Below are 144,179 nucleotides of genomic sequence, written 5' to 3'. Positions count from 1 at the left end.
TGCCTGGTGAGCTTGGGACACAGGAAAGCAGAATTTCTCTAGGACCGGGCACGTTCTGTGTTTACCGGAAGTCCCACACCCGCGGATCCCGGCCCGCAGCAGCTCTCTGCTCCCAGACCCGGTGAGGGTGAGAGAGAGACCCAACCGCCTGGTCAGGTGGGCACTCCTGAGGCTGCAGAGCGGAAGAGACCACCAACTCTGCTCACCCCTGCCCACATCCCTGGCCCAAGAGGAAACTGTATAAGGCCTCTGGGCTCCCGTGGGGGAGGGCCCAGGAGCGGCAGGACCCCTGTCCCTGAGACACCGCTGGAACCTGAAAGAAACAGACCGGATAAACAGTTCTCTGCACCCAAATCCCGTGGGAGGGAGAGCTAAACCTTCAGAGAGGCAGACAAGCCTGGGAAACCAGAAGTGACTGCTCCCTGCACACACATCTCGGACGCCAGAGGAAAAAGCCAAAGACCATCTGGAACCCTGGTGCACTGAAGCTCCCGGAAGGGGCGGCACAGGTCTTCCTGGTTGCTGCCGCTGCAGAGAGCCCGTGGGCAGCACCCCAGGAGCGAACCTGAGCCTCGGGACCACAGGTAAGACCAAATTTTCTGCTGCAAGAAAGAGGCCTGGTGAACTCAAGACACAGGCCCACAGGAACAGCTGAAGAACTGTAGATAGGAAAAACTACACGCCAGAAAGCAGAACACTCTGTCCCCATAACTGACTGAAAGAGAGGAAAACAGGTCTACAGCACTCCTGTCACACAGGCTTATAGGACAGTCTAGCCACTGTCAGAAATAGCAGAACAAAGTAACACTAGAGATAATCTGATGGCGAGAGGCAAGCGCAGGAACCCAAGCAACAGAAACCAAGACTACATGCCATCATCGGAGCCCAATTCTCCCACCAAAACAAACATGGAATATCCAAACACACCAGAAAAGCAAGATCTAGTTTCAAAATCATATTTGATCATGATGCTGGAGGACTTCAAGAAAGACATGAACACACTTAGGGAAGCACAGGAAAACATTAATAAACAAGTAAAAGCCTACAGAGAGGAATCGCAAAAATCCCTGAAAGAATTCCAGGAAAACACAAACAGTTGAAGGAATTAAAAATGGAAATAGAAGCAATCAAGAAAGAACACATGGAAACAACCCTGGATATAGAAAACCAAAAGAAGAGACAAGGAGCTGTAGATACAAGCCTCACCAACAGAATTCAAGAGATGGAAGAGAGAATCTCAGGAGCAGAAGATTCCATAGAAATCATTGACTCAACTGTCAAAGATAATGTAAAGCGGAAAAAGCTACTGGCCTAAAACATACAGGAAATCCAGGACTCAATGAGAAGATCAAACCTAAGGATAATAGGTATAGAAGAGAGTGAGGACTCCCAGCTCAAAGGACCAGTAAATATCTTCAACAAAATCATAGAAGAAAACTTCCCTAACCTAAAAAAAGAGATACCCATAGACATACAAGAAGCCTACAGAACTCCAAATAGATTGGACCAGAAAAGAAACACCTCCCGTCACATAATTGTCAAAACACCAAACGCACAAAATAAAGAAAGAATATTAAAAGCAGTAAGGGAAAAAGGTCAAGTAACATATAAAGGGAGACCTATCAGAATCACACCAGACTTCTCGCCAGAAACTATGAAGGCCAGAAGATCCTGGACTGATGTCATACAGACCCTAAGAGAACACAAATGCCAGCCCAGGTTACTGTATCCAGCAAAACTCTCAATTAACATTGATGGAGAAACCAAGATATTCCATGACAAAACCAAATTTACACAATATCTTTCTACAAATCCAGCACTACAAAGGATAATAAATGGTAAAGCCCAACATAAGGAGGCAAGCTATACCCTAGAAGAAGCAAGAAACTAATCGTCTTGGCAACAAAACAAAGAGAATGAAAGCACACAAACATAACCTCACATCCAAATATGAATATAAAGGGAAGCAATAATCACTATTCCTTAATATCTCTCAATATCAATGGCCTCAACTCCTCAATAAAAAGACATAGTTTAACAAACTGGATACGCAATGAGGACCCTGCATTCTGCTGCCTACAGGAAACACACCTCAGAGACAAAGACAGACACTACCTCAGAGTGAAAGGCTGGAAAACAACTTTCCAAGCAAATGGTCAGAAGAAGCAAGCTGGAGTAGCCATTCTAATATCAAATAAAATCAATTTCCAACTAAAAGTCATCAAAAAAGATAAGGAAGGACACTTCATATTCATCAAAGGAAAAATCCACCAAGATGAACTCTCAATCCTAAATATCTATGCCCCAAATACAAGGGCACCTACATACGTAAAAGAAACCTTACTAAAGCTCAAAACACACATTGCACCTCACACAATAATAGTGGGAGATTCCAACACCCCACTCTCATCAATGGACAGATCATGGAAACAGAAATTAAACAGTGATGTCGACAGACTAAGAGAAGTCATGAGCCAAATGGACTTAACGGATATTTATAGAACATTCTATCCTAAAGCAAAAGGATATACCTTCTTCTCAGCTCCTCATGGTACTTTCTCCAAAATTGACCATATAATTGGTCAAAAAACGGGCCTCAACAGGTACAGAAAGATAGAGATAATCCCATGCATGCTATCGGACCACCACGGCCTAAAACTGGTCTTCAATAACAATAAGGGAAGAATGCCCACATATACGTGGAAATTGAACAATGCTCTACTCAATGATAACCTGGTCAAGGAAGATATAAAGAAAGAAATTAAAAACTTTTTAGAATTTAATGAAAATGAAGATACAACATACCCAAACTTATGGGACACAATGAAAGCTGTGCTAAGAGGAAAACTCATAGCGCTGAGTGCCTGCAGAAAGAAACAGGAAAGAGCATATGTCAGCAGCTTGACAGCACACCTAAAAGCTCTAGAACAAAAAGAAGCAAATACACCCAGGAGGAGTAGAAGGCAGGAAATAATCAAACTCAGAGCTGAAATCAACCAAGTAGAAACAAAAAGGACCATAGAAAGAATCAACAGAACCAAAAGTTGGTTCTTTGAGAAAATCAACAAGATAGATAAACCCTTAGCCAGACTAACGAGAGGACACAGAGAGTGCGTCCAAATTAACAAAATTAGAAATGAAAAGGGAGACATAACTACAGATTCAGAGGAAATTCAAAAAATCATCAGATCTTACGATAAAAACCTATATTCAACAAAATTTGAAAATCTTCAGGAAATGGACAATTTCCTAGACAGATACCAGGTATCGAAGTTAAATCAGGAACAGATAAACCAGTTAAACAACCCCATAACTCCTAAGGAAATAGAAGCAGTCATTAAAGGTCTTCCAACCAAAAAGAGCCCAGGTCCAGACGGGTTTAGTGCAGAATTCTATCAAACCTTCATAGAAGACCTCATACCAATATTATCCAAACTATTCCACAAAATTGAAACAGATGGAGCACTACCGAATTCCTTCTACGAAGCCACAATTACTCTTATACCTAAACCACACAAAGACACAAAAAGAAAGAGAACTTCAGACCAATTTCCCTTATGAATATCGACGCAAAAATACTCAATAAACTTCTGGCAAACCGAATTCAAGAGCACATCAAAACAATCATCCACCATGATCAAGTAGGCTTCATCCCAGGCATGCAGGGATGGTTTAATATACGGAAAACCATCAACGTGATCCATCATATAAACAAACTGAAAGAACAAAACCACATGATCATTTCATTAGATGCTGAGAAAGCATTTGACAAAATTCAACACCCCTTCATGATAAAAGTCCTGGAAAGAATAGGAATTCAAGGCCCATACCTAAACATAGTAAAAGCCATATACAGCAAACCAGTTGCTAACATTAAACTAAATGGAGAGAAACTTGAAGCAATCCCACTAAAATCAGGGACTAGACAAGGCTGCCCACTCTCTCCCTACTTATTCAATATAGTTCTTGAAGTTCTAGCCAGAGCAATCAGACAACAAAAGGAGATCAAGGGGATACAGATCGGAAAAGAAGAAGTCAAAATATCACTATTTGCAGATGACATGATAGTATATTTAAGTGATCCCAAAAGTTCCACCAGAGAACTACTAAAGCTGATAAACAACTTCAGCAAAGTGGCTGGGTATAAAATTAACTCAAATAAATCATTTGCCTTCCTCTATACAAAAGAGAAACAAGCCGAGAAAGAAATTAGGGAAACGACACCCTTCATAATAGACCCAAATAATATAAAGTACCTCGGTGTGACTTTAACCAAGCAAGTAAAAGATCTGTACAATAAGAACTTCAAGACACTGAGGAAAGAAATTGAAGAAGACCTCAGAAGATGGAAAGATCTCCCATGCTCATGGATTGGCAGGATTAATATAGTAAAAATGGCCATTTTACCAAAAGCAATCTACAGATTCAATGCAATCCCCATCAAAATACCAATCCAATTCTTCAAAGAGTTAGACAGAACAATTTGCAAATTCATCTGGAATAACAAAAAACCCAGGATAGCTAAAGCTATCCTCAACAATAAAAGGACTTCAGGGGGAATCACTATCCCTGAACTCAAGCAGTATTACAGAGCAATAGTGATAAAAACTGCATGGTATTGGTACAGAGACAGACAGATAGACCAATGGAATAGAATTGAAGACCCAGAAATGAACCCACACACCTATGGTCACTTGATTTTTGACAAAGGAGCCAAAACCATCCAATGGAAAAAAGATAGCATTTTCAGCAAATGGTGCTGGTTCAACTGGAGGGCAACATGTAGAAGAATGCAGATCGATCCATGCTTATCACCCTGTACAAAGCTTAAGTCCAAGTGGATCAAGGACCTCCACATCAAACCAGACACACTCAAACTAATAGAAGAAAAACTAGGGAAGCATCTGGAACACATGGGCACTGGAAAAAATTTCCTGAACAAAACACCAATGGCTTATGCTCTAAGATCAAGAATCGACAAATGGGATCTCATAAAACTGCAAAGCTTCTGTAAGGCAAAGGACACGGTGGTTAGGACAAAACGGCAACCAACAGATTGGGAAAAGATCTTTACCAATCCTACAACAGATAGAGGCCTTATATCCAAAATATACAAAGAACTCAAGAAGTTAGACCGCAGGGAGACAAATAACCCTATTAAAAAATGGGGTTCAGAGCTAAACAAAGAATTCACAGCTGAGGAATGCCGAATGGCTGAGAAACACCTAAAGAAATGTTCAACATCTTTAGTCATAAGGGAAATGCAAATCAAAACAACCCTGAGATTTCACCTCACACCAGTGAGAATGGCTAAGATCAAAAACTCAGGTGACAGCAGATGCTGGCGAGGATGTGGAGAAAGAGGAACACTCCTCCATTGTTGGTGGGATTGCAGACTGGTAAAACCATTCTGGAAATCAGTCTGGAGGTTCCTCAGAAAATTGGACATTGAACTGCCTGAGGATCCAGCTATACCTCTCTTGGGCATATACCCAAAAGAAGCCTCAACATATAAAAGAGACACGTGCTCCACTATGTTCATCGCAGCCTTATTTATAATAGCCAGAAAATGGAAAGAACCGAGATGCCCTTCAACAGAGGAATGGATACAGAAAATGTGGTACATCTACACAATGGAATATTACTCATCTATCAAAAACAACGAGTCTATGAAATTCGTAGGCAAATGGTTGGAACTGGAAAATATCATCCTGAGTGAGCTAACCCAATCACAGAAAGACATACATGGTATGCACTCATTGATAAGTGGCTATTAGCCCAAATGCTTGAATTACCCTAGATCCCTAGAACAAACGAAACTCAAGACGGATGATCAAAATGTGAATGCTTCACTCCTTCTTTAAATGAGGAAAAAGAATACCCGTGGCTGGGAAGGGAGAGGCAAAGATTAAAACAGAGACTGAAGGAACACCCATTCAGAGCCTGCCCCACAGGTGGCCCATACATATACAGCCACCCAATTGGACAAGATGGATGAAGCAAAGAAGTGCAGACCGACAGGAGCCGGATGTAGATCGCTCCTGAGAGACACAGCTAGAATACAGCAAATACAGAGGCGAATGCCAGCAGCAAACCACTGAACTGAGAATAGGTCCCCCGTTGAAGGAATCAGAGAAAGAACTGGAAGAGCTTGAAGGGGCTCGAGACCCCAAAAGTACAACAATGTCAAGCAACCAGAGCTTCCAGGGACTAAGCCACTACCTAAAGACTATATATGGACTGACCCTGGACTCTGACCCCATAGGTAGCAATGAATATCCTAGTAAGAGCACCCGTGGAAGGGGAAGCCCTGGGTCCTGCTAAGACTGAACCCCCAGTGAACTAGACTATGGGGGGAGGGCGGCAATGGGGGGAGGGTTGGGAGGGGAACACCCATAAGGAAGGGGAGGGGGGAGGGGGATTTTGCCCGGAAACCGGGAAAGGGAATAACACTTGAAATGTATATAAGAAATACTCAAGTTAATTAAAAAAAAAAAAGCAGTAAGGGAAAAAGGTCAAGTGACATATAAAGGCAGACTTATAAGGATTACACCAGACTTCTCACCAGAGACTATGAAAGCCAGAAGATCCTGGACAGATGTCATACAGATCCTAAGAGAACACAAATGCCAGCCCAAGTTACTGTATCCAGCAACACTTTCAATTAACATAGATGGAGAAAACAAGATATTCCATGAAAAAACCAAATTTACATAATATCTTTCTACAAACCCAGCCCTACAAAGGATAATAGATGGAAAACTCCAACACAAGGAGAGAAACTGCACCATATAGAAAGCAAGAATATAATTTCCTTGGAATGAAAACAAAAGAGAGACATCAAACATAATTCCATCTCTAACAATGAAAATAACAGGAATTGACAAACACTATTCCTTAATATCTCTCAACATCTACAGACTCAATTCCCCAGTAAAAAGACATAGACTAACAGACTGGATATGGAAAGAGGATCCAGCATTTTGCTGCATGCATGAAACACACCTCCGAGACAAAGACAGATACTACCTCAGAGTAAAAGGCTGGAACACAATTTTCCAAGCAAATAGCCCAAAGGAAAGAGTTGGAGTTGCCATGCTAATATCAAATAAAATTGACTTTCAACCAAGAGTCATTAAAAAGATAAGGAAGGACACTTTATATTCATCAAAGGAAAAATACACCAAGATGAACTCTCAATACTAAATAACTATGCTCCAAATACAAGGGCACCTACATACATAAAGGAAACCTTACTAAAGTTCAAAGCACACATTGCACCTCACACGATAATAGTAGGAGATTTCAATGCCCCACTCTCATCACTGGACAGATCATGGAAACAGAAATTAAACAGAGATATATAGAAACTAACAGAAGTTATCAACCAAATGGATTTAACAGATATTTATGAAACATTCTATCCTAAAACAAAAGGATATACTTTCTTCTCAACAACTCAAGGAACCTTCTGCAAAATTGACCAATAATCAGTCACAAAACAGGCCTCAAAAAATACAGGAAGTTAGAAATTATCCCATACATCCTATCAGATCACTACATATTAAGACTGGTCTTCAATAACAACAATAATGACAGAAACCCCACATATACATGGAAGTTGAACAATGCTCTACTCAATGACAACTTGGTCAAGGAAGAAATAAAGAAAGAAATTAAAGACTTCTTAGAATTTAATGAAAATGAAGGCACAATATACCCAAACTTACGGGACACAATGAAAGTGGTACCAAGAGGAAAACTCATAGCTCTGAGCGCCTGCAAAAAGTAACAGGAGAGAGCATATATCAGCAGCTTACAGCACACCTTAGAGCTCTAGAACAAAAAGAAATAAATAAACCCAAGAGGAGTAGAAGGCCGGAAATATTCAAACTCAGTGCTGAAATCAACCAAGTAGAAACAAAAAGACTATACGAAGAATCAACAAAAGCAGGAGCTCGTTCTTTGAGAAAATCAACAAGATAGATAAACACTTAGCTAGACTAAAAAGAGAGTGTATCCAAATTAACAAAATCAGAAATGAAAAGGGAGACATAATAACAGAATCAGAGGAAATTCAAAAAGTCATCAGATCCTACTACAAAAGCCTATATTCAACAAAACTTGAAAATCTGCAGGAAATGGACAATTTCCTAGACAGATACCAGGTACTGAAGTTGAATCAGGAACAGATAAACCAGTTAAACAACCCCATAACTCCTAAAGAATTAGAAGCAGTCTATTAAAGGTCTCCCAACCAAAAAGAGCCCAGGTCCAGATGGGTTCAGTGCAGAATTCTATCAGACCTTCATAGAAGACCTCAACCAATCCTATCCAAACTATTCCACAAAATTGAAGCCTCAATTACTCTTATACCTAAACCACATAAAGACACAACAAAGAAAGAGAACTTCAGACCATTTTCCCTTATGAATATCAATGCAAAAATACTCAATAAAATTCTTGGAAACCGAATCCAAGAACACATCAAAACGATCATCCATCATGACCCAGTAGGCTTTATCCCAGGGATGCAGGGATGGTTTAATATATGAAAAGCCATCAATGTAATATCTACTATATAAACAAACTCAAAGATAAGAACCACATGGTCATTGCAATAGATGCTGAGAAAGGATTTGACAAAATTCAACACCCCTTCATGATAAAAGTCCTGGAAAGAACAGGAATTCAAGGCCCATATCTAAACATAGTAAAAGCAATATACAGCAAACCAGTAGCTAAGACCAAACTAAATGGAGTGAAACTTGAAGCAATCCCACTAAAATCATGGACTAGACAAGGCTGCCCATTCTCTCCCTACTTATTCAATATAGTATTTGAAGTTCTAGCCAGAGCAATCAGACAGCGAAAGGAGGTCAAACGGATACAAATTGGAAGAAATGAAAATATCATTATTTGCAGATGATATGATCATGTACTTAAGCAACCCCAAAAGTTCCACCAGGGAACTATGTAACCCAATAAACAACTTCAGCAAAGTGTCAGGGTATAAAATTAACTCAAACAAATCAGTAGCCTTCCTCTACTCAAAGGATAAAGAGGCTGAGAAAGGAATTAAGGACATGACACACTTCACAATAATCCCAAATAACAAAATATCTTGGTGTGACTTTAACCAAGCAAGTGAAAGATCTGTATGACAAGATCTTCAAATCTCTGAAGAAAGAAACTGAGGAAGATTTCAGAAGATGGAAAGATCTTCCATGCTCATGGATTGGCAGGATTAATATAGTGGAGATGGCCGTATTTCCAAAAGCAATCTACAGATTCAAAGCAATCCCCATCAAAATTTCTACTCAATTCTTTACAGAGGTAGAAAGAGCAATTTGCAAATTCATTTGGAATAACAAAAAACCCAGGATAGCAAAAACTATACTCCACAATAAAACTATACTCTACAATAAAAGAACTTCGGGGGAATCACCATCCCTGACTTCAAGCAGTATTATAGAGCAATAGTCATAAAAACTGTATGGTATTGGTACAGAGTCAAGAAGGTAGATCAGTGGAATAGAATTGAAGACCCAGAAATGAATGCACACACCTATAGTCACTTGATCTTTGACAAAGGAGCTAAAACCATCCATTGGAAGAGAGTATTTTCAACAAATGGTGCTATTTCAACTGGAGGTTAGCATGTAGAAGAATGCAAAACGATCATATCTTATCACCATGTACAAAGCTTAAGTCCAAGTGGATCATGAACCTCCACATCAAACCAGATACACTCAAAGTAATAGAAGATAAAATGGGGAAGATTCTCAAACACAAGAGCACTGGAGAAAATTTCCTGAACAAAACACCAATGGCTTATGCTCTAAGATCAAGAATTGACAGATGGGACCTCATAGGATTGCAAACCTTTTGTAAAGCAAAAGACACTGTCATTAGGACAAAACAGCAACCAATAGATTGGGAAAATATCTTTACTAATCCTACATCTGATAGAGGGCTAATATCCAAAATATACAAAGAACTCAAGAAGATAGACTCCAGAGAGCCAAATTACCCTATTAAACATAGGGTACAGAGTTAAACAAAACATTCTCAGTTGAGGATTATGGAATAGCCAAAAAGCACCTAAAGAAATGTTCAACATCCTTAGTCATCAGGGAAATTCAAATCAAAAGAGCCCTGAGATTTCACCTCACACCAGTTAGAATGGCTAAGTTAAAAAGCTGAGGTGTCATCAGGTGCTTGCGAGGATGTGGAGAAAGAGCAATACTCCTCCATTGTTAGTGGATTTGTAAACTGGTACAACCACTCTGGAAATCAGTCTGGAGGTTCCTCAGAAAATTGGACATTGCACTACCTGAGGACCCAGCTATACCTCTCTTGGGCATATACCCAAAAGATGCTCCAACATATAACAAAGAAACATGCTCCATTATGTTCATAATAGCCTTATTTATAATAGCCAGAAGCTGGAAAGAACCCAGATGCCCTTCAACAGAGGAATGGATACAGAAAATGTGGTACATCTACATAATAGAGTACTACTCAGCTATCAAAAACAATGACTTCATGAAATTTGGCATATGAAATGAACTAGAAAAATATCATCCTGAGTGAGGTAACCCAATCACAGAGGAACACACTTGGTATGAACTTATTGATAAGTCGATATTAGCCAAAAAGCTCAAATTACCTAAGTTGCAATCTACAGATCACAGGAAGCTCAAGAAGGATGACCAAATTGCAGAAACTCCCACTCCTTCTTAAAATGGGGAACATATTCATAAGAGGGGATATGGAAGGAAAGTTTAGAGTAGTGATTTAAGGAATGACCATTCAGAGCCTGACACACATGTGGCCCATATATATACACCCACCAAAACTAGATAAGATTGATGAAGCTAAAAAATGCATGCGGAAAGGGACTGGATATAGATCTCTCCTCACAGACACATCCAGAGCATGTCCAATACAGAGGTCAATGTTAGCAGCAAACCACCAAACTGAGAATAGGACTTCCTTGGGGGGAATTAGAGGAAGTATTGAAAGAGTTGAAGGAACTTGCAACCTTATAAAAACAGCAATGCCAACCACCCAGAGCTGCCAGGGCCTAAAGACTATACATGCACTGACCCAGGGCTCCAACATGAATAGCCTTGTTGGGGCACCAATGGAAGGGAAAGCCCTTGGTCTTGCCAAGGTTGGACCCCCAGTGCAGAGGAATATAGGGAAGGGCAATAAGGGGGATGCGTAGGGGGAATACCCATATGGGAGAGGGGGAGGGGAGGGAATAGGAGCTTATGGACAGGAAACCGGGATGGGGAATAATCTTTGAAATGTAAGTAAAGAAATATATAATAAAAAAATTTTAAAGAAGGATCGAAGAACTTGAAGTAATATTACACCTATAGACATTTGCCTTTTGACAAAGAAGCCAAAACTATACTATAAAAAAGAGAAAGAATCTTCCACAAATAATGGTGGACTACCTGGATCTCTAGCCAAGCACTCACTATGTTAATCCTACCTATCCATGAGCACAGGATATCTTTTCATCTTCTGATATCTTCTTCAACTTCTTCCTTCAAAGGCTTGAAATTCTTATCATACAGGTCTTCAACTTGCTTGGTTCCAGTTCTAACTGGCATGTATGCAAACAGACCCATATCTTTCACCCTGCACAAAACCATAATCAAAGTGGATAAAAGAGTTCAACATAAAACTAGGTATACTAAATCTCAGAGAAGAGAAAGTAAGGAATAACCTTGAATGCATTGGTACAGGAGGTGGTGTCCAGAACATAGCACCAACAGCCCAAGCATTAAGTTAGACAATTAACAAATGAGACTTCATGAACTGAAAATCTTCTATAAGGCAAAGGACTCCATTAAAACACAAACCAGGAGTCTACAGAATGGGAAAAGATCAACAACACTACATCTAACAAAGATCTAATATCTAAAATTATATAAAGAACTCAAGAAACTAGATGTCAACAACTCAAATAATCCAATTTAAAGTTGGGTACAGATCTAAAGAGAGAATTTTCATCAGAGGAATGTATAATAGCCAAGAAGCATTTAAGTTCAACATTCTTAGTCATCAGGGAAATAGAAATCAAAATGTCTATGAGATTCAACCTGTCAGAATGCCCACATTCCAAAACTGAATAATAGACCACACATGTTGGCAAGGATGTGGAGCAAGGGGAACCCTGTTCTATTGCTGCTGTGAGTACAAACATGTACAACCATTTTGGAACCAAGATAGGGTTCAGAAAATTGGGAACAGTTCTACCTCAAAACCCAGTTGTACCACTTATGGTACCCAAAAGTTTCTCTATCATACCACAAGGGCCCTTGTTCAACTATGATTGTAGCAGTTTTATTTGTAATAGTCAGAAACTGGACAACCTAGATGCCCCTGAATTTAAGAATGGATAAAGAAAATGTGATACTTTCACACAATAGAATATCACTCAGCTCTTAAAAGCAATGACATTTTGAAATTTGCAGGCAAATGGATGGTACTAGAAATGACCATTGTGAGTGAGGTAACCCAGGCCCAGAAAGACAACATGGTATGTACTCACTTATAAGTGTATAGTAACCATAAAGTACAGGATAAAACAAGACAATTCATAGACAAAAACAAGTAACAAAAAGGGTCCCAGTGACAATAACTGAATAGCAGAGAGAAGGGAAAATAAAACAGGTATTGGTGGTGAGTGGAGGGAGGGAACAGGGTGAAGTAAGGGGTGGGGAGAGATACAGATGGGGTCAAGCAGGAAGGACTGAAGGAGCATATTGGGAGAGAGAACTAGAATAAATGTGTGTGTGGGCATGTGTGTGTGTGTGTGTGTGTGTGTGTGTGTGTGTGTGTGTGTGTGTGTGTGTATGTAAATCTCTGGGATGAGCTAGAGACCTAAGACAATGGAAACTCCCCAGAATCTCTGAAGGTGAACCAAGTTAAGAGTTCTAACCATCAGCTGATGTAGAGCCTGAACAAACTATTTCCTATAACCAGAAAAGAATTCCAATGAAGGGATTGGGTCACCAACCCAACCACAAAACCCTTGACCCACAATTTCTCCTACTAACAAGACATTAATGGGTAAAAATGGAGCAGAATGGAGGGAATGGCCAACCAATGGCTGGCCTATCATGAGACTTAAACAATGAAAGAGACTCTATCCCTGACATCATTAATGATAGTATGTAATACCTCTACAGAGGTGCCTAGCATAACCATTATCTGAGAGGCTTCACCCAGCAACTGATAGAAACAGTTAAGAGATCCACGTTAAAACATTAGGAAGATCTTGAGGAATTTTATGGAAATGGGAGACAAAGCATGAAGAAGCCAGAGGGGACAAGGAAATCACAAGAAAAAAAGAACAAAGTAACTTGGGCACATAGAGTCCCACAGAGACTAAACCACAAAACAGAGCGTGTACATGAGACAGAATTGATCCTTCTGCATATATGTAACAAATGTACAACTAGTCTCCTAACAGCAGGAACAGGAACTGTGTCTGACTCTGTTGTTTTTCTTGTGATCCCTTTGCCCTAGCTTGGCTGCCATGCCTAGTCACAATAGGAGATATGCCCAGAACCACTACAACTTGATAGACCAGAGTAGGTTGATATTGATTCGAGGCCTCCCTTTTTTTGAGGAGAAAGGGAAGACAGAAAGATAGTGGAAAGTGAGGTGAAAGAGGGAGACTGGGGAAAAAGATGTGAGGGGAAATTGCAATCAGGATATAAAATAAATTACTTATAAGAAAAAAATGATGATGAAAATCATATAAAGCTAGTGGGAAACTGGAGAAAGAATTGGAGATCTACATCTATTTTTATTCAACAGATCAGAGAAGTATAAAGTCATATATTCAAGAGTATAAGAACAGCACAAATTTTACCTGTTTCTATTTCTCTTTGAGGATACAAGGTTGAGTGTTTATGGAAGGAAAAATGTTATTGGTGGTGAAGAAAAGGTGCATATGCTCAGATTACATTAATTAAATTCTCACAGACTCATATAAACTGAGATAGGAATAAAAAGTATTGTACTACCTAAAAGCCTGTGCACTGTTTAACCTTTATTACCACTGGCCCTTTCCCTAGTCCTTTCAAATTTATCGGTGATTTCTGTTGCCCTTTCACTGTTTATCTTTCTAAAATACACCCTCCCCCACTCTTAATTCTCAGGAGCACATATTAGCTTCCTTCAGAACATCTGACTTCACCTTTTCTTTTCTTCTCCCCTAGTCTCTCTCATCTCCTACTCTCTTTTTCACACTTCCATTGTCAAACCATTTAATTTTTGCCTTACAGTAACCATGATGATGTCACTGGTCTCATTTGGTACACGTCACTTCCAAGAACTGAAGTCTTTGTGGCTTTCTAGTGTCTTGTACTATCTTAGCTTCCTAGCCCCTAAGGACCAAGCATCACATTCATTGTGCCATACAACTAGCCTTTTGCAATTTTGAACCTTTTCTACTTAGATAACAACCCATGGTCAGCAACATAATCAAGTTATCAACAATACCCTTGATTCTCCACCCACAGAAAGACTCTTGAATCATCAAACACATTTTCTAAGACCACAACTCAATTAAATATAATTTAGCTTCATTCTCCCACACTCAAGCAAGCTAAAATTGCCTGTAGGTGGGAAGAGCTATATTGACAAATGCTCTTTGAATGATCTCTAAATACACACAAATATACTTTAGTCCTGTACAAATGGATACTACCACTTCTCTATAAAATTTCAAGTTTTCCTATTCCTAAACCATATGGAATGCTCTCTGATGATTTATATCCACTGATGAGTTGTTTTTCTTCTTATTTCACTATAAAAATTTGAAAGAATCAGAAGAAAAAATTCCAGAATCTCCTATAGTTGAGTGTACCATCCCTCCACCATCTGTACCCACGTTAAGTACCTTCCCACATGTTACTATAGTCACCCATCTGTGCCTACATGAAGCCAGTAGCTCCAAGTACATAGTGAACTTTATTGCTTCCATTTGCTTCAAGAACTGTCTCCCATGAGCCTCCTTCTCTCTTACTCTTACTTTGTGATTTGGTTTATTATTTCTTTTTTAAATTATTTCCTTCAATGTAGAAAGGCACTTTATACCATATTTGTTTCCAAAAATCATTCAAGGCAGGTTAATGTTCAGTCATTTTATGGTTCATGAAGAACTCATTAATAATTTCAAAATTGCTTCATTGAATGATTTGCATTGATTTATTACAAGTACCAGAAAGGTAGTCCTCGTTACCTCCATTTTTTTTCTCAATGTTTACAGACCACACCATCTGATTCTATCCTTACTTTACTATAATAATTTAAATGATCAAATTGATGAGAATTAAACAGCAATCTACAACCACTTGGGGAGTGATCTCAAAGAAGGGTTATCTAGACCAGCTTAGCCTCTCTAGCATATCTTTGAGAGGCAATATATTATCTCGGTTGTCTTAACTTAGATGAGAAATTCAGCTCATTGTCAGTGACCCCGTTCTCTAGACAGGGAATCCTGGATTGTGAGAGAATGCAAGTTGAATTCATGCGTGCATTAATTCATTGTTCTCTGCTATTACTGTGAGTAATATGACAAGGTGTTTAAAGTTTTGGCTATCTTGATTTTACCACAAAGACTGACTATAATCTGGAATAGTCAACTAGACAAACCACTTTCTCTCTCAGTTATTTTTTCAGAACATATCATCACATCAACAGGAAAAATAAAAAGCCAAGGCACTTACTAAAAATTCCTTCTGAGTCACCTGTTTTGGTTAACATTAAGGATTTTATTTTAAAATTCAGTATTTGATTCTTTCCTTTGCTTTCCTTACATCACTTTATTTGTGGAATTTTTTAAAATCATTTAAATTTTACTCAGTTTTGCAGCTTTATCTCTAGTGTAGATTCTTTTCCATAAATACATCTTTGTCCTATACTCCTATCTGTGTGTGGATAGTTATCACCGTTTCAAGGAATTTGTTTGCTTTTTCTCTGAACTCATTTCGCACATAATCTGCTTCTCAGAACTAATTAAAGGTCATATTTTACGTTTTCAAACCTAATACATAATCATTTTATCTAACAAATCTATTGTGTCTTGAAATTCTTTTTGATCTCTTTATCATGTATTTTGTTTCATGTTATCTTTTAGCAATCCAGTCACCATGGAGCATCCAGTGGGTCACCTTTCCATACATTGGCCTACATTCAAGAATGTCCTGTTTCTTTATCTCTTCCGTTCTTTGCTTTGGTATGTGCAGATTGTTAACAAACATATATGGAAACAAAAAAAAAACAATAGAACTAACAATGTTCCTTTGAACACAGTAGTCTAGTGTTTTGTCTTGAGTTGGTTTCTTCGTTTAACTTTCATTTGTATGTGGTCCTGATGAACAAGAATAGACCTACTGCAGCCTGTCTGTGGAATGACAATGACCAACGTTTTGGAATCAAGTCTTGCCACCGTCTGTGGGGTCCAAAGATCAGATTCTGGACTTTTGATGTAAGTCATTTGGTTACTTAGGCTTCATTTACATAACACGTGTTTTGTTTGTTTGCTTTTTGTTTTGCTTTTTGTTTTTGATAAAAACATCAGGCAGCAGGCAGCAGGCAGCAGGTGAGATTCACAAAATGATATACAAGACTTGTGGAAACACTCTCAATCTGTGTTAATATTCCATTTTCCCAGAGCACTTATTTTGAGCAACTTAACAATTTTGTCCTATACATAGTCCTGAATTGCCAACTAACACAATATGATGCAATTATTAAATAATGATTATTATTTGCATCTATTTGACTTACTAGCATTCCTCAGTTCAGGTATGTGCCTGGTCGTTGAAAGGATCTCAATAAACAGTGAGTGGGTGTTGCATAGAATATGAAAGGAGTGACAGTATCTGTATTAGGCAAAAGAAAACTACAGACCTCGGGAAGAAGGAGGTTGGGAGGACCATCCAGAATGTACCAGAGACCTGGGAAGTGAGAGAATCTCAGGACTCAAAGTATGTGGGGGAGCCCTAGATGAAATGCCCTACAATGGGGAGAGGGAACTTGCTGAGCCCACCTCCCGCAGAAAGACAGGTGGGCTTAAGTGACGGATGGGGTTGCTATTCCCACAGTCAAAACTCTGACCCATAATCCATCCCATCTGAAAGAAATGCAGAGATGGAAATGGAGAAGAGCCTGAAGAAAAGAAAATCCAGCAACAGCCCACAGTAGGATCCAGCTCAAGAGGAGGCTACAAGACCTTTCACCATTACTGAGGCTATGGAGCAATTCCAAAAAGGGATCTATCATGACTGCCCTCCGAAAGACCCAAAAGCAGCTGAAAGAGTCGGATGCAGATATGTGCACCCAACCAATGAACAGAAGCAGCTGACTCCTTTGGTTGAATTATGAAAAAGCTGGAGGAACCTGAGGAGGAGGGCAACCCTGTAGGAGGACCAGCAGCCTCAATTAACCTGGACCCCTGAGATCTCTTACACACTGAACCACCAACCAGGCAGCATACACCAGCTGAGATGAGGCCCCCAACACATATACAGCAGAGGACTCCTGGGTCTGTGTTCATTCAGAGAGGATGCACCTAACCCTCAAGAGACTAGAGACCCCAGGAAGTGAAGAGGTCTGCTGGGGTGGGTGAGTTAGGTGGTGTGGACATCCTCTTGGAGACTTGAGGTGTAGGGTGAGGGGTTGGGAGGGGAGGAGGTATTGAATGTGGAACAGTCAGTGGATGACCAGGAGGGGAGTAAAATCTGGAGTGTAAAATGAATAAAAAATTTGAAAAGAAAAAAAGGTCCAAAAGAGGCAAATAATAATATAAAGTGTCAAACAATATAAAATGTATAACAAGAGGGTGTAAATCACATGTCTCCTTAAAACGTTTCCGTTGCTAGAGTATAAGCATTGTCAGGATACAAGTCATTTTTCAACTGTTATGACAGTATTTGGTAAAGATAACCCTCATTCATTTCGATGTTTACTTTTCTCTATGTGTCTGTTGCATGTAAACAACTACAAATTTGGGCACCAAAGGTCGTGAATTGTCCCCTTCTATTGCTCTCCACTTTAATGTTTGTGACAGGAGCTATTTTTGCTACACCTGGAGCTTATGAGTTGGCTATACTGTTTAACCAGGAAATCCCCAGGATCTTATTTTAAGTGTGGGCTGGGGGTGCAGCTCAGGTTAAGTAGCAAGTATTCACTGGGCCATTTCCTCAGCCTCCTGTCATTTAAAAAAATGTAATATGTATATGCGTGCATATGTGTTCATGAGTGTATGTGTTTGTATGTGATATATATATATATATGATATATACATATACACATACATATACATCATATACACATACATATACATTATACCTATAGACATACACATATACATAGATACACGTACACAGATATCATCTACACATACACATACATCATACACACACACACACACACACACAAATATATGGGTTTGGCAATCTCATGTAGCTTAGGGTGGTCTGGAACTCACTGTGTAGCTGAGATTTCCCTTGACCTACTAGTCATCCTGCCTCCATTTTGGACATCTTTATTATTTTTCTTGGATAGAATTTCACTCTAAAACTCAGGCTAGCCCAAGACTATATAGCGCAGGATGGCAGTGGCAATTCTTCTGTTTCCCTACTTCTGTGATTGCAGGGATAAACCACAATGCCCAGATTTCTCTCCCTCTCATATTTTATTTTGTTTAAAATGGAAGGTCATACTTAAATCTATGTTATAAATTGAATATTATTTTCAGTACCATTTTCTTTACCTTCTTTAATAAAATCATATTCCTCAGAAGAAAGATAATTTTGTATTTGTCTTCTATATAATTGGCCGGACAGAAAGAGAATGCTTAATAGTAATATGTCAAATAAAGGAATTAATTATTATTTTGTATTATTGATCCAATTCTTAGATTATTTTATTCTATGAGCATAAAGAATTATTTTGATAATATTTGCTTAGTTGTATTTCTTAAATATATCCATTTCCTCATGATGTGGGGCTCTATAACTTAATCTACTCTATTTTTATTATTTGTGAAAATTTTACATTATATTAATGTTAGACAATATTTTAAGGAATTTATATTCCTGGTTCATTTTGTGAACCAGGTTCCTGATTTCTATGAGAAAAATTAGTCATTCAATGATTTAGATTTAGGGCAACTCATTCCAAACAGCACCAACGAGGTCATCCTGACAGGAAAAAAATATTTTCAGTGCATAATGCAATAAAATTATATACTAAAAAATTCAAACTTTAGCCAATTATATGAAGTTAAGTATATTTATTTTAAGAAATGTAATTTATTCTAATTTTGCATGATAAAAAACAAAGTGAATCAGTTGCACTCAATCAACCTGCATGGTGGAAATTGTGCTCAAGGATCTAAACAGAACCAGCCTTGGAATGAAACATTTGAGAGGATAGAGAATCAACAAGGGAGATGGCTCTGTGGTTAAGAGTACTAGCTCCATTTATGAACAACAGGGGTTCTGCTCCCAGCTGACATCTGACAGTTTACAACCACATCAAACTCTAAATACAGGTCATCTAGTGCCCTCTTATGGTCCTTGAAGGCACCACTTGCATGTGAGCATACATGTATGCATATAGGTAAAAAACAAACATGAAAAACAAAAGATTCCATAGGAATCTATTTGTTCTGTGACTGAGCAGACTAAAGTCTTGTGCTTAATACAAACACTTTCTTCCAGCGTCATAGGAGGCAAACGTAATATAGATTATAGTATTATATGTTAAGAAGTGTATATTCCATATACACCTCACTATATGGAAATGCACTTGAGCATATACCGACATTTACTGAGAGGATTCTAGAATCTGCACTCTAGGGATAGCATAGGATGACTTAATGCTATTTCATCATTCCCAGATAATTTATCTCAGAGCCTACAATAATTTTGAACACAATCTAAACAGATACTTTTTAATATGTATTTTATTTCTTATATATGTAGATCGGTATGCTTCTGTATCAGTGTGTGCATACATGTGTGCAGGTGCTTCAGAGGCCAAAATAGGGAATTGTGTCATCTGGAACTAGAATTCCTGAGGTTGTAAGTCACAACATATGGTTGTTGGATTTAAAAGCAGGTCTCTTGCATGGGCAGCAAGGGCTTTTTGTTCGTAAGCTTTAGTTCTACCCCTCAGATAGATAAGTTTTTACCCTTCAACAATTGCATGAATAATAGAAATTATTAAGCCTAGAATATTTCTGTATGACTGCGTGTTTGCTCTGTCGATGACATATGTACATGTATATTTGATTAAGTGCATATATAGCTATGTTTGAAAAAAATAGAAGGTTCCTTTCTTTTGTGCTAGCCCTTGACATTAGATTAGGGAATTAAGCATAAAGTCATTGGCTATACAAGTTGCAATGAACTTGTACCTTTAGAATGTTTTTTTTTCGTACAAGCACAAAGTGACATATTATATATGAGATTCCTTATTATTGGGAACCTTTCCTTACATTTTATGGAGGTATGTCCCTTTATTTTCAGTTGTTGATTGCTGTAGTAGCAGAGAGCTAAGTGCTGTCAGGATTTCAGTTTTGTTATTGGCCCATCATTGGTTTTCTATTTCTAAATGCTTGTCCTTCCTCATCTTCCCAAAATGTGAAAGTCAGGCCACCCTCAATGCCTAAAGGCAACCTAAGTGATAGATGAGGTATTGTCTTCTTAAAACGGGAAGGCAGCTTTTTGTGTAATAAGAGCTGACAGCCCAACGATGGGGCCGGAGGTATGGAGGGAAGAGGAATGGAGGGAGGGAGGGGAAGAGGGAGGGGGGAGAGAGAGAGAGACAGAGACAGAGAGAGAGAGAGACAGAGAGAGAGAGAGAGAGAGTTAGGCAGGGAAAAGAGCAGAGCAGACATCGAGGAAGGGAAAATGGGAGAAGCAGACGGGAGGAGCAGAACAATGGGGAGACAGGATGGCTGAGAAGTCAAGGGAAGATTGCTAGCTGAAAGACTACCCAGAAAAAGGCCAACAGGTTTAAACTATATAGAAGTATCCATGTCTTAAATAAACTGCAAGCAGGATCCATGAAAGCCCTGCGGTACCTTATACATGTTCTAATATTACAGCACTGAGCTACAGAAGACAAATTTGAAGACATATTTTGTGTTTCCTAGTGCCTTACACAGTTTAAGTTCAAAAGAGAGGAAGGACTAGTGACATGTGCCAAATTGGCCAAGATGAAATTCTAGCCTCAGGAGGCAGAGACAGTGTTTCCAGAGTAAGCTGGCAAATGAGACTAGCCATAGCAGATTTGGGTTTCACTGAGTGAACTTGTCTCACTGATGAAGGGTCAGTGTGGAAACTTCTGGATGTCAACTTCAGGCCTCTATATGCTCAAACTCACAAGTACAGGAGCATCTATCTACTCATGCGTAGAATACAGATGCAAATAAAATGCATTCATATATAACACCACTTCACTAGCATGAAAAAATAAGAATGTAAAACGTTAGGCAATTGGTTGTATGATGACTGGAACATAAATGCAGAGAAATACACTTTTCTGTTTAGGAATTAGAATTAATTCTCAAAGGTAAAAATGGTCTTTTTTTATGAATGTTAAAAGTGTGTCACTGAAGATATTTGATGAATTAATAAACAGGATCCAAAAGCCTGCTGACAAGAATCTATTTTCTATGTATAAGTTTACAGCAAACACACAGGGCTCTCAAATTTGTACTTTAAAGCCTTCAGCAAAATACAAATTTTGTGACAATTATGACATGCCAAAGACAAAGAGAGATTTATCATCCCACAGAACTGAGGGCTAATTCAGTTTCTTTCTACAAAATATTTGTAATCAAATAAGGATTCAAAATAATACATCAAATTATAAAATTATTATGATAATCTATATTAATATGATTATCAATAATATAATATATTTCAGATTTATACATCCTGGAGATACCAAAATCTCTTTAAAACTCAAGGTATGAAATATTTTATATTTCCCACATGGTGGTTCCATGAGTGTGTCCTGTCAGTTCACTGGACCTCAACATGCTCGTTTCTGATTCAATGTGAACCCATGACTGTGTTTCTTTTAGCACCAGACCAATGAAAGAAGCCAGGCGAGGACATCTCATATACATGTCCTTTATATACTGAATAGTTCAAGACCAAAGTCCTGCACCACATCTATGAAAAAAGAAAATCACAGAGAAACGTAATCCTCAGTCACAACATGCAGAAGAAAGTTTGCAATGTAGGACAGTATTTACTGTATACAAAGTTTAAGAATTCTTGTTTCTCTTAAATTTTCTTGTAAGAAACTATGGTGATGGTATAAACATATTTCATTAACTCTTTCTTTCTTCCTTCTGTCCTTCCTTCCTTCCTTCTGTCTTTTCTTTCTTTCTTTCTTTCTTTCTTTCTTTCTTTCTTTTTTTCTAAGAACACTTAAACATATGGTAGACAAAAACTAATTGATTTTAGACAATGATCAGAAATTCTAGATTCTTTATGCTGCCTGTGACTTTGCTGAACAAACTTGCTGTCATAGATGTCAAATCCTATCTAGTTTCTTATCTGTTTTCACTCATTACTGCCCTATATGACTAACTCTTTTAACAAATAAACCCTAAGTTATCTCAGTCTGAGTATATTATCTTGCATATCTTCTCCAAGTTTATTTAATCTCACTACATGGAAAGCAGAATCATAGATTCAAAACTCAAAATCATGTATTGATAATTTTGTAAGTTCTATTAAAAATTTCATCTACAGTTGAGTGAAAAAACTACTCACCTGTAAGAGATGAAAAACGCCAGAAGTCTTGAACCTGAAGGTGTAGAGTGCCTTTGTCCAGAAAACTACCATATGACCTTTCCTGAGGAGGTCTTATGCAAACCAGACACAGAGTTCCTCAACAATATTCAGGACAGGGAGAATGTCTCCTTAGGATAAGGTAAGAGGAGATTTCCTGACATGCAGGAAGGGAACCTATGGCAAATAGGCATCATCGGGAACATGTCACTTGGTGTGGGTGACGGTGAATAATAATGGTGCTACAAAATGTAGCTTGATGATTTCCACATGGGTCAGTGCCTGCGTCCACCACTTTCAGAACATCATTGATGCTACGAAGGCTAAGTCCATCATTGCCCTTCTTTTGCAATTTCTGTAAATAAATTCTTCATCTCCTGTGCAGACCCAGTGCTAAGAACATGTCTGTGGTGTCTCTTGCTCTTCTCTTTTGAATCAACCATAAATCAACTTTTTACTGCCCATACATTTACCATTCTAAATACATACCTGACATTTCTTTTTGCCTCTGGAGTTGGGAATATAGACCAGTTGTTTGAGTGTTTGAGAATTCGGGAATCCCAGGGTCCTGTCCTCATCACTGTATAACACCACTAAAAGGATAAATTCAAATTATGCAATGAATTAAATTTTTTATCAATTGTTTTGTGAAAATCAAATTGGAGAGTGTAATGTGTCAAATATGTTAATTTAAATATTTAATACTTTTATTCTGAAGATATTTGCTATCAATTGCTAATTTCTTCAAAGCTAAGTGTGGAACCACGTTATTTGTACTCAAGCCTACACTAATGCTATCAACATTAAATTCTACAACCTTGAACAGAGAGCAACCAATTATGCAAACAATGTTTATTTTCTTAAATCTTGAGGGGAATTATATTAAGTGTTAATGTGATAGTCTAAAATTCTAAATATAGTATTTTAATTATAAGATGTTTCATTGTAGATTTTCATTGTATTTTGAATATTTTTGCCAGTTTTCTTATATAATATCTTTTATACTATTTATGTGTTCATAAGCCTATGTTATGGTTTATAGAGAGATTTTTACTAATTTTTTTCTAATTTGATGACACTTCGTTGTTTGTCCCTCCACTTCTCTGCCTACTAATTCTAGAGTCAGACTTTTACAGCTTCTTTTCGTGAATCAATAGGCCAGCTTCAGTCTGGCTGACAGTTGAACCAGGATCACAGAAAAGATACAGCTCTTCTCTTTCTGCTTCTGTCAGGAGTTATAGCTCTTACATAAACTTCATCTTCAGATTGGTGCAACTATTCACACCATGAAATAAATTCTTAGTCTCCTCTTCTTTGTCTCTCCAGTCAAGGAGGGGAAGACTCTAGATCTCCTCAACTTAATAATTCACTCAGAGCTTTCTTAATATTTCTAACACCTATATAGCTCATTTTCTCTGTGTGAATTTTAAAAATTTTGTTTGTAAGTACTGTCTGATCTGGATAAAACTTGGCACATCATTTTTATATGTTGTAAAAATTCCTAGAAATTAACTTTTGATCAAAGATCATGCTTTAGATTAAATATCATTAATTACTCAGAAGTTTTATTGCCAGTAAAAATTAGAAGAAAATCATTTAATACCTCCAACATATTTTCATTAAAACCAATTATCACAGCATATTTGATTAATGATAGGAAGATTAGTATTGCGTGTTTTTTTAAATCTATAATTTTTGTTTTAGAAGTTGGAAGCAGTATATGATTTTTATTTAAGATGTGTATGTGTTTGTGTGTATATATTTGTATGTCTGTGTATGTATCTACACCCATGTGTTATTATATGCTCATGTATGTGTAGACATGAAGACAAGACAAGAAGACAAGAAGACATCAAATTTCTTCAAAGTTGAGTTTTTCTGTGAGATATTGTTTTGGTGTTGGGATGGAACCTCTGCTCTTCTTGATTGAATGGTATGTGCTCTCAATTGCTGGGCCCTGATATGATAATATTATATAGCTAGGGTACTATGTAAATCTTAATATTTATATCAGCTCTGATGTTTTCTTAAGTCTGAGGTTAGTTATGTCCCCTAACCAGACCATGTAGGTCCAGAAGTGCAACCCTTAGTGAGGGCAGAGTATTTTCACAGTTTTTGACACTTCCTCTTTTTAATAACAAATCTTGCTTAAATAGAAAATATAATGAAATAAAATATGTTTAACAAAGCAATACAAAATAAAACATTTGAAAGCATATTACAATAGAGAAATTGACTTTTAAACAACTTAAAGTGGAATTTTTCATCTATAAGTAATATATGTTATTTTAAACTGCAAACTATAAATTAAGACTCTCAATTCATTAAATTTCTACTCTCAGTAATAAAATGCTAGCATGTGAAATCATGTCCTGTCATTACACAAGAAACTTTGAGAAAATATATGAATATATATAAAACATGTATATTATACATGTTTATAATGGACATCAATATTGCATACATGATAGTATATGAGCAGGAGCCTCTTTAAAAAATAATTCACGATGATACCTTCATGTGTTCTAGCATACAATTTTGCTTTAGAATTGAGAGTAAATGTCAAGACTGCCTTTTCTTTTTTCTTTTTTATTAGACATTTTATGTATTTACATTTCAAATGTCATCCTCTTCCCCCTCTCTGCCATCCCCCCTCTCCATCTCCATGCTTCTATGTAGATGCTCTCAGTCCCACCTACCCACTCCCACTTCAACCCCCTGGTATTGCCTTACACTGGGGAAACAAGCCTTCACAGGACCACGGACTTCTCCTCCTATTGATTCCAGACAATGCCAGCTTCTGCTATATATGCAGGTGGAGCCATGGGTCCTCCCATATGTACTCTTTTGTTGGTGGTTTAGTCCCTAGGTATCTGGGAGATCTGGTTGGTTAATATCGTTGTTCTTCCTATGGGGTTGCAAACACCTTCAGCTCCTTCAAACCTGTCCCTAACTCTTCTATTGAGATTCCTGTGCTAAGTTTGATGGTTAGCTGCAAAGATTCTCATTTGTGTCAATAAGGTTCTGGCAGAATGTCTCAGAAGACATCCATATCAGGCTTCTTGGCATCAGTAATAGTGATGGTTCAGTGGCTATATATGGGATGGATTCCCAGGTGGGGCAGTCTCTAGATGACCTTTCTTTTAGACCTGCATCATTCTTTGACCCTGTATTTCCTGCCATGAGTATTTTTTCCCACCTTCTAATAAGGAAGGAAACATCTATATTTTGATCATCCTTCTTGAGGATCATATGTCTGTGAATTATTTCTTGGGTATTCCAAGGATTTGGCATAATATACACTTGTCAGTGACTGTATACCATGTGTGTGACTGGATTACCTCACTCAGAATGATATTTTCTTGTTCCATACATTTGTCTAAAAATTTCATGTAGTCATTGTTTTTAATGGCTGAGTTGTACTCCATTGTATAAATGTACCACATTTCTATATCCATTCCTCTGGTGAAGGACATCTGGATTCTTTCCAGCTTCTGGCTATTATAAATAAATCCACCATGAACCTAGTAGAGCACGTGTCCTTGTATATGTTGGGGCATCTTTGGGTATATGCCAAGTTATTGTATCGCCTGGGTCATCAGGTAGTACTATGTCCAATTTTCTGAGGAACTTCCAAATTGATTTCCACAGTGTTTGTACCAGCTTACCATCCTAACAACAAGGGAGGAGAGTTCCTAATTCTCCATATCCTTGCCAGTCTCTGCTGTCATCTAAGTTTTTGATCTTAGCCATTCTGACTAGAGTGAGGTAGAATCTCAGGGCTGTTTTGATTTGTTCTACCCTGATAACTAAGGATGTCAAACTAAATGAAGATAAACTTAAAAAATCCCACTAAAATCAGTTACAAGACAAGGCTGCCCATTTTCTCTCTACTTATTCAATATAGTGCCTGAAGTCCTAGCCACAGCAATTAGACAACAAAAAGAGGTCAAAGGGATACAAATTAGAAAGGATGAAGTCAAAATATCACTGTTTGCAGATGATATGATAGTATACTTAAGTGACCCCAAAAGTTCCAACAGAAAACTCGTAAATCTGATAAAGCACATCAGCAAAGTGTTTGAATATAAAATTAACTCAAACAAATCAGTAGCCTTCCTTTGCTCAAAGGATAAAAAGGCTGAAAAAGAAATTAAGGAAACAGCAACCTCACAATAGTCACAAATAATATTAACTATTTCAGTGTGTCTCTAACTAAGCAAATGAAAGATCTTTAAGACGCTGAAGAAATTATAGAAGATCTCAGAAAATAGAAATATCTCCCATGTTCATAGATTGGCAGGACTAATATAATAAAAAATGGACATCTTGCCAAAAGCAATCTAAAGATTCAATGTAATCTCCATCAAAATTCCAATTCAATTTTTTATAGAGTTAGAAAGAGCAATTTGCAAATTCATTTGGAATAACAAAAAACCCATGATAGCGAAAACTATTCTCAACAATAAAAGAACTTCTGGGGGAATCCCTGACCTCAAGTTGTATGACAGAATAATCATTAAAAAAAACGAAACAAAACAAAACAAAACAAAAAAAAAACCCTGCATGGTAGTGGTATAGAGATTGGCAGGTAGATCAATGGAATAGAATTGAAGACCCAGAAATGAACTCACACATCTATAGTCACTTGATCTTTGACAAAGGAGTTAAAACCATCTAATAAAATAAAGAAAGCATTTTCAACAAATTGTGCTGTTTCAACTGGTGGTCAGCATGTAGAAGAATGAAAATCATTCCTTTCTTATTTCCCTGTACAAAGTTTAAGTCCAAGTAGATCAAGGACTTCCACATCAAACCAGATACACTCAAACTAATAGAAGAAAAAGTGGGTAAGACCCTCAGAAACATTGGCACAGCAGAAAATTTCCTCAACAAAACACCAATGGCTTATGCTCATAAGATAAAGAATTGACAAATGAGATCTCATAAAATTGCAAAGGACATTGTCAATAGGACAAAATGGCAACAAACAGATTGGGAAAAGATCTTTACCAGTACTACATCAAATAGAGAGCTAATATGTAATATATTTAAAGAACACAAGAAGTTAAATCCTAGAGAACCAAATAATCCTATTAGAAATTGGAGTACAGAACTAAACAGAGAATTCACAACTGAGGAATATCAAATGGCCAAGAATCACCTACAAACTCCCCTTTCATTGTTTAAGTGTATTTTTTTAATTTAAATTTTTAGGGTTTTTGGAGAATTCATTCAAAAATCCTCTCTTTTCATTATTCTTTTCATTATTTCTGCCTCTCCATCCTCAAATATTGTGTCTCACCACTAAACTTGCATAATGTTAACTCCAGATGACATCTAAGTGTAGAATGGGGAAATTTTACAATGCCCTGCCCATAGATGAAGAACTATTGCAAAGAAGCAGAATCACTTTTTGTACAGGACAATGTTGTTGATAGGTTATTAAGTTTAACAACAACTTTTCTTTCTCATTTGCTGCCATCAGCCCCTAAAGACTGGGTAGAAAGCATTATGGAATTTTGCTTTTCTTCTGCCTTTTCCAGGAATGGCATGGAATAGTTTCTGAAAGGTTGTTTATAAGGTTTCCTGAGGACATTACTGTTTGACTATGTAATAGGAACTTTGGTGCTTTGGGACAAGAATGTATATTTTAGCCTGGAAACAACAATAGAAATGCCATGGAGCCAGGTTTCCATTGTTTGGGGTGATTGACAATATTGTGGGTCATGTGCGAAATTCCTCTAGGTTGATATTTTCACCCTTGATTCATATGCTTGAGAATACTGTTAAATATTAAGAACCATAAAAAGCACTGTTTCAGATAATTCATATGCAGTAGTCAATCTCAGATATTGTAGCGATACAATCAAAGTTTTGTAACAACCAACAATGGTTAGCCATGCTCATCGTGAGGGATGTGCATCCCCGACATTGACACCCAGTTTATTTTTTTTACCCATATCTCTGTTCTTTTACTGTTTCATTCCCAAACAACAAACTAGAATCTTTATGCATTTTCTTTAGTTCTGGAATTCCATCTGCTACTATTCAGATGAAGCTTCAGAAGAAAGGCCAGAAAATGAAAGTACCATAACAGACAGACATAGAGCTTATTTAAGCCTGAATTGTAATAAAAATATTTTTAACTAAATAAAAAATCACTGTTGAAATAGCTTACTAAAATATACCAGTCGTCAGAAGCTTGCATCTGTTGCCGGAGTCTTCCACCTGTGAGTTTTAGCTGGCTGTGGAACAATTTTGTCTAAGAAAATATCCTGGCTTTTTATATAAGTCTGATTATGCTTTTACAAAATGTTTTTAATCTGATCTCTGAGATATCCCATGCAAGTTGAATAGAAGGGCAATCAATGTCATAAAACAAGAGAATTGTTTAGTTCACTCAAGTATAAAATATATATTTCAGGATTATCTCTCTGTGTCCATATGGTGTTCTTCACAAGTACTTGAGATCTGTGTCACTGTGTGAAAACAGACTGGGAGAATAAATATGAAAAAAGGCTCACCTGTCTTGTAACATGGCTTCATTTCCAGGATCAGGTGTCATCCACGCTCATTCCTGACACTCTAGCTTTCTGATCTTTGTAATTCAAGGTATTTCAAAGTTACTACTAAATTATACTTATGTAGTAGAAGACAGCATGGAATAAAAAATGCATAGAAAATAAAAACAGAACAGTGGTACAGCCGTACAAAATAATTATGTTTATATTTTGGAATGTTTGATTAGCTTATGTTTGTATTTTCCATCATAAATGAGAGTAATGATACAGGAAATAGACACATATTGACAGAATTCCTCTATGGGTGAACTCCAGTTGAAATTTCTTAGTAAAAATTATTAGTTGACTTTGGAAAGAGGCCATATCTGTGTTTTCAAAGTGCTTACTCTGTGGAACCCTTAAGTCCCAAATTTTATGTCTTATGATGGGCTCATAAGGATTCTAGACTTGTATTTCATTCAAATCATTATCATAATTACAACAAAATTGCCTACCCAAACTTTATGCTAATATATACTACACACAGCAGTTTATGAGTACAGATTTTTCTTTTATTAAAAATAGATTTTTTTCATACAATATATCCTGATTACAGTTTCTCCTCCCTCTACTCCTTCAATTTCCCACTACTTCCCCTTGCATTCAAATTTGCCCTTTTTCTGTCTCTCATTAGAAGACAGACAGACATATAAGGGATAATAATAAAATAAGCCAAGTACAAACAAATTTAAACAGGTCAAAATGAGCAAGCAGAAGGAAAAGAGCTCAAGAAAGGACATGAGAAGCAGATAGATATATATGCCACTAGATATAGACCCACTCATTCACACATGCAAGACTCCCACCAAAAATACAAAACTGGAAGGCACAATACATATACAATGGCCCTCTAAGGTAAAAAAGAGTGAGTTGGGAAGGATTTTTTTAAAAAGCAAAATAAAACATTTGTCATGACCTTATGGAACAAAGTACAACCAAACTTGCCATTAAGTTCTCTTATTTTTTGTTCATCTTCTGCTGGGCATGCGGCCTATTATTAAGAAGAGTGTGTTTCCCAATGAGATTCCCTTGGAGAAAATTAAATTATCATTTGCAAGAGCTTATCAGTTGGAGAGAGCCTTGGGCTAGGAATTGAGTAATGTGTCTATTTCTCCCTTCATCTATAGGATACCATCATGTATAGACTTGTGAAATCCATGTGCCTGATTCCACAGCCTGTGCATTAGCACATTAACACATTAGGAGACATTTTATTACTAGGTTCCTTTAATAGAACAGTAGCATTTGGTTATTTCAAGGTAACTGGACTACCTAGTCTCAGTTTCTTTGTCACCAAAGCAGCATCAAGGACGGATTGTAAAGCAGATCCTGACCATAGATTGCCCTCCCTCCACTTCTTCCAGTTCCCCTCCCCAACATCTATTTTTCATTAGTTTCCCTTCAGAAAAGAGTAAGTCTCCAAGAGATATCAACAGGACATGGCATAACAAGTTACAATAAAACTCGGCAATTCCCTCATATCAAGTCAGAACAAGGCAACCCAGTAGGAGGAAAGGGGCCTTAAAGGCAAGCAAAAGAGTTAGAGTTAACCCTTCCTTCCACTCTTTGAGTCCCATAAGAACACCAAGCTACACAAACATAAAATGTTCCCAAGACCTTAATCAGATCCATATAGGCTCCCTGATGGTCATTTCAGTCTCTGCTGCTCCCTATGAGCCATACTTCTTTGATTTTGTGGGCTATGTTCTTGTGGTGTCCTCCAATCCTTTAGCTCCTAAAGTCCTTTTTCCCCCTATTGTGCAGAATTTCTCTAACTTCGCTTACTGTTTGGCTGTGGGTCTCTGCATCTATTCCTATCAGTTGCAGGATGAAGCTTCTGTGATGATGATTGTGGTTTTTCATATATTTGTATTCTATCACATTAGAGTAATTGGTAAAACTGCTTCCCCTTCCTAGAGTACAAATTTGTCAAAAGGATGATATTCTTTCTAGAGGAGAAGTTTTTCTAGTTCATGAGGTTCTGCTTATTGTTGATCTTAGTACCTGACTAACAGTATTTTGTTCAGTCTTTTGCCATTGTGTTCAAGATTTTCTCTACTTTGTCTTCTACTAGATTAGGTGCATTTTGTCTTATGTTGATTGCTTTGATCCATTTGCAGTCGAGTCTTGTGCAAGAAAATAAATATGGACCTATTTACACTCTTCCAGTTGGGTATGGTCTAGGGTAAACGGATGAATTGGGGGAAAAAAGTAGGATAAAAAAGTCTGTCTGTTGGACAGGAGCTGCTGAACTCTGTGGTTGAACTAGGGAACACTAGAAGAAGCTGAGGAAGAGGGTGCCCCTATAAAAAGGCCAGCAGTATCAACTAACCTGGACTCCTGGGTTCTCTCAAACACTGCACCACCAACCACACCGCATACATTAGCTGATTTGAAGCTTCTAACACATATACAGCAGAGGACTGCTGGGCCTGGACTCAGTCAGAGAGGGTGCACCTAACCCTGGAGAGACTTGGACTTCAGGAAATGGGGAGGTCTAGTGGGATTGGGGTTGGGGACCTTCTTTTGGAGATGGAGACAGGGGTGGGGAATGGGGGTGAAGGTGTGGAATGTGGAAAATTGGAGGGTAGACCAGGAGGGGGATAAGGTTTGGATTGTAAAAAAATGATTAACAAAAAAAAAGAAAGAAAGAAAGAAAGAAAGAAAGAAAGAAAGAAAGAAAGAAAGGAAGAGAAAATAAGGTGAGAATCCTCTACTTTTACGTGCATATGTGCTTGTGGAAAAAATAAAACAATAATAACAAATAAAAGTCTGTGTGATTTACAGGACATGGGGTAGAAAATAAGGAAAGCCACAGCAAGTGGCTTGCTAAAGTGCTGGCAGTCAAACAGTGGAGTTGTTTGTGGAGAAGAAGAAGGAGAAGTGTAGCTCTAGCATTAACCTATCTGTTTCTCTGCCCAGAAGGATAGCTTGCTGTTTCACATGGAATGCCCTCCAGAGTTGGGGGCCGAGGAAAAAAGGTTAAATATAATTTTTAAAAAATATTTTTAATTTTATTTTATGTGTATGAATATTTTGCATACATGCATATTGTGGTGGTTTAAATATGCTTGGCCTATGGAAAGAGCCACTATTAGGAGGTGTGGTCTTGTTGGAAGAATTGTGTAATTATGGGGGTAGACTTTGGAGTCCTATGTTAAAGCTTTGCCCAGTGTATAATGGACCTTTCTTCTGGCTGCCTGTAGAAGATTTTTGTTCCTTGGCTGATTAAGATGTAGAACTCTTGACTCCTCCAACACCTAGTCTACCTGCACAATGTCATCCTTCCCACCACGATGATAATGGGCTGAACTTCTGAAACTATAAGTCATCACCAATTAATTGTTGACCTCAATAAGAGTTGGCTTGGTCATGGTGTCTCTTCACAGCAACAAAACCCTAGGTAATACACACACACACACACACACACACACACACACACACACACACACATATGTATCACATGCTTGCCTGGTATCATGGATCACTTGGAATTAGAGTTACAAACAGTTGAGAGCTGCCATGTTGCCATGTGAGTACTAGCAATTGAACCGAGGATGTCTAGAGGAGTATCCAGTGCTCATAAACACAGAGTCATTTCTTCAACCCCTAAGTATGGATTTTTAATAAAAGAAAAGTTGAACTACCAAGCATGGAATATTTGTAACCATTATAATCACAGGTACAAATCAACCTATCTCTGTAAGGGTTTATTTTTAGACTTAGAATTCATATACCCTGCTATTTCAAAAGTATAAAAATAATGCTCTCAGGGACTGAGGTGCCTAGTAACCAGGACATTTTACACTGAGCCTTTTCCATACACATTATAAAATTGCTTTGTATTAGTGATGAGGTTTTTAAAAAGAATTCATTTCTTTTCTGTACCACTATTTACATAAGGAAATATGGAAATTCATTCCATATGGACTTCTTCATGCAAATTCTGTCAAATTCTCTATTTTAGGGAGAATGAAGAACCTTGAAAGTAATATGGTCTATAGGTTATTCATGGATTTCTTTGTAAATGGTCAAAGAATTATAATCTGCAAGCTGACAAAACAGGGTACCTTCTTATCAGCAATGGGAAAAGTAGAAAGTGAATGAAGGAAGAATCTTAAGTCAAGGTGAATACTTTAGCTCCTAGAATGCAGAAGACTGAGGTTGTCCCTTGAATTTCCTAGGACATACATGCATCTAGAAGATAAAAAATTTTTCACAGTTTCATGTTTGTTGAAAGGCCATACACCCTTAACATATATCCAGATGAGCCATTTTGCTTCTCATGTTTATTCTAGCTACAAAGCAAATGCAAAAAATACAGATACGGATAGGAAAATATAGATAAGAATTTATTTACATGACATATTCCTGGGAGGAAACTCATGATACAATGTTGAGTGGAAGGAAACATGTGTGTAGCTACACAGAGGAATATTCTATTATGAAAATCTGACATAACAGCGGTATCTACAGGACAGTCCCACAAAAATTTTTGCTCTAACTCTACTGTAATCAACCTCATATTGATAGGTTAGGCTGAAGAGTTCCCTTGGATAAGTTATAAACGTTTTAATAGTCTTTCTAAAAGGTGCATTCTAGTATATTATGCTAAATCATATCTCAGTTTTATTCAGTTCACAATGTTAATTGTATCTTCTTTATGTCTCATAAGCTTTGGAGAGATTGTAGTGCTGTTTCAAGGGTAGAGCCTCTCTTTAGAGAATTGTGTAGGAGGGCAGAAGACTGCTAAAATAATAGTCCTAGTGACCACAGGGGACATAGGACCTATAAAATTGTAAGATATTGAAATCTGTAGATGTCACATTTGGCAGAACAGATTTGGAAGGGCTATGGTAGTGGAAAGGTCTATGGGGAAATAGAAGTTGCTGTAGTGAGGAGTTTGATCAGAAAATAAGCCAAGCCATGGAAGCCTAGGTGATCTACTTCAACCACTGCTTGACTGGAGACCCTTACGAATATAAAAAGCTATACTGTAGAGTAAGTATAGGGGACATCCTCTGATGAAAACATTTAGTGTGGAAAAAGGGGTACCCACCTGGTTTTGAAAATTCAAGAATTTTTTTCTGTTCATTTCATCACCCCTTTAAAAAAATGTGCAGTTAGTGTCCTTGTTGAACATATAAAGAAAATCTAGATCTTAGTCTAAAAGGTGCTAGGATTGATGTAATAACAGAAAACCCATGATATTCCAATATTTTAAAATATTAATCTTAAAGAGTGAGCATACTCAGTAAGCTGTACTTTGCAGCACTGCCATTTTTTCATCTTTATTAACTTGAGTATTTATTATTTACATTTCGATTGTTATTCCCCTTCCTGGTTTCCAGGCCAACATCCCCCTATCCCCTCCCCCTCCCCTTCTCTATGGGTATGCCCCTCCCCATCCTTCCCCCATTACCGCCCTCCCCCCAACAATCACGTCCACTGGGGGTTCAGTCTTAGCAGGACCAAGGGCTTCCCCTTCCACTGGTGCCCTTACTAGGTTATTCATTGCTACCTATGAGGTTGGAGCCCAGGGTCAGTCCATGTATAGTCTTTGGGTAGTGGCTTAGTCCCTGGAAGCTCTGGTTGCTTGGCATTGTTGTTCATATGGGGTCTCAAGCCCCTTCAAGCTCTTTCAGTCCTTTCTGAGATTCCTTCAACGGGGGTCCCATTCTCAGTTCAGTGGTTTAATGATGGCATTCGCCTCTGTATTTGCTGTATTCTCGCTGTGTCTCTCAGGAGAGATCTGCATCCGGTTCCTGTCAGCCTGCACTTCTTTGCTTCATCCATCTTACCTAGTTTGGTGAGTATATATGTATGGGCCACATGTGGGGCAGGCTCTGAATGGGTGTTCCTTCTGCCTCTGTTCTACACTTTGTCTCCCTATTCCCTCCCAAGGGTATTCTTGTTCCCCTTTTAAAGAAGGAGTGAAGCATTCACATTTTGGTCATCCTTCTTGAGTTTCATGTGTTCTGTGCATCTAGAGTAATTCAAGTATTTGGACACTTATCAATGAATGCATACCATGTGTGTTTTTCTGTGATTGGGTAACCTCACTCAGGATGATATTTTCCAGTTCTATCCATTTGCCTATGAATTTTATAAAGTCATTGTTTTTGATAGCTGAGTAATATTCCATTGTGTAGATGTACCACATTTTCTGTGTCCATTCGTCTGTTAAAGGGCATCTGGGTTCTTTCCAGCTTCTGGCTATTATAAATAAGGCTGCTATTAACATAGTGGAGCATGTGTCTTTGTTATATGTTGGGGCATCTTTTGGGTATATGCCCAAGAGAGGTATAGCTGGTTCCTCAGGTAGTTCAATGTCCAGTTTTCTGAGGAACCTCCAGACTGATTTCCAGAATGGTTGTTCTAGTCTGCAATCCCACCAGCACTGTCATTTTTACACCCCTTTAAAAGCACATTCATTCATATACTTGATTACTATTTTAGAACTCAGAGAATGTTGGATAATCATACAGATGAGAAGTCATGCATCAGAATATATGATGACGACCAATTAAAAAAGACAAAACAAAACAAACAACAACAACATCAAAATGCTACAGCATCCAACTCACCTATGTCAAGATACTGTGTTTGCTAGGCAGTGAGAAGTGGGATGTGTTCATTCCACAGGGGTACAGCTCAAAGAAAGCTACTGAAACTTAGTTAAAGAGGCAAAAATTAAAGAGCAAAATTACTTAAGTAGAAAAGACATAGACTTTAGTTTTGAACTAGGAGAAGTAGTTCAATGGAGGAAACTCAGACAATATCAAACAGTGTGGGTTAATGCAAAGTTTATTCCAAACAGAAAGAGGAAACAGAAACAACCAAAAAATCGAATAAATGTAAGTATTTGTTATGGAGGAGAAGCACATCCTGGCCATGCTTTTAATATCCTTTGTGGAGCAAGTGAGACGTCTGTTAGGAGATAGTGTCATCTGAAGCATGGGACATATACTAAACAGTTTAACAGAGTGGCAATGTCATAAACCAACTAAACATAAACAATATAATAACATCACACACACACACACACACACACACACACACATACACACGCACACATACACACGCACACACTGGTTTCTCATCAATTAAATGATTCTTTTTGTCAAGGATGCTTTATGGTAGACCCATGATTTCTTCTGCATTTGAGATGAGAACTACTCTTTTGAGACCAAAATGTGATGAAGTTACTTTTTAAGTTATTGAGTAGAAAACCTATTAGTCTTTTAGATGTTCTCCTGAAGGTCCTGGTTAGAAATTATGACTTCCTTTGTTTTTTCTTGGTTTTTTTTTTTTGAAAAAATTATTTGTGTCAAGTTATTCATTAATTCATGGCTACAGAAGGAGGTCAGAGGACAAAATCAGTTGTAGGGACTTGTACTTGTTGCTTTGATAACATGACGAAAGAAACATAAAGAGCACAAACTTCTTCTGTTAGGGAAGTCAAGGCAGCAGGATCTTGACGCAGCTTGTCATATTGTATCTACAGTAAAGGGACAGAGTAATCAATACTGATTTTCAATTTTTTTCTACATTTTACACGGTCCAAAACTTCCCACAGGTAGTGGTACTACTTACATTTATGGTGGTTCTGTCCATGTCAATTAATCTAATCTAGATAATTCCTGTGGTTCCCCATTCAGTTTCCTCCCTCACGGTGCCAGGGTGCATACTGCATACTGGGCAAGAAAGGATGAAGTGGAGCCTGAGATGGATGGGTCAGCAGGTCAGGCTGTGTGTGTGTGTGTGTGTGTGTGTGTGTGTGTGTGTGCATGTGTTGGGGTTTCAGTGTTTTTAAACATCTCTTTTAGACTGTGTTCAGTGAAACAGCTGTTGCATATATTTTACTAGGGGAAAACATACACCTTCGAGAGTAGGAATGAATTTTTCAGGTGAATTTACCTTGGTTGAGACTTAAGGTCCTCAGAATGCCACACTTGTATAGAGAGTCATACCAGGTGCTTGCTGGGCAGGTTCATATCAGGATGTGAACCTGTAATTTTGTCAGGGACAAAGTGACATTTCTCATGTTGAGAATGTGTGAGTCAGGTTCCCCAGATAAGGTCAGGTGGAGAAGTTGAAGCTCCACTGGGAAAGGGAGTCCTCTATTATTGCCAAGCTCGGGGAGCTTTCGTGTCATAGTAAACTGTGATCGTAATAGCAGGGCTTTCTACCAAATTCCTAAGATATATTCCCAAAGCTTTTCTTTTTAGTGATTGTAGATTCTGTTCAAATTGACAATCAGTATGAATCACTTTCAGTTTTACCTATTGTCTTTGTCAGTACTGTTGTGAAGAGACACCAAGACTCTGACAACTCGTATAAGAAAGCATTTCATTGGAGCTTACTTACAGTTCAGAGGTTTCCTTGATTGTCACCATGGCGGGAATCATGGCAGTGTACAGGAAGACGCTGCAGAAGTACCCTGATCCATAGGCAGAGATATACTGATTGGATTTTCTTGGTTCACCAGCTCCCAAATAATGACATGGAAAACGTTCATTAATGAAAGTTTGGCCTTAGCTTGGCCATCTTTCAAATAGCTCATCTATGTAAACCTGGCTGTCAGCTTTGTTATGCAATGTGTCTCATTAGTCACTCTCCTTCAGTCCTGGGACCTGATCACTCTTGCATGTTGGGCTGGTGAAATCTATCTTTATGTTTCTCAGACAAAAGAGACTTTCTCCCAGTACTCCTGCCACAGATATTGGATGATCTGCTCTTTGTTAAGCCAATAAGATGGCACTGGAGGGGGTGTTTACAAAATATGATAGTGCTATAAAAATAGCAATACCAAAGTATGGCCTGTAATAAGATCTCTTCCAGTATAGACATCAACATTTGAATAACAAAAAGACAAACTTTGTACCATGCACAAAAAGACACAGAGATACTCAGAGCTTGACATGTACTTTTGAAACCTCAAAGTCAACCCCTAGTGACACACTTCCTACAACAAGGCTACACTTCCTAATCCTTTCATACTCTACCACTTTTCAGTGGCCAAGTATTCAAATCTATGAACCTATGAAAACATTCTTATTCAAACCACTATGCCTATTATCAATGATAGATCCCCAATCCATCAAGAAACTATAAGGATGACTTAGATCGACATGTAGCACACATCTCATGTTTGATAGTACTCTGTGCATAATTATATAATTTGGATTATTTCAAGAAAAATCAGATAACTTCATTTGTGTGATATTGTCAGAGCACATTTCACCCTAATTACTTCTGTGAACTTAACATACTTTCAATCAAAGGCTTTGTTATGTAAGAGATTGTTCAAGACTGAGGTGGTAATTTACATTTTTTAATTGGCAGGGCTAAGACTGATTCTCTTCAACCACCGGATTGTCTTTATTTACTTCTTTTATTGCTTTGATGGAGGGACAGCATTAGTACTGTACTGATTTGAGACATAGTATTGCTCAAAAAGGAAAGAAACTGAGCTGCATTCTAGTTACAGCATAAGTCTCACCTACTTATACATGGTGCCTTAAGACTTAGTTGACCGAAAAATGTCCTGAAATAGTACTAGAAGTCAGTGGAATATAACTCCAATGACCAGGTATCTTTTTCTACATACCTGTTGAAGACAGGAAAACAGCAATAGCCTAATGGAATAAATCTGGGGGAAAACCAGGGCATTCAATCTGTGTGAATTGTCTCTTTTTAAGATATTCAGAACCCAGAACAAGAACATATTAGTCCTTCCTTGACCTGAAGGGCCTGAACTTTTCTGAATAATATATAATGACCCTATATGATAAAGAAAATGATTTGAGTCTTGTCATATTTAACATTAGATCTGAGTTAGTGAAAAACCCACAAAACCAAAGACTTAGAAATGAATGAACACAACAAAGGACACTTGCCCCAAAAATATTTTGAAATTCTGGAAAAGTGGACAAAATCATGACTTTTCACACTAGGAAGAACCATGAAGTGAAAAAAGGCATTAAAACAATTTAGCTTTCATAGGAAATTAAAAATAGATGACAGAGATGGAAGCAATAGATAGTTGCCAGATAGATAGATGATAGACAGATTGATTAATAGATAGATAATAGATGTTACATATGTGTCTATATACAGAAAACCTATAGATAAATTATATATACATGACAGGAAATAGATAATGCCACTCATAGTTCTTTTAGACTTACAGAAAATAATATTTGTGCTTTCCCTGCACTTTGATTGATAGAATTATAAAAACATCCCATTACGGTTAGTAGAATAATATTTGATCATCTTATAAGACCAGATACATATACATTTTATGATTCAGAATATCATTTGCTCTTACATTTAAATACTAGACATTATTTTAAATAATAAATAATTAAACAATATTTTGTTATTTGAATATTTCATATATTTCTGCAACACACTGAAATCTCACAACTTCTACAGTATGTTCTATCTCTCACACAACCTCATATTTTTCTTGTTTTTAAATTAATAGCCCCTGTGTCTAATTAGTGCTATTCATATGCTCAGAGATGTGAGGCAATCTATGGGGAACAGGCAACTTAGAGACACTAAGTATGATTGCTAGGTAATATAAAGATTTGATATCCATACTACACATGTATTATAACTTATTAAAAAGCAATTGTAGAGTGTGCCCCAAAAGTTTTAGGAACTCATAGTGCTGTTGATACCATACCATGAACCTTCTATAATACTGTTGCATTAATACCAAAAAATGGACCACAGCTAATGTGATTTAACTTGCACAGTTGTCATAGGGAGGGGTTTTTATTGCGTTGGAGCCAGCATCATCAAGGCAACTCTTATAAAAGAAAACATTCAATTGGGGCTGGCTTACAGTTTCAGAGATTTATTCCATGGTCATCAGGAAGCCTGGCAGCTTGTAGGTAGACATGATTCTTAAGTAGCCAAGAGTTCTACATCTTGATCTGAAGGGAACAAGATGGTGATTGGATTTCACATTGAGCATAGGAGATCTCAAAGCCCACCTTCACAGTACCACCCATCCTCTAGCAATGCAATAGCTAGTTGGACAAGGCCAAACATAATAATGCCTCACCCTATTGGCCAAGCATTCAAACATGTGCATCTATGGGACCAAACATACTCAAATCAATACATTTCACTCCTTGGCCTTCATAGACTTGTATACATAACACAGTGCAAAATGCATTTAGTCAACTTCAAAAGTCACCATAGTCTATCACCAGATTAAACAATGTTTAAAAGACAAACCTTCAAAGTCATTAGTGAGATTCATACAATCTCTTTACTATAATCCATTATGAAATTGAAAAAAAAGTCATATTACATACTTTCAACATATCAAGGCACAGGATATATATTGTCATTCTAAGGCATAGGGAAGAGAACAAAGTGAGGAAATACTGGACGAATGCAAAACAGAAAATAAGCTAGGTAAATCCAAATACTTCATCTCCATGATTGATATCAAAATGTTCTTCATATCTGCAACTCTTTTCAGCTTATTGACTACAACACACTTCTTTCTTTTGGGCTGTTTCCACTTCCTATTAGCAGTTTTCTGAGCAGGTATCTCATGGCTTTGACATCTCTAACATTTTATGGTCTCCAAGGCAGCTTGAACTTCACAGCTAATGCAAAGGCCTCTCTAGGCCTTCATGGAGGTATAAGCCTGCCATACATTTGGCTTAGAATCCATAATCCTGTCTGTTCTTGATTGTAAAGTCAGTACTTTGTATTCAAAGCTGGCACGTTCTGCTGCTTGATGGGGTTGGAACATGCTTGGCTGTCCTGGAACTTGCTTGGTGGACTGCCCTTGAACTCAGAGATCTTCATGCCTGTGCCTCCTGAGTGCTAAGATTAAAGGTGTCAATGGGAGAGGAGACACTTAGTACTGTGGTGACTTGACATCCCAAAATAGGGGAATGCTAGGTTGGTGAGGCAGGGTCAGGGAGCTCCCTCATAGAAGTAGGGAATGGTGAGGATGAAATAGGGGGTTTGCAGAGGGAAAACTGGTAAGGGGGATAACATTTGAAATGTCAATAAATAAAATAAAAAAATAAGGGGGCACCTTTTCTTTACCTGGGATTACTCAGAAAACCAAGCTAGCCCTGAATTCAGAGATCTTATTGACTCTGTCTTCTGGGAGTAAAGACATGACCCATCATACACCTGGACCTCAGCTTTACTTTAATTCCTCTTCACAAGGTCTTTATAAGCACGGTATTGTGCTTCAAGATTTGGATAAAATGCCTGTGACAATCTTATTGACAAAGCTATGTCTTCGAGCCTCAAGATCCTGATCAAAAGCACACTGTCTTCCTGCATTACGATTTGGATCAGAGGCTTGCCGCTATTTTTTTTTTGTTATATCAGTTATTTTTTTATTAACTTGAGTATTTCTTATATACATTTCGAGTGTTATTCCCTTTCCCGGTTTCCGGGCAAACATCCCCCTCCCCCCTCCCCTTCCCTATGGGTGTTCCCCTCCCAACCCTCCCCCCATTGCCGCCCTCCCCCCAACAGTCTAGTTCACTGGGGGTTCAGTCTTAGCAGGACCCAGGGCTTCCCCTTCCACTGGTGCTCTTACTAGGATATTCATTGCTACCTATGAGGTCAGAGTCCAGGGTCAGTCCATGTATAGTCTTTAGGTAGTGGCTTAGTCCCTGGAAGCTCTGGTTGCTTGGCATTGTTGTACATATGGGGTCTCGAGCCCCTTCAAGCTCTTCCAGTTCTTTCTCTGATTCCTTCAACGGGGGTCCTATTCTCAGTTCAGTGGTTTGCTGTTGGCATTCGCCTCTGTATTTGTTGTATTCTGGCTGTTTCTCTCAGGAGCGATCTACATCCGGCTCCTGTCGGTCTGCACTTCTTTGCTTCATCCATCTTGTCTAATTGGGTGGCTGTATATGTATGGGCCACATGTGGGGCAGGCTCTGAATGGGTGTTCCTTCTGTGTCTGTTTTAATCTTTGCCTCTCCCTTCCCTGTCAAGGGTATTCTTGTTCCCCTTTTAAAGAAGGAGTGAAGCATTCACATTTTGATCATCCGTCCTGAGGTCCTGAGTTTCATTTGTTCTAGGCATCTAGGGTAATTCAAGCAATTGGGCTAATAGGCTTGCCGCTATTACTGGATCATAGTTAATTCCAGATACAGTAAAGTTGACAAATGAAAATAGTCATCACAATCTATGCCTTGTCAACTTGACATGCATATGTCCTTATATCCAAATGGAAATAATAACCAGGCCATAATAATGCCTAACACTAGATAACTATCTTTGCACAACTGCAAAAACATAAGCTTATTAGCTTAGCTGGATAGGATCTTGCCCTGAGGTCACCACTCTTTTAATTTTATTAAATAACTTCAATCTGTTTATCTCTTTGAACACACAATTTAGATGCATTCCACTTTCTGGTGCCCCTTTAACTCTTGAACCATACAATTGGTATTTTTTTTCCTTTCTCAGTTTGATATGTTTGATCAAAATGCTCTTCATAAGATTGAACCACAGGACAGCATCTATGATAGGTTGTTTTGAGATTTTCTTTTTCAATGCAATCAATCTAAGTCTCTTCATATTAGCCTTAGACAGACTATTCAGAAAAGTGCAGAAAACAGCCATATTCTTTACCAAAACAGCATACGAATGATCTCTAGGCAACAGGATAAAATTCTCCTCTGAAAACACTTGTGTGAGACTCCCACAGTTCAAATCACACTTAGAACTATTGTTTTCCATGCTCTTACTAGTATGGCATATTCAGCCCTTAATTGAAATTTTCTACTACTTTCTTAACATAACATCTCCAAACACTCATTCCCCTAAACAAAAACATGGCCAGGCCTATCACAGCAATGCCCCAATCCTGGTGTCAACTACTTAGTTTCCATTGCTGTGAAGGACACCGTCACTAAATTTTAATCCATTATCAGGAGGTCAGGAAGCATAACAGCTTTCATGCAAACATGGTGATGGAGGAGCCAAGAGTTCTATATCTTGATCTGAAGGCAGGTAGGAGGAGACTGGTGTTCACAGTAGGTGAAGCTTGAGCATAGGACACTTCAAAGCCCACCTTCACAGTGATACCCTTCTCCAACACCTATATCAACAACTCCATATTGTCTAATCACGCCATTCTTATGGGCCAAGCAGTCAAATACATGAATGGGAGGTGGATGGCAAACCTATTCAGACCATCACAACAGTTTACCAACATTCACAATATTAATGTACATGACATATATGTATATATCTATTTTACCTTTATAGGGGGAAATGGAGATAAGTTTTCCTGAATTTTCTTCACTTGAGTGTGAGGTGAGACCATGCCAAAGGAGAATGCAGAGAGCACAATGGGTGGAAATCTGAAGTCCAAGATAGTAATTACTTTTAGGTGTTATAAAATCACGTGTGAAATATTGTTGCATAGATGTAAATTTTAATAAAACTATTTATAAGAGAATGGGAAATAAGATCTGTCTCTGAGTTAAATATCCTTGACTTTCCATTATTATTTTTACTAAACTTTAAAGTAGTAATCTCTAAGGTATTTATAATATTATCAGGACAGAGAGAAAATATCTTTTCAAAAATTTCTATTAATATGTCCATTTTATTACATTATAAAACAGTATATCTTGGATTCTTGTGAAATCTTTTCATTTTGTTTGAACTAAGTAAGACCCTTCATTCCCTAATCATAGTAAATTTTTCTGAGCTCCTTCAGCATGATATAAAACTTGCTTTCGAATTTTCAATCATATTTCTAACCATGTTCTCATTCTTCATCTCCAGATAAGTCTCTCTATCCTATAGATAAAGAAATCTCACTCCCAAAGGGCCATTGATATGGCAAGTGGTACTTTTCCTTAGTCATATATATTTTAAATATATATTTTGACTCCTTGATAGTATGTATACAATATTTGATTATACTCACCCCTACCCCTTCAACTGCTCTTGGATCTCCACATATTCACCTTCCAATTTCATGTTCTTATGTCTTTCATAGCTCACTGAATCATACTGGTCTTCTCTATATGTACAAGTGTGTGGGGATAGTCACTAGGGCATAGTCAACCTTTCCAGGGCCAAATCCTTGAAGTAAACTGACTCTTACACCCCCCAGCACCCATAAACTGCCAATAGCTCTCAGATATGAATGGGTACTCATAAACCTCTCCCCATCCATGCAAAGACGCTACCATGCACTTTGAAATGTGCAGGTAACTACATGTGCTGTGAGCTCATGAAATGACCATTTCAAATCCAGAAGACATTTCTTCTCAGCAGTCTTCCAAAACTCTTGTTCTTCCATTTCTTATCCCTAGTTAGTTATGTCTTAACAATATTAGAGAGAACCAATATTCCACTCATTTATCCAGGAAGAACTTTCATTCCTTCTCGGTACTGAAACATGCTAACTCTATCCTCCACATTAAAGAAATACTTAAATGGGGGTATGTATGTGTTTTGTTTCTATAGAACTCATTTGATATCAGGCACAAGATCATTCCAAAAGCTGAAATTAAGCTAGCAATTGCATTTTTTAATTACTATAATGTAAGTGGTTCTTCTGAGAGCCATAAACCTTGACTAGGAAGTTGTATGTCGTGTTTCTGCTATGATGTTACACACTTCTGTTTATCCTTTTACCCTGTATCCTTATTCATACTTATTTTATCATTTTACATTTCCTTCTCTTCTCTTTTTTCTATCCTGTTTTGATATATTTTGGATGAAGTCTTGTGGGTGGTTTTGTTCCCAAAGTCAACCTACAGCATGTACTATGTTAAAATTAAAGGCTCCTTACACACGCTGTGATTCATAATCCCAATCATATTGTTGACATTTTTGAAAGAAATCCACTACTTAACAGTATATCTTCATGCATGTGGGTGTATATATTCTGTTTCTATGCAGTGAATCATAGGTATAGGAGATGAATCCTTTATCATCCAAATGAGGAATGTAGAAAATTCAAGAAAAAGAAAAATGATTTTAAAGTTTACTAGGATGGGAGAGAAATAATGCATAAATGAAGACTAGTACCTTTCCTTCTGACAGTTATAATTGTTCTATTATACAGTCTCCAACTGTATAAAATCCTTATAGCACAAAATAAAGGTGATGAGCATCTTCCAGATAATCCATTTTAGAAAAAGGAAAGTGAGCATGTTGGCTAGTTTTAACTATCAGATTGAATAAATCTTAAATCATCTGAGGGCCAAGTCTCTATTGAGGTATTCCATGAATCAGATGGGTTCTTAATGTTTTTCTGGAGCATTATCTTGATTGCATCCCAACTGTGAGAATCCAGAGATGCATATGACTGGAGGGACTTGGCTAAGTATAAGCAAACAAACAGGAGTACATATTTATTGTCCTCCTTGCTGTGGATATGGGAGCCATGGAAGGCTCGAGCTTCTGCCTCTCTGACTTTCCTGCAATGATTGACTGTGATGAAAATCGTGGAAAATACTCATTCCTCTCCTTCATTATTTTTTTTATTTGTGACTTTCTCTTGTCTATTTTTCAGAACACTTTTTAAAATTTTATTTCTGTTTGAGAAGGTCATACAGGTGCACTGACCTGCTACAACACTGGCTCTTGCTTCCCTCAAATTATCTGCTTCAAAAATTCATGACTTCTTTAATTATTATTGTGTCATTTGCAGTAGATAGAGATCTTTTACAGATAGTCACTGCTGAGTTAATGCAGATAATAAGAGTCTACAGAGTGTACACTTGATACATCTCTAAGGAAACCTATTCACCTAAGGCTCAGGCAGCATGGTAGAAAAAGAGGGGGAAAAGACTGAAAGAGACAGAAGGTCAAGGAGCCTGCACTGGGACAGTGTGGCCTAGCTATGACAGAGCACCCATGGCCTTTCGACAATATAACAACCCATAAGGTGAGCCTGAGGACACCACAATATAACATGCCAACATGAGCATAGGGTCATGAAGCCTCATGCCTAGACAAAGAACTATGGGTAATTAGTAGTTGCTGAGACAGGAAGAAGCTGTTTCCTCCAAGGATAAGCTCCCAAACAAGTCATGCAATCCCAAATGAACAGTGGGGAACATTGTACATACAGGCAGCACTAATTGGGGTCAATAGAATTTGCACACACATACATACATGGATGTGGAAATAGTCACACAATAAACACTGCTATTATAGTCACAGTGAGTGGAGCTTTCTTCTATCTTACATTTTTTTTCAGAATATTTTATCACAGCAACAGAAATGTGTTACAAAACTATGTGTCACATTCTAAAATTAACCAAAAAGAAAAAGCTTCAAAAGGTCATGAAGTAATGGAGAAATCCTGTATTGTCTTATCCAAACAACAATAAATGGAATTTGAGTGTGGTTTACACAATTATTAAATGCAAAGGCCTTTTCATATTCATAGATTATATAAAAAATCAAGCTATTCATATTCAGTATTTATTTGTAGATGCTTTATATAGGTCTAAAGTTCTTCAAGAAGGTGTTCTGAACACTGGGTTGCATAGGGTTTATAAAATATATACACAAAATAGAAAATTTTTCTGACATGTTTTTAAGGTTGGGGTTAAATTTGTATTATTCCATAAATAAGCTACAGATTTTACTGATTTGCCTGCTGCCTTTGTGAGGCATTTTGGGACATAATTGATTAGAATGTTTCATAATTTCAAAGATGTCTTGATTTCTTCATAATTTTAGATTGCTCTACAATTCAAGCAGGAGCTTGACTGATGCAATCTAATTGTACTTTTTACCATTCCCTGAACTTGATTGAGGACCACACTTCACAGATTACACCAAAAGCCTCACAAACTGAGATTTACAGTTTTTATCAATGATAAAACACATATATATGCTGAGTCGTACAGTAGAGGATTTAAAATTTGCACACAGCCCTTTGGGAAGACAAACCCAGCTTTTTCTTGAATTATTGCTTTTCAAATTTTTTTGTTTAAAGATTTTTCATGTTTCTGAATGCTTCCAGCATTGTAGTTCTTGTTAGTTTGGTGTTTGTTAACATAGGATAATTATGCAGCTTCATAATATGGAAATTAATGTTTCGAGCAACATATAAAGTATGAAAAGTTCAAGTTAGAGAACTTGACTTTAAATAATTGCCATTTCTTTTTTGCAAGAACTACAAATGTCCTTTCTTTGAGTATCTTCAAAGGATGTAATAACTTATCATTAAATAAAATCATCATAGTGCAAAATAGAAAACAAATCTTACTTGTTAGGACAGAGTGGGCATACTATCTACTGTTAGCTTTTTCATTTCAGGTCAGTATGAATACTTGGGCATCTTCAACTTAAATTAATTTAAGTATTTTTTCTGATATTTTCTTTTTCACATAACATGAAGCAGGTTGCCTAGCATCAATTTTGTTTTCTTTATTTCTTTTCTATTTTTATATCTTAATTATATTTGTTTATGACATTTTCATATATTAGTACAGTAGATTTTTTTCTCATCAATTCCCTATTACCCTCTTTTATCTTCCTTTTACTTCTATTAGTCTTCCATCACTTCTCAATTTGTCCATTTGAAGTTTTCATCTCTCTCTCTCTCTCTCTCTCTCTCTCTCTCTCTCTCTCTCTCTCTCTCTCTCTCACCTGATGAGCATGTGAGCTATACTATGGTTTCTTACTATGACAGAAGTGAAGGGGTTGCTTACCAACATACAGTCACTATGCCAGCGGCCAAACACTACAGAAGACATCTCTACCTCCACTGGCATCCAATAAGTCTGTACAAATCCTCAGGGAGAAGTAGGGCCTTGTGATATTTTATTCATCCACTGCAAGACGTTAGCAGGTACAGTCTGAACAGATCACATTCAGGTAATCATAGCTATCATTTGAGTTCCATAGTGACAGCTATGCAGTACTCAGCAGTAGGAGTTCCATTCCAAACTCATTGCCTCAGACCTTAGATTCCTTCTGCTCCATATTCTACAGTATGTCCATAGCTTTGGCTTGAGGGGTGACAATGAAGTACAGTTTACGGCTGACTTTTCCACTCTCATTTTATCCCATTGACAAGGTGTGAGCATTGTTGGTTACCACTGCCATATGCAAAAAAAGCTTCTCTGACCAAAACTGGAAGCATCATTAGTTTATAGTCATAACATATAATATGTATAAGGTAGCTTTATGAGGACAGCATGTCATATATAATATACATACATATTACATATACATAAACATACCATATACATATACATACACATTATATACACATACATATTACATATACATGCACATACACATACATATAAACACTAAGAATTGTGACATCTCCAGCTTGACTGCAATACAATACCAGACATAAATTTCTTCATGTGATTGGATATCAAATCTAAACAGAAACCAGTAGGCTACCCCTAACAAGCTTATTTGAATTGCACTAATGGGTTTATCCTATATATACTGTTCATTATGCTGCTCAAAGTGGCCCCAGTTGGTAACAGTGTTGATGACGGATCTTTCCCAGAAGTCGCAGAGTGCCTTTCAGCACCATGGAGGAGAGATTGAAGTTAGCAAGACAAGTTCTAACCCAGTTTCAGTTTGATTTCTCTATGTTCTTAAGTGAAATGATGATTTAAAGTATTTTTATAGTAGTACAAAAAACAAAATTTATAATCAAGATTTTAAACAAACATGAACATTTTTCCCATTGTTTGGATATTTTCCTTATCTACATTTCAAATATTAACCCCCTTCCTGGTTTCCCCTCTGGAAACTCTCCAATCCATACCTCAAATCCTGCCTCCATGAGGGTACTCACTCACTCATTCATCCAGTTCCTCCTGCTTCCCTGCCCTGGCATTCTGTACACTGCAGCATTAAACCCTCATAGGACCAAGGGCCTCTCCTCCCATTGATGTTCAACAAGGCCCATCCTCTGCCACATATACAGCTGGAGCCATGGGTCACGTCATGTATATGCTTTGGTTAGTAGTTTAGTCCCTGGGAACTCTGGAGGGTCTGGTTGGTTGCTATTGTTGTTCTTCTAGGGGAATTCAAATCCCCCAACTACCTCAGTCCTTTACCTTCTCCACTGGGGACCCTGTTCTCAGTCCAATGGTTGGCTGTAAGCATCCACCACTGTATTTGTCAGACTCTGGCAGAGCCTTTCATTAGACAGCTATATCAGGCTCCTGTCAGCATGTACTTCTTGGCATTCCCAATAATGACTGGGTTTGGTGACTGCATGTGGGATGGATCCCCATGTATTGCAGTCTTTGGGTGGCCTTTCCTTCAGTTTCTGCTCCACACGTGTCTCCACATTTCCTCCTGTGAGCATTCTGTTCCCTCTTCTAAGAAGCAAATTTTTATATGATGATTTTATTTTCTTAAAAACTTTTAGAAAATTACAGCAGAGTTTCTAATTGGTAGGAAAAGACTATAAATATGGAAAAGTAAGTTCTTAATTTATATGTTAAAAATGTCAAAATTTAACTTAAGCTATTTTGTAAGATACAGAAGTAGAAAACACAGTGCCATTACAGATTTTCCCGAGTTTATTGTTCTCTAGCCAGTGACATTGCTCAACTGAACAACCTCTGCTTAACTCAAAATTTTGTACCATTGATAGAATAGGAAATGAGCTTTTCACCATAAACACTGACATCATTGCTCAGGGTCAGTTTTTGTGCTGGATTTCTTTAATCATTTTGTAGTAAGGAAGTGTCAAGTGATGATAGAATGTAGCTAGGTCACTACTGAAGTACATAAAATCCCCTTTTCACTCATTCAGTGAGAACTTGGTAGGGATGTGTTAGTTGTTTTATATGGTTTAGTACAATTCAAAATCCCTCATGTTCCAGGAGCATATTTTAAAATGTAGCCTGTCTTTCTCCTTATCCTAATAGTAGTCTTCCTATTTCACTCTGTCACTAGATAAGTTTCCATTTCCATGTGTGTAGAAAGAAAGGAGGAAAGGCATAAAGATGAGACCCACAAATTCTGAGTTGGCCTGTGGTCAAAGTTGGATAAATAGATTTAAAATTTACTGGCTTGGTTCCTCATTGATGAATGGCTGTTAATGGTATAAACCACTTAGTAATGATGTTATAAGTGAATAGGTTAATGTAGTATAAATATTGACAATAATGAGGATTACATTGTGATATGGATATGGTGTGTGTGTGTGTGTGTGTGTGTGTGTGTGTGATTATTTTACCACTTAATACATTCTATGGTCAAAAATAAACCCTGTGTATCCAAATTATACACATGGTTACCTCATATAAAAATTCAAATTATCTATAGCTCAAAAAGTTCATGTACTTTTTAATGATAAAGAAATAGATCAAAATGGCAGTATCTAGTGCCTAGCAAGTGACCACACCTTGAATCCCAACATTCAGGAGACAGATAATGGAGATTTTCTGTGAGTACGAGCTAATCTGTAGTGAGACCCTGTCTCGATATATAACAACAACAAAAACATACTTAGTAGCAGTAGGGTTTGAAGACATTTATAGAGCATTTATGTACATTGGGAAAACAAAATTTTTTTATTAAGTGACAGAATTCATTTAAGTTTATCAAGCAAAGAATAAAAGGCATGTAATCTAATTCTTATCAAATCTACATTGAAATTTCTGTCCTCAACAATCTCTCATGTTTCAAGATGTATAAAATCAGAAGGCCTTAAATGTTGGCCTATGCTGAACAAGGTAATTATAGTTTAGCTTACTCCAACAGCCCAGTACTACATAGTAAGTAACCCTATGTATAAACATGAATGTCAAAGACCCAAACTTGTTTAAAACAATATATCATAGTAAGTAAATGAGATAGTGTGTTTTTAAACATTAAAGCATATAAACCCTACTTATGCACAATATTACATAATAAAAATTTACCTTAAAGTATAAAAGTTTTTTGGAACAATTCATAATGTATCATAGGTATTGCCATTTTGGAGATCAAGTAGAAAAATATGAAGTAGAATAGACTTAAAGGGATTGATTTTTTTTAACATGAAAATGAGTTTTGATGCAAATTTCAGTGTTTTTTTTAATTTCAGCCTTGTATACAAATTTGAAGTGACTGTTTCCTGTTTTCTGTTGTATATTCAAATTAAGAAATATTAAAATAGAGGCAGAAGACTCTGCCCAAGCAAAGGGGCCTGGCAGCAGTCGCCAGTGCAAAGGTTCACAGCTCTGCATAGACGTTCCTGAGAGAAGATTACAGAGAACTGAAGATTTTACAAGGCAATATCTCCCATTACAGTCCCTGATATACAGATTCTAAGAATCAGTATCTCAGACACCACAGGAACTGAAGAGACCTACTGGATAAACAGTTCTCTGCACCCAAATCCCGTGGGAGGGAGAGCTAAACCTTCAGAGAGGCAGACACGCCTGGGAAACCCAAAGAGTCTACACTCGGCCCACATCTCTGACTCCAGAAGAAAACACCAAATGCCATCTGGAACCCTGGTGCATGGAAGATCCCAGAAAGGGTGGCGAAGATCTTCATGGTTGCTGCCACCGAGAGAGCTCATAAGCAACACCCCACAAGCAAACTTGAGCCTCGGGACCGCAGGTAAGACCAACTTTTCTGCTACAAGCTACCTGCCTGATTAAATCAAGACACAGGCCCACAGGAACAGCTGAAGACCTGTAGATAGGAAAAACTGCACGCCCGAAAGCAAAACACTCTGTCCCCATAACTGACTGAAAGAAAACAGGAAAACAGGTCTACAGCACTCCTGACACACAGGCTTATAGGACAGTCTAGCCACTGTTAGATATAGCAGAACAAAGTAACACTAGAGATAATCTGATGGAGAGAGGCAAACCCAGGAACCCAAGCAACAGAAACCAAGACTACATGGCATCATCAGAGCCCAATTCTCCCACCAAAGCAAACACAGAATATCCAAACACACCAGAAAAGCAAGATCTAGTTTCAAAATCTTATTTGATCATGAAGCTGGAGGACTTCAAGAAAGACATGAAGAACTCCCTTAGAGAAACACAGGAAAACATAAATAAAAAAGTAGAAGCCTACAGAGAGGAATCAAAAAATCCCTGAAAGAATTCCAGGAAAACACAATCAAACAATTGAAGGAATTAAAAATGTAAATAGAAGCAATCAAGAAAGAACACATGGAAACAACCCTGGATATAGAAAACCAAAAGAAGAGACAAGGAGCTGTAGATACAAGCTTCACCAACAGAATACAAGAGATAGAAGAGAGAATCTCAGGAGCAGAAGATTCCATAGAAATCATCGATTCAACAGTCAAAGATAATGTAAAGCAGAAAAAGCTACTGGTCCAAAACATACAAGAAATCCAGGACTCAATGAGAAGATCAAACCTAAGGATAATAGGTATAGAAGAGAGCGAAGACTCCCAGCTCATAGGACCAGTAAATATCTTCAACAAAATCATAGAAGTAAACTTCCCTGACCTAAAGAAAGAGATACCCATAAGCATAAAAGAAGCCTACAGAACTCCAAATAGATTGGACCAGAAAAGACACTCCTCCCGTCACATAATAGTCAAAACACCAAATGCACAAAATAAAGAAAGAATATTAAAAGCAGTAAGGGAAAAAGGTCAAGTAACATATAAAGGCAGACCTATCAGAATCACACCAGACTTTTCGCCAGAAACTATGAAAGCCAGAAGATTCTGGACAGATGTCATACAGACCCTAAGAGAACACAAATGCCAGCCCAAGTTACTGTATCCTGCAAAACTCTCAATTAACATAGATGGAGAAACCAAGATATTCCATGACAAAACCAAATTTACACAATATCTTTCTACAAATCCAGCACTACAGAGAATAATAAATGGTAAAGACCAACATAAGGATGCAAGCTATACCCTAGAAGAAGCAAGAAACTAATCGTCTTAGCAACAAAACAAAGAGAAGAAAAGCACACAAACATAATCTCACATCCAAATATGAATATAACAGGAAGCAATAATCACTATTCCTTAATATCTCTCAACATCAATGGCCTCAACTCCCCAATAAGAAGACATAGATTAATAAACTGGATATGCAACAAGGACCCTGCATTCTGCTGCCTACAGGAAACACACCTCAGAGACAAAGACAGACACACTACCTAAGAGTGAAAGGCTGGAAAACAACTTTCCAATTAAATGGTCGGAAGAAGCAAGCTGGAGTAGCCATACTAATATCAAATAAAGTAAATTTTCAACTAAAAGTCATCAAAAAAGATAAAGACGGACACTTCATATTCATCAAAGGAAAAATCCACCAAGAAGAACTCTTTTTTTTTTTTTTATTAACTTGAGTATTTCTTATATACATTTCAAGTGTTATTCCCCTTCCCGGTTTCCGGACAAACATCCCCCTCCCCCCTCCCCTTCCTTATGGGTGTTCCCCTCCCAACCATCCCCCCATTGCCGCCCCCCCCATAGTCTAGTTCACTGGGGGTTCAGTCTTAGCAGGACCCAGGGCTTCCCCTTCCACTGGTGCTCTTACTAGGATATTCATTGCTACCTATGGGGTCAGAGTCCAGGGTCAGTCCATGTATAGTATTTAGGTAGTGGCTTAGTCCTTGGAAGCTCTGGTTGCTTCACATTGTTGTACTTTTGGGGTCTCGAGCCCCTTCAAGCTCTTCCAGTTCTTTCTCTGATTCCTTCAACGGGGGACCTATTCTCAGTTCAGTGGTTTGCTGCTGGCATTCGCCTCTGTATTTGCTGTATTCTGGCTGTGTCTCTCAGGCGAGATCTATATCCGACTCCTGTTGGTCTGCACTTCTTTGCTTCATCCATCTTGTCTAATTGGGTGGCTGTATATGTATGGGCCACATGTGGGGCAGGCTCTGAATGGGTGTTCCTTCAGTCTCTGTTTTAATCTTTGCCTCTCCCTTCCCTGCCAAGGGTATTCTTTTTCCTCATTTAAAGAAGGAGTGAAGCATTCACATTTTGATCATCCGTCTTGAGTTTCGTTTGTTCTAGGGATCTAGGGTAATTCAAGCATTTGGGCTAAAAGCCACTTATCAATGAGTGCATACCATGTATGTCTTTCTGTGATTGGGTTAGCTCACTCAGGATGATATTTTCCAGTTCCAACCATTTGCCTAGGAATTTCATAAACTCGTTGCTTTTGATAGCTGAGTAATATTCTATTGTGTAGATGTACCACATTTTCTGTATCCATTCCTCTGTTGAAGGGCATCTGGGTTCTTTCCAGTTTCTGGCTATTATAAATAAGGCTGCGATGAACATAGTGGAGCACGTGTCTCTTTTATATGTTGAGGCTTCTTTTGGGTATATGCCCAAGAGAGGTATAGCTGGATCCTCAGGCAGTTCAATGTCCAATTTTCTGAGGAACCTCCAGACTGATTTCCAGAATGGTTTTACCAGTCTGCAATCCCACCAACAATGGAGGAGTGTTCCTCTTTCTCCACATCCTCGCCAGTATCTGCTGTCACCTGAGTTTTTGATCTTAGCCATTCTCACTGGTGTGAGGTGAAATCTCAGGGTTGTTTGATTTGCATTTCTCTTATGACTAAAGATGTTGAACATTTCTTTAGGTGTTTCTCAGCCATTCGGTATTCCTCAGCTGTGAATTCTTTGTTTAGCTCAGAACCCCATTTTTTAATAGGGTTATTTGTTTCCCTGCGGTCTAACTTCTTGAGTTCTTTGTATATTTTGGATATAAGGCCTCTATCTGTTGTAGGATTGGTAAAGATCTTTTCCCAATCTGTTGGTTGCCGTTTTGTCCTAACCACCGTGTCCTTTGCCTTACAGAAGCTTTGCATTTTTATGAGATCCCATTTGTCGATTCCTGATCTTAGAGCATAAGCCATTGGTGTTTTGTTCAGGAATTTTTTCCAGTGCCCATGTGTTCCAGATGCTTCCCTAGTTTTTCTTCTATTAGTTTGAGTGTGTCTGGTTTGATGTGGAGGTCCTTGATACACTTGGACTTAAGCTTTGTACAGGGTGATAAGGATGGATCGATCTGCATTCTTCTACATGTTGCCCTCCAGTTGAACCAGCACCATTTGCTGAAAATGCTATCTTTTTTCCATTGGATGGTTTGGCTCCTTTGTCAAAAATCAAGTGACCATAGGTGTGTGGGTTCATTTCTGGGTCTTCAATTCTATTCCATTGGTCTATCTGTCTGTCTCTGTACCAATACCATGCAGTTTTTATCACTATTGCTCTGTAATACTGCTTGAGTTCAGGGATAGTGATTCCCCCTGAAGTCCTTTTATTGTTGAGGATAGCTTTAGCTATCCTGGGTTTTTTGTTATTCCAGATGAATTTGCAAATTGTTCTGTCTAACTCTTTGAAGAATTGGATTGGTATTTTGATGGGGATTGCATTGAATCTGTAGATTGCTTTTGGTAAAATGGCCATTTTTACTATATTAATTCTGCCAATCCATGAGCATGGGAGATCTTTCTATCTTCTGGGGTCTTCTTCAATTTCTTTCCTCAGTGTCTTGAAGTTCTTATTGTACAGATCTTTTACTTGCTTGGTTAAAGTCACACCGAGGTACTTTATATTATTTGGGTCTATTATGAAGGGTGTCGTTTCTCTAATTTCTTTCTCGGCTTGTTTCTCTTTTGTATAGAGGAAGGCAACTGATTTATTTGAATTAATTTTATACCCAGCCACTTTGCTGAAGTTGTTTATCAGCTTTAGTAGTTCTCTGGTGGAACTTTTGGGATCACTTAACTCTTAATCCTAAATATCTCTGCCCCAAATACAAGGGCACGTACATACAAAAAAGAAACCTTACTAAAGATCAAAACACACATTGCACCTCACACAATAATAGTAGGAGATTTCAACACACCACTCTCAACAATGGACAGATCATGGAAACTGAAATTAAACAGAAACATAGACAGACAAAGAGAAGTCATGAGCCAAATGGACTTAACAAATATTTATAAAACATTCTATCCTAAAGCAAAAGGACATAACTTCTTCTCAGCTCCTCATGGTACTTTCTCCAAAATTTACCATATAATTGGTTAGAAAATGGGCCTCAACAGGTACAGAAAGATAGAAATAATCCCATGCGTGCTATCAGACCACCATGGCCTAAAGCTGGTTTTCAATAACAATAAGGGAAGAATGCCCACATATACGTGGAAATTGAACAATGCTCTACTCAATGATAACCTGGTCAAGGAAGAAATAAAGTAAGATATTAAAGACTTTTTAGAATTTAATGAGAATGAAGGTACAACATACCCAAACTTATGGGACACAATGAAAGCTGTGCTAAGAGGAAAACTCATAGCTCTGAGTGCCTGCAGAAAGAAACAGGAGAGAGCATATATCACCAGCTTGACAGCACAGCTAAAAGCTCTAGAACAAAAAGAACCAAATACACCCAGGAGGAATAGAAGACAGGAAATAATCAAACTCAGAGCTGAAATCAGCCAAGTAGAAACAAAAAGGACCAAAGAATCAACAGAACCAAAAGTTGGTTCTTTGAGAAAATCAACATGATAGATAAACCCTTAGCCAGACTAATGAGAGGACACAGAGAGTATTTCCAAATTAACAAAATCAGAAATGAAAAGGGAGACATAACTACAGATTCAGAGGCAATTCAAAAAATCATCAGATTGTACTATAAAAGCCTATATTCAACAAAAATTGAAAATCTTCAGGAAATGGACAATTTCCTAGACAGATACCAGGTACCGAAGTTAACTCAGGAACAGATAAACCAGTTAAACAACCCCATAACTCCTAAGGAAATAGAAGCAGTCATTAAAGGTCTCTCAACCAAAAAGAGCCCAGGTCTAGACGACTTTAGTGCAGAATTCTATCAGACATTCATTGAAGACCTCATACCAATACTATCCAAACTATTCCACAAAATTGAAACAGATGGATCACTACCGAATTCCTTCTATGAAGCCAGAATTACTCTTATACCTAAACCACACAAAGACCCAACAAAGAAAGAGAACTTCAGACCAATTTCCCTTATGAATATCAATGCAAAAATACTCAATAAAATTCTGGCAAACTGAATCCAAGAGCACATCAAAACAATCATCCACCATGATCAAGTAGGCTTCATCCCAGGCATGCAGGGATGGTTTAATATACGGAAAACCATCAACGCGATCCATTATATAAACAAACTGAAAGAACAAAACCACATGATCATTTCATTAGATGCTGAGAAAGCATTTGACAAAATTCAACACCCCTTCATGATAAAAGTCCTGGAAACAATAGGAATTCAAGGCCCATACCTAAACAGAGTAAAAGCCATATACAGCAAACCAGTTTCTAACATTAAAATAAATGGAGAGAAACTTGAAGCAATCCCACTAAAATCAGGGACTAAAGGCAGTCCACTCTCTATATTGAATATACTTATTCAATATAGTTCTTGAAGTTCTAGCCAGAGCAATCAGACAACAAAAGGAGATCAAGGGGATTCAGATTGGTAAAGAAGAAGTCATAATATCACTATTTGCAGATGATATGATAGTATATTTAAGTGATCCCAAAAGTTCCACCAGAGAACTACTAAAGCTGATAAACAACTTCAGCAAAGTGGCTGGGTATAAAATTAACTCAAATAAATCAGTAGCCTTCCTCTACACAAAAGAGAGACAAGCCGAGAAAGAAATTAGGGGAACGACACCCTTCATAATAGTCCCAAATAATATAAAGTACCTCGGTGTGACTTTAACCAAGCAAGTAAAAGATCTCTACAATAGGAACTTCAAGCCTCTGAAGAAAAAACTGAAGAAGACCTCAGAAGATTGAAAGATCTCCCATGCTCATGGATTGGCAGGATTAGTATAGTAAAAATGGCCATTTTACCAAAAGCAATCTACAGATTCAATGCAATCCCCATCAAAATACCAATCCAATTCTTCAAAGAGTTAGACAGAACCATTTGCAAATTCATCTGGAATAACAAAAAACCCAGGATAGCTAAAACTATTCTCAACAATAAAAGGACTTCAGGGGGAATCACTATCCCTGAACTCAAACAATATGACAGAGCAATAGTGATAAAAACTGCATGGTATTGGTACAGAGACAGACAGATAGACCAATGGAACAGAATTGAAGACCCAGAAATGACCCCACACACCTATGGGCACCTGCTTTTTGACAAAGGAGCCAAAACCATTCAATGGAAAAAAGATAGCATTTTCAGCAAATGGTGCTGGTTCAACAGGAGGTCAACATGTAGAAGAATGCAAATTGATCCATGCTTATCACCCTGTACAAAGCTTAAGTCCAAGTGGATCAAGGACCTCCACATCAAACCAGATACACTCAACTAATAAGAAAAAGTAGGGCAGCATCTCGAACACATGGGCACTGGAAAAAAATTTCCTGAACAAAACACATTTGGCTTATGCTGTAAGATCAAGAATGGACAAATGGGATCTCATAAAACTGCAAAGCGTCTGTAAGGCAAAGGACACTGTGGTTAGGACAAAACGGCAACCAACAGATTGGGAAAAGATCTTTACCGATCCTACATCAGATAGAGGCCTTATATCCAAAATATACAAAGAACTCAAGAAGTTAGATTGCAGGGAGACAAATAACCCTATTAAAAAATGGGGTTCAGAACTAAACAAAGAATTCACAGCTGAGGAATGCCAAATGGCTGAGAAACACCTAAAGAAATGTTCAACATCTTTAGTCATAAGGGAAATGCAAATCAAACAACCCTGATATTTCACCTCACATCAGTGAGAATGGCTAAGATCAAAAACTCAGGTGACAACAAATGCTGGCGAGGATGTGGAGAAAGAGGAACACTCCTCCATTGTTGGTGGGATTGCAGACTGGTACAACCATTCTGGAAATCAGTCTGGAGGTTCCTCAGAAAATTGGACATTGAACTACCTGAGGATCCAGCTATACCTCTCTTGGGCATATACCCAAAAGATGCCCCAACATATAAAAAAGACATGTGCTCCACTATGTTCGTCGTAGCCTTATTTATAATGGCCAGAAGCTAGAAAGAACCCAGATGCCCTTCAACAGAGGAATGGATACAGAAAATGTGGTACATCTACACAATCCAATATTACTCAGCTATCAAAAACAATGCCTTTAGAAATTCATAGACAAATGGTTGGAACTGGAAAATATCATCCTGAGTGAGGTATCCCAATCACAGAAAAACACACATGGTATGCATTCATTGATAAGTGTCTATTAGCCCAAATACTTGAATTACCCTAGATGCCTAGAACACATGAAACTCAAGACAGATGATCAAAATGTGAATGCTTTACTCCTTCTTTAAAAGGGGAACAAGAATACCCTTGGCAGGAAATAGTGAGGCAAAGATTAAAACAGAGACTGAAGGAACACCCGTTCAGAGCCTGCCCCACATGTGGCCCATACATATACAGCCACCCAATTAGACACGATGGATGAAGCAAAGAAGTGCAGGCCGACAGGAGCCGGATGTAGATCTCCCCTGAGAGACACAGCCAGAATACAGCAAACACAGAGGTGAATGCCAGCAGCAAACAACTGAACTGAGAATATGACCCCCGTTGAAGGAATCAGAGAAAGAACTGGAAGAGCTTGAAGGGGCTCGAGACCCCTTATGAACAACAATGCCAAGCAACCAGAGCTTCCAGGGACTAAGCCACTACCTAAAGACTATACATGGACTGACCCTGGACTCTGACCTCATAGGTAGCAATGAATACCCTAGTAAGATCACCAGTGGAAGGGGAAGCCCTTGGTGCTGCTAAGACTGAACCCCCAGTGAACGTGATTGTTGGGGGGAGGGCGGCAATGGGAGGAGGGCGGGGAGGGGAACAACCATAAAGAAGGGGAGGGGGAGGGATTAGGGGGATGTTTGCCCGGGAACCAGGAATGGGAATAACATTCGAAATGTAAATAAGAAATACTCAAGTTAATAAAAAAAAGAAATATTAAAATAAGTGTGCAGGGCTGGAGAGATGACAAAACATCTAAGAGAGTTTGATCTTGAAGATGACCTAGCTTGAGTTCCCAGGACCCCGAAGCTGGATCATAACTGTTACTCAGGTGTTCTGCAGGAGTGGGAAACCCTCTGAACTGATGAGTAATCATCCATCCAGCGCCTACCTCACCTTGACATGTCTTTCATACTTTTGGCCACAATTTTCCAATCTTTCTACTTAAAATGTACATCTCATTCAATTCACTATCTCTACAAAATAACAACAAATAAGACATTTTTATTTTTTGACATTTTTCAAGTTTTTCATGAATCAAATTTCTCTGCTGGGCTGGAGAGATGGCGTAGCGGTTAAGAGCACTGACTGCTCTTCCAGAGATCCTGAGTTCAATTCCCAGCAACCACATGGTGGCTCACAACCATCTGTAATGAGATCCGGCGCCCTCTTCTGGTGTGCATGCAGGCAGAACACTGTATACATAATAAATAATTTTTTAAAAAAAATTTCTCTGCTAAATTTAATATTCTTTCAGACAAATATGACTTTTTAATAACTTATGAACAAATGCAAACTATCTTAATATTAATTCTATGAAAATATATACATCCTCTTCAGAATTAACAGAATGAATAGTAACATAGAAATAAAAATGAGAAATTATAAAGATTTCATATTAATTAGAGCAATATATTTATTCTATCACTATTGTGAGTACTCCAAAGTAGACATATTCAAAATATGTCCTACTAGATAAATTGGAAACTTTTGCAAATAGAGATATTTTATTGTTTTCACATAGCAAGAAAATATGCACCTATGATTATTAATTGAGGAATATCAAATGGTCAATATATTTTCCCTTTTATTGAAAATAAATTCTTTTCTCAAATAATATATCCTAAGAACGGTTTTTCCTTCCTCTACTCTTTCCAGTTGCTCCCTACCTTCCTTCTCATTTGGATCCATGCCTTTTTTTTTTCATCAGTAAAGAACAGGCTTTTAAGAGATGAAAGAAAACATAATAAAAATAACCTATAATAAGTCAAAAATAGAGCATTATATAAACATTAGATAAGGCAAACAATCAGAAGGAAATGAGGCCAAGAGAAGGCACAAGAATCACAGACCCAGACGTTCACACACTTAGGAATCCCATAAAAAGACCAAACTGAAAATATATATATATATATATATATATATATATATATATATATATATATATATATATATATGCAGAGGATCTGGAGAAGGCTAGTGCAGGCCTCGTGCTTCCTGCTTTGTTCTCTGAGTTCATTGGAAATTTGTTCAGTTAATTTTGAGGATCATGTTCTCCTGGCATCTTTCCTCCCACATGCTTTGTTTTCATTCTCTTTCTATACTTTATATATTCTTGTCAAATGCATGATGTCTATAATCTATTTTTATTCTTTGATTATGAATACATGCCTCTCGAGCCTTACATACAATAATAATCTTCATATAATCTATGAATAATGCTGGAACACCTGTCTCAAGTCTCCCTTTACCTAGCTGTCTCTGAATGCACATGCAGAATACAGTTTACTTTGAGTGCTCTCTGTCTTCAATATCAAAAGTTGGGCCTGATTCAGGAGATCTTTCTTATAAACCCTGTGGTGTCCAACCACTTGGTCTTGTGCCTGCTGTGTATACCTCTACCGATTAACTCATTCTATTTAGCAACCAGAAGAACTTCTTACAAAATTCAAGTTATATTCAATATACCTATTATGTCACACACTTCCTAACCCTGTAGGTACATCCCATTGTTTTCTAACACCATGACTAGGGACTGGAGAAATGGCTCAGCAGGTAAGAACACTGGCTGTTCTTGCAGAAAACCTGCAGTGAAGTTTGGATCCAAGAACACACATGGAAAAAAATGTGCTTGTATCTCCAATTCCAGAAGATCCATTTCCCTCTTCTGGCTTCTCAGAGCACTTGCCGCATATGGAATATATGGTATACCACAGGCAAGCAGCCACATACACATAAATAAAAATAAAATGAAAATATCATATCTAAATTCATAGCCAGAAAGTATGGATAGTAGAAACCTTTTCTCACCATAAACACTGATTGCAAATTCACTGTCTCCATGGCACCCATCCCTCCTAAAGTACCTGGTCTCAGTCAGTTGCTTACAGCAGAGGCTTTCTCACATAGCCTTATCCCTGAGCCCGGTTACATATCTTATTCACCTATCGGATTGCAACTATAGTAACATACCCTGGAATGAATATTTGGCCTTATAATACACTGCAGTCACACTCTGTTCTTTATACCACTTACAACTGTTTGTAACTATTTTTTATTTCTACAATGTTGTAATGTGTGTTACTGTTTTAGTGCCTCTCAATGACTGTAGTATCATTAATGTTATAAAGGACAGAACAACATCAGAGTTATAACTCTCTGTGGGAGTCACAGGTACCACAAAACTCTCATTCTGCATAATCTCTGTATGTTATAGCCAAAAACTGTCAAGCACAAGTTATTTAAGTACATTTTACTGGTAGCTCAGTTCCAGATAGTCTAATGGGTTTCTTTTGGAGAATTTCATAAATGTGTAGTGTATTTCATACATGTATGATGTAGAATATGTCATTTTCATCATCACTCCTAACTCTTTCCATGACTACTCTTTGTAAATTCAAGACTTATTTTCCCTTAATTACATATATCAGTAAGTTATATGGTATATTTTATTTAAATAACCTGCAATGACCAATTAATATTGTTTTTATATTTGTCTTGGGTACTTCAAATTCTGTAAGAACCGTAATCATTTTTATATAATATTTTACTTACTCTCTGTCTCTGTCTCTCTCTCTCCTCTATCTTTATCTCTCCCTCCTCCCTCTCTTTCTTTTGTGTGTGTGTGTGTGTGTGTGTGTGTGTGTGTGTGTGTGTGTGTGTGTGTGATGTGTGTGGGGCGTGTGTGATCTTTGTCTGTATGTGATGTAAGTATGAACTCAAGAAGTCTTTAGAGAGTGCCTATTGTGGAACAAATGTGGAATTCAGCTTTTGAAGTCAGTGATTTCCCAACAGTGGTCTCTGGAAATAATCTCAGGTGCTTAAGTTAGTATAGCAAGTTCTTTTACTCACAGAACAATCTTATTGGTTCATCACTCCCAATAGTCTAAAAGGTTGTTAATATAATTCTTTGTAGACCCATTTCTATTTACTCTTCTCAAATGTATTTGCCTAAAATACTGTTTATAGTTAATCATATGACATGAAAGTGCTTAAGGTTCTAAGTCTTCTCTAGCAAAAAATAAAAATAAAATATGCCTAATGTGACTGAAAATTTAAATTAAGTAATGCATAAAATGGCAGGTTGCCATCCAGCCTCCACATGCATTCACATACAAGCACAGATACATAAAATAAACAAAGGTCTGATACAAAGAAATAGAAATAGGCAGAACAAGTCACATGTCCCTTAACTGGCCTCTGCTTCTAGAAACAACAGCTATGTGTCTTCAAATTAGAATATATAACCCACAAAGATAAATGTGTGTGTTTACTAAATTATTGTGTATAAATAATCACCAAGATTATATTAGTTTGAATTTCTATATTAAAATAAACTTATATGAGAGTGATACAAATATACAGTTAAAATATTAAGTGTGTGGTTTAGTCAGTGTTTCTATTCCTGCGCAGACATCATGACCAAGAAGCAAGTAGGGGAGGAAACGGTTTATTCGGCTTACCACATTCACATTGCTGTTTATCACCAAAGGAAGTCAGAACTGGAACTTTCCCAGAGCAGGAATCAGGAGGTGATGCAGAGGCCATGAAGAGATGTTACTTACTGGCTTGCTTCTCCTGGCTTGCTCAACTTGATCTCTTATAGAATCCAGGACTGCCAGCCCAGAGCCAACACCACCCACAATGGGCTGGATTCACCCTCTTGATTATTAGCTTAAAAAATGCCTTCCAGCTGGGTCTCATGGAGGCATTTCCTCAACTGAGGCTGCTTTCTCTGTGATAACCTCAGCTTGTGTCAAGTTGACACACAAAACCAGCCAGTACAGTGCGTTATATTAAAATACCTGTATAGATTACTTTTAAATATTGTGAAATGGTCCATAATTCTTTAAAAATGATAGTGAAGAATTTAGAATTGCCTGGATTTTAGTTGCTATTGTTTGTTTTGTTTTGTTTTGGCTTGGGTATTTGATTTTTCTTTTATGCAGGGTATTATAACAGACCTACTTTTACAAGTAGATTATGCATGAAAACTAAGCTCTATTACAAGATAATTTTAGAGAATTTTGTTATTTAGTCCACTTTGTATGTCTGATGCATGCATGTATTTGTTCATGTGTGGGGATCCACATGCTTATATATGCGCATACATGTAGAGGCCTGAGTTTAAAACTAGACATCATCCTCTATTGTGCGCCTTAGTTTTTGAGACTGAGACTCTTACTGAGACTAGAGCTCACTGCTCCTATAAGATTAGTTGGCCTTGAAGTTTCATGGGTCTTCTTGCATTTGATTCTTCTATGCAAGAACTGTGCATGCATGCTACCACAACTGTCTTTTTCTGTGGGTGATAGGGAACAAGACTCAGTTCGAACTGTTCGCATGATAGTCATGTGACTATGAGACTAACAGGACTATCCTCTCAGCTCCTAGATCATATTTTTAAACAAAATTTATATAATTAAAAACACTACAGATTTTTCCACGGTTCTAATATTTGACTTACAGAGGATGTACATTTTATGTTTAACACTGAACACTTGTGAAAGACATGACCTATGGAAAAATGATTAAGAAAAAAGCAATTGTATAACAAAAAGTGAACAAAATGAACAAAATGGAATGGACTATACAGTGAAACAGAGAGAGAGAGAGAGAGAGAGAGAGAGAGAGAGAGAGAGAGAGAGAGAGAGAGAGATTAAGGAATTTGAGAAGGATTAAGAGAACATGGAAAGAGTTGGGAAGAAGGAGGTGTAGATTTTTTACAAATACAATAATTATAATTGAAAAGACCCCCAAAAAAGTTTTTTTTAAACAAAGGAGTGAATTAGGGATGCAAATGCAGAGATTTTGACTCCATGACTACACCATGGACTACATCATGGACTACACCATGACTACAAAAACTGGTCATGGCCTCTCCTACCAATAATCCCAGCGCTGGGAATGTAGAAGTAGGAGAGTTACAAATCTATGGTCATTCTTGGCTATATGGTGATGTAGAGACCAGCCTGAACAACTTGAGGCCCAGTCAGAAATCAATCAAACAAACAAACAAACAAAACAATGATAAACCAAGAGAAAGAAGGAAGGGAGAGAGGAAAAAAAATTTTTGCAAAGGTTTACACAGACACAAAGTAGTATCGTTTTTACCACACAATTTTACTTAATGTTGTTGCTCTTTGGAAAACAACCTCTCTCCCTTATCCTATGCTATAAGAAGACACAAAAACCTTTATAGGATATTTCAAGTATGGTGTTTTGTTGTAGAAACACATACAAAGTTCAAAAACTATAAATAAAAAAGTGTTACACTAACTCAATAAGACTACATAAGACTAAAATCCAATGACAATTGCTAAGTTAATCAAACATAGTTGATATTATGTGTATTTCTCTATTGACCATGTCAATTTTCAAAATAAAAATGTATGTTCTGTCTCTCTCAAAAAAATCCAAAAACCTGAAATATAAAGACAAAAAATACTATATAAAATAAAAGCACCCTCCTACTATCACCAATATTTTCTGTTTCACTCCATGCTACACACACATACACACACACACACACACACACACACACACACACACACACATATGCAGGCATGGAGGCAAGCCCACACAGGTTCCTACAAATGGTGATTTTTCTATCTCACGAGAATCCAGTAACCTTGAATGCCATTATTATACTCTAGAGATGATTGTCAAATATCTAGAGATGCTTGCAAAATATCTGTATTTGAGGAAAAGATGTTAAATTAATAATTTCAGGGTTTTTGCAAATGAATAGAAACATTTGTAAGACCTTTATTTTTAGTTTGGAGATTCATTCATTACTTTTTTCTTTGAGGGGCCAAATTTCCTCTTACTCTTTTTTGCTGAAATTAAATTAAGGGTAAGATATGAGAGTCTTAATTTTCACAGTCATATTAAAAATTACTAGAACAAAATGATTAATAACTGCCATGTTTCTATCAAGGACAATTCAAGTTTACTTAGAAATGTGACAATAATAGTTATCTCTCTAATTTGATAGTCAGAAATATTTTCCCCACCCTATAAACTTCTCGGCCTTACAACACCTCCAGCTATGCACGGCGTTTTAATATTGAATAGCAATCCTTATCCTTCAGGAATATGAGTCTCCGATTTCACAGGTGTCAAAGATAAGCTATTCTGGGGAAAGTAGACATCTGGTTTACTCATAGCTCGAATCAAAATTAGATCCTTCAGAGAAATTCTGAGCTTGAAATCTCAACTCCTATAGAACAGCTCATGCAAGCACTGTTTCAATGACTCCCCCTTCAATAAAGAAAGCACATCTTACACATGCAGCCTGGTAGACATAGAAACCAAAATAACATAGTTTACGGTAGAAATCCACTTGTACAGTCCACATCACCCTTTAAGTCAAGTATTCAGGTTAATACTGTTTAAAATACCTGTCTGTCTGTCTGTCCATGTATCTTTCCATCTACCTATCTATTTCAAACTTACCAGCTGGTCATTTTTTGATTTTTTTGTTTGATTGCTGATAATAAATATCAAAAACAAAGCAAAAGACCAAAACAAACAAACAAACAAACCTATACTCACTTTCAATTACCATCTTTTCTTTTATAGTTTAATTAGTTAATTACTTTACATCACAAATGTTGCCCACCTTACTTCCCTCCCCCCAGATTTTCCCACCCCATGCCCTCTCCCTTTCTCCTCTGAGAGGGTCCTCCCTCAGCATTCCCCTTTTCTGGGCCATCAAATCTCTACAGGACTAGGTGTATCCTCTTCCACTGGGACCAGACAAGGCAGTCAGTCCTCTGCTACATATGTTCTGGAGGTCTTGGAGCAGCCCACGTATGCTCTTTGTATGTTGGCTTGGTTTTGCTCACTCTCAGGGTCCAAGTTAGTTGACCCTATTGGTCTTCCTGTGGGTTGCAATCTACTTAATTTCTTCAGTACTTCACAAACACTCTTCATAGGGGACTCCAAACTCAGTCCACTGCTTGGCTGTAAGAATCTGCATCTGTCTCAGTTAGCTGCTCATACAGCATCTCAGAGGAGAGCCATGCTAAGCTCCCATCTGCAAGAACAACATAGCATCAATAATGTCTGGATTTGGTGCTGGTCCATGGGATGGATCTCAAGTTGGGCCAGTCACTGGTTGACCAGTCCTTAAGTCTCTGCTTCATTTTTGTCCTCACATTTCCAGTAGACCAGAACAATTCTGGGTCAAAAATTTTAAAGGTTGGGTGGTATTCCCATGTCTCCATGGGGAGCTCTGTCTAACACCTAGAGTTGGACTGTTTCATCTCCCCACTTCTGGGCATTTTTATAAGGTTATCCACATTGATCTTGGGTGCTTCTCACATTCCATGTCTCTGGGAATCTCTAGATGTTTCCCTGACACCCCATCACTACCACCTGAAGCTATATATTTCTATTCATTCTTCTGCCCCTCTGGACCTCTCTCCTGTCTCCCTCCATAGATGGTTTTTCTCCACCTCTTTCTCTTCCCTCCCCTCTCTCCTACTTAGGTTTCTCCTTCCCTATGTCTCTCAAGATTATTTTGGTTCCCCTTCTAAGTAGGATTGAGACATCCTCACTTGGGGCTTTCTTCTTACTAAATTTCTTATGTTCTCTGAGTTGTATCCTGGATACTCTATAATTTTATGCTAATATCTACTTATCAGTGAGTACATACCATGCATGTCCTTTTGTACCACCTCCGGCTGGTACTTTCTAGTTCCATTCATTTGCCTGCAAAATTCATGATATCCTCATTTTTAATAACTGAATAATATCCCACTGTGTAATTGAACCCCTTTTTGTACATGTATTCTTCAGTTGAAGGACAACTGGGTTGCTTCCATGTTCTGGATATTATGAGTAAGGTTGTTATAAACAAGGTAGATGGAGCCTATGTGCTTGTGGTAGGATAGACCATTTGTTGGATATAAGCTTGGGAGCAGTATAGCTGGGTCTTCAGGTAGATACATTTCCAATTTTCTGAAGAACTGGCCAGATTGATTTCCAGAATAGCTGTACCAGCTTGAAATACCACCAGCAACGAGGAGTGTTTCTTTTTCTCCACATCCTTGCCAGCATGTGCTGTCACGAGTTATTTTATCTTAACCATTTTGATAGTCATAAGGAAGATTCTAAGGGTCATTTTGCTTTGTATTTCCCTGATGATGTAGTATGTTGAATATTTCTTTAAGTGCTTCAAGGCCATTAATATCCCTATGTGATAATACTGTTTAGCTCTGTATGACACTTTTGAGTTCGATTATTTGGTTTACTGGAGTCTAACTTCTTGACTTCTTTATATACTTTGTATATTTGGCCTCTATTGGATGGAGGACTAGTGAAGATCTTTTCCAAATATGTAGGTTACCATTTTGTCCTATTGACAGTGTTCTTAAGGAGGATATAAATAACTCCATTAAAGAAATATAGGAAAGCACAGATAATAAGGTAGAAGCCCTTAAAGAGGAATCACAAATCCCTTTAAAAAATACAGGAAAACACAATAAAAACAGTGAAAGGATTGAACAAAACTATCCAGTATCTAAAAATGTAAATAGAAACAATGAACAAATTGCAAAGGGAGATAACCCAGAGATGAAAAACCCAGGAGATTAGGAGTCATAGATGTCATTATGCAGATGAAGGCAAGTACAAGATAGAATGAGGACTGTCATTGGACGAGAAGGAAGGATGGGCAGGAGAAAAGTTTTAGAGAGGAGGAGGAGACTAGAGCGAGAGGAGGAGAAGCAGCAGAGAGAACATGGCAGATGTTATGATTCCTCTCTGTACATTTACAGGTTGTTATGAATATCCTTAAGGGATGGAAGTGTACAGGGCTTTGTATGTCTAGGTGGATATTTATAGCTTATCAACTAGATCAGAGGTTACTGTGTTGGGTGTTCCTTCATGTGGCGATTTAATTGAATTCAAGAGAGTCTGTGTTGACTGGAGTCACTGGGCCACCACCGAATTGGGATGTATATGTTTGGCATGGTCGCAACCTACATTGGGAACTAGATGGGTAGAGATTGTTGCCAGGCTCAGAGAAGAGCCATCAGCTGTGTGATGTGGAATGGACCTAAGCAGGTGAGATGCTTTGCTGACTGAAATAAAGATACCTAACAGATGTCATGGGGCACTATGATGCACACTGCTTTGTGACAACCCAATCTTAAAAAGTATAATTAAAAATAAATAAATAAATATAATCATGATAAAATATAAATCCAAGCATCTGAAGATATATTCATTTATTCAACATGTCTCACCACAAACACAATTTTAAGAGTCTTCTGAGCTTATATTATACAACATGCAATAACCATGTTCATTCATGTCCAAGTGTAATTTACTTATAGTGTTCTAAATTCCCCATCTTCTCTGTGCTTTATTTTCTTTTCTTTTTAAGGACATATCTATTTCTTTGATTAAGATCTGATGAAGGTTTATTTACAAATTATGGATGATATTCTTCATGAGGGGTATATGAGAGAGGAACATGAGACCAAAACTAACTCAAAAGCAACTGAAGTTAAGATCCGCTGTATTCTTGTTGTTTCCTTGTACTTATTTGTAGTTTCTGAGGTATATACAGAATAAGAAATTTTTTATAGCTATAGGTTACTAACAATTACTATCTGTATCATAATTTACCAAGTCTATGTTTCAATATATTATTTCTCCTTTATGTATTCATTTGTTGAATTTTTCTCCTGAAAGCATACCTAAATATGTTTATATTTCTCCTGGTTTACACACCATTTGATATTGTCAGCTGAGCTAGGCAATCTATTTGATATTTCTATAACTATCTCTTCATCTTCCTATTTGTGTCACTTGGGATACCATTAATACTTTCATTCTGCCTGCCCTTTCCTCCTCTCACTGGGCTGTTTCACCTTTTTTGTCCCCAGACATTAAAAACATATAATGCCAAGGATGACTTTGAATTCAAGATCCTCCTGTCTCTGCCTTTTTCAGCAAATCCTACCAGCATGCCCCACCACCACCATAAGTCTGTTTGTTTTTTTTAAGTATATGAGCATGTACCATGCATAGACAAAAAGGCTTTGTAGTCACTGACCACCTCCATACTATCTGAAATGGCTCATTTTTCCAGATGTTTTTGGCATTACTCAGGAAATATTTCCATGATTCTAAGCCAGCACAAAATCATCTATGTTACAAATAAACCAATTCAGTTTGTGGTAAATATACCCAAGGGTTAATATGTGCAGATTACATGATGGTCCTCAACTTGATTCCAAAGGGAGGGGGCTTGCAAAGTAGAGACACCCTCTCAGAGGCAAAGGGGAGGAGGTTGGAGAGGAAAAGTATGTGAGAGAGGAATTAGGGGTGCAACATTTGGTATGTAAATGAATAAAATAATTAATAATAAAAACCAAATAATTAAAAATTCAAAAATGGGTATAGATTTAAACAGAGAATTCTTAATAAAAGACTGTCAAATGGCTGTTAAAAATCTTAAAGAGATGTTGAATATCTTTAGCCATCAGGAAAACGTAAATCAAAACTACTTAAGATTCTATCTTATACCTGTCAGAATAGTTAAGATAAAAAACAAAACATTTCATACAGGTGAGGATGTGGACAAAGAGGAACACTCCTCTATTGCTAGTGGGAGTGCAAATTGTAGAACCACTTTGAAAATTGATGTGGGGATTGCTCAGAAAATTGGAAATCAATGCACCTCATGACCCATCTATACCGCTCTTGAGCATATACTCAAAGGTCTACCTTTAGATTCTACCACTAGAACAGCTGCTCAACTATGTTCATTGCTGCTTTATTCATAACAGACAGAAACCAGAAACAATCTAGTTGGTTTTCCGCTTAAGAATTGACAAAGAAAATTGGATATATCTAAACAATGGAATATTGGTCACAGGTTAAAAATAATACCATAAATTTTGCAGGCAAATGGGAGCAACTAGAACTTCCTGGAATTTAATGAAAATGTTGACACATCGTACCCAAACTTATGGGGAACAATGAAAGCAGTGCTAAGAGGAAAAGTACACTGGTAAAGAAACTAGAGCTATCTTACACTAACAACTTAATAGCACATCTTACAGCTGAAGAACAAAAACCTAACTCACCTAAAAGGAGTAGATGACAGGAAATAGTCAACTCCATGCTGAAATAAACAAAATAGAAAGAAAGAACAATACAAAGAATCAACAAAACCAAAAGTTGGTTCTTTGAGAGAATCAACAAGATAAGTAAATGCCTAGCAAAACTAATTAAAGGGCCCAAAGGCAGTATCAAAATTAACAAACACATAAATGAAAAGGGAGACATAACAACAGAAATGGAAGAAATTCAAAAAATCATCAGATCCAGCTACAAAAGCCTATATTCAACAAAACTGGAAAATATAGTTGAAATGGCTAGTTTCCTAGACAGATGCTATACACAAAAGTTAAATCAAGAGGAGGTAAACTTTCTCTTTTTCAACCATTTTATTAAATTGGGTATTTCTTATTTACATTTCAATTGTTATTCCCTTTCCTGGTTTCCAGGCCAAAATCCCCCTAACCCTTCCCCTCCCCATTCTCCCCCCATTACTGCCCTCCCCCCAAGAATACCATTCGCTGGGGGTTCAGTCTTGGCAGGACCAATGTTTTCCCCTTCCACTGGTGCTCTTACTAGGCTATTCATCGCTACCTATGCAGTTGGAGCCCATGGTCAGTCCATGGGTGTTGGCTTAGTCCCTGGAAACTCTGGTTGGTTGGCATTGTTGTTCATATGGGGTCTCAAGCCCCTTCAGCTCTTTCAGTCCTTTTTCTGATTCCTTCATTGGGAGACCTGTTCTCAGTTCAGCGGTTTGCTGCTGGTATTCGCCTAATTTATTTGCCATGTTCTGGCTGTGTCTCTCAGGAGAGACCAATATCCGGTTCCTGTCAACCTGCACTTCTTTGCTTCATCCATCTTGTCTAATTGGATGGCTGTATATGTATGGGCCACATGTGGGGCAGGCTCTGACTGGGCGTTCCTTCAGCCTCTGTTCTCAAATTTGCCTCAATATACCCTCCTAAGGGTATTCTTGTTCCCCTCTTAAAGAAGGAGTGAAGCTTCAGCATTTTGGTCATCCTTCTTGAGTTTCATGTATTCTGTGCATCTACAGTAATTCGAGCATTTGTGCTAATATCCACTTATCAATGAGTGCACACCATTTGTGTTTTTCTGTGATTGGGTTACCTCACTCAGGATGATATTTTCCATTTCCATCCATTTGCCTATGAATTTCATAAAAACATTGTTTTTGATAGCTGAGTAATATTCCATTGTGTAGACATACCACATTTCTTTATCCATTCCTCTGTCGAAGGGCATCTGGGTTCTTTGCTGCTTCTGGCTATTATAAATAAGGCTGCTATGAACATAGTGGAGCATGTGTCTTTATAATATGTTGGAGCATCTTTTGGGTATATCCCCAAGAGTGGTATAGCTGGGTCCTCAGGTAGTGTAATGTCCAATTCTGCACTGAACCCACCTGGACCAGGGCTCTTTTTGGTTGGGAGACTTTTAATGACTGCTTCTATTTCTTTTTTTTATGTTTTAGCTAATTTTATTTACATATCTTTGCAATAGGAAATGTCTACTGTATGTAATACTCACAACGTAAGTTCGAACACTGTATAAATAGGACTTAAAATTTTGCCTCCCAATCTCCATATCTTACATGCCTTAATAACCCATATCAAAATAAACACACACACACACTAAATATTTTCTTAAAAATACATCTCATTTCTTTTATATTATCTAGCATCTTTAGATAATCTCTTTTGATGACATACTTGAAGTAGAAGTACCAAATGGGACCTATTTGGTACCTGAAGAACCATAGAACTTTAAAAAATATGTACATATCCACAACAATCAATGGTATGGATTTTCAAATGAAGGATACACACACACAGACACAGACACAGACACACAGACACACACACAGACACACACACACACACACACACACACACACAAGAAACCACCCACCAGAAGCACACATACACACACAGTTCTGTATTTAATATGCATAAATCATCTAATTGCCTGGGCCACTCCCAAACTTCAACATTGCTAACGCACCGCCTCCCCCGTGAAAGTTCTGATTGATTGCTTAGTAAAATCGTTATCACATCTTTGCTACTCAAAACCGACTTGGGGAGATACCAGTTATGGGGTTGTTTAAATGGTTTTTCTGTTCCTGATTTAACTTTGGTACCTGACCTTTGTCTAGGAAATTGTCCATTTCCTCCAGATTTTCAAGTTTTGTTGAATATAGGCTTTTGTAGTAGGATCTGATGATTTTTTTAATTTCCTCTGATTCTATTATTATGTCTCCCTTTTCATTTCTGATTTTGTTAATTTGGACACACTGTGTCCTCTCGTTAGTCTGGCTAAGGGTTTATCTATCTTGTTGATTTTCTCAAAGAATCAGCTTTTGGTTCTGTTGATTCTTTGTATAGTTCATTTTGTTTCTACTTGGTTGTTTTCAGCTCTGAGTTTATTTCCTGACTTCTGCTCCTATTGGGTATATTTGCTTCTTTTTGTTCTAGAGCTTTAAGGTGTGCTGTCAAGGTGCTGATATATGCTCTCTCCTATTTCTTTCTGCAGGCACTCAGAGCTATGAGTTTTCGTTTTAGCACAGCTTTCATTGTGTCCCATAAGTTTGCATATGTTGTACATTCATTTTCATTAAATTCTAAGAAATCTTTAATTTCTTTCTTTATTTCTTCCTTGACCAGGTTATCATTGAGTATAGCATTGTTCAACATCCCTGTATATGTGGGTGTTCTTTCCTTATTGATATTGAAGACCAGCTTTAGCCCATGGTGATCTGATAGGATGCATGAGATTATTTCTATCTTTCTGTATCTGTTGAGGCATTTTTTGTGCCCAATTATGTGATCAATATTGGAGAAAGTACCATGAGGTGGCGAGAAGAAGGTATATCCTTTTGTTTTAGGATAGAATGTTCTGTAAATATCTGTTAAGTTCATTTGGTTCATAACTTCTGTTAGTCTGTCTATGTCTCTTTAATTTCTGTTTCCATGATCTGTCCATTGATAAGAGTGGGGTGTTGCAATCACCCACTATTATTGTGTGAGGTGCAATGTGGTCTTTGAGCTTTCGTAAGGTTTCTTTTATGTATGTAGGTGCCCTTGTATTTGGAGCATAGATATTTAGGATTGAGAGGTCATCTTGGTGGATTTCTCCTGTCATGCATGTAACGTGTCCTTCCTTATTTTTTTTTGATGACTTTTGGTTGAAAATCGATTTCATTCAATATTAGAATGTCTACTCCAGCTTGCTTCTTTCAGACCCTTTCTTGGGAAGTTGTTTTCCATTTTTTTACTCTGAGGTAGTGTCTGTCTTTGTCTCTGTGGTGTGTTTCCTTTAGGCAGCAAAATTCTAGGTCCTCATTACGTATCCAGTTTGTTAATCTGTGTCTCTTCATTGGGGAATTGAGTTCATTGATGTTGAGAGATATTAAGGAATAGTGATTGTTGCTTCCTGTTATCCTTATATTTGGAGAAGAGATTATGTTTTTGTGCTTGTCTTCTCTTTGTTTTGTTGCAAAACGGTTAGTTTTCTTGCTTCTTATAAGCTACAGCTTGCCTCCTTGTGTTGGTCTTTACCATTTATTATCCTTTGTAGGGCTGGATTTCTAGAAAAATATTGTGTAAATTTTGTTTTGTCATGGAATATCTTGGTTTCTCCATCTATTTTAATTGAGAGTTTTGCTGGATACAGTAACCTGGACTGGCATTTGTGTTCTCTTAGGGTCTGTATGACATCTGTCCAGGATCTTCTGTCTGCCTTTCATAGTCTCTGGTGAGAAGTCTGGTGTAATTTTGATAGGTCTGCCTTTATATGTTACCTGACTTTTTTTTCCTTGCTGCTTTTAATATTCTTTCTTTGTTTTGTGCATTTGGTGTTTTGACTATTATGTGACAGGAGGAGTTTCTTTTCTGGTCCAATCTATTTGGTGTCCTTTAGACTTCTTGTATGTTTATGGGCATCTCTTTTTTTATGTTAGGGAAGTTTTCTTCTATGGTTTTGTTGAAGATATTTACTGGTCCTTTGAGCTGGGAGTCTTCACTCTCTTCTACACCTATTATCCTTCTGTTTGATCTTCTCATTGTGTCCCGGATTTCCTGTATGTTTTGGGCCAGTACCTTTTTCCATTTTCCATTAACTTTGACAGTTGTGTGAATGATTTCTATGGAATCATCTACTCCTGATATTCTCTCTTCTATCTCTTGTATTCTGTTGTTGATGCTTGTATTTACGTCTCCTTGTCTCTTCCTTTGTTTTTCTATATCCAGGGTTGTTTCCCTTTTTCCTTTCTTTATTGTTTCTATTTCCATTTTCAATTCCTTCACCTGTTTGATTGTGCTTTTCTGTTATTCTTTCAGGAATTTTTGTGTTTCCACTCTAAGGGCTTCTAGTTGTTTCCTTCCATTTTTCTGCATTTATCTAAGGGAGTTCCTTATGTCATTCTTAACGTACTCCATAATCATGATCAAATGTGTTTTTAAATCTAGATTTTGCTTTTCTGGTGTGTTTGGATAATCAGTGTTTGCTTTGGTGGGAGAATTGGGCTCTGATGATGCCATGTAGTCTTCGTTTCTGTTGCTTGGGTTCCTGTGCTTGCCTCTCACCATCAGGTTGTCTGTGGTTTTACCTTGTTCTGCTATTTCTGATAGTGGCTTGACTGTCCTATAGGCCTGTGTGTCAGGAGTCTTGTAGACATTTCTTCCTGTTTTCTTTCAGCCAGTTATGGGAACAGAGTGTTCTGCTTTCAGGCTTGTAGTCATTCCTGTCTGCTGGTCTTCAACTGTTCCTGTGGGTGTGTGTCCTGAGTGTACCAGGCAGGTCACTTGGAGCAGAAAAGTTAGTCTTACCTCCAGTCTCGGCCCTGAAGTTGCTCCTTCATTCTCGGTTTCAGCTCTCCTTGAGGGCAGGAACCAGAAGGGCCTGCTCCTACTTCTGGGTCCCTGTGAGCAGGGGACCCTGAGGGCACTGGGTGTTTTCCTCTAGAGTCAGAAATATGGGCAGAGAGTAGTCTCCTCTGGTTTCCCAGGCTTGTCTGCCCCTCTGAAGATCTATCTCTCCCTCCCACGGGGATTTTGGTGCAGGGAGCTGTTTTACTGGGTCTGTTCAGATCTGTTCGCAGTCTGGACTGCAGGGCTCCTGTAGCTTGATTGCCCCTATCTTCCTGTTCCCAGAGGCCCTATACAGTTTCCTCTTGGGCCAGGGATGTGGGCAATGGTGGGCGGAAGTGGCGGTCTCTCCTGCCCTGCAGTCTCAGGATTGCCCACATGTCTGTGAGATGAGCCTTTTCTCCCATGAGGTATGGGAGCACCAGCTCAGAGGTAAACTTTCTAAACAGGCTCATACCCCTTAAAGAAAAAGAAGTCATTAAAACCTCCCAACCAAAAAAGCCCAGGACCAGATGGATTTAGTTCAGAATTCGACAAGATCTTCAAAGAAGACCTGATACCAATATTCCTCAAACTATTCCATAAAATAGAAACAGAAGGAACACTATCTAATTCACTCTAGGAAGTCACAATTACTCTGATACCAAACCACACAAGGACCCTACCAAAAAAAGAGAAATTCAGACCAATCTCGCTTATGAGTAGCAATTCAAAACACCCAATAAAATTCTTGCAATCAGGATCCAAGAACACATTAAAACTATCTTTCATTACAATCAAGTAGACTTCATCCAAGTGATGCAAGGTTGATTCAATATATAAAAATCCATTAACGTAATCTACCATATAAACAAACTCAAAGGAAAAAAATTGCATGATTATCTACTTAGATGCAGAAAAAGCATTTGACAAAATACAACACCCCTTCATTTTAAAAGTATTGGGGAGATCAGGAATAAAAGGTCCATACCTAAACACAATAAAAGTAATTCACAGCAGACCAAGAGCAAATATCAAATTAAATGGAGAGATACTTGAATCAATCCCACTAACATTGGGGACAAAACAAGGATGTCCACTCTCCCAATATCTATTCAATATAGTACTCAAAGCACTAGTCAGAACAATTAGACAACAAAAAGAGATCAAAGAGACAAATTGGCAAAGAATTACAGGTGTCACTATTTGCAGATGATAGTATAGTATACATAATCCACCCGAAAAATTCTACCAGAGAACTTCTCTTGCTGTTAAACAACTTCTGTAAAGTATCTGGATATAAAATTAACTCAAATAAAGCAGTAGCCTTCAGTTATACAAATGATAAACAGGCTGAGAAAGTAATTAGGGAAACATCTCTCCACAATAGACACAGATAATATAAAATAACTCGAGGTAACTCTAACCAAACAAGTGAAAGGTCTGTATGATAAGAAATTAAAGTCTCTCAAGAAAGAAATCAAAAAAGATCACAGACAATGGAGAGATCTACCATGCTCATGGATTGGCAGAATTAACATAGTAAAATTGGCTATCCTACCAAAGGCAATCTACAGATTCAATTCAATCTCTATCAAAATCTCAACACAATTCTTCAAAGACATAGAAAAAGCAAGCCTGAAATTCATTTGGAAAAGCAAAAAAAAAAAAAAATGCAGAATAGCGAAAGCAATTCCTCACAATAAAAGAACAGCTGAAGAAATCAACATCTCTAACCCCAAGCTCTAGTACACAGCAGTAGTGATAAAACCTGCATGGTAGGTTCCCTTGGATAAGGGCACAGCAGCAGCAGGTCCCCTGCATCTGAGACACCTCCAGAACCTGAAGGGACCAACCAGATAAACAGTTCTCTGCACCCAAATCCCGTGGGAGGGAGAGCTAAACCTTAAGAAAGGCAGACACGCCTGGGAAACCAGAAGAGACTGCACTCTGCACACATTACTGATTCCAGAGGAAAACACCAAATGCCATCTGGAACCATGGTGCATGGAAGATCCCAGAAAGGGTGGCATAGATCTTCTGGTTGCTGCCCCAAAGGAGAGCTCATAATCAACATCCCACGAGAAAACTTGAGCCTCAGGACCGCAGGTAAGACCAACTTTTCTGCTCCAAGTGACCTGCCTGGTTAAATCAAGACACAGGCCCACAGGAACAGCTGAAGAACTGTAGATAGGAAAAACTACACGCCTGAAAGCAAAACACTCTGTTCCCATAACTGGCTGAAAGAAAAGAGGAAAACAGGTCTACAGCACTCCTGACACACAGGCTTATAGGACAGTCTAGCCACTGTCAGAAATAGCAGAACAAAGTAACACTAGAGATAATCTGATGGAGAGAGGCAAACCTAGGAATCCACGCAACAGAAACCAAGACTAAATGGCATCATGAGAGCCCAATTCTCCCACCAAAGCAAACACGGAATATCCAAACACACCAGAAAAGCAAGATCTAGTTTCAAAATCTTATTTGATCATGATGCTGGAGGACTTCAAGGAAGACATGAAGAACTCCCTTAGAGAAACACAGGAAAACATTAATAAACAAGTAGAAGCCAACAGAGAGGAATCGCAAAAACCCCTGAAAGAATTCCAGGAAAACATAAATAAACAAGTAGAAGCCCATAGAGAGGAGTCACAAAAATCCCTGAAAGAATTCCAGGAAAACACAATCAAACAGTTGAAGGAATTAAAAATGGAAATAGAAGCAATAAAGAAAGAACACATGGAAACAACCCTGGATACAGAAAACCAAAAGAAGAGAAAAGGAGCCGTAGATACGAGCTTCACCAACAGAATACAAGAGATGGAAGAGAGAATCACAGGAGCAGAAGACTCCATAGAAATCGTCGACTCAACTCTCAAAGATAATGTAAAGCAGAAAAAGCTACTGGTCCAAAACATACAGGAAATCCAGGACTCAATGAGAAGATCAAACCTAAGGATAATATGTATAGAAGAGAGCGAAGACTCCCAGCTCATAGGACCAGTAAATATCTTCAACAAAATCATAGAAGAAAACTTCCCTAACCTAAAGAAAGAGATGTCCATAAACATAAAAGAAGCCTACAGTTCTCCAAATAGATTGGACCAGAAGAGAAACTCCTCCTGTCACATAATAGTCAAAACACCAAACGCACAAAATAAAGAAAGAATATTAAAAGCAGTAAGGGAAAAAGGTCAAGAAACATATAAAGGCAGACCTATCAGAATTACACCAGACTTTTCGCCAGAGACTAAGAAAGCCAGAAGATCCTGGACAGATGTCATACAGACCCTAAGAGAACACAAATGCCAGGCCAGGCTACTGTATCCTGCAAAATTCTCAATTAACATAGATGGAGAAACCAAGATATTCCATGACAAAACAAAATTTACACAATATCTTTCTACAAATCCAGCACTACAAAGGATAATAAATGGTAAAGCCCAGCATAAGGAGGCAAGCTATACCTTAGAAGAAGCAAGAAACTAATCATCTTGGCAACAAAACAAAGAGAAGAAAAGCACACAAACATAACCTCACATCAAAATATGAATATAACAGGAAGCAATAATCACTATTCCTTAATATCTCTCAACATCAATGGCCTCAACTCCCTAACAAGAAGAAATCCATTAACAAACTGGATACGCAACGAGGACCCTGCATTCTGCTGCCTACAAGGAAACATACCTCAGAGACAAAGACAGACACTACCTCAGAGTGAAAGGCTGGAAAACAACTTTCCAAGAAAATGGTCGGAAGAAGCAAGCTGGAGTAGCCATTCTAATACCAAATAAAATAAATTTTCACCTAAAAGTCATCAAAAAAGATAGGAAGGACACTTCATATTCATCAAAAGAAAAATCCACCAAGATGAACTCTCAATCCTAAATATCTATGCTGCAAATACAAGGGCACGTACATATAAAAAAGAAACCGTACTAAAGATCAAAACACACATTGCACCTCACACAATAATAGTAGGAGATTTCAACACCCCACTCTCAACAATGGACAGATCATGGAAACAGAAATTAAACAGAGACATAGACAGACTAAGAGAAGTCATGAGCCAAATGGACTTCAGATATTTATACAACATTCGATCCTAAAGCAAAAGGATATACCTTCTTCTCAGCTCCTCATGGTACTTTTTCCAAAGTTGACCATATAATTGGTCAAAAAACGGGCCTCAACAGGTACAGAAAGATAGAAATAATCCCATGCGTGCTATCAGACCACCATGGCCTAAAGCTGGTCTTCAATAACAATAAGGGAAGAATGCCCACATATACGTGGAAATTGAACTATGTTCTACTCAATGATAACCTGGTCAAGGAAGAAATAAAGAAAGAAATTAAAGACTTTTTAGAATTTAATGAGAATGAAGGTACAACATACCCAAATTTATGGGAAACAATGAAAGTTGTGCTAAGAGGAAAACTCATAACTCTGAGTGCCTGCAGAAAAAAACAGGAAAGAGCATATGTCAGCAGCTTGACAGCACACCTAAAAGCTCTAGAACAAAAAGAAGCAAATACACCAGGAGGAGTAGAAGGCAGGAAATAATCAAACTCAGAGCTGAAATCAGCCAAGTAGAAACAAAAAGGACCATAGAAAGAATCAACAGAACCAAAAGTTGGTTCTTTGAGATCATCAACAAGATAGATAAACCCTTAGCCAGACTAACGAGAGGACACAGTGTGTGTCCAAATTAACAAAATCAGAAATGAAAAGGGAGACATAACTACAGATTCAGAGGAAATTCAAAAAATCATCAGATCTTACTATAAAAGCCTATATTCAACAAAACTTGAAAATCTTCAGGAAATGGACAATTTCCTAGACAGATACCAGGTACCGAAGTTAAATCAGGAACAGATAAACCAGTTAAAAAACCCCATAACTCCTAAGGAAATAGAAGCAGTCATTAAAGGTCTCCCATCCAAAAAGAGCCCAGGTCCAGACGGGTTTAGTGCAGAATTCTATCAGATATTCATAGAAGACCTCATACCAATATTATCCAAACTATTCCACAAATTGAAACAAATGGAGCACTACCGAATTCCTTCTATGAAGCCACAATAACTCTTATACCTAAACCACAAAAAGACTCAACAAAGAAAGAGAGCTTCAGACCAATTTCCCTTATGAATATCGACGCAAAAATACTCAATAAAATTCTGGCAAACCGAATCCAAGAGCACATTAAAACAATCATCCACCATGATCAAGTAGGCTTCATGCCAGGCATGCAGGCATGGTTTAATATAAGGAAAGCCATCAAAGTGATCCATTATTTAAACAAACTGAAACAACAGAAGCTCATGATCATTTCATTAGACGCTGAGAAAGCATTTGACAAAATTCAACACCCCTTCATGATAAAAGTCCTGAAAAGAATAGGAATTCAAGGCCCACACCTAAACATAGTAAAATCATATACAGCCAACCAGTTGCTAACATTAAACTAAGTGGAGAGAAACTTGAAGCAATCCCACTAAAATCAGGGACTAGACAAGGCTGCCCACTCTCTCTCTACATATTCAATATAGTTCTTGAAGTTCTAGCCAGAGCAATCAGACAACAAATGGAGGTCAAGGGGATACAGATCGGAAAAGAAAAAGTCAAAATGTCACTATTTGCAGATGATATGATAGTATATTTAAGTGATCCCAAAAGTTCTACCAGAGAACTACTAAAGCTGATAAACAACTTCAGCAAAGTGGCTGGGTATAAAATTAACTCAAATAAATCAGTAGCCTTCCTCTACACCAAAGAGAAACAAGCTGAGAAAGTAATTATTGAAATGACACCCTTCATAATAGTCCCAAATAATATAAAGTACCTCGGTGTGACTTTAACCAAGCAAGTAAAAGATCTGTACAATAAGAACTTCAAGACTCTGAAGAAGGAAACTGAAGAAGACCTTAGAAGATGGAAAGATCTCCCATGCTCATGGATTGGCAGGATTAATATAGTAAAAATGGCCATTTTACCAAAAGCAATCTACAGATTCAATGCAATCCCCATCAAAATACCAATCCATTTCTTCAAAGCATTAGACGGAACAATTTGCAAATTCATCTGGAATAACAAAAAGCCCAGGATAGCTAAAACTATCCTCAATGATAAAAGGACTTCAGGGGGAATCACTATCCCTGAACTCAAGCAGTATTACAGAGCAATAGTGATAAAAACTGCATGGTATTGGTACAGAGACAGACAGATAGACTAATGGAACAGAATTGAAGACCCAGAAATGAACCCACACACCTATGGGATCTTGATTTTTGACAAAGCAGCCAATACCATCAAATGGAAAAAAGATGCCATTTTCAGCAAATGGTGCTGGTTCAACTAGAAGTCAACATGTAGAAGAATGTAGATCGATCCATGCTTACCACCCTGTACAAAGCTTAAGTCCAAGTGGATCAAGGACCTCCACATCAAACCAGATACACTCCAACTAATAGAAGGAAAACTAGGGCAGGATCTCGAACACATGAGCACTGGAAAAAATTTCCTGAACAAAACACCAATGGCTTATGCTCTAAGATCAAGAATCGACAAATGGGATCTCATAAAACTGCAAAGCGTCTGTAAGGCAAAGGACACTGTGGTTAGGACAAAACAGCAACCAACAAATTGGGAAAATATCTTTACCGGTCGTACAACAGATAGAGGCCTTATATCCAAATTATACAAAGAACTCAAGAAGTTAGACCGCAGGGAGACAAATAACCCTATTAAAAAATGGGGTTCAGAACTAAACAAAGAATTCACAGCTGAGGAATGCCGAATGGCTGAGAAACACATAAAGAAATGTTCAACATCTTTAGTCATAAGGGAAATGCAAATCAAAACAACCCTGAGATTTCACCTCACACCAGTGAGAATGGCTAAGACCAAAAACTCAGGGGACAGCAAATGCTGGCGAGGATGTGGAGAAAGAGGAACACTCCTCCATTGTTGGTGGGATTGCAGACTGGTACAACCATTCTTGAAATCAGTCTGGAAGTTCCTCAGAAAATTGGACATTGAACTGCCTGAGGATCCAGCTATACCTCTCTTGGGCATATACCCAAAAGATGCCCCAACATATAAAAAAGACACGTGCTCCACTATGTTCATAGCAGCCTTATTTATAATAGCCAGAACCTGGAAAGATCCCAGATGCCCTTCAACAGAGGAATGGATACAGAAAATGTAGTACATCTATACAATGGAATATTACTCAGCTATCAAAAACAATGACTTTATGAAATTCGTAGGCAAATGGTTGGAACTGGAAAATACTATCCTGAGTGAGGTAACCCAATCACAGAAAAACACACATGGTATGCACTCATTGATAAGTGGCTATTAGCCCAAATGCTTGAATTACCCTAGATGCCTAGAACACATGAAACTCAAGACAGATGATCAAAATGTGAATGCTTCAGTCCTTCTTTAAAAGAAGAACAAGAATACCCTTGGCAGGGAAGGGAGAGGCAAAGATTAAAACAGAGACTGAAGGAACACCCATTCGGAGCCTGCCCCACATGTGGCCCATACATAAACAGCCACCCAATTAGACAAGATGGATGAAGCAAAGAAGTGCAGGCAGACAGGAGCCGGATGTAGATCGCTCCTGAGAGACACAGCCAGAATACAGCAAATACAGAGGCGAATGCCAGCAGCAAACCACTGAACTGAGAATAGGACCCCCGTTGAAGGAATCAGAGATATAACTGGAAGAGCTTGAAGGGGCTCGAGACCCCATATGAACAACAATGCCAAGCAACCAGAGCTTCCAGGGACTAAGCTACTACCTAAAGACTATACATGGACTGACCCTGGACTCTGACCTCATAGGTAGTAATGAATATCCTAGTAAGAACACCAGTGGAAGGGGAAGCCCTGGGTCCTGCCAAGACTGTACCCCCAGTGAACTAGATTGTTTCGCGGAGGGCTGCAATGGCGGGAGGATGGTGAGGGGAACACCCATATAGGAGGGGAGGGGGAGGGATTAGGGGGATGTTTGCCCGGAAACCGGGAAGTGGAATAACTCTCGAAATGTAAATAAGAAATACTCAAGTTAATAATAGTAAAAAAAAACCCTGCATGGTATTGGTACAGAGACTGAAAGGTTGATCAGTGGAATAGAATTGAAGGCACAGAAATAAAACCACACACTTAGGCACACTTGATCTTTGACAAAGAAAATGAAAATATACAATGGATAAAAGAATGCATGTTCAATAAATGGTGCTGGTATAACTAGCTGTCTGAATGTAGAAAAAGGAAAATATACCCATATTTTTCACTCTGCAGAAAGCTCAAGTCTAAGTGGATAAAGAATTTCAACGTAAAAGCAGATACACTGAATCTCATCGAAGAGAAAGTGGCAAAGAGCCTTGAACTCATTGGAACAGGGGAATAGTTTCCTAAACAGAACTCCAATGGCACACCTCTAAGATCAAGAAATGATAAATGGGACCTCATGAAAAAAGGAAAGCTTTTCAAGGCAAAGGGCATGGTGAATAAGACAAATCAGCATCCTACAGTTTCGGATAAAGTCTTCACTCACCCCACATCTGATAGAGGGTTAACATCCAAAATATATCAGGAACCCAAAAAGCTAACCACCAAAACAAAAAACAAACAAAAAACAAAAACAAAAACAAAACAAAACACCCAAACAAACAAACAAAAATGAAAAGCCCCAAAACAACAACAACAAAAACAAAAAACAAAACACAAAAACAAACAACTCAATCAAAAAACCGGGCATAGAACTAAACCAAGAATACACAACAGAGCTATCTTGAATGGCTGAGAAGTACCTAAAGAATTGTTCAAAGTCCTTAGGGATTAGAGCAATACAAATCAAAATGACCCTGAGATTTAACCTACACCAGTCAGAGTCGCTAAGATCAAAACCTCAGGTGACTACACATGTTGTCAAGGATGTAGAGAAAAAGGCACATTCTTCCATTGCTGGTGGGATTGCAAACTGGTTCAACCACTCTAGAAATCAATTTGGAGGTTCCTCAGAAAATTGGAAACAGACCTACCTAAAGAACCAGAAATACCACTCTTGCAAATATACCCAACAGGTGTCCCACCATGCCACAGGGGTACATGTTCCACTCTGTTCATAGCAGCCTTATTTGTGATAGCCAGAAGCTGGAAACAACCTAGAAGTCCCAGGACAGAAGAATGAATACAGAAAATGTGATTCATTTACATATTTGAAGTTTACTCAGTTTTTAAAAATGAACATTTTGAGTTTTGTAGGCAAGTTTGTGGAACTAGAAAATATCATCGTGAGTGAGGTAACTCAGACCCAAATGAGATACTTAGTATGGTCTCCTTAATTAGTTGATATTGGCCAAAAAAAAAAAAGAAAAAAGGGTGCAGATTACCCAAGATACAGTCCACAGAACTCAGAAGATCAACAAACTTAAAGACCCAAGTAAGGACACCTCAGTCCAACTTGGGAGAAAGAAGAAAGAAACCACAAGAGGGAGGGAGTGATGGTGAGGGGAAAGAAAGTGGTTGGGGTTGGGTGGGAGCGGAACATAATCTGGTATTGGGTGAGGAAAAAGTACTGAAGCCCTCAGGACCAGCAGAAAGAATGGAAATAGGCAACCTCGGGAGGAAAGAGGTTGTGAGGACCCTCCAGAAAGTTCCATAGACCTGGGAAGCTAGAATCACCCAGGACTCAAAGGGATGGACCTTAGATGAAGTGCCCTCCAGTGGGGAGAGGGAACTTGTTGAGCCCATCCCTAGGAGACAGACAGGGCATCCAGTGATGGATAGGGTTGCTTTCCCACAGTCAAAACTCTGACCAATAATTCTTCTGGTCTGAAAGAAATGAAGGGATGGAAATGGAGAAAAGCCTGAGGAAAAGAAGGTCCAACCACAGGCCCAAAATGGGATCCAGCTCAAGGGGAGGCCCCAAGACCCTGACACCATTACGGAGACTACGGGGCACACACAAAAAGGGAACCATCATGACTGCCCTCCAAAAGACCAAACAATCATCTGAAAGAGTCAGATGCAGATATGCGCACCCAACCAATGAACAGAAGCTCCTGACCCCTGTGGTTGAATTAGGGAAAAGCTGGAGGAAGCTGAGGAGGAAGGTGAGCCTGTAGGAAGACCAGCAGTCTCAATTAACCTGGACTCCTGAGATCTCTCAGACACTGGATCACCAACCAGGCAGCATACACTAGCTAATGTGAGGCCCTCAACACATATACAGCAGAAGTCTCCTGGGTCTGGGTTCAGTCAGAGAAGATGCATAACCCTCAAGCAATTGGATGCCCCAGGAAGTTTAGAGGTCTGCTGGAGTGGGTGGGGTGGCAACATTTTCGTGGAGATCAAGGAGTGGGGAGTAAGGGATGTGGAACAGTTAGACAGTCAGAGGGTGGACCTGGAGGGGAATAAAATCTAAAGTGTAAAAATAATTAAAAAAATATTTTCCTATTGTGTATTGCGTTGTCGTATGCAGACTCAATATAAAATCTTTTGTTTTTATTGTTTTTGTCTTTTTAGTCTTTTCTCTCTTGGAGTTCTGCTCCTTTTTGAAGAGAGAACTAACTGAGAAGGAGTGGATCTTGGGGAAAGCAGCAACGTGGGTGCTGGGAAGAATGGAAGCAGGAGAATCTATGGTCGGTATGTATTGTATAAGAGAAGAATCTACTTTCCACTTTAAAAAACTGACAAAATTTAGCAAATGTAATCAATGAAATATGTACTTGTTAACATAAAGAAAACAATTAACAGTGTACATAATGGTAGTTCTATATTAAGCATTTTATGTGTATATTCTATCTATATATTTTATCAAGATATATTGAATTTACACATCGACTTTAGTTTGCAGATTGGGGAAAATAAATGAACAGTAAGAGGAACAGAGAAAGCTTTAAAATTGTTATTAAAATTTTTGTTAAATTTTAAATTAAGGTTAAACTGGTAATTTTGTGAAAGTTCAGAAATAAAATAAAAGATAATATGCTATTAAAAACTTCTTTTATTGCATTTACTGATTCTACAACTCCGTATTTTATATATCATTTTCACTATCTTATTCTAAGTTCTCTTTTGAAGCACAAAATCCTTTAATTCTGTTTTATGGATGATGCATTCCTTGGACTATTATGTACCCCAACAATCTCCATCATGTTGAGTCAATGATAGCTACATGCTTTTCTCAGATGTCTACAGATTCTAGTCCACAGTTTTCTAGCCTCTAATTCTGTAGGTGAGAAATGCTAAGCATTCCAATATGAGATTTTCCTATTTTACCTTTCATAGCTCTCACTCAAGTAGACTAGGTTGCTATTAATTTTCACTAGCCTTAAAGGATTTTATGTACTGTGCTAACAGATATATCCTTTCTCATATTTCCAGGCTTCAGTGAAACATTTCAGACAAGAGATTTAGGGCTTTCTGTGGTTCAGGAAACATGCCTTTACTTTTCTATATTATTCTGTTTTCTACCTTAGCATTCATTATTATATATGTGCCAGGTTCCATAGATATTGCTCCCAGGCCCCTTATTTTTTTCATACTTTCCATATTTTTAGTCTACACACTTAGCTATTTATGGCACTTAAGTTTCTAGGCAACTACATCTAGTCTTTTCAGTAATCTGTAGTAGTATAGTTTATAAATCCCAGTTGTCAGTAACCATAAAACTACTCCTGTGGCTATAAATGTCATTCAATATTACTATTTATAGAATTTAATCTTTTTCTCTTTCTTATTTTGGGTGCTTTTAGCTTATCTTGGATGATATTAGTTCGTTTGTCAATAAGCTAATTATTATTTTATTTAACATTCTCAGACAAATTTAGACATACATGATGAAAATAGATCACCTCCTTCATGTGGTTATGACATGGTTGGAGGCAAAATAAATGGACAAAAGGTTATACTCAATATGATGATGGGTGAAAGTTTTAATATAATTAAAAACTGGCTTTTCAATGATTGTATGACTTTAACTACTACAGTATAGGAGAAATATACATATAATACAAGCACAGAGCCATGACTACCTGTATTTCTCTAGAGAGAAACTTGCAAAATATTACAGAGAAAATAAAATAAATTTACTTAAGAAATCAGTTTTCATTAGTACATAAGGAAAAGTAATAGAAAATAGAAAAGTAAAGGAAAATAGAATAATAGTATTCACAGATTACAAACATTTCTGACAAATAACAACTTAGAAAATCTCATAGTGAATTCCCATTAATACAATTACTAAAGGAGAATTCTGGGAAAGGAAAAATTACCTCAGAAGAAATCTCAAGGGGAGCAAAGGTATACTGAGTTTAAAAAATTGAAAATATACAGGTAAAACTATTCTGATTGCTTGAGTAACACAGGGAAATGACTGATTTTTATTTCAGCATTTCAGTTTTTAACCTGTACAAATGAATCAATAAATTAATAATTGCAACAATTTACTATTGTTCTGGAAGACTTTGATGTTGAATGTAACAGAAGAAAACTGAATGCATGACATGACTTAAAGCATTTGCTAACTAAAGCCACAATACTGCATTCTACCCTTGACCATAAAGTTGATATAATTAAAATCTTTTCTTTAAAATTTTATCTATAATCTATTTTCTCTAGACCTTCCAAAAGCATGTAAATATATTCAAGTAAGACTAACATCAGTAGCCATGCATGATGGCCAATAATTCACAGCGTTACTGGCTTTTAATTTTCATTGGTTTGATTTTATATCACTCTAGAAACTTCTCCGTCAATGTAGAAAACTTATTTGTTAAAAGATGAAAAGTTTACTAAAGCTGGAGCTGGAGAGATGGTGCTGTGTTTAAGACCACATAGTGCTTATTTGGAGGACCTGAGCTGAGTTCTCCACCCTTTAAATTTAACGTTTTTAAATTTCATAAAAATACATTGTCTGGATGTATAGTTTCTGCAAGGAGTAAGTAAAAGTAATTTTCAAAACAAGGAGTAAAGATAAAGAGCAGGAGGAGGAAGAGAACGGAGAGGGAAGAGCAGGAGAGGAGAGGAAGGAAAAGAAAGATGCAGATCTAATGAAAAGAAAAATTAGGGAAGCATGTACACGAATGTATTTTCTCCACTATAATCACTTTAAAATGAAAAAGAGTGCAACAAATGTCAGAAAATCCTACATCAATTCTAAGAATATATCCTGGGAAATATTTTTTCTAAGAATGATGAAGCTTTGTTTTATACTTGACATGCAATTATTTTTGCTTGTGTGCACCCAAAAGACAAGCCTCGAACTGTTTTTCAACGTAATCCTTCTTAAGTTTGTCCTCTTCCCTCTCAGGGCTGCAGCTCCACACCCATCTCCTGATTGTTGCACAATTTTTAGAAAACTAAACCGGAATCTGTTTCTACAACATGTTGTGAAGTTTATAAAAAAAAAGGTATGCTTTCTAGACGTTTATTTTTTGAAACAAATTATGTAAAGGTAACACATAAATTTGGACAAGTGAATACAATTAAATATTTCCAGGAAATCTCCATAAAGTACTCAACATTTTTCCAGATATCAAAACAATGCCCCCAAATTGAAATAATGTTTTAGGAGGACAATATAGCATCTTAATTACATTTAAATATTTTCTTTGTAATTTATTGATTTATAAAGAAAGACTGAAAAATTAGCACTCTCAATTTCAAGTATGCTTTACACTTATTGAAAATCGTTAAATAAATTAGAAGTAACATAAAATGTGGATTGTGAAATTTTAATAAATATGCAAATAATAATTTCTTCTTTTATTGTAGAATTTACAAATTTATGACCCTTTATAATTTACTCATTCTGAAAATATTACCAAGAAAATTATGAAAATATACCATAGAAGTATATTCTACATGGATTTCTTTGAAAATGTGACTAGGGTGTTTACCCTAAGCACTAGGCAGCCTGTGTGTTTTGGGTTGTGCATTGTCTTAAATTGCAGTCACCATTGACAATAGATTTGTCATTACTAGACTTTTCAATCAGATTTATTTTATTCATGTGCCTGTCTATCTGTCTGTCTGTGTGAATGTACGGAAAAGGCATGAAGGTACCTAAAGAGGCCAGAGAGAGCATAGGGTACCCTGGAGCTGAAGGTAAAAGCAATTCCAAGCCATGAAGCCTGGGATCTGGAAACCAAACTCAGATATTCTGGTAAAGGGGAGGGCACTCTTAATTACTGAGCCCTTTCTCTAGCCTCTCCCTTTAAAAATAAGTTTATTTGCACATGTACGTGTCTGTTTTTCTGGGTTTCTATGTTTCTCTGTGTATATATGTATGTATGTATGTATGTATGTATGTATGTATGTATGTATATATGTTTCTGTCTGTATATGTCTAAGGAGGCCAAAAAAAAAAAAGAGCATCAATATCTTGGAGCTGGAGTTAAAGAAATTTTTGATTTCTTAAACTAGGTGCAGGGAACTTGGCTCAGGTCCTCCAAATAAGGACTGTGTGGTCTTAAATATATTTGAATATATTTACATGCTTTGGGATGGTCTAGAGAAAATAGATTACTGATAATTTTTTTAGAGGAGAGATTCTAATTATATCAACTCATCCCCTGCAACTCCTTCCATACCTCCATTTGACCACATTTTTCTCAACCACTGGTTTGATTAGTGCTAACTGTATATCCATCAGTGCAAAGCCATTGGTTGGAGTGCAGGTAACCTACCAGGGTCATATCTCTAAAGAAAACCATCTCTCTTTCCTGAAGCAGCACAGAGAAAAAAACATCTAAACAGAAATTTGCATAATTCTCCATAGATGACAGTTCGTTGGGCTGGTGTATTTATTAGGAATTAATCATGAAAATTTGACTGGAAGAGCTTAGAAGCTGAACTAGAGTGTAACAGGCCTTGAGAACCCCTCCATAGCTATGGTAAATGTTTGACTGGCTTTATCTTGTGAAGGTCTTATGCAGGCAACCATAGGCTATGCCATGTGGTTTCAATAAGCAATCCCATAATTAGGTTTAAGACATTGAGGCTAGGGAATCTAGGCCAAGGGATGGGGGACCTGCATTTATAGATGCATACTCATTAGTAAATAAGATTAGGTAAACATCAAGCTTGAGAGAACACATGGGACACTAGGAAATGATGCTCATCATATTCATATGTGTTCTAAAAGGAGTAACTTGATTGATGTAGCAATATTGTAAAATATCATAAAATTAATAGAAAAAATTTAAGGAATTTTTTACAAGATGGTACACGTGATCAGTTCGGCTTCTCCTGTGTCTCTGTAGTAGTAGGCAGTGAGATAATACAATTAAGAGTAGTCGAGAAAGTTGGGCTGGAAAGTAGTGTCAGGATTTAGCTAGTTATATACTGAATTTTGAATGCGTTTAAGAAACTTTAAGAAGGTATTTTGGGTCTGTGGATGGTAGCATTATAAAGAAAATGAGCTGAGGTTATGTCTACAAATATATCAAGGATGATAACTGGATTGATTGCTTTAGCTTCAGTAAAGGAAATAAACGGTATCAGAATTTGGGGTATCCAAGGCTGGGATGATGAACGCCCCCACCTGAAAGCAGAAAATGAAGGAGAGAAATTAGAACTCGAGGCTGAAATGGACACTGACAAATGACACAATGTATGGAAAAGACTCCTCAGCAGAAGAACATGGTTGACAATCTGAACAACCTCTCAGTAACGAGAATTATTAGGGTAATTTATACTTGTGTGAATAGGCAAATACAGTAAATAGTGTCTGAAATGTGCTCACTCAATTTCTAAGTATTTCAATGATAATGGGCAAAAGGATGTTAAAGCTCTTTCTGTCACATTTTCATTCTTAATTCCTGACATATACATCAGACCAAGGAAGTGTCATCCATGGAGATTTATAAATTATCCCATTTTCAATTTTCTGTATAGATGTATCCTCTCTGCTGGTGTCTGTAAGCAATAAATGGTATACACTAAGCAAATGCAGTTATGCTTGCATTGGTTATACTTATCAAAATATTTTAGGAACACTAGTGATTTATCACCTGAAGCAGTAGTGAGCCGTTCAACTGTGACTGACATCTAGAATGAGAGATATCGCTCAGCAGAATGAGGTAAATATAAGGGTCTGGTGAGATAACCAAGCCTGATGACCTGAGTTTAATCCCAAGCCCTCATATGACAGAAGAAGACCAAAGGCTGTAATATGTGCTACAGTATATCTTCTGACTTACACACAAGCCTCATAGTATACTTTTGGAGGTATGTAAATATAGAGACACAAGAGTATCAGTAATTTTTTTTAAAGGCTGGAAGGTACCTGCTATAAAAAGGCTGAAGAAACCTGACTAAACAACATTTTTGAAAGCTATGCCATCAGGCACGTCATAGGAGCTTCAGGTTTGAGAAATCTAGCAAAGGAGGTAGATATCTCTGAACTTCCAATACCAGACAATACCAGAAAAAAAATAGTATTAATTAGCTCTCATTTCAAGAGTTTTTATTATAATTACATGATGAATCAGTCAAGAAAAAAAATATTTGTCCTTTTTCTTCACTAATGTGAGTACCCAGATGGCTGAGGCACTTTGTGTCAACTGGGAGAAATTTTAATGTGTCAATCACAGTTTCTTTTATTATTAAATGCTAACCTTTTTCCAGCCCACACTGGACAAAGATGGCAGTGACAATACTGAGTGCTGTCTAAAGCTTCTTATCCTGGATTAGATGCATAATTTACTAATTGGGATTTACTTTATCTGACAATGTAGAAACATCATGAATGTTTTTATAATCTTCATCCGAAATTAGTATGACATATTTCACATGGAACCAACCTATCAGGTTGATAATAATAGATTCTTTTTGTAATGACTTTGAATCATGTTTCATGTAACTGCTATATAAAAACTTTGTGTAAAAATAAATGTTTAGCCCTGGGTTCGGTCCCTGGCTCCGGAAAACAAACAAACAAACAAACAAACAAACAAAAATAAATGTTTAAATTGGTAGATATTCTTTCTACATTTGATGTATTGTACTGTAAAGGAATCTTAATCCAACAATGTGGCTGCTCTGACAAGGGATCATAACCAAAGATATGGCTGGAAAGCAGAATGTAATCCCTGGATTACAGTAGGTTCTGACTGAAATACAGACACACCTTTATAATACACATGTTTAATTCTTAACAGTGAAGGTGAGGTTAGTTTGTAGAAAGAAACAGCCATATTCGAAATTGACATACAATTGAGGGGCAGACAAAGTGATGAATCAAAAAAAGATTTGACAGACTCAAAGATAGGACCCACCCAACTTTTATGAGAATGGCACAGGAAAGAGTGGCTTCTGAAGAACACAGACACACACAGAGGAACAGAGACAGAGACAGAGAGACAGAGACAGTGAGACAGAGCATGAGAGAGAGGTAGAGAGAAGGTAATGTGGTGTGTGTGTGTGTGTGTGTGTGTGTGTGTGTGTGTGTGTGTGTGTTTGTCAGTTCTCCTGTGGCATTTTTTCAGATACAGATTGCAGAAAGAACAAACAAAACACAGGTAAAGACTAAGTAACCAGAGAAGGAGAAGGAACCAGAAGATTAGAACATATTGCTAAAGTTAGGATGAGGGCAAGCTGAGCAAATCATTCAGAAGATGAGAGAAATTGGACTAAATCAGTCAGTTTGGAAGATCAGATTGTCCAGAGGCTAGAATCTTCTAGGCCTAGGGATAGTTAAAATAGAGAAGGAAATACTGTAGGCTCAGCCTAAGTCTCTATTCACACAGCTTTTGTAAGGCTTTTATTCCATCACTTCATCAGAGGAAATAAAAAAGATTTATTCTGTACCACTAACTTAATATATTTATATTAACAAGAAAATCTGGTATGATTTAATAGCTCGCTGGGAATGTTTAACCATCTTTTTCATTTGATGAGTACAGTTTGATTGGACTACATCTAAAACTACTAATTTACTCACTGTCTACATTGTGTTCATTGTTGCAATAGGGCTAGATGGGTTGAGAGTAATGACTAATGAGAGCTGGAATATTTGCTATATACATGAATCTGCCTATGCTCTACAAAATGTTCCATGAAATCCTCAGAATCAAATGTAAGAACAATTTAATCATATTAAAAGATGTTTTTCACTCAACAGATGATTCTCAAATTGATGGTAACAGATTGATTTTCAGTGAAAACAAAACATGCTAATGTGTTTGTGTGTATAACATGTTTTCAGGAAACCCTGAAAACTGGCAAAATTATGCATCTTGCTTACAAATGCTGTTAGTCTCTTCTGTCATTGCAAAGATAGGCAATTTATTCCACAATCCAATCATATTTCATTCAGGACAGAAGACTCCTTACATATCTTCCACTAAGAATAAACTGAAAGAGAAAAACCACATGATCACATCATTAGAGGCAGTAGGCAGTAGTAAAGGCTTTGAACAAAACCAAGATCCCTTCATAATAAAAACCTAGAAGAATTTATCGATATAAAGGGTATACCTCAACGTGTCAGCCTAATAAAGGCAGTTTAAAGCAAATACATAGCCAACATTAATTTAAATTGAGAGAAACTCAAAGCAATTCCACTAAAATCAGGAACAAGTCAAGGATAATCATTCTCTCCATACATATTCAATATAGTGCTTGAAGTATTAACTGGAACAATAATACAATGGAAGGAAATCAGAGAGATACAAATTGGAAGGGTTGCCTTTAGATTTCCCTGAGTCATAATGGGAGGGAATTCATGGAGATGTTCCATTAAGGACTGTGGGTCCCAAGGTCTTTTGTTCTCCACATAATGTTTGTCCATGGGCTCTCTATTTGCTCTCTGCTGCTGGAGGAAGATTCTCCAGTAATGATTGACCTTAAGGCCTATGAGTATATCATATTTTCCCTAGGTGTAATATTTTTGAAAGGTTTTGTTTCTTTGTTTTTAGAACAGTATTGTTTGGTTTTACTCTAGGTCCCTGGGCTAGCTAGTCTCAGGTTTGTGGTCACCCAAACAGTGTTATTGATGGGCTCCATCTTCTGGAGTGAGTCCTAAGTCAAAGGTTGGATACTTCCACAAGCTTTGTGCCACTTGTACCTATCATTTTTGCAGGCCAAATACCATTGTCAATCCAAAGCTTTATGGCTATGTTAAGGTCTTAGGGTTTTACTGCTGTCAACCATGTTGTGAAACCATGACCAAGGTAACTCTTAAAAAGACAACATTTAATTTGGGTTGGCTTACAGGTTCAGAGCTTCAGTCTATTATCATCACAGTGGGATCATTGCAGCACCTAAGCAGGCATGGTGTAGCAGGAGCTGAGAGGTCTACATCGTCATCTGAAGGCCAATAGAGACTGGCTCTCACATAGTTAGGATGAGAGTCTTAACGCCCATGTTCACAATGACACATTTACCCCAATAAGGCCACATCTCCCAATAGTACCGCTCCCTGGACAAAGTATATTCAAACCACCAGAGTTGGTGTTTAAATTTCTTTTTAGTAGCATATAGGAAATCTTGCTATACATAAATGTGAAGGATGTCTGTAGGCAACAATTTGACTTCTCTGTGTTCAATGATCTGTTTACATGTTGGCTTCAGCAATAAGGATTTGACCTTAGTTTGTGGAGAGCAATTTATAATCTTGCTCAATAGTCTGAATTGTTTGGGAATTCCCATTGGACCTCCTTATGTGATAACTCGATTAGATGTAACCCATTTCTAGGTAGGAAGTTTTGATTGCTGACAAGAGATAGCCAGTTAGGGCTCTTTTTCCATATTTATTTTGTGATTTGTTAGATTACCTTCCTATACCATTTATTTTAGGAAGCTTCCAATATAACATACTATACCTCAAATGGTTCTTTTCTTTAGCTGTCCTTTAAGGATGTTTTTTTTATCCTACTACAAGCATCCTTGTTCAACCATGTTCGTTACTGCTCTTTTCATAAAAGTCAGAAGTTGAAAATAACTTTGATCTATTTTAGAAGATGAACAAATAAAAATGTAATATATTTATACAGTGTATTAACACTCAGCTGTTAAAAAATATGAAACAGTCCCAGACCCGGTGAGAGAGAAACCCAACCGCCTGGTCAGGTGGGCACTCCTGAGGCTGCAGAGCGGAAGAGACCACCAACTCTGCTCACCCCTGCCCACATCCCTGGCCCAAGAGGAAACTGTATAAGGCCTCTGGGCTCCCGTGGGGGAGAGCCCAGGAGCGGCAGGACCCCTGTCCCTGAGACACCGCCGGAACCTGAAAGAAACAGACCGGATAAACAGTTCTCTGCACCCAAATCCCGTGGGAGGGAGAGCTAAACCTTCAGAGAGGCAGACAAGCCTGGGAAACCAGAAGTGACTGCTCCCTGCACACACATCTCGGACGCCAGAGGAAAAAGCCAAAGACCATCTGGAACCCTGGTGCACTGAAGCTCCCGGAAGGGGCGGCACAGGTCTTCCTGGTTGCTGCCGCTGCAGAGAGCCCATGGGGAGCACCCCACGAGCGAACCTGAGCCTCGGGACCACAGGTAAGACCAAATTTTCTGCTGCAAGAAAGCTGCCTGGTGAGCTTGGGACACAGGAAAGCAGAATTTCTCTAGGACCGGGCACGTTCTGTGTTTACCGGAAGTCCCACACCCGCGGATCCCGGCCTGCAGCAGCTCTCTGCTCCCAGACCCGGTGAGAGAGAGACCCAACCGCCTGGTCAGGTGGGCACTCATGAGGCTGCAGAGCGGAAGAGACCACCAACTCTGCTCACCCCTGCCCACATCCCTGGCCCAAGAGGAAACTGTATAAGGCCTCTGGGCTCCCGTGGGGAAGGGCCCAGGAGCAGCAGGACCCCTGTGCCTGAGACACCGCCAGAACCTGAAAGAAACAGACCGGATAAACAGTTCTCTGCACCCAAATCCCTTGAGAGGGAGAGCTAAACCTTCAGAGAGGCAGACAAGCCTGGGAAACCAGAAGTGACTGCTCCCTGCACACACATCTCGGACGCCAGAGGAAAAAGCCAAAGACCATCTGGAACCCTGGGGCACTGAAGTTCCCGGAAGGGGCGGCACAGGTCTTCCTGGTTGCTGCCGCTGCAGAGAGCCCGTGGGCAGCACCCCAGGAGCGAACCTGAGCCTCGGGACCACAGGTAAGACCAAATTTTCTGCTGCAAGAAAGCTGCCTGGTGAACTCAAGACACAGGCCCACAGGAACAGCTGAAGACCTGTAGAGAGGAAAAACTACACGCCAGAAAGCAGAACACTCTGTCCCCATAACTGACTGAAAGAGAGGAAAACAGGTCTACAGCACTCCTGTCACACAGGCTTATAGGACAGTCTAGCCACTGTCAGAAATAGCAGAACAAAGTAACACTAGAGATAATCTGATGGCGAGAGGCAAGCGCAGGAACCCAAGCAACAGAAACCAAGACTACATGCCATCATCGGAGCCCAATTCTCCCACCAAAACAAACATGGAATATCCAAACACACCAGAAAAGCAAGATCTAGTTACAAAATCATATTTGATCATGATGCTGGAGGACTTCAAGAAAGACATGAACACACTTAGGGAAGCACAGGAAAACATTAATAAACAAGTAAAAGCCTACAGAGAGGAATCGCAAAAATCCCTGAAAGAATTCCAGGAAAACACAATCAAACAGTTGAAGGAATTAAAAATGGAAATAGAAGCAATCAAGAAAGAACACATGGAAACAACCCTGGATATAGAAAACCAAAAGAAGAGACAAGGAGCTGTAGATACAAGCCTCACCAACAGAATTCAAGAGATGGAAGAGAGAATCTCAGGAGCAGAAGATTCCATAGAAATCATTGACTCAACTGTCAAAGATAATGTAAAGCGGAAAAAGCTACTGGTCCAAAACATACAGGAAATCCAGGACTCAATGAGAAGATCAAACCTAAGGATAATAGGTATAGAAGAGAGTGAAGACTCCCAGCTCAAAGGACCAGTAAATATCTTCAACAAAATCATAGAAGAAAACTTCCCTAACCTAAAAAAAGAGATACCCATAGGCATACAAGAAGCCTACAGAACTCCAAATAGATTGGACCAGAAAAGAAACACCTCCCGTCACATAATTGTCAAAACACCAAACGCACAAAATAAAGAAAGAATATTAAAAGCAGTAAGGGAAAAAGGTCAAGTAACATATAAAGGGAGACCTATCAGAATCACACCAGACTTCTCGCCAGAAACTATGAAGGCCAGAAGATCCTGGACTGATGTCATACAGACCCTAAGAGAACACAAATGCCAGCCCAGGTTACTGTATCCAGCAAAACTCTCAATTAACATTGATGGAGAAACCAAGATATTCCATGACAAAACCAAATTTACACAATATCTTTCTACAAATCCAGCACTACAAAGGATAATAAATGGTAAAGCCCAACATAAGGAGGCAAGCTATACCCTAGAAGAAGCAAGAAACTAATCGTCTTGGCAACAAAACAAAGAGAATGAAAGCACACAAACATAACCTCACATCCAAATATGAATATAAAGGGAAACAATAATCACTATTCCTTAATATCTCTCAATATCAATGGCCTCAACTCCCCAATAAAAAGACATAGATTAAAAAAACTGGATACGCAATGAGGACCCTGCATTCTGCTGCCTACAGGAAACACACCTCAGAGACAAAGACAGACACTACCTCAGAGTGAAAGGCTGGAAAACAACTTTCCAAGCAAATGGTCAGAAGAAGCAAGCTGGAGTAGCCATTCTAATATCAAATAAAATCAATTTCCAACTAAAAGTCATCAAAAAAGATAAGGAAGGACACTTCATATTCATCAAAGGAAAAATCCACCAAGATGAACTCTCAATCCTAAATATCTATGCCCCAAATACAAGGGCACCTACATACGTAAAAGAAACCTTACTAAAGCTCAAAACACACATTGCACCTCACACAATAATAGTGGGAGACTTCAACACCCCACTCTCATCAATGGACAGATCATGGAAACAGAAATTAAACAGTGATGTCGACAGACTAAGAGAAGTCATGAGCCAAATGGACTTAACAGATATTTATAGAACATTCTATCCTAAAGCAAAAGGATATACCTTCTTCTCAGCTCCTCATGGTACTTTCTCCAAAATTGACCATATAATTGGTCAAAAAACGGGCCTCAACAGGTACAGAAAGATAGAGATAATCCCATGCATGCTATCGGACCACCACGGCCTAAAACTGGTCTTCAATAACAATAAGGGAAGAATGCCCACATATACGTGGAAATTGAACAATGCTCTACTCAATGATAACCTGGTCAAGGAAGAAATAAAGAAAGAAATTAAAAACTTTTTAGAATTTAATGAAAATGAAGATACAACATACCGAAACTTATGGGACACAATGAAAGCTGTGCTAAGAGGAAAACTCATAGCGCTGAGTGCCTGCAGAAAGAAACAGGAAAGAGCATATGTCAGCAGCTTGACAGCACACCTAAAAGCTCTAGAACAAAAAGAAGCAAATACACCCAGAAGGAGTAGAAGGCAGGAAATAATCAAACTCAGAGCTGAAATCAACCAAGTAGAAACAAAAAGGACCACAGAAAGAATCAACAGAACCAAAAGTTGGTTCTTTGAGAAAATCAACAAGATAGATAAACCCTTAGCCAGACTAACAAGAGGACACAGAGAGTGCGTCCAAATTAACAAAATTAGAAATGAAAAGGGAGACATAACTACAGATTCAGAGGAAATTCAAAAAATCATCAGATCTTACTATAAAAACCTATATTCAACAAAATTTGAAAATCTTCAGGAAATGGACTATTTCCTAGACAGATACCAGGTATCGAGGTTAAATCAGGAACAGATAAACCAGTTAAACAACCCCATATCTCCTAAGGTAATAGAAGCAGTCATTAAAGGTCTTCCAACCAAAAAGAGCCCAGGTCCAGACGGGTTTAGTGCAGAATTCTATCAAACCTTCATAGAAGACCTCATACCAAGATTATCCAAACTATTCCACAAAATTGAAACAGATGGAGCACTACCGAATTCCTTCTACGAAGCCACAATTACTCTTATACCTAAACCACACAAAGACACAACAAAGAAAGAGAACTTCAGACCAATTTCCCTTATGAATATCGACGCAAAAATACTCAATAAAATTCTGGCAAACCGAATTCAAGAGCACATCAAAACAATCATCCACCATGATCAAGTAGGCTTCATCCCAGGCATGCAGGGATGGTTTAATATACGGAAAACCATCAACGTGATCCATCATATAAACGAACTGAAAGAACAAAACCACATGATCATTTCATTAGATGCTGAGAAAGCATTTGACAAAATTCAACACCCCTTCATGATAAAAGTCCTGGAAAGAATAGGAATTCAAGGCCCATACCTAAACATAGTAAAAGCCATATACAGCAAACCAGTTGCTAACATTAAACTAAATGGAGAGAAACTCGAAGCAATCCCACTAAAATCAGGGACTACACAAGGCTGCCCACTCTCTCCCTACTTATTCAATATAGTTCTTGAAGTTCTAGCCAGAGCAATCAGACAACAAAAGGAGATCAAGGGGATACAGATCGGAAAAGAAGAAGTCAAAATATCACTATTTGCAGATGACATGATAGTATATTTAAGTGATCCCAAAAGTTCCACCAGAGAACTACTAAAGCTGATAAACAACTTCAGCAAAGTGGCTGGGTATAAAATTAACTCAAATAAATCAGTTGCCTTCCTCTATACAAAAGAGAAACAAGCCTAGAAAGAAATTAGGGAAACGACACCCTTCATAATAGACCCAAATAATATAAAGTACCTCGGTGTGACTTTAACCAAGCAAGTAAAAGATCTGTACAATAAGAACTTCAAGACACTGAGGAAAGAAATTGAAGAAGACCTCAGAAGATTGAAAGATCTCCCATGCTCATGGATTGGCAGGATTAATATAGTAAAAATGGCCATTCTACCAAAAGCAATCTACAGATTCAATGCAATCCCCATCAAAATACCAATCCAATTCTTCAAAGAGTTAGACAGAACAATTTGCAAATTCATCTGGAATAACAAAAAACCCAGGATAGCTAAAGCTATCCTCAACAATAAAAGGACTTCAGGGGGAATCACTATCCCTGAACTCAAGCAGTATTACAGAGCAATAGTGATAAAAACTGCATGGTATTGGTACAGAGACAGACAGATAGACCAATGGAATAGAATTGAAGACCCAGAAATGAACCCACACACCTATGGTCACTTGATTTTTGACAAAGGAGCCAAAACCATCCAATGGAAAAAAGATAGCATTTTCAGCAAATGGTGCTGGTTCAACTGGAGGGCAACATGTAGAAGAATGCAGATCGATCCATGCTTATCACCCTGTACAAAGCTTAAGTCCAAGTGGATCAAGGACCTCCACATCAAACCAGACACACTCAAACTAATAGAAGAAAAACTAGGGAAGCATCTGGAACACATGGGCACTGGAAAAAATTTCCTGAACAAAACACCAATGGCTTATGCTCTAAGATCAAGAATCGACAAATGGGATCTCATAAAACTGCAAAGCTTCTGTAAGGCAAAGGACACGGTGGTTAGGACAAAACGGCAACCAACAGATTGGGAAAAGATCTTTACCAATCCTACAACAGATAGAGGCCTTATATCCAAAATATACAAAGAACTCAAGAAGTTAGACCGCAGGGAAACAAATAACCCTATTAAAAAATGGGGTTCAGAGCTAAACAAAGAATTCACAGCTGAGGAATGCCGAATGGCTGAGAAACACCTAAAGAAATGTTCAACATCTTTAGTCATAAGGGAAATGCAAATCAAAACAACCCTGAGATTTCACCTCACACCAGTGAGAATGGCTAAGATCAAAAACTCAGGTGACAGCAGATGCTGGCGAGGATGTGGAGAAAGAGGAACACTCCTCCATTGTTGGTGGGATTGCAGACTGGTAAAACCATTCTGTAAATCAGTCTGGAGGTTCCTCAGAAAATTGGACATTGAACTGCCTGAGGATCCAGCTATACCTCTCTTGGGCATATACCCAAAAGATGCCTCAACATATAAAAGAGACACGTGCTCCACTATGTTCATCGCAGCCTTATTTATAATAGCCAGAAAATGGAAAGAACCGAGATGCCCTTCAACAGAGGAATGGATACAGAAAATGTGGTACATCTACACAATGGAATATTACTCAGCTATCAAAAACAACGAGTCTATGAAATTCGTAGGCAAATGGTTGGAACTGGAAAATATCATCTTGAGTGAGCTAACCCAATCACAGAAATACATACATGGTATGCACTCATTGATAAGTGGCTATTAGCCCAAATGCTTGAATTACCCTAGATCCCTAGAACAAACGAAACTCAAGACGGATGATCAAAATGTGAATGCTTCACTCCTTCTTTAAATGAGGAAAAAGAATACCCTTGGCTGGGAAGGGAGAGGCAAAGATTAAAACAGAGACTGAAGGAACACCCATTCAGAGCCTGCCCCACAGGTGGCCCATACATATACAGCCACCCAATGGACAAGATGGATGAAGCAAAGAAGTGCAGACCGACAGGAGCCGGATGTAGATCGCTCCTGAGAGACACAGCCAGAATACAGCAAATACAGAGGCGAATGCCAGCAGCAAACCACTGAGCTGAGAATAGGTCCCCCGTTGAAGGAATCAGAGAAAGAACTGGAAGAGCTTGAAGGGGCTCGAGACCCCAAAAGTACAACAATGTCAAGCAACCAGAGCTTCCAGGGACTAAGCCACTACCTAAAGACTATATATGGACTGACCCTGGACTCTGACCCCATAGGTAGCAATAAATATCCTAGTAAGAGCACCAGTGGAAGGGGAAGCCCTGGGTCCTGCTAAGACTGAACCCTCAGTGAACTAGACTATGGGGGGAGGGCGGCAATGGGGGGAGGGTTGGGAGGGGAACACCCATAAGGAAGGGGAGGGGGGAGGGGGATTTTGCCCGGAAACCGGGAAAGGGAATAACACTTGAAATGTATATAAGAAATACTCAAGTTAATAAAAAAAATAAATGAAAAAAAATAAAAAAAAATATGAAACAATGAGATCCACAGGTAAACGGACAGAACTAGAAGCCAGAAACAACTAAACAAAAACAATCAAGACACAATCTGTAGAACCACTGAGTTTGAGTATAGAGTATAGGACTAGGGCTGACAATTCAATTACATTAGGAAAAGGACACAATATTTATTTATGGGTAGCTGGAAGGAAAAAAGCTGGAACTGAGGATGAAGTAGTGAGGAGAAAGAGAGAGAGAGAGAGACAAGTGGGGTGATACAGTTAAAGTTAAGTGCTATTTCTTTTGTTTATATATTTTTTCTTCTAATTTAACCCTGATGTTCTTTGCATATTGATTATGACTTCCAATTTAGTGTTTTTCTGGTGTTCCCAAGTGTTGTAACAAACAGGGGTGTTTCTGTTTATTGCTCCTTCTCTTGGTCTCCTTTCCCTCCGTTTATTTGTTTTCTCCTATTCTGATGCATTAGCTCTTGTTTTATCTTGCTATGTATTATTTTATTTTATTTGTACCCCATGGAAGAACTGACACTATTATCATTGGTATTACAATCACATTAATGTTATTATTTCCACAACTGAAATCCATCTACAAATCTTTTTTATTGGATATTTTTTATTTACATTTCAACTGTTATTCCCGTTCCTGGTTTCCCAGCCTTAAGTCCCTATCCCATCCCCCTCCCCTTCTTAGATATGGGTGTTCTCCCTCCTTAACCACCTCCACTCCCAGTCCCCCATGAAATTCCCCTGTACAGGGGGTCCAACCTTGGCAGGATCAAGGGCTTTTCCTCCCAGTGGTGACCAACAAGGACATCCTCTGCTACATATGCAGCTAGAGTCATGGATCTGTCCATGTGTAGTCTTTGGGTAGTGGTTTTGTTCCTGGGAGCTTTGGTTGGTTAGTATTGTTGTTCTTATGGGGTTGCAGGCCCCTTCAGCTCCTTCAATCTTTTCTCTAATTCCTCCAATGTGTACCCTGTTCTCAGTTCAATGATTTGCTGCTAGCATTCGCCTCTGTATTTGACAGGCTCTGGCTGAGCCTCTCAGGAGACAGTTAGATCAGGCACCTGTTAGCATGCACTTCATACTTTCAATGTTATCTAGTTATGGTGGCTGCATATATATATATATATATATATATATATATATATATATATATATATATATATATATATATATATATATATATATGGGCTGTATACCCAGGTGGGGAAGGTTCTGAATGGACATTCCTTTACTCTCTACTCCAAATTCTGTCTCCATATTCACTCCAATGACTATTTTTGTTCCCTCTTTTAAGAAGAACTGAAGTGTCTACACTTTGGTTATCCTTTCTCTTGAGCTTCATGTGGTCTGTGGATTGTATTTTGGGTAACTCGAGCTTTGGAGGTACTATCCACTTATCAGTGAGTACATATCATGTGTGTTTTTCTGTGCTTGGGTTACCTCACACAGGATATTTTCTAGTTCCATCCATTTGCCTACAAATTTCATGAAGTCACTGTTTTTATAGCTGAATAATACCACATTGTGTAGATGAACCACATTTTCTATATCCATTCCTCTGTTGAAAGGCGTCTTTGGTTCTTTCCATCTTCTGGCTATTATAAATAAGGATGCTTTGAACATAGTAGAGCATGTCTCCTTGTTGTGAGTTAGAGCATCATTTGGTATATATACCCAGGAGAGGTATAGCTGGGTCTTCAGATAGTGGAATGTCCAATTTTCTGAGGAACTACCAGATTGGTTTCCAGAGTTGATGTACCAGTTTGCAATCCCACCAACAATGGAGGAGTGTTCCTTTTTCTCCGCATCCTCGCCAGCATTTCTGTCACCTGAGTTTTTGATCTTAGCCATTCTCACTGGTGTGAGGTGAAATCTCAGGGTTGTTTTGATTTGCATTTCCCTGATAACTAATGATGTTGAACATTTCTTTATGTACTTCTCAGTCATTTGATATTCCCCAGCTGAGGATTCTTTGTTTAGCTCTGTACCCCATTTTTAATAGGCTTATATTGCTCTCTGGAGTCCAACTTTTTGAGTTCTTTATATATTTTGGATATATCAGATGTAGGATTGGTAAAGATCTTTTCCCAATCTTTTGGTTGCTGTTTTGTCCTAATGACAGTGTCCTTTGCCTTACAGAATCTTTGCAGTTTTACGAGGTCCCATTTTTTGATTACTGATCTTAGAGCATAAGCTGTTGTTTTGTTCAGAAAATTTTCCCCAGTGCCCATGTGTTTGAGGCTCTTCCCCACTTTTTCTTTTATTAGTCCATACATAAATCTTAAAGTGAGTACACATGATGAGGGAAAAGGAAGAAAAATGTAGTAAGAAAATAAATCCACAATAATCTATGGCATGAATTTGTTTCACAGTGTAGCAAAATCCCCAAGGAAGACTGGCCAGATGTGAAATGTTTGTAGTACTTAATCCCAAAGGATGTTAAATTTGAAAATATCCAACATGACAAAATTTGATAATTTCATTTAGAGCATGTCATCTAGTTATTACTAAAAACACATGTACACATTTAAAAATAATGATGGAACAAAACTAACAAATTTTAAACCTATAAAAAGCAAAGGTATACACCTGTCCTTATGGTGAAAATGTACAATAACTGCCCAGGTTTTAGACTACTGGTATTATCAAACAATCAATCAATCAATCAAACAAACAAACAAACAAATTTTTCAAAGAGCTGCAGAGATGTCTCATCCATGGAGAGCATCAGAGAATGTTCCTTACCAGCACATAGGTAGGGAAGCTCCCAATAGCCTGTGACTCCAGGTTTAGGGGACCTCAAATCCTCTTGTAGGTTCCTTGTACACTTTATTCATGTGCACAAACCACATGCAGACTCACATATAATTATGAATAAAATAAAAATAAAATCATATATATACATACATATATATATATGTATATATATATATAACAATTCCGTTCCTACATAGGAAGAATGAGGAGGAGGAGGAGGACCTAGGAGAGTCTGCAAGGGACACTCACAAGAGTTCTGTATAAAATAAAAGAAATTTTTGATTGTTAATGTCCCTTATCTCAGAATGGTGGCTGATTTTAACATTTTCTGTCTAGTAGCTAATTTTATTACTATTTACGTTTCTGTATTAGATGTTGAGAATTATGGGTGGAGAAACAAAGCAATCCCCTTTCTATTCAATTTGGAGTCTGAAATGACTTCCTGTGCTCAAGGGCCTGCATTCCAAACTCTGGTAATGTTCTATGACTTGGAAGGAAAAGAGGCATAAAGATAACAATAAGCCATACTATCTGTTTTCCTGAGCTCACACCATGCATGTGCACAAGCAAGGACCTAACAAGTTCTCTGATCATACCAACAGCCTGCAACTACTTAAACTGTGCTTTACTCTAAACAACCTCTGTAATAAGTCTTATTAGACTTTCTGTGTTTCCATAGAAGTAAAGTATAAGGAAACCTTTATAATAAGAAGAAATTCTCTGTAGATGATTTTAATTGGTGCTAAAATATTTTGATATTCATTTTAAGGGTTATATTTCTTTTTGAGATTTATGGGGTTTTTTATTTATATACGAGTGCATTGTGGGATGAAGAGGGCTTTAGGTCACCTCTAGCTGGAGTTACAGATAGTTGATAGTAGATAATGAGAAAGCATCTGAACTCATGTACTCAGAAAGAATTGCTACAGCTGAGCCATCTCTCTAGTCACAATATATTCCTTTCATATAAAAATAGGCTTTTTTATCCTTCTAGACACAAGCATTGTTAGATTTTTGAGTGACTCATTTAATGCACTTGTCCCTTCTTCTCATAATGGATAGCACTTTGATTTGCTTTCTTCAAAAGTGGAGTCACGACTAGGAGCCTGACTTTGTTTTCTTAATTGTTCTCTCTCTCTCTCTCTCTCTCTCTCTCTCTCTCTCTCTCTCTCTCTCTCTCTCTCCCTCTCTCTCTGAGAAATAAGCCTCTTTCTTTGATCTTTGTTCTTTTTCCCTTTTAAAACTATATCTGCTTTAGTGTTGTGCAATTATGATAGTTAAAATGAGGAGTGATTTACTTCCCCTCTTTCCTGTACTGTACATCAATTATCTTTCTGATGAATTCTCAATCACGCATATAAATTCAATGAATTAAAATTATAAATGTGCTGTCTTGTCATTCTATACAACCATTTTCTCCAGAAAGTTTTATTTTACCTGAATCTTGCAAGTATGGTTGCTTTATTCAGTGTTCTATAGAATTCATACATCTTTTGTAGAGATCTGCATTATATTGAAAAGCATATGTAATGTGTAGTCTGGAGGCTTTTTTTCTGACAGAGCTCTACAATGACTTAGCCTCTATTTCTCTCTACCTTAAATGTGACACTTATCACAGCATCCATATCTATGCTAAAGGACATACATGTGCTGATGAAAACAAACAGGACTTTATAAACTCAGAGACAGCCCCTACTTGATTTGGTTATTTGACTATTTGCCCACAGAGCTGCCAGACAGAGTGCTTGGATTTGGTTTTCTTCAACTAAAATCAAAAGAAAGAAAAAAATGGAGTGTCATTATCAGTGTTTGTGTCTGTCACTTGAAGGTGAGCTATAAAAAGCTGGATAGGAGTTGCTTAGGGCCAGCTGGCATGTATCCTGTGTTGAGTTAGTGTTTCATTTCATTATGAGTATTTAAGGAACACACACACACACACACACACACACACACACACACACACACACATTCACACTCACACACCTGGGCCTCACTTAGCAGATTCTATTATGCCAATTTCAACCTTGGCAAAAATCTCCAAGTAGAACTGCCATCAAAAGGTCACTTACACTCATTTCTTTAGAGCCATTAAAGAATAAGTACCCATTACTTATCTTGCCTTGATGATTAGAAAGTTCAAAAGTTGTAAAAAGCCTTCTTTTTAACTTAAATATGAGACTAAGGTTCCTGAAAAATTATACTTCTATGCTCCTTTAAATTTTTCTCATCAAAGAAAAATCAAAGTCTTCTTTTTCTACAATGTTATGCTTTTCTGATAATATATAAGCTATCTGTGGTATTGAATAATAGTCTTAAGCAAAAAGACAACTGATAATTATCCATAAAATGGTTATTAAAATTGATATATATCTATTATAAATATTTAAAATATAAGTTGTATTTTATATTTTTAAATCTAAATATTTAACTATTTTAAACTGTCATTTGTTCAAAATCAAGTAAAGTAGGAATGTTAATGTTTCAGTTACACAGGAAGGACAGTAAAATTTTAGATCAAAGTTATACTGTATGAAGGTTGTGTAATACAGGGAGTTTGTTCCACAAAATGCAAATTATCTAAGAATTTTTAAGATCCCTTCCCTTCATATGAATGTGTATAGCACATGTGTAGATCACAGAACAACTTCTGGGAGTCAGGTCTCTCTTTCCTTTATATGACCTGGAGATCAAACTCAGTTCTTGGGACTCAGTGGCAAGCACTTTTACCTGCTATGCCATTTTACTTGCCCTGAAAAGTCTTAACTGAAAGCAGAGAATTACTGGTACCACGTCATATGGGTTTTGTCTGTTTTCTTGAGAGAATATCAACAAATATATCACAATTTTGTGATGCAATCTGGCAGAAGTGGTACAAGGTATTTAGAAAGCACTTGCGAAAGGAATTATCTTTTTGTGACTAACATTTTGATCCTAAAATAGCAAAGATGATTAAAGATGTCCCTGATGATAGAGCCATTTGGCAACAAAGATGTTAGACCCAGTCATTAACAAGCCTCTTTTAACTTTGCAGGTGTTGCCGAAATAAAAATTTTAATAGCAAAAGCTTTATTTCATCTGGGTCCTTTAACAACAGTACTTGTCAAATGAGAAATATAAATGCACGAAGCACAGAAGTGCACCTTGGTTCTTTCTTTATTAATGTTCTCTCTAATGTCAAGGTCAATCAGAAATTAATTTCAAGCTTTGCAAGATAATAGCAGAAAAATATAAATATCCCTTTTCACTTCCATGAATAACATTTGCTAAGGACAAGCACCTCCTAGGAGGACACAGTATAAATCATCCCACTGGGAAAATCTGTTTCCTAATATAAGAGTGAGTAAACAAAGCGTGTTCTGTAGAGAGACTAGAAAGTGCCAGCATCCTGTCGTGTCTGAAACAAGAGACAAACAACCATCGTTTTCAACCAAGGAAGTTCGAGGTTTTACAGAAGAACACCCTTTATGCATGCAACCTTCATAAACATTTTCTGCTTTATATTTTATTGTATTCAGATATTTACTTATTTGTATTTGTGTATTTGTGTTGGTATTTCTGAGTGTATTCATGTGCACCACATTTATGCAGTTTCCATGCAGGTTAGAGGAGAAAAACAAATCACCTGGTAATGGAGTTACAGACAGTTGTAAGCCAACATGTAAGCACTAAAGACTGGTAACTGCCCTCTACACAGACAGCCCATGCTCCTAACTACTGACCCATCTCTCTATCCCCTTATTTATATTTTAAATAGAATATGAAGATTATTTTATTACATCTAAAACATTCACTTATTTAAAACATTTTATTTACCAGGTAATTTGACTCTTCCCAAATGGAATTTTGTTAATTTAGTAAACCAAGATAAAATGAAGAACTTTCCCTGAGTTATACAAGACAACAATTTGTGAGAGAAAACCATGGAAAAGACAAAGAAGTCAAAGACATACCTTATATCATATAAAATATATCAGATGTTCTTACAAATAGAAGTGCAAAAATATGCCATGATATTTTGGTTGGATTTTAAGTTAGATATTTTAAATTATGTGTTCAGTGTTAAGATAGATAGATAGATAGATAGATAGATAGATAGATAGATAGATAGATAGATGGTAGATAGATAGATAGATAGATAGATAGATAGATAGATAGATACATACATACATACATACATACATACATAGACAGAAGGAAAGAATGACTCAAATATGAAACTGAAAATCAATGGCAAGGAAGTACTCATAAAGTATTTTAGCTTGTTGTTTTCTAATTTTCAAAGAAAACTAATGCATGGAAAACAGAATATGGAGCAAATGCTGTTATAAGATACAGACCTCTAAAATATTCAGAATAATGTCTAGAAATCTATTTGTTTTCTATGCAAACATTTATTTTTTTCTGGGTAGGGTGTTTTTTTTATTGGTTACTGTATTTATGTACATTTCAAATGTTATCCCTTTCCCAATTTTTCTTCTGTAAATCACTGTCCCATGTCCCTGTGCTTCTATGAGATTTCCCACTTACCCAATCACTTCTGGGGCATCAAGCCTCCACAGGACCAAGGGCCTTCCTCCCATTGATACCAAATAAGTCAATTTTCCTTAATGGTTGAAAACTCTTTAAGTAGATTTACAGATTTATTTTAGATTATTCAAATATTTCAATATTTTAAAAATGCATTAATCTTGTAAGCTTTAGATTTTGCTAAATATAAGCCTAGGGATAAATGCCACTTTGTGACTTTTGAATCTAAGAGTAAGGAAACATTTTGAAATTCTTTGTGATATCTTTGTCTAGTCACATAACCACCAAGTTCTTGATCATATATAAATTATGAAGTCTTAATAGCATAATATTTAAGCTTCTTTGCCCTATAAGTTTTCTTATGAAAGACCTTGATTACGATTATTGTCTCATTTAAATTTTTTTATATCAACAATAAAGACACTACAATTCTAACAACCACAGAGATCTGGGGATTAAAATAATTGATTGCAAGCATACCACTATAAAAAAGGTTTGGATAAATGAAACACTTCTAAAAAAAATATAACCTGGCCTGATACTCATTGCACACACACACACACGCGCGCACACACACACACACACACACACATATATATATATATATATATATATATATATATATATATATATATATATATATATACCAGCAGCTGGTCTCCCAGGAGTGTTGACACACAGATTTACAGGAGGGTCAAGCCACTGTCAAACACAGCAAGAACAAGCTAACTCCAGAGATAACCAGATGGCGAGAGGCAAGTATGAGAACATAAGCCACAGAAAACAAGGCTACTTGGTATCATCTCACACCACAGTCAATCCCCCAACACACAATAAAAGCAATATTTTGATTTACAATCACATCTTATGATTATGTTAAAGATCTTTAAGAAGGGCATAAATAACTCGGTTAAAGAAAGACAGGACAAAACAGGTAAACAGGTAGAATTCCTTAAAGAAAAAAGGCAAAAGTCCCTTAAAGAATTACAGGAAAGCACAACCCAACATGTGAAGGAATTAAATAAAACCATCCAGGATCTAAAAATGGAAAAAGAAACAATAAAGAAATCAAAAAAGGAGACAAACCTAAAGATAGAAAACAAGGAAACAGATCAAGAGTTAGAGATGCAAGCATCACCAACAGAATACAAGAGATAGAAGAGAGAATCTCAGGGGCAGAAGATACCATAGAAAACATTGACACAACAGTCAAAGAAAATGCAAAATGCAAAAAAGATCCTAACCCCCAAAATCCAGGAAATCCAGGAAAAAAATGAAAAGATCAAACCAAAGGATAATAGGAATAGAAGAGAGCAAAGAATCCCAATTTAATTATTTATTTTTATTAGATATTTTTATTTACATTTCAAATGTTATTCCCTTTCTCAGTTTACGGGCCATAAACCTCAATCCCATCCTCGTCCCCTTCATCGATAAGGGTGTTTTCCCTCCCCATCCACCACCTCAATTCCCAATTTGCCACCCTGACATTCCCCAACACTGGAGGATTCAGCCTTGGCAGGACCAACGGCTTCTTCTCTCCTTGGTGCCCAACAAGGCCATCCTTTGCTACATACACAGCTAGAGCCATGTCTCTGTCCATGTGTAGTCTTTGGGTATTGGTTTATTCCCTGAGCATTCTGGTTGGTTGGTATTGCATTTCTTATGGGTTTGCAAGCCCTTTCAACTCCTTCAATCCTTTTTCTAATTCCTCCAACAACAACCCCATTCTTAGTTCAATGGTTTGCTGCTAGCATTTTCCTCTGTATTTGTCATGCTCTGGCTGAGTCTCTCAGGAGACAGCTATGTCAGGCTGCTGTCAGCATGTACTTCTTGGAATCAGCAATTTTATCTTGGTTTAGTGACTGTGTACATATGGGCTAGATCACCAGTTGAGGCAGGCTCTGAATGACCATTCCTTCAGTCTCTGCTCCAAACTTTGTCTCCTCTAAAAGTTAACAAAAAAAGATAAGGAAGAACACTTCTTACTCGTCAAAGGAAAAATGTACCAAAATGAACACTCAATTCTGAACATCTATGCTCCATATTCAAGAGCACCCACATTCATAAGTGCAACAATCTAAAGTTCAAAGCACACATTACCTCTCACACAATAAGAGTAGGAGATTTCACCACCCACTCTCATCAATGCACATATCATGAAAAAGAATCTAAAAAGATGTTTAGAGAAACTAACAGAAGTTATGAACCAAATGGATTTGACAGACATTTATAGAACACTTCATCCTAAAGAAAAGAATATTCCTTCCCTTCAGCACTGCACAGTACCTTCTAAAAAATTGACCATATAATAGGACACACCACAGGCCTGAACAATAAAAAAGATAGAAATAATTCCATGCATCCTATCAGATCACCATGGACTAAGGCTGGTCTTCAATAACAGCAAAATCGACAGAAAGCCTATGCAGATATGGAAGCTGAACAGTGATCTACTCAACAATAAGTTTGTCAAAGAAAAATAAAGAAATGAAAGTCTTTATAGAATTCAATGAAAATGAAGGCACAACATGCCCAAACTTATGAGACACAATGAAAGCAGTGCTAAGAGGAAAACTCATATCTCTGAGTACCTCCAAAAAGAAACTGGAGAGAGCATACACTAGCAGCTTTACAGCATACCTGAAAGATCTAGAGCAGAAAGAAGCAAATACACCCAAGAAGAGTAGAAGGCAGAAAGCAATTTCTTTGAGAAAATACACAAGATAGATAAACCCTTAGCCAGACTAACGAGAGAGCTAGAGGACATATCCAAATTAACAAAATCAGAAATGAAAAGGGAGATGTAGCAAAAGAAACTGAGCAAATTCAAGAAATTATCAGATCACACTACAAAAGCCTATACTCAGCAAAACTTGAAAAATCAGGAAGAAATGGACAATTTTCTAGACAGATACCATGTATCAAAGTTTGATCAGGATCAGATAAACCATTTAAACAGTCCCGTAACCACAGACGAAATAGAAGCAGTCATTGAAAGTCTCCCAACCAAAAAAACCCCAGGACCAGATGAGATTAGATAGAATTCAATGAGACATTCAATTAAGACTTAATATCAATATTCTTCAAACTTTTCCACAAAACAAAAAGAAAAGGAACACTACCTGCCTTGTTCTTTGAAGCCAAAATTAGGCTTATAGGTATAAACCACAGCATGACTGTACAGAGAAAGAGTACTTTAGAACAAATTCCCTCAGGAATATTGATGCAAAAATGCTCAATAAAATTCTTGCAAACCAAACACAAGAACACATGAAAATGATGATTTACCATGATCCGGTAGGATTCATCTCAGGGTTGCAACAATAGTTCAATATATGAAAATCTGTTATCATAATCCCATATATAATCAAACTCAGAGGAATAAAACATGATCACTTCATTAGATACTGAGAAAACATTTGACAAAATTCAATACCCCTTCATGATAAAAGTCTTGAAAAGATCAGGAATTCAAGGCCCATACCAGTATCTGATGATGATACTAAACATAGTAAAAGCCATATACAGTCAACCATGAGCCAACATCAAACTAAATGGAGAGAACCTGAAGCAATCCCACTAAAATCAGGGACTAGACAAGGCTGCCCACTCTCTCCCTTCCTATTCGATACAGTACAAATAAAGGTCAGAGTGATACAAAATGGGAAAGAAAGAAATCAAAATATCACTATTTGCAGATGTTAGGATAGGATTCTTATGTGACCCGAAAAAGTCCACCAGAAAACTTCCACAGTGGATAAATAACTTCAGCCAAGTAGCTGGATATATAAGTAACTCAACCAAGTCAGTAGCCTTCCTCTACTCAAGGATAAACAGGCTGAGAAAGAAATTAGTGAAATGGCATCCTTTACAATAGTCACAAATAATATAAACTACCTTGGTTTGACTCTCATCAAGCAAGTGAAATATCTGTATGACAAGGACTTTAAGTCTCAGAAGAAATTGTAGAAGATCTCAGAAGATGGAAAGATGTCCCACGCTCATGCATTGACAGAATTAATGACTTAAAAATGGACAACTTGCCAAAAACAATCTACAGATTCATTGCAATCCCCATCAAAATTCCAATTCTATTCTTCATAGAGTTAGGAAGAGCAATTTGCAAATTCATTTGGAATAACAAAAGAAAATCATCAACAATAAAAGAACTTCTAGGGGGCTGGGGATTTAGCTCAGTGGTAGAGCGCTTGCCTAGGAAGCGCAAGGCCCTGGGTTCAGTCCCCAGCTCCGAATAAAAGAACCAAAAAAAAAAAAAAAAAAAAAAGAACTTCTAGGGGAAATCAATGTCCCTGACCTCAAGCCATTGGGAAATACAAATCAAAACAACCCTGAGCTTTTCTACCTTATATCACACAGAATGGCTAAGATCAAAAACTCAGGTGTCAGCAGATGTTGGCAAAAATGTAGAGAAATGGGAACATTCCTCCATTGTCGGTAAGATTGCAAGCTGACTCAGCATCTCTGTAAATCACTTTGGCTGTTCATCAGAAAATTGGACATAATACTACTTAAGGACCCAGCTATACCTCTCCTGGACATATTCCAGAAAGGTGCTCCAACAATATAACAAGGATGCATGTCCTACTACGTTCATAGCAGCCTTATTTATAATAGCCAGAAGCTGAAAGAATCCAGATGTCCTTCAACATAGGAATGAAGACAGAAAATGTGATATATTTACACAGTGGAATACTACTCAGCGATTAAAGCAATGACAACATGAAATTTTTAGGTAAGTGGATGGAACTTGAAAACATCATCCCGAGTGAAGTAACCCAATCACAATATACAAACGTGCTCCACACTCAGTGATAAGTGGATATTAGCACAAAAGCAGAATACCCCAAATACAATTCACAATCCCCATGAAGTTCCAGAAAAAGGAAGACCAAAGTGTGGATGTCTCAGTCCTTCTTAAAGGCAGGAACGAAAATACTCACAGGAGGAAATAGAGAGATAAAGTCTATAGCACAGACTGAAGAAAAGGCCATCCAGAGATTGGTCCTCCTGGGTGATCCCTCCCATATACTAATACCAAGCCCAGACAATATTTCGAGTGCCAAGAAATGCTTGCTGACAGAAGTCTGATGTAGCTGTCTCCTGAGAGGCTGTGCCAGAACCTGAGAAATACCCAGGCAGATGCTTGCAGCCAATCTTTGAACAGAGAACAGGGTCCCCAATGGAGGAGTTAGAGAAAGGAGTAAAGGATCTGAAGGGCTTCTCAAACCCATAAGAACAAAAATATCTACCAACCAGACTCCCCAGAGCTTCCAGGGACTAAACCACCATCCCAAGAGTACACAGGGATGGACCTTTGGCTCCCTCCACATATGTAGCAGCGAATGACCTTGTTGGGTATCAGTGGGAGGAGAGCCTCTTGGTCCTATCAAGGCTTGTGCCCCAGTGTAGGGAAATGTTAGGGGAGGAAGGTGAGAGGGAGTGGGTGGTTGGGTGAGGGAGCACCCTCAAAGAAGCACTGGAAGGATGTATGAGATAGCAGGTTTCTGGAGGGGAAACTGGAATAGAGGATAACATTTAAAATGTAAATAAGAAAATATCCAGTAAAAGAAAAAAACATCTCTGAAAATAAAAAAAAGTCTTCATTAGCATATAGTAACTATTAATACAATTGGTATCATTTGACTTCTAACGAGCAATTTATTCATTCTGGATGTATGTTGCCTCTGTTTCTAAGTTTTCTTCTTATTTACAGTTAAAAATTTTTAAATCCATTCTCCAAATCCCATTTTCTGCAGGTCAAAAAAGATTACAGACATAGCCTAACGGGTTCTAAATATCTGGACTCAGATCTTCAGGATTCACAGAAAGTTCTTTACCACTGAGCCTCCTCTTCAAGCCTGATATCCTATTTTCACTGAAGACTAGAGCACCATAGGATACATTAACCTTAACTCTAAGTTCTCTCACAGCCTTCTGATTTTCACAATTTTTATTTCTCAATAGAAAATTTACCTTACGAAATAGAGTAGATTGCATGAGCTAATTACAAGTTGCTCTCCTTTTAGCTAATTTATTATATTGTTTATACTCCTTCCATACTAATTAACAGAAAAATCAAGGAAGCCAAATATTATTTTTCCTTTATCTGAGTTGAGATTAGTTCACTCAAAGGGCAAAGCTATCCTCGAGCCTAGAAACACTCCCGAGATACCATTATTTTAATAATAGTAGTGAGTTTCTTTTTCTAATGGGTAATTAGAGTTTGACTTTCATTTGTCTATTGTATGAAATGATGATAATCCATATTTCAACTGAAACTTGAAATCATTTTAAATCGACCAAGGGAAATTTAAACTACTTTTCAATTTCAACAATAACATATTGAAAAGCTACGCTATATTCATGTCATTCTACAGAGAAGGAATGGAGCTAAGAAAGCAGTTTATAGTTGATGATCTAATGATGACAGAAATATCTTTCTGTGTCCAGATCAAAATGAATAAGAAATATTCCACCTTGAAAATACACCAGTGCTTCTTCTGATGTGCCCTGAGTTCAAACAAGGGGAAAGGGGTAATGAACCTGAAGTGTTATCCATGAAAAAGCACTATTCATTGAAGCTAATATACATTTAATTTTACAATTAACTTCCTATAGTCTTATTTAGGGACCTAGATTAAGGAAATAAGCGATTTCCCTTCTCTCATGTAACCTTCATACGAAACCAAGGAAAGCCAAGGAGTTCTATAGACTTGTGAACTTAAAGATCCCCAAAGGTCCGTTGAAACTCTAGGTGACCTTAAATGTTGGTTATTGTTTTTAACTCTTCCTGGCTGTGTGGAACAGCTGGACAAACTGTTCTGTTTCTGAAACTCAAATGTCTTCCGATAGTCAGTCTGTCACAGGAAGCCCACAAGAAGTTATGGGCGTGGGCTGGCAATAACAGCTCTACAAGCAACTTCACCAAATGTTTATAATGTTCCAGGCATGGTCCTAAGCAAATTATATGAACTCATTTATCTAACATGCACATATCCTTAATGAGTATGTCATAGCATTAATGAATTCTTTCTATAGAAAATAGAGTAGCAAAGAGTTGCTCTTAACAGAGCAAGACACTTTGGCTTGCATAAGTATCCATTGTACTATGATGGCTTTCATGAAATAAAGGCATATGATGAAGAGACTGTAAATTTCTATTACCTTTATTAATACTTACTTACATTATTTTATTTTGTTTTATAAATGAATTTGATATTTAGTAAATATATGTAAAATGCTCCAATATTCCATATAACTAATTAAACAGCATAAAGCAAACAGAAGTGTCTCTTAGATTATAGTCCAAATGAGGGATGTTGCTTCATTCAGTTGTTTGGATTCTATGATCTGCAAGTGATCAAACTTTTAATTTGAGAGCTGAGGGTATATATCAGTTAATAAGACATATAGCATTATGAGCCTACAACTTGATTTCCAACAGTGGAAAAGAATAAATATAAAAAATTAAAAACTAAGATGATATTAGGAATCTCTACACAAAGACACTCCTGGAGGTTAAATATTAACATAATAAATGCTAAAGTTGTGAGATTAAATGTTGTCTCTTTGTTTGAGACCAGTTGATTTAAGGAACATTTACTTCTGTTCATTTCTGTTGAGAAATGACAGAGCCCTGTAGAAGGCATACTGAGGATAGAAGTACCAATTGTCTTCTCTAAGCCATAGTAAAAAAGAGTAGGAACTGCTGGGTTTTTTTTTCTTTTCTTCCTCTCTCTTTCTCTCCCTCCCACCCCTCTTTTCTTCCTTTTTCTCTTTATCTCCTTTTTCTCTTATTTTTAATTATTATACTACCAGTTTTACTATTCTTTTTGAGCAAGTTTTTTAAATATATGTTCCACCTTGGCTTGAAATTTATTATGTAGCTTAAGCTGGCTTCAAATTTGTCTCACTTCTTCCACGGTCTTCCACATATGGGCAGTATGGGATTAACCCCCCAGCTCTGGCTCCTTGTTTGTCAGTTCTCCTTCAGTGGAATCAATGGCTGTATGAACCACACAGAACAAGGCAGGCCAGATGACTGGACAGCTCATTCCACAATGTTCAGCTGCTAACTATATTAGTTATCCTGACAGAGGACATGATCTAAGCAGAAATAACATTAGCGGCACACAAGTATGATTTACTGGCAAAATTAACCTAATATTATCTTATTTAAATAATGTTTCAAATATGCCATCAGTCTTTAAGGAACTGAATATGCATACAGTTTCTGTAATCAATCATGGTTGTTGATATTGTTGCTATTTTAACTAGTAACACTGAGTAAAAGTTAATGCTCCTGTCTTCTATTTGATGATGTTGACTTCATAATAATGGCAGATCATTTCCCATCTTAACACAACATTCTTAGTCATCAGGGAAATGCAAATCAAAACAACGCTGAGATTCCACCTCACACCAGTCAGAATGGCAAAAACAAAACAAAAAACAAAACAAAACAAAACAAAACAAAAACAAAAAAAACTCAGGTGACAGCAGATGCTGATGAAGATGTGGAGAAAGAGGAGCACTCCTCCATTGTTGGTGGGATTGCAAATTTGTAGAACCACTCTGGAAGTCAGTCTGGAGGTTCCTCAAAAAATTGGACATTCCACTACCTGAGGACCCAGCTATACCTCTCTTGGGCATATACCCAAAAGAAGCTCCAACATACAACAAAGACACATGCTCCACTATGTTCATAGCAGCCTTCTTTATAATAGCCAGAAGCTGGAAAGAACCCAGATGCCCTTCAACAGAGGAATGGATACAGAAAATGTGGTACATCTACACAATGGAGTACTTACTACTCAGCTATCAAAAACAATAACTTCATGAAATTCATAGGCAAATGGAATGAACTAGAAAATATCATCCTGACTGAGGTAACTCAATCACAGAAAAACACACTTGCTATGCACTCATTGATAGATATTAGCCAAAAAGCTCAAACACCCAAGATGCAATCCACAGACCAAAGGCAGCTCAAGAAGAAGGATGACCAAAATGTGGATGCTCCCACTCCTTCTTAAAAGGGGAAAAATATTCATAGGAGGGGATATGGAAGTGAAGTTTAGAGCAGCGACTCAAGGAATGTCCATTCAGAGCTTGTCCGACATGTGGCCCATATATATACAGCCACCAAAGCGAAATAAGATTGATGAAGCTAAAAAATGCATGCTGAAAGGAACTGGGCATAGATCACTCCTGTGAGACACATCCAGAGCATGTCCAATACAGAGGTCAATGCCAGCAGCAAACCACCAAACTGAGAAGAGGACCACCTTGCAAGGTATTAGAGGAAGCACTGAAAGAGCTGAAGGAGCTTGCAAACCCATAAGAACAACAATGCCAACCAACCAGAGCTTCCAGGGACTAAACCATTACCGAAAGACTATACATGGACTGACCCAGGGCTCCAACTGCATGTGTAGCAGAGAATAGCCTTGTTGGGGCACCAGGGGAAGGGGAAGCCCTTGGTCCTGCCAAGGTTGGGTCCCCAGTGCAGGGGAATATAGGGGGCAGAAAGAGGGATGTATGGGAGGAATACCCATATGGGGAAGTGGGAAGGGAGGGGATAGGAGCTTATGGAAAGGAAACCGGAAAGGGGAATAACGTTTGAAATGTAAGTAAAGAAATATATCTAAATTTTTTTTAAAGAACACTAGGTTGAGATATCTTAAGTTAACTCATAGTAAATATTGAAGTGTGTTAGGAAATTCAGCATAATTTTTTTAACTTTTCAGGCAGCCTAAAACTAGTAGGATGTATTCAGTCAATAAAATAATTGTTGGTGCCGGAAAAGTTGGTCCAAAAGTTAAAAAGACGCAAATTGAGTTCCCAGCGTGCTTGTCAGGTAGCTCACAGCTGCCTGTAACTCCAGCTCCATAGCATCAGATGCCCTCTACAGCTAACTACACTCTCATTCCCACCAACCCCTGCACACATAGGCACAGAGTTAAATATTACATAGATCTTTAAAAGTAATAAAAAGTAAATCAAACTTTTACTGTACTAGAAGTTCTGTGGACAGGATCCAACCAGTACTTCCTAACATAAGTGTTTACTCACATCTTGACAGAAAATGTATAGATTTGTGTCCTGTGACACAGTAATCAAATTGGCAAATGGTGTTTCATAATAGCATTTACTCATTGAACATATCAGTGTTGCTCTGGTTTGCTTTGACTTGTTATAATTCAGGCACTTACCTTGTCAGAAAGGTTGACCAGCGCCTTTTTTGTAACCCATGCTGGTCTTGAACCCTCTGTTATTCTGCTTTAGCCTTCCAATTGCTGAGATTACAGAATTGCATTTCCAGGCCAGAATTACTTATACATTCTGACAGACACATTGTATCATTGATTTTTCTTATAAAATAAGTTCTTCAGTTCCATTTGTTCTTCCCCTCCCTTCTGTTTGATTCCAGCAAGTGCTTTTAGGTCAGCCATTGTCTCCTACATTGTAACTCAAGAAATATTGGAAAGGGATTTGTGCGCCACTGATCATGTCCACTTACTTTTCTGTGGAATTCTTTTCAGCTTTATGGACAGAAGAATTTTTAATGATATTGTAGTAAGAAGAAAAGGTTAAACAAAACCAACCAACCAAACAGATAGACAAACAAATGTGATGCTCACCCCCCCTTTTTTTTTTTAATGTGTGTGCTTGAGGGCAACTTCTGACTATGTCAGATTTATTTTTTTTTTTTTTATTAACTTGAGTATTTCTTATATACATTTCGAGTGTTATTCCCTTTCCCGGTTTCCGGGCAAACATCCCCCTCCCCCCTCCCCTTCCTTATGGGTGTTCCCCTCCCAACCCTCCCCCCATTGCCGCCCTCCCCCCATAGACTAGTTCACTGGGGGTTCAGTCTTAGCAGGACCCAGGGCTTCCCCTTCCACTGGTGCTCTTACTAGGATATTCATTGCTACCTATGGGGTCAGAGTCCAGGGTCAGTCCATGTATAGTCTTTAGGTAGTGGCTTAGTCCCTGGAAGCTCTGGTTGCTCACCCCTTTAAGTGAGGCATATCATTTCACGAATGGGAGAAGTCAGGTAAGTCTACTTAATATCTGTCTTTACTGTACTACTTTATAAAAAATATTTTCAGTGAATTCTTTTTACCCTTATTTATGTATATCCACACCTGTGTGTGGGTGTGTGTATGTCTGTGTGTGTGTGTGTCCGCACACGTGCACAAGCATGCAACAGTTCCTGGAGCTCAGAATGTCAGATCACCTGAGGTAGAGTTTCTGGTGGTTGTTAGTAGCCAAGCAGGGGAGCTGGGAACAAAAATCATTCCTCGGTTCTTTGTAGAACCAGCAAATGTTCTTAACAGCTGAGCAATTTCTTTAATACCATATCTAGCATCCTATCTCTGACTGATAGGAGATACATAATATATGGGTGTTTATGAAATTTTAGAAATGTTATCATTATTCCATTATCTCAGAAGAGTCCTCCACTTAATTCTATGCATTCTTCATTTATGACTAAAAGCACTCAATATGATAAAAAGGGAAATGGGGGCATGTCCATTTTCCATTAATGGGTTTATTGTATGGGATACTCTCAGATCTTTTTCTAAGCCATATCACAGAACTCTCATCATCCTCAATGAAGACTTTGACATTGACCTTAAACAACTGATGTCTTGGATACTTTTAATGTCGTTTTTAAAGAAGTAGCTTTTCCAAAGCTATTTGTTAACTTATTAATATCTGTGAAATAACAAAGTTGCTTACATTTAGTGACCTATCTACAAATGCCTACTTAATAAATTTACTCCAGTCCAAAGGTATTGAATTTCATAACCAAAGACATTAGCTTTTCTAGTTCTTTGGAACATAAACTTTTCAAATCTTATTAACATTTCAAAAACACATGTACTTCCCAGTGTGGTCTACTTAGAAATTTAGCCCTTAAAGAAAGTATCAATGACAATAAAACATCTCCAAAATGACAGATTTTATAAATTAGTAAAGAAATGTTAATGCTTCATATCTAGTCAAATTTTATAAGATATGCATATTTATATTTAATGTATATTCTAAAAATTTCAGTGTGTATTAATAAATTTTATTAAGTATCTTTGCAATGTACTTAGACTGTTATTACTCTACAGTGAAGATTTTGTTAGTCCCTGTGCAAGAGGAGAAAGCCTGATATTTAGGTAAAATAAATGTAACATTAAGTAGGCCCTGATGAATAAATAATGTCATATACTTCATCTCAAAGTAATTTCTCAATGCATAGATAACCTTTGCAATTGTATTTAACATGGGTCTTATTTTGGAATCAGAAAATAACATTTCATTTAGAGTATGTTCATAAACAGTAAATATTGTTTAAAATGAAAGATTGTATCAACAATATTTTACTCAGCATTTCTTGGAAAACATGTTAACATTGAAGTAAGAAAGTAAAAATGTTAGAACTAAAATAAAGGAAATCTTATTTTTCACCATGTATTTCTAGTCTTTGCTAATCTCTTATTTTAGCTTTTTTCTGGAAAATTAACTCAATATTTAAAACATCTTGTCAGGATGAATATAACTCCATGGTAGAATTTACCTGTAGCATATACGAAGCCCTAGAACTCTGGGACAAACAAGAAAGACAAAAAGGATTGTCTAACTTGTATGCGTATATACCCCAGAAGACGTTGTAGAATATTAACCCCCAGAATTCCACTAGCTTCCTCCACTTCATCGAAGTTTTGAAGCTGCCAAAACTTTTAAGATTTTAGAAGGTGTTCTGTGTAGAAACAACCTAATTAATTCAAGCTCTACTTTAAATGCCTCTCTACCAAGCAGTTTTGCATTATAATAGTGTATTTATTTCTTCACATTTCAAATTCCCAGCTTTTGTGTCCTCTTCACACCAAAAGTCATAATTATTTCCATAGCAACCATTCTTATTGTCAGAGGTAGAGAATTTTGACTTTTGCTGGGTATTTTTTAAGGAGCATGGGAACATTTAAAAAACAAAAGGTGCTATTTTACGAAAACTGACAAAAATGGGGGAAAAAACAAGTTGGGTTTTCTTGTGGTTTGGAAATGTGTCTCTAAGAGATATTGGTATCAAGGGATGAATCTTCATGGGTTATTTTGAGTGATGCTGTAACGTTTAATCAGCGTGGTTCAGGGACAGGTCACGATGTCCAGAGAAGTTATGGTTATGAAGGGGGTCCTAGGATCCTAATTCTACTTTGAACAATTTTGAAGCACAATGCCGACTCTGGCCCCAAAGCAATGAGAATAGCTAATGTTTCTCAAACTAGCTTTTTCTCAGATTAAATAAATTGTCCAGGTAATAATTGTAGTAAGAGAAAGCTACAGTTTCCTAAACTTGCTATTTTAAGATAAGAATTAATTTTAATAATCCTAATAGTGTATATTGTCTTTTGCCTCCCATTTGTAATTCTTTCTCTTTCAGTTTTAAACTTTCTCTTTTTAAGATTAATTACTAATTTGTTTATTTTGAAATTTTCATAAACGTGTAAATATATTTTAATCATCTGCACAAATGTCTTTTTCCCTCCCCCTCCTTCCAGATCTCTGTCTCTCTCTGAATCTCTCTCTCTGAATCTCTCTCTCTGAATCTCTCTCTCTCTCTCTCTCTCTCTCTCTCTCTCTCTCACACACACACACACACACACATACACACACACACACACACAAGCGCGTGTGCGCGTGCACACACACGTGCCTTTCCTAACTTCCTAACTTCATGTCATCTGTGGTTTTTTAAGAGCTCTCAACATATGCATTTATTCTTGATCAATTGTTTTTAATTTTATTTTATTGGATATTTTATGTATTTACATTTCAAATGTTATCCCCTATCCCCTTCCTCCTCCTCCAATAACCCCTCGCTCTCCCCCTGCTTCTATGAGGCTGCTCCTATTCCCACCTCAACACTCTGGAGTTCCCCTATATTGGGATAATGAACCTTCACAGGACCAAGGACTTTTCATTGTATTAATGCTGGATAATGCCATCCTCTGCTACAATGTGACTGGAGTCAAGGGTTCCTTCATGTATACTCATCAGTTGGTGGTTTTTTTCCCCTGGGAGCTCTGGTGGGGTCTGGTTGTTTGATACTGTTGTTCTTCTTATGGTGTTGCAAACCCTTCAGCTCCTTCAGTCTTTAACTCCTGCATTGGATCCCCTTGTTCAGTCCAATGATTAGCTGCAACCATCCTCATCTGTATCAGCAGTGCTCTAGCACTCCCAAGAGACAATCATACCCTGGTTCCTGTCATTAAGTACTTCTTGGCATCAACAATAGTGACTATTCACTATCCAGCTCATGGCTATTATAAGTAAGACTGCTATGAACATAGTGGAACACATGTCCTTCTTACCTGTTGGAGCATCTTTTGTGTATATGCCCAGAAGTAGTATAGCTGGTAGCATAGTAGTACTATGTCCAATTTTCTGAGGAACTGCCAGTCTGATTTCCAGAGAAGTTGTATCAACTTACAATTCCACCAACAATGGAGGAGCTTTCCTCTTTCTCTACACCTTCACCAGCATCTGCTGTCCCCTCAATTTTGATCTTAGCCATTCTACCTGGTGTGAGGTGGAATCTCAGGGTTGTTTTGATTTGCATTTCCCTGATGCCTTAGAATGTTGAATATTTCTTTAGGTGCTTCACAGCCATTTGGTATTTCTCAGTTGAGAATTCTTTGTTTATCTCTGTACCCCATTTTTTAATGGGATTATTTGATTCTCTGGAGTCTAACTTCTGAAGTTCTTTGTATTTATTAGATATTAGCAATCTATCAGATGTAGGTTGTTAAAGATCTTCCCAATCTTTGGTTGCCATTTTGTCCTATTGGCAGTGTCCTTTGCCTTAAAAAACTTTGCAATTCCTTCAACGGGGCTGTGTCTCTCAGGAGCGATCTACATCCGGCTCCTGTCGGTCTGCACTTCTTTGCTAAGCAACCAGAGCTTCCAGGGACTAAGCCACTACCTAAAGACTATACACGGACTGACCCTGGACTCTGACCTCATAGGTAGCAATGAATATCCTAGTAAGAGCACCAGTGGAAGGGGAAGCCCTGGGTCCTGCTAAGACTGAACCCCCAGTGAACTAGACTGGTGGGGGGAGGGTGGCAATGGGGGGAGGGTTGGGAGGGGAACACCCATAAGGAAGGGGAGGGGGGAGGGGGATGTTTGCCCGGATACCGGGTAAGGGAATAACACTCGAAATGTATATAAGAAATACTCAAGTTAATAAAAAAAAAAAACTTTGCAATTATATGAGGACTCATTTGTTGATTCTTGACCTTAGAGCATAAGCCATTGATGTTCGGTTCAGGAAATTTTCCCCAGTGCCAATGTGTTCAAGGCTCTTCCCCAATTTTTCTTCTGTTTGAAGAAAAATTTGAGTGTATCTGGTTGTATATGGGGGTCCTTGATCCACTTGGACTTGGGCTTTGTACAAGGAGATACAAATGAATCCATTTGCATTCCTCTACATGCTGACCTCCAGTTGAACCACTACCTGGTTCAAATGCTGTCCTTTTTCCACTGGATGGTTTTAGTTGCCTTTTCAAAGATCAAGTGACCATAGGTGTGTGGGTTCATTTCTGGGTCAATTCTATTACATTGATCTACCTGCCTGTCTCTGTCCTAATACCATACAGTTTTTATCACTATTGCTCTGTAATACAGCTTAAAGTCAAGTATGGTGATTCGAGCAGAAATTCTTTTATTGTTGAGAATAGTTTTCGCTATCCTGGATTCTTTTGTTTTTCAAATGTATTCGCAAATTGCCCTTTCTAATTCTTTGAAGAATTGAGTTGGAATTTTGGTGGTTATTGGATTGAATCTATAGATTGCTTTTGGCTAGATATAAAATGAACTCAAACAAATCAGTAGCCTTCCTCTACTCAAAGAATATGCATGTCATCTCTTTTTTACTCACTGAGGCCAATTGGTCCATCATTTGCTAGAGTATGAGAAAATGTCTACATCCCTGAAGGAAATCAAGTCTCTTTCCAGTTGCACTCTTCTGCTGTCAATAGTTCCTGGGCTTGTAAGCCCTTTCTTCATTCATGCTAAAATTATTTTCTTTCTAGGTTGGTGGCGTGGAGATCTTCTTTTAGCAACCACAATTGCTGTTGAGATTGTGTATGTCATATCCCAGTAGTATCTATAATATACTTTAGTCTTTCCAATGCTTAGCTCATAACAACTTTTCCTTCTCTTCTGCCATTATGTCTGATAATATACATATTCTATTTAGGACAAGAGGATTGTGTAGAGCCCACACTCATGTAAACTGAAAACTGTAATTGATAATGATTTTGGATTCCACATCCTCCTGTTTCTACCCAAATGTTGAAATTACAGATGTGAACCACCATGCCCAGTTTTCTACCCTACTAATTTATTGCAGCAATAAAGCATTTTAAGCATATAAATTATAGAACATATTTATATTTAATTAATACATTTACTCCTTGGATAATATTTTTGTATTAACTAGGTATTGAAATAAAGATAAGTTGAGTCAAAAAGACCAATTCAATTTGAAAATATCAAAAAACTTCACAAATAAACACTTCTTTTTTCTTTTGACACTCTCCAAATTTCTATCAAATAATATAATGCAATATTGTATGAATTTATTTTAGACATGTATATATTTATACATGTATATACATATATAGATATATATGTATAATCTTGATGGCTGTGGAGATGGATCAATAGTTAAGAATGACTGCAGCTTTTACAGATGAATGAAGTTCAGTTCAGAGAATTCACAAGTACCTCTCACTACAACTCCAAAGGTCCAAACACTATCTCTTGACTTTGTGTATTCTGTACTTCTCCATACATAACTAAAATCTAGACTATGTATCACTTCCCCATATTGAAACAAGAAATACGGGTAACATAAACCCAGAGTCATGGTCAATTATATTTTGGCTCCAGAATAAACTATCTTTTATCTATATTGAGGGGAGTGTTCTATTTTACAGGTTAATAATTTTGATGATTTTACAAGAGAGGTTACATAAACTTTAATATTTTTGCTTGGAACTAAGCTATGTTCCAAGGATTTGGTGAGCTATCTCAAACTGATACACTAGTACATGGCTGCACCAAGTTCAAAACCATAGACACTTGAATTTCTTCTGTCTCAATCCAGGGAATTTGTTCATAGGACAGTACACTGTGCTGATAGAAATAAGCTTGCTTTTTGTAATCAGAGTAATACAGAAACACAACATTCAAACACATAAGAGATCATGAAATCTAAGAGACTAAAGAGGAGTAAACTGTGGACACTGTTCAACGGGTACCAGCTTTCAGTAGTGAGATTCCCACTAAAGTCCACAACATTGCAATTACAGATGACTGTCATATTCTTATCACATGTAAACACATTAAAAATATCAATAGTTGTGGTAGGGTGGTGGAGTTGTAACAACTTTGATTATTAAGAACTCAGTAATATTTTTGATAAGAAAAAACATGAAAACGCAAACTATAATGAACCATCTCTTCAGATGACTAATGCTTTATTTTTACTACTTGACTAACGCAGACTGCTTTGTGCTGGGCATCAAGCTAAGTTAGGTTTGCATGACTAAGAAGTGAGAAAGAAGTACAATAGTATTACAATAAGGCAGTGTTATCGCTGATATTTGGAGAGAACCCAAATTAAATCCAGAAAAAAAAGTTTTAGTTATTTTAAGGTTCTTTTTATTCTAATAATTTTCATTATATTTAATGATTTTATTTTTCATTGTAACTTCCTATTAACAAAAAGACCCACCTTTTGCACATAATGGGATTATCCCTATTATTTTTTTCAAAAAATTCATGATAGAAATTATAACTTAAATTTAGTTTTTTACTTAAATTTAACTTAACTTTAACAAATATACTAACTTGTGTATTTGTGTACGATTAAGTGAATCCAGCATCTTTGCAACATCATTTCTTCATACCAACCACATTACAAATACTTTCTTCCAGCCTTTAGAAACAAGCTATCCTATTGTTTTCACTACTCACCACTCTGTGGCCCCATAAAACTTTGAAGGACAAGTTATGTCTAGTGGTAAGTTGCTCTCCATTTCTCCATCCCCATCTTGTCCTAAATAAGTAGTAGCTAGCATTCTTTTCTTACCTTCAGTAATGGAAAATTGTTTCTACATTACACCTTTTCATGAGAAAGTACTTGTGCCTTACTTATTTAATACCATCTTTAGTTCTATCTTGCAAAGGTTGGGGCTTTAGCATTTCATATATCTGAATAATATTCCATTGCATATTTGTGCCATTCTGTATTCAGGTAGTCATAGAAAGGTTGATGGACCTTTGGGTTATTTTCACGTTCCAATTTTTGTGAATAGTACAGCAATGAACATGGATATAGAGTTAGCTACTCTTCACATGAGTATCATTACTTTTGGATATATATCTAGTGGGGAAGTGACTAGACCATAGGGTTATTCAATTCTGAAATTATTCAGTAACCACATTAATCACTGATTCTAGCATATTCTATATGAATTAGAGACCTTCCAAATGCTATGATAAAATTTTACAATTTTAAAATTTTATTTTACACCACGGTAAAATAAACTTAGAAAATAGCATTTAATTATAGTTACGATTTCAGAGGGTTAAGAGTCCATTGTAGCCATTAAGCATGGGAACAAGCATCAGGCATGTGAGTTGAATGAGCTCAGAGCTTCTGTCTTGATCAAGAAGTAGGAGGTACAAAGAACTAACTGGAAGCAATAGTATTATGAAATCTCAAAGCTCATCCCGAGTGACACATCTATAATCAGGCCACAACTAGTATTTTCCAAATACACCGAGAAGTTGTGACCAAGATTCAAATACACGAATGTATGGTAAACCTTCTCATTCAAACACCAGAATGTATTTACAGAATATCAATTGAAATATCTCTCTTTCAATCTTTATTTTACTTCTATTTATCTCAGTTTATCTGTCCACATTGGACTTGCAATTTTATCTCTTTTCAGAGAAGCAGATCTTGTATGTTTTTGTTTTTGTTTTTGTTTTTTTCTGGAATATTTTGTTTTGCTTAATGTTTCTTTTTTATATAAATATTGTGATATTCTTCTTTCACTCTATAACTTTGAGTTTGTTTCATTTTATTTTTCTAGTGAGTTCAGATACAGTGAGAGGTTGTATATCTGAGATGTTTCCATGCTTTTGATATGCTTCATTTGGTCAAGAATAACTTTTATATATCTTTGGTCGTACAGTTTGAAATGGGCTGGAAAAATGAATTACTGAAAAAGAGTACTTGCTGATCTCCTAGGGGACCAGACTTTAGTTCCAAGCTCCTACATAGGATGACTCACAATGTCTCCTAACCCCAGTGCCACGGGAATCAGTGCCTACTACCAACCTCCATTGACACTTCCATTTCCCACACACTTCTCCAAAACTGCTTTTACAATCAATTTGTAGTTTCAACATCAATCCAGCAGAGTATACACTTTATAAAATTTAAACGGTTATATTTAGTTTCTAACGATCTGCACACTGTTACCATAAGTTGGTAAACCAGCCTGTAGTTATCACATGGGAAGCTGTATTTCCTTTTAAGTTTGTTAATACTTACTTCGTGCATTTGAATGTGCTGAAAATAGGTGCATATATATTTTTTATATTTCCGTATTATTGAATTGATTCCCTTTTCACTGCACAGTGACCTTCCCTGTCTTTTTTATTTTTGTATTTATTTTCATTTTATTGTATGCGTGTTTGTCTGCATGTATACATGTATACCATGTCCACACTGAACCCAAGACTGCTAGAAGTATGTGTCAGAATCCAGAGAGGAAGATGATGTTTGGGATCCACCATGTTAGTACTGAGAACCCAGGTCCTCTGCAAGAGCAGCATGACTTTGTGCTTGCTGCGCCCCATCTCCCACCATTTTTTCTGTTGTTTTATATTTACATCTTAAAACTTTTCAACAATACATGTTTATCACAAGTTTTCCTCTCTCACAACTCCTTCTAGGCCTCATACCTACTCAACTCCAAGTCCTATGTCTATCCCTTTATCTTTCTTAAAAACAAAAGTGACAAAAGAAATAAAAGGTATCACACAGACACAAGCACACACACACACACACACACACACAAACACACACACACAAACACACACACACACACAAAGACGGCCTCCTCAAATCTACTCAATATCATCTTCTCTCTCTCTCTCTCTCTCTCTCTCTCTCTCTCTCAAAAACAAAAGAAAATAATCACAAGAGAATGAGGAAGAGAGGAACCTGGGTGGGAGAGGGGAGGGAAGGGAGAAAAGAGGAATGTGATCAGGTATGGGGGGGAACAGAAGAGAAGCCCTGAAGGACAGAAGAATAAATGAAAATATGGGTGTGGGAGGTCGAGGGACATTCTAGAATGTAAAAGAAACCTGGGAGGTGAGAGATTCCCAGGACTCAAAGGTAGGGACCTTAGTGAAATGCCCAATAGTGGGGAGAGGGAATTTGTAGAGTCCACATCCAGTAAAAAGTCAGGGCAACAAGTAGAGGGATTGGGTTGTAATCCAACAGTCAAAAACTCTGAGCCTTAATTGTTCCTGTCTAAAAGAACTGCAGGGATAAAAATGGAGAAGAGACTGAGGGAAAGAGGTCCAGTGACTGGCCCAACTTGGGATCCATCTCAAGGGGAGGCTACAAGGCCTGACACTATTACTGATAATACGCGGTGCTTACAGACATGGATCTCCTCTGAGAGGCCCAAGAAGCAGCTGACTGAGACAGATACAGATACCTATACCCAACCGTTGGCCTGAAGTCGGGAACCCCTTTGGTTGAATTAGGGAAAGGCTAGAAGAGGCTGAGAAGGAGGGGTATCCCAGAGGAAAATCAGCAGTGTCAACTAATCCGAACCCTTGAGATCGCCAGACACTGAGCCACCAACCAGGCAGTATACAGGAGCTGGTCACACACACACACACACACACACACACACACACAAACACACAAACACACACACACACACATTTCTTCCAGGTAACACTTGCAAATGGGTTCTCAGTTAAGGGTCAGATCTGTGTCTACTCTATTTTCTCCTTGATGGAATTTTATCTAGTTTGAACTTAAGCAGGTCTTATGCATTCTCTATGAGTTCCTATGTCTGTCAGTCCTGTTGTGTCTTGAAAATTCTGTTTCCTCTGGCTCTTAGAATCTTTTTGAGTCTTCTTATGCTAAACTGCCCAAGACTTGAGAAAAAGTGTATGTTTCAGATATCCCATTTAAGGCTGAGCGCTCAAAGTCTCTGACACTATACCTTCTGATCAGTTGCGAATCTTTGTACTAATTACCATCTACTTTATGAAGAAGCTCAGGTAAGAAATTACAGGTTTCTTGTTAAATCATTTTCTTCTAGACAATGCTCTTTAACCCTGAGATAATTTACATACCATTAGAATTTTCTGTTCTTTGTTATAGACAGGCCATTAGACTTTATGTTAGTTATTTTTTTCTTAGTGGAGGGTGTTGTTGTTTGAGTTATTAGGGTTACTAATGTTATGAGGTGACCTAATCCACGTTATCACAACCTTAAGCAACTAGAGGTAGATTTACTTAACTGTATTATATGAAAGAATGTTGAATTCTCCTTCAAGATCTCTCAACATTAGTAGAGAGAACTGGTCTCTGTAGCTGTCTTAATAATTTGTTCTTAATGAATTTCCTGACATTAAAATAAACGTGTCTTCCTGATATAAATTCTGCTTCTTTGCCATGTATCAGCCTCTCCGCGGTGTGATATTCACCATGTTTGTAATAGGTGTAATAAAAATCCTGCCCTGGTGATTCATAAAGTTGGTGTGAGATGTTTTTGTGCTTTGCTGTTGTTTACTTCTTTGCTCATTGTTGGACTGAAATAAGGACAAGAGAAGCAAGGGGCTGGAGAGATGACGCAGTGCTTAAGGGTTCTTTTTTTTTTTTTTTGGTTCTTTTTTTCGGAGCTGGGGACCGAACCCAGGGCCTTGTGCTTCCTAGGCAAGCGCTCTACCACTGAGCTAAATCCCCAACCCCATGCTTAAGGGTTCTTACTACGCTTGCTGATGACCCATGTGAGGTGGCTCACTGATCTGTAACCCACGGCTTCGGAAGATCTGATGCTCCTTTGGAAACTGTAGGCCTTTGTATGTTGGTGGAATATGTAAACTCACACATACATATAAATACAAAATCAAATAAATCTTAAAATGAAAAAGGACAGAGCACAGAGTTGATGAAAACATGCAAGTAAACAAGTCTGTCACAATTTTTGATAATGTTTTTAAAAAGAAACATTCTTCCATGTATTCTCATATAATTTTCTGAGTGCCTGATATATGTAGTACAATGCCCCTGACCCAGTTTTCAACCTTCCTTTAACTTTTATACTGTTTTTTTTTCATTTATCTTTTTAGGAAAGTTAATTCCTTTTACATATTCTAAACTATTTTTACTTGTCCATGTGCCTTTGGTTAAGCACATATAAAGGTAGTTTCTACAGAAGCATGAAAGTGGCATGGGACCTGCTGGAGTGGGACGTACAGGAGCTTCTGATGTGACTGGAACCAAGCTTGAGTCTTCTGCAAGAACAGTGTATGTTCTTAACAATAGAGCCATCGCTCCAGCCTCTGCTGCTTTGAATACTTTTAAGCTAGATTATGTCTATTCTTCTGATCATTTATCTTTTACTTCCTTGATTGTTTTATATTTTGCTTGCATTGTTAAGCTTCCGATTATGCCTGGGTTTTCTGATTGAATCTTTTACTCTCCTTTTAAATAAGCTTTACATTTTTATATCCATTGTGTCTCTGATGGACCTCCAACTTCCTACATAACAGCAGGAAGCTTCTCTTCTGCTTCTGTTTATTTTCTCATATCAACACTTGTATTCTGTCTTCTAAGGAACAATACATAATATTTTTAAAAACTTTCATTATTATTCTTAATTCTGTTTTACTTAATTATGCATATTCAAATACTCAAAATATGCCAGCTATTATTTTAGAAACCTTAGTCATTTTGATGAAATATTAAGTCATTACAGTTTGAATAAAATTTATACTCTTGGGTAAAATTAGGCATTCTGTGACTCAGCGCACATCTGGTCCTGTGACTCTCTTGAAATAACATTTACTTTTAAATAGCCAAACCATTTATTTATATATTATCTATGCATTTTTATACTCCATTCTGAATGAGTCGTAGAAAATGAGACAGTTATCTGTTCATTGTCAAAATTATTTGTGGGCTATAACTCTAGAACATTCTTCAAGACTTTCTGATAAACACAGAATTCTTAAGAATATGTATATTGAAAACTGGTCATGATAAGTCTTGGACTGCATACCTGAAATAGAATTTCAGGAGCCATGAAAGCTAGTCCAGTCAACAAAGTGCTTATGGTAAAGTAAGACGACTGAGTATCTATATTATTTTAAAAGTCATGCATGTTGGTCTATGTTTGAATACCAGTACCAGGGAGGTATAGACAAGTTTGCTTTTGGAATCTAAAGAGCAGCATTCCAAGACTACTAGCAAATATCAAGACCCAGGGAAAGATACTATCACAATATTCAAGGTAAATAGTGGTGAGGAAAGGTGCCTAAGTTTGACATTAGGATTCCATAAAAAGCACACACATCTGTTTGCACATACATGCAGCAAAACACACATACATGTACAAGGCTGTGCATACACACACACACACACACACACACACACACACATACACACACCAATAAATATGAGAGCTAGAGAGTGAGAGAGCAAAAAAGGAAGAGAGCAAGAAAGAGTTAGAGGGAGAGGGAGAGACAAACCAACAGAAATTTTGTTTCACATTTTGTTTATTTCTACTTTTGAAGATTTTCATCCCAGTTTTACCTCTCTTGGATGTTTTGATTGGCATGAGAATTATTTCCATTGGGCTCAAATATTTGAACATGGGGACACTTGCTGCCCAGCTGCTGGGGACATTTGATTAGCATGTAGAACCTGTAGGATGTGGAACCTCCTTGGACTTAGTGGGTTATTTCAGGTTGGTTTTATATAGGCTTTATTTTTATTATCATTCAATCTTTTTTTTACAGTCCAGCCTTTATCGCACTCCTGGTCCACCCTCCAACTGTTACATATCCCACACCTCCACCCCCATCTCCAAGAGGTTGTCTGCACCCCTGCCCACTCTACCAGACCTCTCCATTCCCTGGGACCCCTAGAGTTAGGTCATCTTCTCTCACTAAATCCAGACCCAGTTGTCATCTGCTGTATGTGTGTTGAGGGTCTCATATCAGATGGTGTATGCTACCTACTTGGTGGTTCAGTGTCTGAAGATCACAGAGGTCCAGGTTAGTTGAGACTGTTGGTCTTCCTATAGGGTGGCCTTCCTCTTCAGCTTCTTCTTGCTTTTCCCTAATTCAACCACAGGCGTCACCAGCTTCTGTCCATTTGCTGGGTGTAAATACCTGCATCTGACACTTTCAGCTGCTTGTCAGGCCCTTTGGAGGAGTCATGCTAGGTGCCTATTTGTAAGCACAGTACAGGATCAGAATTAGTCTCAGGCCTTGGGCCCTCCCCATGAGCTGGATCCCAATGTGGTCCTGATATTGGACCTCCTTTTCCTCAGGCTTTTCTCCATATCCATCCCTGCAGTTCTTTCAGACAGGAACAATTCTAAGTCAGAGTTTTTGACTGTGGGATGGCAACCCCATCCCTCCACTTGATGCCCTGTCTTTCTACTGGAGGTGGACTCTACAAATTTCTCCTCTGAACTGTAGGGCATTTCATCTAAGGTCCCTCCATTTGAGTCCTGAGACTCTTTCACCTCCTAAGTCTCTGGTACTTTCTAGAGGATGCCCTCACCTCCTACCTCCTACCTCGTAAGGCTGCCTGCTTCAATTCTTTCTGCTGTCCTTCAGGGCTTCAGTCCTGCCTCCCACCCCCAATACCTGATCATGTTCCCCTCTTCCCCCTCCTGTCCTTTCTCCTGTCTAAATTCCTCCCTGTGATTTTTTTCTTCTCCCTTCTAAGTGGAATTTGTAATGTGGAATTGGGAATGTGTAGTGTAGAGTGTTGGTTCACTACAGCAGCCTGTCTGTTTCTCATCCTACACTTCCCTTTCCTGATTGATACAAGGGGGTTCCCCACAATGGTGGACTGGGTCCCTCTAGAACTGCAAGCCAAGGTGAGCCTTTTCTTCTTTAAGTTGCTCTTGTCACATTTTTGTCATATATAAACCTCAGTAAAATAGTGATACATTTTCCTTTGTCTATTCTACTTCCTGGTTTTGTTTCATATTTTGTTTTTTGTTTGTTTTGTTTTGTTTGAGACAAGTTTAGCTGAGATCTCACTTCATAGCCTGGACTGCTCTCAAATCAATATGTCCCTGTCTTGACTTCTGAATGCTGGGATTACAGGTCTCTGCTTCCACATTCAACCTTTCCTTGAATGTTTGAAATGTATTAATATATTTTCTTCCATCAGCAGTTATTTTCTTATCTCAAATGCAAGAGAACTTACTTTACATTTTGAGGTTTGTAGTAGTGGATCTTGGAGTTGAATGTTCCTGATAATATTTCAAGTCCTTGGGGACCCATTAGTCCCTCCATACTAGTTTGGTTTTTTTTTTCATTTAATGTTTATTATAAATTCTATTACACAAAGTACAGTTTTAGATATTAGATTTCAGCTATTCTCTCTCTATTTCGCTCTATCATTCAAGATCTCTATTTTATTCATTTATTCTTTATTCATTTCTCTTATAATATTCTATATTACCCCTCTTCTTTTTGCTTTTCACTATTTTTTTGTGTTTGTTTATGTTCTTTTTATATCATTTCTATTTGCGTGGTTGCTCAAGTTTTCTTCATGTCACTATTTCTGGTATATTCTCCCAATGTCAATATTTTTAGCTTATTTTCTCTTATCTAAAGTGATCCTGTCCATTTCCATACTTCAGTTAAAACTTTTGCATTTTCTTTTATTTTTGTCTCTTTTTGGTTTTCTTTAGATTACCATTTCAATATAAGTTTTATATTTTCTTCAATAGTTTTGAATATATTTTATGAACGATAATGTATAGTTTCATTCTACTTTATGCTTACTTCCCTTTCCCCTAATTTTAATTTTTTCTATTTTCTATTTTAGCTATTTTTATCATAGTAAGATGGTTTAAATAATCTCTTATTTTTAAAATCCTTTTATGTTTGAATAAGTTAATTACAGTAATAATTGGCCATCAAGATAACCAAGTCAATAAAAGTATTCATCCCACAAGCCTGTGGGCCTGAGTTTGGTGCCTGGAGTCTATGCTAAGGTAGAAAGAGATAACTGACTCCACAGGATGACTTCTGACCTCCATATGTGGCATATGACCTCTTACACCGTTTTCTCTCTCTCTCTCTCTCTCTCTCTCTCTCTCTCTCTCTCTCTCTCTCTCTGTGTCTCTCTCTCTCTCTCTCACACACACACATACACACACACATACACACACACAAACACACACACACAAACACACACACACACAATATTAACATAGCAGTTTAAGAGATGGCTGAATTTTCAGTTTTAACACAAATTCAAGAAAAGTTGGAGAGAACCAACTCCATAAAATTGCCCTCTTCCTCATAGAAAAGTAATGACATATACATGCCACTTGCATATATTAAACAGAAACATGTACACACATACACACACCTGCATACATGCACGTACATTCACACATAATACACAGGCAATAACAATGAATAATGCTTTAATTTTTTTATAAATTACTAGAATTTTTCCAAGAGGAATTGTGATCATGCCGATGGTAGTAGGGTGTTTATTTCTGCATTTTTATGTCTTGTGCTTTTCTGTTTCTTTCATGGTCATTCAGTAGTCACTGGTACTTCTTTTCCCTTGGTTCTAGTCTCTTATTCATGACAAGTAGATTAAGATTGTGCTCCAAGTTGAATTTGTAATTTTAAATCACTTGCTGCAAGAATGAGAACATACACGAGCCAATCACTGGCAGGGCCTGTCTTTTAGTGTTTATTTCTGTGAGAATTTAATTTAAAAATCTGCCCTTACTCTTCCGAGTATGGCTTCTCTGGATATTCTCCCTACAACACTGATTTTTAAGGTGCTGTTTTCTTTTCTGGTGTGTCCCAAAGCTCACCCTCAGGCCTGCTGCTAACATTCAGTATGTCTGTCTCTTTTAGAGCGTTTCCTGTTTGTGCTGTGAAATCTGTGACTATGCAGGGATGGGCTAGCATAAGAACTTGGTACTCGTATTCTTTGGGTCTTCATTTGTGTTGTAGTTAGGATTTTACTGCTGTGAACAGTCACCATGACCGAGACAACTCTTGTAAGGACAACATTTAATTGGGGCTGGCTTGCAGGTTCAGAAGTTCCGGTCATTATCATCAAGGCAGAAACATGGATCCAGGCAGGCTTGGCGCAGGAGGAGCTGAGAGTTCTACATCTTCACCAGAAGGCTCCTAGCAGAATACTGACTTCCAGGCAGCTAGGATAAGGGTCTTAAAGACCACACCCCACTGTGACACACTTCTTTCAACAAGATCACATCCTCTAATAGTGCCTCTCCCTGGGCCGAGCACATACAATCCATCACAATTTGTTTTCCTGTTTCCAGAAATTGGGTTACTTTGACATTTTGTCTTGGGTAATGCTGAGAGCACAGCATTGCAGATCATCCTTGCTGCTTTTAGAGATTTAGGAAAGTGCTGAATGACATTCTTTCCACCAGTAGCAATTCAGTATGTGCTGGGAGTAAGTGTACAAATGAACGTCATACGCACTTATGTGTGCGTGCGTGTGTGTGGATACAGGTCCTGTGAAGGTGGAGGAGGGTTTGAGGTGTCCTGTCTTTTCTCTCCCTATCATGAGATAGGGTCTCTCCCTATCATGAGATGATCAAGATGATCAAGAAGCCCCAGTAAATTCTTACTCACTTTCCCACAACTATCATAGTGTTGGGGATAGACACACAGGTACAATATGGGATCTGAACTCAGGTCCTTATGCTTGTGCAGCCAGCATCCTCATGCATTTAGTCATCCCCACGCAGCCTGCAAAAGTCAGCATCTTAATGTGTGCACACTATGTTTTCTATCAAACTTAAGAATTGTCTTTTATTGGTTTCTGTGCTCCAACAATTTAAAGCTTAATTATCTTTTGGTCCATGTCTTTTTCTAAAGGATCAGAGTTGAAGTAATAATTGGGCATTAAAATTGTTGCTGAAATTTTAGCACTGAACAGTACAAGGCTATCTGTCTTTTTATTACACATTAAAAGCAAATCTTTTCAAAACATTGTTTACTTATCTTCTCAAGGCAAATTATAATAGAATTCTTTAGAAAAATCCTCATTCACAGACTCACGTTACTTTCCTCACCAATCTTCCTCTGGGTTCTTATAAACAGATGTGTCAGAATCACTGAGGAAATTCTAATTTGGGAGTCTAAAATAATAAAGCACTCCATAGAAACTTTTGAACTTTACTCATTAAGGTATTCCAGAGAGGAAAATGGTTTGCACAATTCGCTTTTAAGTGTGTGGAAGAAAACAAATCCTAAAGCCAGTTTGCAAACTAGCACTTCCTTCTTTAACTGCTCTCACACTCCAGTGAGGAGATGTGGAAGGGAAAAGGGAAGTGTGGAAGGTTGCAGAGAGTGGAGAAAATTCGCTACAAGAGAAGCAATGATCGGGGTATAATCACTTTAAAAAGCAAACAGTTGTAGCTTGTATCCAATAGCCCCACTAAAGTTCCAGTTTTCTATTAAAGACAAGATAGAGGGCTAGCTTGTATCTGCTGGGGGCTCTTTATTGTACTTTGAGCCATGACTTACTATGTTCCCTGGAGTCTTTAGCAGTCTTGTAGATGCATGAGCATGGACCCAAAATGAAGAAATTATGCATCTTTCTGCCCTCATCTGCTTACTTTCCAAAGAATGATTTGACCTGACTTTTAAAAACATTTTACTTCCTCAAACAAGGCATCATCTCTTAGGCATAACCTAACCCATTGCTGGGTACCACTTATCACAAATCAGAATAAAGAATAAACCAAGAATTTGGTCAGGTGTGGGTGAAGCCATCTATGACAACACCTACAGTGTCAAACAGAAGACCTGTATGTGAACTACAGGTTATGCTAATCTTAGGTAAAAATCACTGTTTACCACACTTCTTCCTTTTTATGTAAAATGCAATGTATTTTTAGTTATGAAAACATTTCAATAACATAAGAATTGCTCATTTCCCCCATCCTATTCTAGAAAAGAAAATGGTAAAAAAAATTCTGAAATTTCATTGTAATTTAAATTATACAAATAATTAAATAATATATCAGTGATATTGTCTCAACATGTCAGGAGAAAGGTCACTTTAATGATGATTTTCTTTAGAAAACAGAACAAGACATTGAGTAGATGGACTTTTTTTTTCTTTTTAGAGTCCTCTAACAGTTTCTACTTTATATCTTCCAATAGAAGATGCATTTATGCATACAGCTATCCTGTTTTCTCTGTAATTTTCATATTCATCTTTAGACTTTGATCAAGTTGACCTTTTCCCTTATGTAAGACAGAATTTTATCAAACTAAAATTGAACCCTAGTACAATAAATAGAATACTGCCATCATACTGTTTCGATTGAGAATAATTATACTCATATAGTAATCCATATAGTGTATAAATTCAATATACCCTGTTACACAAATTGTCAGCATTGTGACTCACATTCTATGTTTAAGTGGCACTGGTTGGCAAGTGATGAGTTTATATTAAAATCTATTTTCTCAGGAGGTAAAGGAGGAGGGCCACATTCCTTGTGAATAGGGTTTCACAATACAAATTAATTTCAAGCATTTGAAAGTATTTGAATGGAGATAATCACAGCACTTAATTTTCAGAACAATACGAATCTATAAGCTTAGAAGAAATAACATTTAGAACACCTATACAGAATAGAAATATGAGATGAATTATAAGAATAAATGGTCCGAGATATCTGCATGAATGTGTAGAGATAGCAGTCATAAATGTAATTATTAGAAATATCTTTAGGATTTTTTTCTTTCCTACAGAAATATACATTTGGGGGAAGGTGGGAATGAGGAACACAGACATTTCTAAGTAATCATGTCTTCTGAATATTCATGAATGAATAAATGAGTGCAATTATTTTGCCCATGTTCCTTTAGTTCCGTTCTCTCTTTATGGGATGGCATGGGAAACATAAACTGCGCTAAATCTGCTTTCCACTTTTAAAATTATGTCTCTTTTCCATGCCATGTGTCACAAATCCTCGTGTCTCCATCCTCCAAAGCTCATAGATATGTCTGAGTTTTATATTCTGTTCTGGTTCTGAGACCCAAATTCAGGTCCTCATGCTCGCACAGCCAACAATCTTACCCACAGAACCATTACCCTGGCCAGTTGTACTTAAATTTTAATTAATTATTAATTATATTATTAATTAATTATATTGTGTGAGTACATGCATGAGCACATGCACATACAAGTGCACATGTGTTTGAGGTGAGAGAACTTTTAAGACCCAGTCCTCTGCCTTACAATTAAAATACTTTGGATCAAACTCAGATAGTCTTGGTTAAATGGCCAATCTCTTTTCCCACAGAACCTTCTCACTGGCCCTTTTATCTCTCTTACTTTTAAACTTCTGATTCAACAAGAATCAAATGTTCACCATGACATCTCTTGAACGGGGACGACAGGATTCAGCTACACTGCTGTCCCTGCTTTTGCCATCAAGAGGAATCTCTCTCGATACAATGCTTACCTTTTTAGATTCATAGATGCTTCATCCCTAAATCATCAGGTGAATTTGAAGAAATCTCTCCTTAACCCTTAGAATTTCTCTGCTTTTGAGCTTTTATTCATACCTGCCTCCAGCTCTTGAATCAAGTTTGGAAAGTTCTCTTAACCTTCAGTAAAACAAAAACCAATGACCTAGTGAATGAGCTTCTGAATCACCTCTGACCGGAGTAACTAGAGTCTGATGAATGTCAACTGAAAACCTCGTCAGTACTGATAGTGCCCTGAATGCTTTGTAGCATTTACTTCTAAGTCCTCTTCTCCTATATTCTCTCCCCACACTCAGGCCTCTCAGGAAAACACAGATGAGAGAACAACTCAAGCAGTCAAACAATGAAGGATAGAAAGAGAAGCAGCCACTCCCTGCAGCAGACACTGATCAAGAGACTTTCATCACCCAAAATAATATCTTTACAAGAAAATACATGGAAAAAAAACTTTGCCAATTACCTTGTATTAGTTCCAACTTTACCTGCCTTTCCTACATCTTGGGAGGTGGTGAAACAGGATGCTGGGAGAGAGAGGTGGAGAAGAATCCTGAAGCCTCTCTATATAGATCTGTTTCTCAGTGTTTAAATGTGCATATGAATACAGTGCCCCCATAGAGACCAGAAGATGGTATCATATTCCCAGGATCTGAAGTTATTACTCCCTTGTGCTCACTGTCTGTGGATAATGGGAACTGAACTTATGTTCTGAAAGAGCAGGATTGCTTTTTATGCATAAGGTATTTCTTCAGCCCAGAACGCGTGATCCTCTTCCAGCTCTAGAAACAACCCTGCTATATGGACATTGTTTTCAAACTGTCTCCAAATGCCAACAGGTCTTTCCCTCTGAAGCCTTTGCTCAACTATTGCAGCTGTCAACAAAGTTACATCTTCACCATGATAGTTTAATGTGCTTTACGTGGAGACTTATGTCATTTCATGGACTTCCGTCATTAGGTTGAAACACTGCCATTTTCTTAGTTATATAGATGGGGAAATGAAAGAAAAATGCTGAATCTAATAAAGGTAAGAAATAAAGAGAAGGGAGAAAAGAGAAGGTCTTATGAGTTTGAGCCCATCTAAATATCTGATCTCAAAGGAATGGTGGGGGAGAAATTTGTCAGAAAATCTGACACTCAGCAGAAGAATACTGAGAATTCTAGAGTCGATTTAAGGTCAATACAGGATTATGAGCATGCCATGCTACAGTATTTGAAAATTTACTTATTGGCTCATAAAAGCATTGCCTTAGCCTTGACCTAATCCCGATGATACTACACATTGCAGTTTGAGTCTAAAAGAATTTACTTTCTCTTTTATATTCCAAAATATTCAATTATTGAATACTAAATTGTTTCTATCCGTGATTCCAGTTTCCTCAGAGAAAAAGATTCTTTGTAAATCTTCTTATGGAAGTGTAAAGAGATTCAGACAATTCTTTTGAGCCTAAAATTTAAAAGAGCATTCCTTTTATTTGTTTGTGTGTGCGAGTATCTGAGTGAGTGAGAGTGTGTGTGTGTGTGTCACTAAAAATGAATTACTAAAATTTTCAAGTATTACAGCTCTTGTGAATCTTGTCTTGATAAACAAGTAATTTTTTTCTTACCTAACCCCCTTAGAGTTAAAGGCTTCTGTAATTAATAAAAGGCTTCTGTAATAAAAATTAATAATTTTTCCTCCCTAATCATTTGTATTACATTTCTTTACAATTTTGATTCCAAATTTTAAGGTAAGCTGTCCAGCGAGAGACTAAACTGATGAAGGTGGAGCCGAGTTTGGTCCCTAACACCATGCAAAAAGCTAAGTATGGGGTACACTTCTATAACCTCAACACTGGGGAAACAGAGACAGATGGATATTGGAGGCTTGCTGGTCAGCCACACACATGAAATGGCAAGGACTGTGAAAAACCTTTTTAAAAAATATGACATGGAAAAGTCGCTGAGAGAAAAGTCTAGATGTTATTTCTGGCTGGCACATACTCTCATTTGGGTAAGAGTACAGCCTTCACACACACAGTAAGTATTTATATAACACATACACACACACACACACACACACTCAGATGTGCACACACACAAATACAAAAAAAGAGAGACTGTTTAAATTTTAACTTCAACAGAATTACTTGTGTCCTTTTATACTGTAGTGAGATGATTTATAAAAAGTCTTTTTCTCTGAGGATATTAGAATCACTGATAGATCGAAACAATTGTCTTCAGTTCATAACAGGAATTCTAGGGCTTCTGGGGTGGTAAAAGTGAAACAATTTATTTCATGAGAATTTTTGTAAAATCCGATGTCAGAATGTCAGGTATATGGACTGAGTTTTGGAAACCCT

Source organism: Rattus norvegicus, chromosome 4 (assembly GCF_036323735.1).
Source record: "Rattus norvegicus strain BN/NHsdMcwi chromosome 4, GRCr8, whole genome shotgun sequence".
Taxonomy (NCBI): domain Eukaryota; kingdom Metazoa; phylum Chordata; class Mammalia; order Rodentia; family Muridae; genus Rattus; species Rattus norvegicus.
The sequence above is the reverse complement of the archived record's forward strand: the minus strand, read 5'-3'. Positions refer to the sequence as shown.